Consider the following 144,179-nt stretch of genomic DNA (forward strand, 5'->3'; position numbering starts at 1 on the left):
GTCCCATCATGCGGTATTTGGAGGAGTGCTATGCCCCAGTGGCTGGACTCCATGCCCAGACCGAGGAGTAAGAATCCATTTTACATCCTAAGTGGGCTACCCAGACTGGAGGAGCTTCCATGGAGAGGGAATGGGGAGACTGTTGGCAGTATCAGAGGTGGTATGATTTGCTTCTGGTATTGGGCAACAAGAAATAAGTGCCTCAGGAGAGCGAGAAGGAAGAGGGAGGACACATGTCTATACATTTTACATTTGGGGACAATGTATACCTTCAGATCAGCGGCACTGCTATGGGTACCCGCATGGCCCCACAGTATGCCAACATTTTTATGGCTGATTTAGAACAATGCTTCCTCAGCTCTCGTCCCCTAACGCCCCTACTTTACTTGCGCTATATTGATGACATCTTCATCATCTGGACCCATGGAAAAGAAGCCCTTGAGGAATTCCACCATGATTTCAACAATTTCCATCCCACCATCAACCTCAGCCTGGTCCAGTCCACACAAGAGATCCACTTCCTGGACACTACAGTGCTAATAAACGATGGTCACATCAACACCACCCTATACCGGAAACCTACTGACCGCTATTCCTACCTACATGCCTCCAGCTTTCACCCTGACCACACCACACGATCCATCGTCTACAGCCAAGCTCTGCGATACAACCGCATTTGCTCCAACCCCTCAGACAGAGACAAACACCTACAAGATCTCTATCAAGCATTCTTACAACTACAATACCCACCTGCGGAAGTGAAGAAACAGATTGATAGAGCCAGAAGAGTCCCCAGAAGTCACCTACTACAGGACAGGCCTAACAAAGAAAATAACAGAACGCCACTAGCCGTCACCTTCAGCCCCCAACTAAAACCCCTCCAACGCATTATTAAGGATCTACAACCTATCCTGAAGGATGACCCAACACTCTCACAAATCTTGGGAGAAAGGCCAGTCCTTGCCTACAGACAGCCCCCCAACCTGAAGCGAATACTCACCAACAACCACATACCACACAACAGAACCACTAACCCAGGAACCTATCCTTGCAACAAAGCCCGTTGCCAACTGTGCCCACATATCTATTCAGGGGACACCATCACAGGGCCTAACAACATCAGCCACGCTATCAGAGGCTCGTTCACCTGCACATCCACCAATGTGATATATGCCATCATGTGCCAGCAATGCCCCTCTGCCATGTACATTGGTCAAACTGGACAGTCTCTACGTAAAAGAATAAATGGACACAAATCAGATGTTAAGAATTATAACATTCATAAACCAGTTGGAGAACACTTCAATCTCTCTGGTCACGCAATCACAGACATGAGGGTCGCTATCTTAAAGTAAAAAAAACTTCAAATCCAGACTCCAGCGAGAAACTGCTGAATTGGAATTCATTTGCAAATTGGATACTATTAATTTGGGCTTGAATAGAGACTGGGAGTGGCTAAGTCATTATGCAAGGTAGCCTATCTCCCCTTGTTTTTTTCCTACAACCCCCCCCCCAAGACGTTCTGGTTAAACTTGGATTTATGCTGGAAATGGCCCACCTTGATTGCTGTGCACATTGTAAGGAGAGTGGTCAGTGTGGATGAGCTATTGCCAGCAGGAGAGTGAGTTTGTGTGTGTGGTTTTTGGAGGGGGGTGTGTGTTTGGGGGGGGTGAGAAAACCTGGATTAGTGCTGGAAATGACCCACCTTGATTATCATGCGCATTATAAAGAGAGGTTTCAAAGAGGGATGGGCTATTACCAGCAGGAGAGTGAGTTTGTACGTGTGTGTGTGGGGGGGGGGGGGGGGGGGGAAGGGTGAGAAAACCTGGATTTGTGCTGGAAATGGCCCTACTTGATGATCACTTTAGATAAGCTGTTACCAGCAGGAGAGTGGGGTGGGAGGAAGTTTTGTTTCATGGTCTCTGTGTGTATATAATGTCTTCTGCAGTTTCCACAATATGCTATGCATCCGATGAAGTGAGCTGTAGCTCACGAAAGCTCATGCTCAAATAAATTGGTTAGTCTCTAAGGTGCCACAAGTACTCCTTTTCTTTTTACGAATACAGACTAACACGGCTGTTACTCTGAAACATGTCTATACTCCGGTTTAAGTAAACCAGTTCAGTGAAAGGATTGCGTGGACACTCATTTTGGTTTGAGTGGCTTATTTTGGATCAGCTGGAACCCGTTCCCAGTCAATGTTTGCCAAACTGAAACAGGTCTGGTTTAAATCTAAGTGAGGGCATCCACACAGCCATTTACACTGATTTAACTCCATCAGTTTAAAACCACACCCTACATCAAACTGGTGCAACTCTGTGTGTAGGCAAAGGGTGAGTCACTGCACCTCCTGGGGTGCACAGGTCACCCACCGTCCCTCACTCGGGGCTGGGCCTAAAAGCACGGTCTAGCTCATTAGAATGCACTAGAATGAACTGCTCTAGAAACGCCTCAGATGAAAAGTACCCATCCACAGTCTGCCCAAGTAAATACACTTCCAGTCAGGCTATGACAGGCCAGCCAAAGGCTGAATAGTCCCACTTGGAATATCTGAGAGCGTTATTAATAATAGCAGTAGCACCTAGGAGCCCTAGTCATGGACCAAGGCCCCATTGTGTTAGGTGCTGAACAAACACAGCACAAAGATGGGCCTTGCTCTCAAACTGACTCCCTCCTCCCACTTCTGAGCTGGGGAAATCTGAAGGGCAAAGGGGGATTACCTGATGAAGAATGTTATTTTGTTTACCCAGCTATTAAATCAAATTAGTTGAGGATACCACCTGCATGTCATGCAATTTACTAATGTTTATTATGTTCCCCACCAGAGCTCATTATGGCAGAGGGATAATGAGTGTTTTATTATTATTATTTTATTATTATTTTGACACTTTCGGAATATGCAAAGCAGCAATCAAACCCATAGAATACTGTATGTGGCTTAAATACCTCACAAGTGCATGAATTGTATATTTCATGAGCCATGGAAATGGCAATATAAAATGATGCTGATTCACATGGATATTAAATGCTGAAACAGAATGGAGACTAGCGCCACAATTAATCCTCTTATTATTGATCTGTTTTATCCCTCCGGGGTACTAATAATCACTGGGAGATGTGTTTTTCTGCTGCTCTGTGAAACCTCCTGTCATTTTAGTGTTTCAGGACCATCAAAACCTTGAATTATGTTGAGTTTTCATTAAAAAAGTTCTTTGGAGAGATCTTTAAATAAAATCATCCTTAAAAGTGACCTTAAAAGTAAGCATCTGACCATCTAAACATCTTTAGAGCTGCCTTCTCCTCCTCTTCATTTGCTTGGACAAAATCACATTGGACCATCTGTGGCTTTGGGTGACAACCCATCATCCATATATAAGACTAGCTCTTGTGCAGACGTGACCATGAAGGGGCAGATCTGTGCCTGGTGCAAATTGCCATAGCTCCATGGGAGAGAGCCAAGGGGCAGGGATGACCTATGGGGATAACCCATCATGCTGTTGGAGTGGAGGAATAGGTGAGGACTATGGGTGCTAGAACACTGAGCTTTTGTGCACCCATCTGTATCGTTAACATGAATATTCCCATCTTCATTTCACTGTATAACCACCTGTTGCATCCTTTCATACGCCTAGACAATGATTTATTAGACTTGTTTATACAGTGCCTAGTACAATGAGGTCCTGATCTATGCTTGGGGACTCTGAGCGCTAGATATTCAAGTTCTGAACTCCCCCAGTCTGGGTCAGGTTTTCCAAAAGATCTCAGCTTCCGTTTAGGCACTAAATAAGAGCTACATATTTAAGACCATTCGGTACCCAGCAGCTTCCCCTGCATCACTTACAGGTAGTTCTTCTGAAGAAATCAGCATCTGATATGCTTAGGCCTTTTAAAAACAGGGCCCTGATTGTGGGTGCTGAGCATTTCTGAAAATCCCCCCCTAAGCACTACTGCAATATAAAAATGACTCCATAAGATGAATTGGCTTATTCTGCTCAATGCCTACAAATAGTCACAGTAAAAAAAAAACATGTGTTGAAGATATTGCTGTTGTTGTGCAATACTGTGGAACACCTTACCTTGCATTCCTTGCCTGCTTTTCCTATGCCAAGTCCATTTACTTTCGTAAGTTGAGAGGCAAATCCTGTGGGAATGTATTTTGTGTTAGCTTTTCTCACTGGAGAAAAAGTCCAAGGTGAGTGTGAGGTTACCATTGCGGCATTGCATTACTTTCTTTGGGGGATTAGGAAAGAAACGTGTTCACTTTCAGCGCTCCTAGGTGAGCACTCACTCGGTAGTGCTGAGTTCACTTCTTGAATGAAAGGTCTAGAAAAGGTTAAGTTCCTTATGATGGAGTTTGCCTTGTGTCTCAGTGTTGCATTCAGTCCCTCTCTGCACCACTTTCTGTGCTCTGCTTGCTGTGCATCTCAGAAACTGAGGTCTGCAATGTATTTATGAAGTCTGTCCACTGGATCACACAGATGTTGTTTCATTTTTTTCATATGGTCCAACTAAACCACCTGGTATATGTGGCTACTGTTCTGGGCTTGTCAGAACTTTTCTGTCAAAAAATCATGTAGATAGGAAAGATGAACATTCAACATTGAAATTTTCCATGAGAAAATTTTGATTTAAAAAATGTTTTTGCATTGGGGGAAATAAAAACAAAATATTTAATTTTGAATCATTTCAACATGAAACTGCATCTCCCTCTGGTGTCTCATTGCCTCATGGGAAGTGTAGTTCAGTTACTTTATGTCCCCCTTCTCTGCTATGGGCCAGGCTCCTTGGCCAGACTACAATTCCCATGATGCAAGATGGTTTCACCTCTGACTAAGCCATGTGGTGCAACATGGGAATCACATGACTACAGTGCATCATGGTAGTTCTGAGATTTCCAAATGTGAAGTTTTTCATTTTGCCAAAAAATGTTGATATTGTGATTTTTTTTTAGCCTATTTGGGGCAAGGAGGGGAAAGGGGGATTTTTGCTCAGCTCTAGTGATTGATTAATATTGTTTTGGTCTCCTTTAGAGAACCATTAATCCTGCGCCTTCACACAAATGTGTGCTGTTACAGACGCTTAGTGCACCTGCAAAAGGGATTAACAATTTTGGCTGAAACTTTTTAAAAATCAAAGTGGCGTATTGACTGAAATTTAAACTTTGGTGGAAAAATGTCATTTTGTTGCATTTATTTGAATCTCTCCTTACTATCTCCATTCCTCTCCTCCAGTGAAAAAGGACAAAAAGGTCAGGGGAGAGACTGGAAAATTGTTCTTTATATGGTGACAAAAAGTTCCAGGAAATTTTGAAGAAAATATCAGCTCTTCACTTCTCTCTGTTTTTCACAGAAAACATTTGCATTTTTTAACCAGTCCAGTTACAGGACATATTTAACACAGTTGCCGGGGGGGAGGGGTGGGAATTGCTTGCTAATTATTATGTCTTGTCTTAATTGATGGTTCTTTAGACTGTTTAAACACCTTCCCTTACCCCCAACCCTGGAAACCCAGCTGCCTTTTCAGCAGCATTACTTTTCAACTCAATTTCTATTATAAAACAGTAAGGGCACAAGCCATTGCTCACTGAAATCAATGAGAGTCTGTCCATTGACTTCAATGGGCTTTGGATCAGGTCCTGAATCTGGAAAACTGAACAGTTCCCTATTAAGGGTCTTTAAACAAGAGTGAGTTGAATTCATTGAATAGTGAAGCCCATTTTAGGAAAGGAACAGTTTGGTTTTAGAAAAGGAAAAGAGACAACAGATGGTATGTTCACTGCTAGATAGTCAGAAAAGAAGTAGGAGGGAATGCCAGGCATGTTTGATAGGCTTGGAGATTTCATTTCCTTGACTTTCATGAAAGCATATGACAAAATATCCAGGTGACTGTGGATTCCTCTGTTACAAACTCATCGTCATCCAGACAAGGTCCTCTGGTATCCCATAGAATTGTCTGACAGTCCTATGACAAAAATGTGGATGGCCTTCCAAGTAATGGAGAGTTTCAAGGTGAAGGTTTGGCTTTATCAGGGATCAGTGCTTAGTTCATTACTATTCATAGTTGTGATGGACTTCATAAGCAAGCAAATCTGAATGGCAGGAGTAGGAAGTTGATCTATGCAGATGATATTGCAATAATGGCTGACAGTGAGGAAGATTTGGCCCAGAGAATTGATGCCTAGAAAGGAAACTAGCAAAATGGGGCCTCAAAATGAGTGAAGAAAAGACTCAAGTCATCTAGGTGACTTGTGAGGAACCAACACAGATGAATGGCAACACTGAGGGCCAGCACCTAAAGCAGTTTTCTCCATTAAAATACCTTGGAGGCTGCTTAGAGGCAAATTGAGAAATTGACAGAACTGAAAGCAAACCTGGTGAGTGCAGGGGAAATCTGGTACAAGATAAGTGGTGTGATTTATGATAAATGGATGCCCAGACTACTTAAGGGACAACTAGAAAAAAAACATGATGAGACCAGCTCTCCTGTACAGATCAGAGACCTGGGCAACCAAGGAGAGGCAGTTGAGAAGACTTGGAGCCATTGAAATGAGATGTTTTAGGGAAGTGAGGGGGTGATGTTGCTGGACCATATGTAGAATGATGTCATAGTGAGTGAGACCAAAATCTGCAGCATCAGAGAGAAGCTGCAAGAGACGTGGCTGAGATGGTATGGGCATGTGCAAAGGATGGGTGAAGGGAAACCTAGCATGGAAGTATTTGCAACTAGAATTCATGGCGAGCGAACAAGAGATGGCCTAGAAAACGGTGGACAGATGTGTATGGGAGGATGGAATGGATATGGAGTGAGCGTTGGACCAGCAAAATTGGTGACCTGAGCCCAATTAGCTGGGGAAAGGGGAAAAAAAGAAGAAAAAAGAGTGAGCTTTTGTGGTTGAGAGGGCCTCCTGTCCCATTGGGGTAGAAGCAATGTAAAACTGTTCCTCATCTCCCAACTGCCTCTCTCTATCTCCCCATTCCAGGCTGCCCCAATTATCTTTCTTTGCTATTGGCTTTTTTCTCCATCCACTCTGTCTCAGTGATGCGGTGACTGAGACATTCATCATGCCCACCCAACTGGCCAATTAGAATCTGGCTTTGGACAATGGGGATGAAGTTTCCTCCTTAGTTCTTCTTCTATGGTTCTGTTGAAGCTCCGGGGATTACTTAGCTCCAAAGGAAGTCAGAATTTGTCACTGTGGCCACATTCAGACTATACAGAAGAATGTTTCTGAATGGAATCGTACTATAATAGCTACTACCCCATGAAGAGTTTCAACCTGTATTGCAGGCCATTGGCGGCCATGAAATGATAAGTAACAGAATTTCTCAAAGTACCACTTAAGTAGACAGGCAGTCCAAGGAAACCAATCTCACTACTGTGAAGAGGAGTATAGACTGTGAAGAGGAGTATAGGCAATTATGGTACGCTAAGCTAGTGACATTTTGCTTTATACAGTGTTTTATTCCTTCAGGATTAAGGAGCAGTCTTTGTTCATCTGTATCAATCGCCAATATCAGGCTTACCTGTGATGCAACATGTATGAGCACTCTCTCCCTTCCAGGTAAAATGTGCAATAGTTTATTACCTTGTGGAAGAAAAAGAAAATTAAGAGTGCTGATTGTAGGTACAGGTAAACACGAGGGAAATCAGTTTTCCACGAACAAATCTCTAAAGGAAATATCTTGCTGAGAATCAGGTATCGGAAGGGCTGTTTTGGTACATGACTAGCCTAGATGAAAAGCTGAATTGCTGAACAGGCTCTCTTACTGTGAGCTAGTTTATATCATAATTCCAGGGCAAGCACACACGGAGTCAGCTCCATGGTACCTAGAGTCCAGATAGTTGGAAACTTGCCTAGGTAGAGCACACCATTCATAGCCAAATGCCAAGTTCGCCACTTATTTAGGACTATGGCTTAACTCTTTGGCTTGTATGATCTGATGGGTCTGGCCATTATTGGGACAGTCTGGAATGGATGTGGAGAAGGAGGAGCCAGACACCCTGGACGTTTGAAGGTTGGTGGGCTTGTCTGACTTTTGGATGGGATTGGGAGAGGGGATGAGGAGTATTTCTTTACACACACACACTTTTGGGCAGAAAGAGGGAGCGCTGGAGGAGCTGAGGAACTTCTCTTCATCCCTCATAAACAGTTGGGAGGGGCATGGGAACGCCATACGATAGAAGGGAACAAACCAGTATAGAAGAAGGGGGCAAATAGGGCCTCACTAGCAGTGATGGACTGGAATTGGAGTGAGACATGGGGCTTCCCTGACATTTTGGATCTAGACTCTCAGAGAAGCATTTCCTCTAGGATCATGAAGCTCAGCTACCTCTAAAATTAAGGGAATAGGAGAATGCTCAGAGCTGAGGTTGTAGTCTGAGTATGTCTCTTCATATGATTTTAAAAACATTAACCAAAAATGACTCCAGAATGGGATATTCAGATTTGGTTTAAGGAAGAGGCTGCTTATTTCCCCCATGGAACAACCAATCCATGATCTCTTATATGGCCTAATATGAAAGCAGTCCCTTTGCCATGTAACCGTCCTCAGACACACATGACACACAACATACTATCTATACCTAGGAAACACACACGTCCTTTCCACGTGTCTTATCCAAACACACTTACCCCACCTACTTTTTTAGTGTTAGTCAGATTTGTTTGATTTTGCATACAGTTTTCACATTGGAATTTTTCTTTTAGCGTCTTTTCAAAGGCATCAGTTGTTTAAAAAAAAAATTAAGGAGTCATTAAGTGCTTCATGAGAGTGTTTTCTTCTTAGACAGTTTGGTTTGATTAGAACTCAATTGTGGCTATTTTTATTACTTTTTTCCCCCTTCCTCTGCCTAAGTGCACTTTGGTTGGTCTGCTTTTTGAGGTTTAAATTGAGTTCAACTGAATGCTCTTGAGTTCCTGAATTAATGCAATCATTTTCTCATAATGACCATGAAGAGTTGTGTTACGCTAGAGAGCCATTACACTGGAGCACTGCAGTGTTTGGAGCCTTGCAGTCATAGGGGGAAAGCCTATGGGTATGGAATAACTATTTGGCATGTAACACAACATGGTAAGGGGTTCATCTGGTGCGAATCCAGTGATAATTGCCTAGAGATTACGTGCCTCAAAATGGCCTAAAACAGGCACTTTACCAAGGCAAAAAGTGCTAACGCATTCAGATTCCATTTTCAGATACTATGGGGTCTGCACTTCATTACTAATCTGGGGTCAAATCCTGCTCACTTGGAAAGCACTTCAGGGCTTGACCCATCCTCTATAATGTCAAAAAATGCTGTAAACAAAAAGCTGTTTGTCCAATGAATGTGGTGAATGCGGTTTTATAGTACCCTGGTAATTGGCTAAACACAGCTCACACAGCTGTGCTAGCTTTCTGTACTGTGATTATAAGGCCGAATGCTCTTCTCAAGGGGCGTGTCTACACTGCAGCTGGGAACATGCTTCTGAGTGCAGGTAGCTAGACCCGTGCTAGCTCTGCTCCAGCTAGTGTACTGAAAACAGCAGGATTTGTCGCGGCCCGGGCAGCGGCTTGCGCTAGGCTGCCCACTGGGTACATTTGGCCAGCCTGTCTGCGCTGCTATGAACGCCCTGTTATTTTGAGCACTAGCTTGAGGAGAAGTGTTCTGTCTACCCAGCTGCCATGTAGACATACCCTAAGTTACATTCGTGCCATTTTACAGTCAATGGCTTGCACTGGTGTAACTGATTTGAGAGGAGAATTTACCCACGCCATGCAAGAATGCTGAATGGTGGGAATAGGAGACGAGCGGAAATAAGGTTGAAACCTGGAAGGTGCCGACTTATCTTGGTATGTGTAAGTGCGTGGTATGTTTCTAAACTCCCAGACTAAGGGTGGGCTTTTCAAAAGCACTCAGCCATGGCTTCGCTCTGCTCCTATGGATGTCACTGGGCCTGACAGAGTCAGGCTAATGCTCAGTGCTTCTGAAAAGCCCATTGCATGTGTCATCTTAAAGTAGAACAGCTTCCGTTTAGGCCTCGTGTGCACTGCAAAAAAAAGCGTGTTCTTAACTTGAATGAACTAACTCCGGTTCAAACCCTAGAGACCCCAAGGCAGTTTCTAATTTTCATGAACGTTCGCAGGTTGAGTTAAAGAACGTAGGGGAGTCTAAGGTTTACTGTGACTTACTAACTCAGGTGAAAACTACAAACTGTCTTGTCTTCGCTAAGACTTAAGAACACACGTTTTGGGTTTTTTTGGTAGTGAAGACAAGGCCTTTGGCTCCTAAATTAAGTGATGAAAGTAGGAGCTACTGGTTGCTGAACACATAACTATGGTCCTTTGTCAAGACGTGGGTCTTAAAATGCGGTGTGGAGCTCATTATTTCAGAGTCAGATTGACCGTTCACACTGAGGATCTACACCGATTGAAAGTCAATCCAAATGTTTGCCTAATAAATCATTCTTGCGCTCTGCTGATGGAAAGAGCGAGCTTGCTGAGTTGTAGTTATGAGCACTCCCCTACGAGCTTAAAAAATAAGGCAATACCTCCCTCTTCCTCCAGTGCTCACATGTCCTTCCTGTGCTGTGAGTGACAAATATATGTTATTAAAATACAGCATAAGAGAGCCACTTCTGCAAAACACGTGTGCTTTGAATGAGTCACTGGGCTCTTAACAGATATGCATCAGCTGCCGTTAAGAGCTCTAAGGGTAACAAGAGGTAGCTATGAGCTGGACAGCTTTTAGATCATTGCAGCTTGTTCATAAGGAATGAGCAGACAGAGCTCAGAATGAATCCTAAACCTAGAGAGCAAAGTCAGCAGTGGTTTAGTATCATCACGAAGTGTGCAAGTAACCTCTGTGAGCAAGCAAACGCCCACTGAAGTCAATGGGAATCTGTCCACTACCTCCAATGATGCTAAATCAAGCCCCAATTTCTCATGAGCATGTCTGATGGACAGGGCAATGCAGGGGTCACCCTCCCCTGATCCATGTGGGCTTGGGGAAGAAATGAGGAGAGGAGGAGGGCCGGAGAAACTCAAGTGGTCAGGAGCAAATGCAAGGGGCTGCCTCAGCAAGTTCTGTGAAGATGATGGAATCAGGCTGCTTGATACAGTGTTCACTCTGGGCATTCCTCCCGTGCTGATTGGCTGTTGAGTTCGACCCCTACTTCCCCACCCATCTTCACGTAGGCCTCACTAAACCTGCCCCGCATGCTCCCCTCCTCCCTTCCCTTCAGTGCCCCTCTCCTTGTCTCTGACTAGCTAATTCCTTTCCAGCCACACCAACCCAGACAATCTCTCCAACAGCCGAGTCTGACTGAGCTCCACCCCAGAACACCAATAGTCTAGGCTGGGGATGTGGGAGACCTGGCTGTGAGTCCCTGCTCCAAGGCAGGCAAAGCAGGGACTTGAATGGGGCTCTCCTGTATCCCAGGTGAGTGCCATAACTGGTGGGCTATTGGCAGTCCAGGGGTGGGTCTTCAGCTCTGTTATTTCACACATAAATTCAAAAGGGCTTGGTTTCAGCCCCAGGTAGAACAGGATATTTTTTATTTTTTTCAAATCATGAGTTTTTGCTGGCTGGGGAAACCACTTCCCCCGCAGTTCTTCTTGAGCAACTGTAGCAGCTGGCAAGGTCTCCCTGGGTAGTGTTGGGAGAAGATCTGGTAAAATATCAAGAGGAGGTGATAGCTCAGCAGTGAAACTCTATTTGGAGGCACTTCCAGGGTCATCTGAGAAAGCTCCCTCATTAATTACAAACAGAGTTTGCTCAGAAAAAGAAATGGCTCTAAATCCAGTGCAAGCCTCGACAAGGATTTGTGTAGGAGACCTTTGCTGATAGACCTCAGGCTGGACACTGATCCATTTATAATATCCACATATGAGCTGTTCTCTTTGCTTTTCTCAGGAACATATCTGGCCTGAGAAATGCAGAGAAATAATCTTGGCTGAATTTGAGCAAACAGCCTCAGAGACATTGTCTCTCCAGTCAAGATTATTCCTCCATGCTTCATGGGAGATGAAATGGCCTCCATTTCAGTACTGAAAGGATGGAAGGATGTCAGTCTCTGAGATTTCTAAGACATGGTACCTAGTCCGATATCATAGTCCCTCTTAACACTGCCAGGCTTAAGCAAAATATCCAGTTAATAAATAAAGACATTAGCCAGAGCAGAATGGTCAGAGTCCATTTTTGTCTATGTCCCAAGGTATGCCTCTTATTAACACCAGGGATAAAGGGAAACTAGCCCTTAATTTTTCAAAGTGCAGCCCAGAGCGTTAGCAGCATGACACATCACTGGGAATTCATGGCTGAAACTTGGTGCCAGGCTTTGAAAATAGAGCTGGGTGTCGTTTTTTAGGTAGCATATAAATTGGGCAAAAGCAATGGTGAGGAGTCTCTGAGTCAGGCCGAGTCTCAGGTGGAGCTCTGAGTTGCTTTCACTGCAGCTGGAGCCAAGGTCCTTGCAGTGTAAGTGAAATTCAGCTTTCACAGGAGAAACCCCGGAGCTCCCAGGAGAGGAGCTGCTTGAGAGAGAGAGGAGGGCAGGGTGCCTTGGGCTCCATATCCCATCAAGCGCAGGGCTATAGTGTGGCCACAAACCAAAAGTGGCCGCTGCCCCAGCCCAGCCGAAGTGAGAGATATTTTTCTTGTTGTAACTGATATTCTCTGAACACCCTGATGAATTAAAGCCTTCAGGAGGAAGATGGGGGGCCAAAGAGACTGGCTGATTCTTCGGTTGTTCCATGTGCTGAGTCGCTCAGGCTATTTAGCGACAGAACAATTTCTAAATCAATAGATTGTGTCAGGATCCCTTCAAGGGCTGTCAGGACCAAGAGTCAGAGCAGGGGCAGAGCTGAGGCTGGGAGTAGCAGAGAGGTTCATCGCCTAGCCCAGGGTCAGTGCCCAAGAGTCAGAGTCTGAGTCGGGATGCGATGTCGACACCGAGCCGAGGTCAAACCCAGGAATTCAGGAGCAAGGAGCAGGAACAGTCATGGCAGCTACAAGAGATTCACGCTGCTGCCTAGACACTTGCTGGAATGCCCCTGGGACTTAAATAGGGTAGGAGCCAGGAGGCTGCTGTCTGGCAAACCCTTGAGATACAACTTCCTCTGGTCTGTGTCGGCAGCAGGTCATGGGAAGTGGAGCACAAGCTGCTGCTAGATGACAGCCTGGACAGGCCAGCTGCTGGGTAGCTCTGCAGGCCTGGGCTCTTCCAGAGGGTTTTTCAGAGCATCCCAGGAGGCAACAGAGCTTCTTTCCTGGAGGCGAACAGGTGTGAGAGAGACATTTCTCACTGCTGTCTTCGGAAGCACCAGAAATATGATTTCAGAAGCTAGTTCGGAAGATATTCTGGTTTCATCAAAGGTTCAGTGGGTTAAGACCTTGAATACACACTTAGCTGTGGTGGCCTTGGGAGAGGCCATTCCACCCCCACCTTTATACCTTAATGGCAGAGAAATGGGCTGGATAAACTATTTCCTAACTTTTATCATTCTGCATGAGAAAACACGGGGAGGGATAGCTCAGTGGTTTGAGCATTGGCCTGCTAAACCCAGGGTTGTGAGTTCAATCCTTGAGGTGAGTTCAATCCTTGAGGGGGGCATTTAGGGATCTGGGGCAAAAATGGGGGATTGGTCCTGCTTTGAGCAGGGGGTTGGACTTAGATGACCTCCTGAGGTCCCTTCCAACCCTGATATTCTATGATTCAATGTAGCCAGTAAAATGACTCATTACATCACTGGAACAAATTCTTCTTAGCCATCTTTCCCAGAGGACGTAATGTGGATTCTAGTAGTTTGTGGAAGCTGCAAACATTTACAAAATTAACCCTTTGTGGGTGTCCCGTATGCCACACTCACTTTACTTCCCTCCTTGTTAGGGGGAGCAGCAAGAGGATGGAACCAAGATAGGGGCTGTTCCCCTTTTATCCCTCTCCCCAGTCTACCACATCATCCCCAACCATGAGCTGTCAGAGGCTGAAAATAATCTCCGTGGTGCTTCCATGCTCTGAAGAGTGCCTGCAGCGTGGCTTAACCTTTGGACTCAGCGGGATCTGGGAAGCCAATAATCTGAACGTGCACTTCTGACATAAAGTGATATTTGGCTTTGGTTCCACTCATTCACATTCAAGGGGCCAGATCCTCAGCTGGTGTAAATCAGCATAGCTCAGCTGCAGCCAAAAGAACCACATCAGTTCACATCAGCTGAAGAGTTGGCCTACCATGTTCAAACCGCTTCGGTCTTAGAAATGAACTTTTCACCCAGATTGATTTTATATTCAAAGCAGCGAATTAGAGATTACATATTTTATCTAGTTATAGCGGTTTATGTAGAGAGTCAGAAAATTGACTGGAATTTTCTGACCTCGGTTTTGACCTTATGGATAATCACGATGCATAAAATTAGAACCATGCAGCTTGTGTTTGTCTTACAATATGGGCATAAACTTCTTTCAACAGAAATTGTCAACGGTTAGGCAGCTGCTGTGTTGAGACCACTGCCTATCAGGCTGCTTAGAACTCATTGTTTCTGTGTTCCCTGGTCTGTATCCACCTGTTGACTCTTGTGTTATGCTTAGATTGAAGGGTCTTTGGGGCAGCAACGGGATTTTTGTTCTATACTGTGCCTGGCACAATATGTTCCTGGGCCATGACTAAGGCTCCTAGACTCTAAGGCAATACAAATCATAATAGATGTAAAATCATGTCCCGCTCTTTTGACTGAGTTCTAAGCCTTCCCTTTGAAAATCGTTACATAAAAATGGAGCATCACATTTTACTGTTGCCATGATTTGCATAGAATTATAACAGTCCAGTCCACACTTCTGAAATCTCACCTTGAACTCAAACCAAACCCAAGAAAGACCATCTTTGTGATGTGAAAAAGTTTGGTTTCCTCCACCATCACAATCATTATTTTTGTCCAGCTTTATGCTACAAGGTTCCTTTTAGGAGCGTAAGTGCTGAAATATCACAAGAGTGAATAATATTGGTGCATCTGTCTCCTAACCAGGAACAGAGAGAGCGTCTCTTCTAAAGATGCCCTCTGGACAGGTTTCTCAGTTCCCTTTTTAAAGGCAAATGGAACAAACACTCCCCAAGCTTTTACAGTTTTTTGGTCCCTAAGGGCAGCGGTAGAGAGCCGTGGCATGAGGATGACTCCTGAACTAGAAGAAGGGTAGATCAGTGTATCTGCAACCCTTTGCTATCAGTGGAGTGGGATTTAAGACTTTTGAACCAATCCTCTGGCATTAAGACCACCCCTGAGGTGTGGTACATTAATGTGGTTCTGACAAAGCTGGTGCAAACTGCCCTTGAGCCAGTCAGTAGTTGTCACCTCCTGTCTGTTCAGATCATTTCCCTGGTAGCAGTGATTTCACTTCATTCATGCACATCAAGTTTTACAAGGGTAGGATGGTGATGGGGATGCTGCTGAGATTCCTCTGCAAGTAGGTGATGAGGTTCCACCTTCTTTCGCCTGCCAATGTCTGCTTGCCCATCCTGGTGAGGCTCTGCAGTACATGCTTAGTGTCACAATTATATTGCAGTTCTACTGGGAGAGGACCCAAGTGCTTAGAAAGTCCATCCAATGCTTTGTTTCCTTTGGCACTGATGCTATAGGCAACACTGACTGCAAGAGGGCCATGTTGAAAGGGCCACCTGGCTATTTCATTTTGCATGGGTAGGACCTGGCTGTCTTGATACAGCAAGGTTGTGGCAAGGTTCATTCAGTCAGGGGCAGAGTAGTATCAGGTATGCTTCCATCTCAAATATACTGGAGGCAGCTTCATGTTCTGCATACATTTACAAATCACTGTTGACTGTATTCAGCCTCTAGCAAGGCACCCCAATTCAGTGAAACTCAGTCCTGCAATATCTGCTTCTGAAGTAAGGAAGCCAGCCAGGACTCTCCTATCACTTAAAGTTTTTGCTGCTTTTGGGATGTGCCTTGTTTGAGTTGTCTACATTCTTTGGAAAGTTTGCTTTGTGGGCACATCCTGTGGGCTAGCTGAGAGTTAAGCCTGATGTTCTTTTTTGGAGGTATCCAGGGTGGGTGATTACATTCTGGGGTAGTTAAGTTCTGGGTTATCACACAATCACAAGTGTGTGTGTGTGGGGTGGCGGGGGCAGGGGAGGCAGTGGGGTGATAGTTTTACCCACTACCATTGCTCCTATGGACCAAAAAGCGTAGGGAGATACACAAGGTAGCTGAGAGCCAGGAGTGATCACCTTACTAGAGTGATCTTCGGAGAACATTACCAAGTAGGTCAAATTCATTTCCCAGATTTCCAAATCTAAGAGGTTGGCAGTGTTTTAGAAAAGTAGATGAACCTTTGTGTACCAAATGACTCTCTGGATCTATTGAGATTCATTCATCACTACTTACCACTTCACTTGTCTTAGCTGCCTAAATATACTCTAGTAGCAACAGTATCTGAACTGGGACATATTGTGTTCTGTGGGTTTGGGAGGCTCTTTCTCAACATTGCAACTCCTAATGAACAGCAGGCGTTCGCAAAACGCTGGCTCATTGAATCATCCTTTTGCAAACATTTGTTCTGATATTTCTAATTAGAATGAGCATATCACTGGCAATCAAGTTTGTGTAACATTTGGAGTACGAGTATATAAGTTCCCTTTGGTGTTTTAATAGGCCTCATTGATGGGAGACGTGCCAGAAGAAGAAACCAAAACTAGATTGAGTCACAATATTTAATGCTTGTCATTTTGTAAGTTGAACCTGAGATCTTTCTCTAAGCAACTTCTCATGAGAAGACCCATTCAATGTTTTTTTTTACACTGAGTGTGATGCAATCCAGGCTATTCTATAGAGTGGTAGAGATGAATACAACTTGTATCCTCTACAGACAGTAGCGCCTGGATACTAGAGTGATGGGCAGGCACCCTATATAAACACCTAATACACTGCATGGATTTAGTGTTTCCATGTAAATCCTCAAGAGCTTTACTGTGAAATGTGGCAATATCGTATAATAACATTTTGTCCTACTAGGTAAAATAAAGGTACGATGAGACTGGGGGAGATCTTACCAGGTCCCATAATAACTTGGAAAGCACCATGTTACTGCTTTATTGTGATCTTAGAAATAGAAGATGGTCAGCAAGAAGCACAATATATCAGTGGCTGAGCAGATTTCCAAGTTGTAATTTAAATCAACATAGTGCATTAATATAGGACTGTTTGTAAATTACCTACCCTAGCTGAGTAATATGTGAATAAAGCTACAAAACACCTGGGTTATAGTTGGGGCTATTAGGCACGGTTCACACACAGCACACAGCCTCTCTACCACTTAAACCCATAGGCCTTGTGCTGACCACCTGTAGAAAGGTGAATTTCATTGTGTGTGGGGACAGTGGGCAGGGAAGCCCAAGCAGGAATCCTTGGGGGCCTTCTGGGTGACTTTTCCCTTGCTCTGTCTTCCTTTTGAAATTTAATAACAGATGAAGCACTCAAAAGTCAGGGAATTCCAAAAGGTAAGGATAGTGAAGCCAACTTAAGTTGGATGTTTTGCACAGGAGACGGTTGGTGCCAAACTTCCAATGGAAGTTGGATTACTCATTCCCTTTGGACATTTGACGACCGCAGCCTTATTCCATGAATTATGTTCGATGAGCAGCAAGTCTGAGTTAACCTTCTCAGAGCATCCTTAGTTACCATTTCTTCTTCCCTCATGCTTCCCAACCACAACACTGAACATGCAAGGCCCTTACTAGAAACCACCTGCTCTCCCAGTCCTACTAGCTCACTCAAAATGCCAATTCCCTGTCTCTGTGATCTTACTTTTTAAAAGTATATCATAATCTTAGAGGTAGGAATGTGCATTACGGGTACGCCCAGTTCCCGGCCTGAGAAGTCAGGCTTGGGACTGGAGAGAGAGTGGTTGGAGGGCATATGGACAGGACAAGGAAACTTCTACTCCAAGCCACCGAAGAGCTTTAGTGCAACTCTGTTGAGTCTGTTTGACTACAGCAGCTAATATAGGGCCTTTACATGCATCTGGGTTTCCTGTGGATCTTCCCACCCTCTGTGATGGAATACAGCCCTGTATTCACACCCTCCACTATTACTATTGTAATAATCTTTGTGCAAAGTATGCCTTTTAAGGTATCAGTTGAAAACTCATAATTTGTTGGTTGGCACTGTCCTGGGAAAATAAGTGGGGCAACATTGTGTATAAAATTATAAGATTTCTCTGCATGATGTTCTTAACACGTTCCAAACCACTGCCCTGCCCAAACAGCAGTTGGCAAACAGGTCTGTCCTCAACAATGGAACGTGTGCTTTGCTTAATTTGCATTTAAGCAGCAAATAGATTAATCAAGTAGAAAGGGAAGACAAAGGAAGTTCAAACACATGAAAAAAACAGCAGGGAACATCCTTTCACGCAGACACTTTAGCTCCTGGTTCTTAGCTGGAAATGTTTTTCATGAGAGGGCTGATAAACATCCCTAGGGACCTCTCTCTCGACCCCTGCCCATCACACTCACTGCACCTGCAGAGACAAATGAAATAGTTGCTGGACTCCGGGGGAAGGAGCGTGACTTAAACAGGTTGGTCAGACTGCTGAAAGACTGCTGAAAGCGTGGGGGGTAAGAAAAGTTTGTTTGAATCTAATGTAGTTTGTTATCAAGTCTCAGTAAGCATTTTATCTTTATCTTTCTTGTAACCATTTCTGACTTTTATGCCTCATTACTTGTACTCACTTAAAATCTCTCTTTCTCTTTACAGGGAATAAACGTGTTTTATTGTTTTATCTAATCCAGTGTGCTCAAGCTGAAGTGATGGTGACTCCATATGGGGTAGCAAGTTGTGTGCATATTATTCCCTAAAATGCCCCTGAGGTCTGATTGGCAGCATACCAGAAGAGCTGACTGGCCCTCTGACCCTACTTAAGCCCACAGCGGGAACAGGAAGCTGTCTGAACACCTGGGTTCCATTTTACTCTGGACTACTCAGAGCACCTTGTTCTGGCTCCCCTGGCTTGATTTCCTGGCATCCTGGCCTGGATTGATTCCTGCCATCTGACTTGTGTTCTGACCTCCAGTTTGTCTCCTGCATCTGACCCTGTGCTATCTTGACCTGGCCTGCCTCTAATTCCTGCCTCGTGGTCCTGATCTCCAGTTTGTCTCCTGCTTCTGACTTTCCTTTCTCCTGACCCAGCCAACTCTTGACTCCTGTCTTGTGATGGCATAGTCTGGCTGCACAAGACATGTCCATGACGTCAAGATACATAGCTGAAAAGTACCAGCTGTGCTGCACAGAGCCCTCTGCAGTTGTGGAGGAAAGGGCTGTGTTAGCCTCTAAATTCCAGTTCTGGATCCCTAAATTTCCAACATATTACTGCATTGGATACTTGCTCTTGTTAGAGATGGCTTTCCAGGAGTCTTTGCATGCCCTGTGAAAAGCCATTGTGTGAATATGGGCTACTTAAAGACTTCAGCTATCACTTATAGTACAATTTGCTTATGGATTACTGTGCAGTTAGCAATAAGCATCAGCACTGACTCCTCAACGCTCCAGAGTGATGTCAAGATATGCAGGTTATCCTTTGGTGCTGATCCAGTAGTCTTCTCTAAAGCCCTGCGTTCAGTAATTAAAACATTTTATGTTACATTTCGGAAGTCAGACAACACAGAATTCCAGAACACATTCTGTCCTATGGTCCTGTGAGTCTACTAAGTTCATTATTAGGGATGTTAATTGACTGCCAGTGCTGCTCTAAGCCCCTGTAGAAGAAGACAGAGCAGGATTTCAGAGCCTCAGAATCTGTGCTTTCCAGTCCTGGCACAAGCGAACCTCTCCAATTATAACTCAGTGATGAGTTTATTAAAAAAGATGGATGAGTTCAGTAAGTGGTGAGATCACAATTGTTTTTCATAACTGACCTTACTAAATTTAATTTGAATAGACATGCATAATGTTAACTCGTAGGATTTAATTTTGGTTGAGATAATCATGGTTTGAACATTGCAGGCTGCCTTAATTCAAGACATTAATATATTCAGGGCTCTCTTAAGGGCCTTGGACATATAGTTTTGTCAACAGATGTGCAGCAGATTGAGTTGGGAACAATTTAAGGGTAGTAGAAAGTCTCTTTTTTTATTGCAATTTATAATAAGCAGATAGTTTTTAATTTAAAAAAATATATTAGGCTGAATGGATGCCTTCAAATGTTTGCAATTCTCAGGCACTTAACACCAGTTTCCATTAATGGGAAATGATGATGATTTACATTATGCTAATATGTATTCATTATTTAAATCCTTAATTACGTGTGCAGCCATGTGGCACAGTGAAATAATAAAAGGGTAATAAATGCAGAAAGCAATGGTTCTTTCAAGCACATTGGAAGTCAGGTGGCCTCTACATTTCAAGGGAAGAAGGCTGGGGGAATCTTGTTTGTGTCACAGCATATGGTCCTTTGAATGATTGTTGTTGGAAATGGGAGGCAGTTTGGTCTACCGGAGTCGGACTTGGGAGACCTCGCTCTGATATTGACCTGCTGTGTGATCTCAGACAGTCTCTGCCTCTGTTTCTCTCCCCACCCTTTGTCTATCTAGCCTGTAAGCATTTTGAGGCAACCTGCCCCTCCCACAGACCCTTCCCTGTTGGATCAGCTTCTCTGATGAGTTCCATATTAAATGTATGGGTTTTCCTGATCTGTGGTGCCTTTTTCGGTGCTCCAGACCACCTTAAGCCTGTCCATTGCTGGTGTGCTGTGACTCTTTGTGGCCACTGCCTTGGAGCTTCTTTGGGTCCCAGTCAGAATCTGGCAGCATTTCATGGACCCCTTTCCAGTTCAGTGTCTCAGTGCTTTCGCGCTTTGTATCAGTATTCCAGCCCTGAGCAGTTCAGTCTGTTGCCTGAGCTTTGGCAGGTATTCTGAATGCCCAGGCTTGTGGGCCTCAAAGTTCCATGTCAGGGTGCTGGTGAATTGCCCTTTCTCATTCCTCCGACCTTCTGCCCAACCTCTCAAGTGTTTTGGGAACCTCGGCCCATTCCTTCTGAGGCCAATCTCCTTTCCAAATAATGATCAGACAGGCACACAGTAAATTTCCAGTTTTCTCCTCTGTTTTTATTCCCATGCAGGGAGTGATTTGTCCTAAGACAAGTGCATGGTGCCCCGTATTTTCGTGGTCTCCATCACCTTAACTTGTTCTGCTGCTGTGTTTAGATACTGCAGCGGATAATCATAATTCTTTTGACTAACTCTAGGCAAAGCTGAGGGGTAGGCTCTTCCCAGGAGCAGATATTCCTTAACGCTGGACTGAAGCTGATTTGGGATTTTTCAATGGAATATGGGTTTTGTTGTCATTGGTGAAAACTGCCAATTTGAAACTGAAACTTTCATGGGGACAAATACACACACACACACGCCACGCCACCCCCCAACCCCCCCAATAGCTTCATGGCTAGAGCACTCACCTGAGATGTTGGAGTCCTGCATGACCTGATTCAGACCAGGGATTCTTTCTCTCTGGTTGTTCATGAAAACTTCTCAAGACCTTGGTTTCATTCAAAAAAGAACTAGATAAATGCATGGAGGATAGGTCCATTAATGGCTATTAGCCAGGATGGGCAGGGATGGTGTCCCTAGCCTCTGTTTGCCAGATGCTGGGAATGGGAGATAGGGGATGGATTACTTGATGATTATCTCTTCTGTTCATTTCCTCTAGCGCATCTAGTATTGGCCCCTGTTGGAAGACAGGATACTGCGCTAGACAGACCTTTGGTCTGACCCAGTATGGCCATTCTCATGTTATGTTCATTCCTGATGCAGAATAGGGAATCTTTGTGTGATAGGAAAACCATTCCTGCCCAGCTCTACTCATGAGGCTAAATTAAGCAGAAAGCGCCCTTCAATTGCTAGATATACATCATGCAAATCAAACATTGCAGTGTCCACTCAGTGCTCAGAGAAATTCAAACAGGGCCCAATTCCCCAAGTCCTTACTCCAAAATCCCTTCAATATCAATGGGAACTTTGAGTGGACCCAGAGGTTAATGATACTACAAGACCTCTCTGTCACTGCTGTGAATTGCTATGATAGCAACACATGCTAACTCTGTTAATTGGAGTAGAAGTCACTGGCAAGTTTTCTATATACTCAAAACTTGTGAAAAAAGAATCCCCACATTATTTAATTACCCTATCAGCACCTGCTAGGTCAAGTTAATACTTCTTAGTGACTAATAAGGCATGGCAGATTAATGCATGCTTAGAATAACTCTCCCAGAGATTTGTAGACACACGATTACTGGTGGTTGCCATAATTCTTCCCCATAACTGTGAGCTTTTGTAAAGCACAGTTTTTGTATCAAGTCTGATATTAGGTACACTTTACCCAAACTGAATACATATGATCCTACTTGGCAGCTGACAGGCAAGAATGGGTCCGGGAATGATTACCGAAACATTGATGTCATGTTAGATTAGCCCAGTGCCTCAGTTGTGTTGGGCTAGCATTCAGAAATACTAGGCAGGATGTAAAAATTGCATGGACGAAAGCAATTCTATTTGGCGGTGGATCAGATTTCTCAGGGGTTGCCTGTCAATTTTCAATGTTTCCTTTTCCCTCCAAACAAAACAGCCAATCTAGAGCTGTCAAAAATTAATGACCAAGGGCCTATCCTCAGCCTGAAACCTCCTTTTGCAATATAACAAGATGAATGGCTTCCGTTTTGGCAGGGAACCAAAAGGAGTGTGAAAATGGTGTTGCTTATAAAATCTAAGGGCTCCATCCAACTCCCTTTGAAGCCAAGGGGTTGACTCCCATCAGCTTCATGGGGGCTGGATCAGGCCCCTAATCTCTTGTTTATATGGTTGGGGTAGCTGGCAACTAGCCCCTGTGTGTGTCTGTTAGGTGGGAGAGAGTGCAGGGCAACGATCTTCCACTAGGGTCAGTCAAACTCACAATCCCTGCTCCTGTGGCAATATCACTGTCCCAAAGTGAATGGGGCCATAGCTCCCTTGTACACAGAGGGAGCTCTGAGCTAAAAGCTCTCCTCAAGATTCCCCCAGGGTGAGGGAGCCTAGTTTGCTCCCAACCCAGGACTGTGCCTTAGTGATGCAGTCTATTCCTAAATGCCTTCTGTATAGGACCAGCAGTCCCTCCTGGTCCCAGCGATCTCCTGGACATTCTGCCCCTGCCTTCAGTGGGGCGCAGATCAGGCCCTCAGCTGTTATAAACAACCAAGGGCAGAGTGTGTGGTACATACAGGCCTTTGCAGGGAGCGGTGCACAGCCACACTGAACCACAGGGAGTCCTGGGAGGGTTGGGTCCCCAGAGTGAATAATTCCTCCAGGTGTCCTCACACACAGCAGGACTGACAGTGCCCTCTGCAGGATTTATGGAGAGGGGAAGGTCCATTATCCGTGTCCTCTTTTCCCTGGTTCCTGCCCCTTTTAGGACATCATGCACCCCCTGCCAGGGCACACTCACAGTTCACCAATCCCTGCCGTGCGGGGGCCAAGCCAGGCATGGGAGCCTCTTTGCATGCTGTCACTGCCACAGCCTCAGAAGGGGTAGCAGTAACAGCCGTATAACACCACTTGTAACCGTACCTCCCAGCGTTTCACATGGCTAAAGAAGAATGCAGAATGCAAATTTGACCCATCTGCCCTTCTGTAGATGGGGACAGACGGGGCCAAACCCTGGGAGGCCCTGAATGCGGGAAACAGCGTGTTTCAACTGGAACAGGGGGCGTTGGGTGTCAGTGTGAGACAGTCCCACAGAACCTGGTATGCTGGGAAGTCTGAGATGTAGCACCTTTAATGAAGGTACCTCACTGCCTCCTGCTGAGTGAATTCTATTTTAGCATGGTATCTAGATAATGTAAAGAGAGCCAACTATTGGCCAACAAGGTCACCAGTGCTACTACATACGTTTGTAGCTTCTGTAAAGGTGGCAAAAGTTTCCTCAATGCAGCTCCGCTGTCAGAAGCAAATATTTATTTCTCTTTGTTGCAGCTAACCAGATGCACCATGTCACTTCAGCCATGGCCGCAAACAACCTTTGCACTCCGTGCAGGTAGGCAAATAAGCACGTTGGGGCAGAGGTGGTCTTTTTGTTCTGTGTTCGTGCAATGCCTTGCACAATGTGGTCCTGCTCCATGTCTGGATAAATGCAGGAGGCAGTTAGAACGGACACATTAAACCCTGCAATGGGGTGAGTAGTGCTATCTATCTGCCAGTTTCTAGGGAGGGCAGGTGTTGGGAAACCCAGTAGAACACATTAAAATCCTTCAGTTGGTCGATGTCAATATTTGTTGGCCACTCCTGGTTTTATTGGGTGGATCAGCAGCCCCAGATGATTGGACTCCATTGTTCTGTTTCAAATCCCAGTAGTTAGCTAAATCCAGGAGAAGGCAACTGAAAATGTTCCACTGGAATTTCCTGTAAGGGTGGGAGTCTGCAAAGTTGCCTGTTATGTGCTGGGTTTTGGAGGGGAGAAGGGTAACAAAATAGTGGCTCCTCCCTCTCCCAGCAGAATGCCCTTGAGCTGCCTGGTAGAGATTTAAAGGAACAGTGCATATGTCCCCACCACTCTTCTTGGAGATAATTCCTGTTTATTCTATACTTTGATGCAGCAATGTTCCTTACCTTTCCAAAACTCCTACAGCTTCATTCCCCCCACCCCTTCCCTGTTTTATTATGGTTGCTCTGGCCGCCAGGAATTTTGAGAGCAGATATTTTACAAATTATATCTGTGTTTGATTCAAGCATTTAATTTCAAACATGTTCCAATCTGTCTTTGAGCCACTGATTAAGATTCATGCACCGTGGGATGACACAGCGAGAAAGAGGAGTTCAGTAAATGTCAGCTTTCATAGGCATGAAATAGACATATTAAAGGGCCAGCCCTTCAACTGAGGATCTGTCCCACAATATACATAATGGATATTTTCAAAAAGACCTAAATCTCATTTTAAAAAGTGGTTTAGGCACCTAAGGTAGGATTCACAAAGGCATTTAGGTGTCTAACTCTTGTTGATTTCAGTGGGAGCTAGGTGCCTAGTAGTGCAGTGTCTGCACTACCTTTGAAAATGGGATATAGGCTCCTAAATCACATAGGTCTTTTTGAAACTATTACCCATTAACTGTACCTAAGACCACTTCCATTAACAGCTCACATTAACTCTGCTTGTTCCTTTCATCTAAACTGCATAATCTATGCAACTCAGACAAAGATTGTTTTTGGGGTTCTTTTTAAACACGAGGTTCATACCTGGGAGGCAGTTAACTTCCTGACTGGCTTATTCTGTCTGCGGCTGTTCATACCTTGCCATGGCTGTGAGAGCAGGCCTAGCTGCAGGACAACATTCATAGTAATACTTATCTCTCCTAGATCGGTTTTCAGCCTACAATCTCCATGGGAGGCTGAATATCACTCCCTGCCTGCAGTGCGCCACAATAGCGATCCTCTAACAAAGCACAGCTGGTTTGTCAGATCCCTCTACTTCTCTTCCAGAGGCTTTTCTCAGCTCAACTCTTACTTCTCTCCACCGGTTCACAGTCCAAATTCCCCTATTCCCCTCAAGCCCTGCACACTCCCTGTTTTCCCTACAGTTCTATTCCCCATCCACTCCCCTCCTGACCCCTGGATCCCAACATCGCTCCCCGACATACTGCCCCATGCAGGCCCACCTCTTCGCTTGTCAGCATGCTTACATCCCTGGTCCCCACCATGCCACCTGCTGACCTTCATTCCCCAGCCAGCTCCCCTTCCCCTATCCCATGGCACCCTAGTCATCCTTCCACATCCACTTCTAAAGGTCAATCCCATGCCTTCTCAACCTTGCTCCAGTCTCATTCTGGACAGTTCAGAACCAGGGAGGGCCACCACAATACAAAAAGATTTTGGAGGCCCTCTTTTGGCCTGCACTCTCCCCTGTGTAGAGACGGGGCTCTCTTACATTTCATCAATGTGAACTAGAGACCTTTACATTTGCGCCTGCAGTAGGGTGATCAGACAGCAAAATTTGGACGGGGGAGGAGGGGGAAGTAATAGGAGCCTATATAAGAAAAAGACCCAAAAATCGGGACTGTCCCTATAAAATCGGGACATCTGGTCACCCTAGCCTGCAACATCTACACGGGGGTGTTACAATGCAGCATTTTGGTGCTCACTACTGTTCGCACCCCCTTAATCTGTACTGCCAGGCAGTGTAAATAAGCCCTTTAATTCTCAATGATTCACCCTGGTGTTGAATGTGATTTAACTAATCCACTTCAAATTCATACCTCTAGTTAATTTGAATTACCTTTCTTAGATGTCCCTGTGTAGATAAGCTCTGAGTGGGGAAAGCCACCAAGAACAACCCCATGATTTAGTATTTTTATAGCCTTTTAGTGCAGAGGATGAGAGAGGACTCATTTAATGGAATCTCTCTTTGCGTCCGTGTGCTCGGGCTATGGGGAATAATACACTGAGCTTCCCTAATCCAATGAGGTCAATGTAAGATTTTAACTGCTTCCGCGAATATTTTGATCATGTCTTTTCCCTGGGCTCTGAGGCCTGTGCCATTAAGCATCAGAGAGCCCGCCACCCCCTCTCAGATTTGCCCATCATGTATGCTCGATGCAGAGAAGAGACAAATGTGCCCTGATGTAGCAGTTTGTTCTCTGGCTTTGGGGCTACAGCAAGGGGAACACCAGGGGCCAGATTGTGAATGTCCCATGCAGGAGGGTGTGGGGCACAAGGATCTTCCTCCTTTTCTGTGTTCCTAAGCCCAGGCCACTTTCACTTGCTATCCTTGCCCTGCAGGGAGTTCAGCAACTCCTACTGGGCACCCTGGCGCAGAACAAACCATCCTGAAGGGTCTCTTTCCCTCCTCCTTCATCCCTCAGGCTCCCTCTTGCTATTCAGCATCAGAGACCTTGTTCTCCCTGGGTGCAGCATTTTTCAAAGAGCGCTGCTAAATAGCACTATCCACTTTATATTCCCACATACCGGCTAATCTCTCTGCGGCACAGACTTCTGCTCCACTGGGCAATGCAGGCTCAGGCTGCAACAGGCTCACCCGCTTAGCGCGCCAGCAGCTAGACGGATTTATCTGAGATCAGAAAAAATCAAACGGGAGAAGCAGAGGTGGGAGCCTGATACAGAGCAGGAGGGAGCCTGGTTGTCACACAGCCTGAGAGAGCCTGGCTGCACTGCAAAAGTCAATGGGAGTTTTTCTGTTCAGCCCAATGGAAGCAGGATTGGGGCCAGAATGTAGCCTTGTTAAATAGTGATGCTAGAAAGTTTCCACATTTACTTCTTTTATCCACAAACACAGGTTCTTTTTCTCAAGTAGGCTACATAGACGTTTCTCTTCGAAACTCCTCTCTCTTTAAGGTCTTGGCATAATTTACGATAGAGAGTATATATTCAATTACACCTTTGCAAAGAAACCAGATAATTCTATTACCTCAAATTACTAACCAGCATAAGCCTACCCTTCTGAACAATCCGTGTATCCGGAGCAGTAGAGATAACTGCACTCCATACATACATTTGAATAGATGAGACAATCTAGGGATGAAGAATCATTAAGTTGAGCACTACACAAACATCCTTGGAGCAGCTGGTACTGATTCAGGAGACCCAAAGAACTTGATAATAGCAAGCAGAGTATTCCTACCCCACTTTTATGTAACCTGTCAGATACATAACCATATTTGACCACCTTCTGTGACCATAACAAGATTGATACCCGTCTATTAGCTGTATGTGGCCTTCTGGGTGTCTGTAGTCATGTCCCCAATTATTAATAGTAATCAACTGCATTACTTAGTATTTCTTATACATAAATGTGGTTTAACTGCCTAGTTACTGTTTCGTAACCTTAATGCCTAAACTCCCCTCTTGCAGAATTATGTGGTGTACTGTACTTGTTTGTGGTCACTTGTTGGTCTCTCAGAACGAGAATGTAGAATTTATGGCCTGGAATTATCTCCTTAGGCCTATGCTATTTTAGCTAAAATCTAGCCATTAGCATAACTACTTCTATAAGGCCTTAACCCAGTTCACCTACTTGCCCCTAGGTATGTTTCAAACTAGTAATCACTACACAACTCAATATATACCACTACAATATCATTCTGCTTGTAATAAGCTTAAAATCCATTATGAAACATGAGACAAGGTCATAGGTCAACAAGTGTGAAGAATCCACGGGCAGTGCTGTCTTAGCCAAGCCATAGAAAGCAAATTTAACTGGTAACCGTGAATACAATTTGCCTTTGCTTAAATGATCACTCCTATAGCGAAGCTCCATTTTTGGATCACAAACATTCTGATCTCTTTAGGCTTGCACTTTCTCAAGATTTGTTTCAAAATCAGAGAGCCTTGAACATGTACAAAACAACGGGAAACAGAAGCACTTCTGCCAAGAGCAAAATTCCAGGTGATATTTTTACATGCTTCATGTGCTTGAAGCTGACAAATCTCCTCAGGAATTGAACTCTGATTCGAAGCATGGTCTCACGATCTCACCTTTTTACAGTGTCTCACGGGGCAGATTTAATGGCTGCCCTGATAATGCTAAATGTTCCATGTGCTAATTTGAGCTTCTGGAGAGGGAGGGATAGCTTGGTGGTTTGAGCATTAGCCTGCTAAACCCAGCATTTTGAGTTCAATCCTTGAGGGGGCCATTTAGGGATGTGGGCCAAAAATTGGGGATTGGTCCTGCTTTGAGCAGGGGGTTGGACTAGATGACCTCCTGAGGTCCCTTCCAACCTTGACATTCTATGATACTTGTGCTGAAAACATCTGTCAGGTGCTTATGACTGGAATATCACAGCACTTCCCAATCTCTAATGTATTTATCCTCATAACATAACAGTAAGGTAGAGAACCCCACTTTACAAATGAGGTACTGAGAAGCTAAATGACTCAGGGTCCCCCAGGAAGTCTGTAAGGGGAGACCTAGGCTCAAGGCCTTGCTCTAAGTCCTGGCCTAGTGCCCTAACCACCGGTCTATCCTTTCTGACTGGGTATGATTGAGAAAACAAACACGTCAAGAGTAACTGAATACACCTGGTACCATCCAGCTTTCTTGAGAAGTGTCTACCAACCTGTAGCATGCAGCATTGTTGTGGCTGTGTTGGTCCCAGGATATAAGGCAGTTGAGGTAATATCTTTTATTGGACCAACTTCTGACACATTTTACAGTTGGTCCAATACAAGATATTGCCTCACCCACCTTGTCTCTCCACCAGCTTGTCTGCATTTCTGGCCCCAGTGTACAAATTCATAGATTCCAAGCTCAGAAGGGACCACTGTGATCATCTAGTCTGACCTGATGTATAACGCAACCCTCAAAATAATTCCGAGAGCAGATCTTTTAGGAAGACATCCAATCTTGATTTTAAAATGGTCAGTGATGAAGAATCCATGAGAACCTTTGGTAAGCTCTTCCAATGGTTAGTTATTCTCACTGTACGCCTTATTTCCAAGCTGAATTTGTCCAGCTTCAACTTCCAGCCACTGGATCACATTATACCCTTTTCTGCTAGATTGAAGAGCCCATTATTAAATAGTTGTTCCCCAAGTAGGTACTTAGAGACTGTAATCAAGTCACTCCTTAACCTTCTTTTCGTTCAGATAACTAGATTGAGCTTCTTGAGTCTCTCACAATAAGCCATACTTTTTAATCCTTTAACTCATTCTCATGGCTCGTCTCTGAATCCTCTCCCGTTTGTCGACATCCTTTTTGAATGTTGGATACCAGAACTGGACACAGTATTCCAGCAGTGGGTTGCACCAGTGCAATGTTTACATTTACATTTACATTTTGAGACCTATCAGTTAGCCAGCTTTTAAGCCATTTAATGTGTGCAATGTTAATTTTATATTGTTTAAGGTTTCTAATCAAAATGTCATTTGATACCAAGACAAATGCCTTAACGAAGTCTCAGTATGTTACATCAACACTGTTAGCGTTATCAGCTACGTTTGTAATCTCATCAAAAAAAGATATCAACTTTGACAGGCTCTCTTTGCCATAAATCTAGATTAATTGGCATTAATTATATTACCCTCCTCTAATTCTTTATTAATTGAGTCCCATATCAGCCATTCAGGTATCTTGCCTGGGACTGATGTCAGACTGACAGGTTTATAATTACCTGGGTCATCCCATTTACCCTTTTTAAATGTGGGTGAATGCAAGTTACAACATAACACTGACTAGAAAAAAGACTTGTTCTCTTCAAAAGTCTCTCTGGAAAAAAATGCGTATTCAAAGTTACTCATGGTAACAGAGCCCCTCTCTTTGCTCGGTCATGCTCTTGCCTGTGATCAGGGTTGGAATTCCCCAGGTTAAAAGTTTTAAAGGGGGGGGCTCTTTGTATCCTTTAGTGCTCCCACTATGACTCAGATCAGTCAAGAGGAGCACTTGGGATCACTGTGGCTAGATCTCCCAGGCTGCATGTCTGCTTAGCACACTTCAAAACCTCAGAAGCTCCCTTTTCTTATCCGCCATGGGAGCATCCTTTCACCAACCTCTGGAACAAGAGTTAGATCCGTTTTTGCAGACATAGGCTGTTGAATCAGACAGAAGCCACATGGGTCTAGAATCTGATGCAATGGAGTATCGGAGCTTCCTGCACTTTCATGTGTATATCACAAAGCACTTCACAAAGGGGTTATGTATCGTTGTTGCCATTTTACAAATGAGGAAACTGTTGAGACGTACTGGCTGGAATGTGATAGGATTTGGGTGGCCATGAGCTATTTTGAAAATCCCCCCAACTCTACCCACTAGGTTAGTAACAGAACCAGAGGTAGAACCCTAGTATCCTAACTCCCAGCTCTCCACCCTCTTCACTGGACCACGTGACACAGAAAGCGCATTCTTCTCTGATTGTTCAGAGGTTTGGCACTGGAGAATGTAGTGTACAGCAATTTCCCAACCAAGATATCCTAGCTATTTTCTGTAGAAGTTTGCTTCTCTCCTTCCCACATGCCTGTGACTCTCACATGGGCCAATGAAATGACAACAACACATCTGTCCAGCATAGCTGTCCCTTCCCTGTGGAATTAACGTTCTATTTCCCAAAGCCAAATTTAACCGATGCACCATTGTAGTCAAGAGAAAACAATAGTATAACTGCAGTTTTCAACATCAAACTACTGACACCTTAAATCAGAGGTGGGCAAACTATGGTCCGCGGGCCACATCTAGCCTGCGGCACCCTCCTGCCCGGCCCCTGAGCTCCTGGCCCGGGAGGCTCGCCCCCGGCCCCTCCCCCACTGTTCCCCCTCCCTCACAGCCTCAGCTCACTGGGCCGCCTGCGCAATGCTCTGGGCGGTGGGGCTGTGAGCTCTTCCCGGGCAGCACAGCTGCAGAGCCTGGCCTGACCCAGTGCTCTGTGCTGTGCGGTGGCGTGGCTGGCTCCAGCCGGGCGGCGTGGCTGCCTGCCCTGGTCTCTGGGCGGTACGGCTGTAGCGCTGCCAGCCACCGGTGCTCTGGGCGGCGCAGTAAGGGGGCAGAGAGCAGGGGGTTGGACAGAGGGCAGGGGAGTTTGGGGTGGTGGTCAGAGGGTGGGGGTGTGGATAGGGATCGGGGTGGTCAGAGGGTGGGGAACAGGGGGGTTGAATGGGGACGGGGTCCTGGGGGGGGGCAGTCAGGAAGGAGAGGGGAGGTTGGATGGGGCGGCGGGGGGCAATCAGGGGCCACGGTTCCAGGGGCAGTTAGGGAGAAGGGATGGTTGGATGGGGCAGGAGTCCCAGGAGGGCAGTCAGGAATGATAGGAGGGATTGAATGGGGCAGTGGGGGGCAGTCACCAGTGTGGAGTCCAGGGACGGGGAGGGATAGATGGGGCAGGGGTCCCGGGGGGGCCATCAGAGGACAGGGAACAGGGGGTTTGGATGGGACAGGAGTACTGGGGGGGGGGCAGTCGGGGGCAAGAAGCAGGAGGGGGTTGGATGGGGGCAGGAGCTGGGCCACACCTGGCTGTTTGGGGAGGCATAGCCTCCCCTAACCGGCCCTCCATACAATTTCAGAAACCTGATGTGGTCCTCAGGCCATAAAGTTTGCCTGTCCCTGCCTTAAATGATGCTTGAAATAGCTAGTGTGAGAGCACACAAGAGAGTTCACAGAATTTAAGGTCACAAGGGACCATTCGATCATCTAGTCTGACCGCCCACGTAACGTAGTCCAGAAAATTTCATCCAGTTACTCCTGTGTTGAGTCCAATACTTGTACTTCACTAAAGCACGCCTTCCAAAAAGGCATGATTTGAAGGATAGGCTACTCTCAACTTTGTGCTAAGGAACTCAAAGGAGCTGGTTCAGGGAGGAACTATAATTGAACATCTAAATAATAGTGACTGCAAGATGATTAAGCCCAGCATCCTTGGGAGAGGTTTTACACCAGAAACTAGCACAGTGACACTAAATTTTAGAAAAGGGGATTTTAGAAAAGTGAGGAGACCAGTTAAAAAAACCAACAACCCTCCAAAGTACTTTCTTGAAAAAGGGCCTTTCTAAGTGTCAAGACAATCCCAGTTACAGTGATTATTTCATATTGTTTGTTAAATTAGTAGCCTATGTGTTATGTAGACTGCTGGCTGAAAAAACTGTAACCTAATCACTTTGGATTCCACTTGCATTAGACATTCTCAGGAACACACTCCTTATGTTCGTGTTCAGAATAACATATATCCTTAGAGTGCTGAGAAAGTTATTGTTAGAATACCTCAGCCAGTGGCCTGGTTGAATTTAAATGAGAAAAAACAGGGTAAAATATTCAATTGTTTTCTATGCAAAGTTGTATTTTCTCCATTTTCTGACCCTGCTCGAATATCCTTGTGGTGGGAAATTTCAGTTAATAGTCTTAAAATCGATGAAGCTTTTGGGACTCATGGGCAGTGGCATGCTGTCTGTGCATTGCATGCCTTCCTGATCAGCTGTGCTGGCAGGACGATTCCGTCCAGCCCCCGACCACACATGGAGGATGCCATTCGGCATCTTCTGTACCACATGACCGTGCATGCACCATACATGAGTGGTCATGACTTGCAGGAAGTGTGGAATTGCACGCTTTCCTAAAGGTGTCGTGGCATCACACTGTTCATGAACATTTTCAGGAATGCTTGGCAGCTGCCCATGTGCTGGTGAATAGCAAATAGTCTGACCCTGCCAATCACAACCAATTGAACTGGCATTGGTGAAAATAATTGCCTATCAGTTCTCTTAGCTGTTGGATCTGTTCTGTCAGCAACTCTTTCTAGAACCCGTAAATTTTGATCCAGTAATTTCCTTAAGTTCTACTTCACTTGCATCCCATGCCAGTCAAACCCATTGGCCTGTGTTAACATTGGTATATCAAAATCCTTGCTTCTTTATGTCTTTTCCCCCTTATTCTTCTATTAGAGCCACGTGTGCCCAGCCTGCCTCTGGGCTGTCCTTCCTTATGGAGAACTCAGGTAGAGCATATGGAGCTTCCTACCACCTAGGGAAATTGGGAAGAGTCAAACAGGGACACCTAGCCTTTCTCTCGGTATGTATTTTCCCTATAATTTGCCTATCCTCCTCAATGGTTTAGTTCATGCTTCATGTAAATGTTGCCTGTAGATCTTGACATGCTACATGATATGTGAAAGATGACGTCTACAGCTTCCCTCTCCCCCCATCCACGGACCCCCAACCTTTTCTCCCTCCAAGCACAACAGCCATCAGGGTCTGTTGTGTAGGGCACTGGCCTGGGAGACAGGAAACCTGAGTTCTGATCCTCAATCTGAGACGCATCAGTGGGACCTGGAGCAAGTCAGTCAATCTCCGTTTCCCCTCCCGTCCTTTGCCTATTTAGGCAGGCAATGAAGTTGGGTGCAAGATTTCAAATGTATCTAAATGATTAAAAAGGCTAAATCCTATTTTCCTACCTCCTGTTGAATTTCAACCAGTGTGCCTAGTTAGCTTAAACGCCTTGAAATCACTGCCTCAGATTGTAAACTGTTCTGGACGGGGAGCATGTCTCTCTCTGTGTTTGTACACCACCTAGCAAAATGGGACTCTGATATAAGTTGCGACCTCTGTGTGATACTGTAATATAAACATTATTGTAGAATTGTAGGACTGGAAGGGAACTTGAGAGGTCATCTAGTCCAGTCCCCAGCACTCCTGGCAGGACTAACTATTATCTAGACCATCCCTCACAGGTGTTTGTCTAACCTGCTCTTAAAAATCTCCAGTGTTGGAGATTCCACAACCTCCCTAGGATCACATTCACCTAATTCTAAGCTATAGTAAGCAATGTGGAGGGTCTTAATTGTCGGTGTCAGACCTATGACAATTGTACATGGCAAACAATTATTGTTTTACATCTAGTCCTTTCTAGATCATTAGTAGTCAGAATGCCAAGTTAGCTCTTTAATCTGGGTTTCTCATTTGCTACTACATTGTCATTACTTATATCCGATATTATCAGAGAATAATCTGCTTTAAGTACAGCAGATATGGGCTAATCTCCAGAAGGCAGCAAAAACCTGATCTTATGCACTGCAGGTGCATGCAGTGAGCCATAAATGCTTCATTGGGGTAAAATACAGGCCCTCTTTCAATGCATCCACCCAGAGTACGTATTCAGCACTATTCTGCATCCAACTGTCTCTATAAGTGTGATTGATAATTTTTTTATATATGCATATCCCATGTAAATAGATAAAACATTGATCAAGCTGGGGGAAAGGTTTGGTGAATAGTATATTTCAGCTCTTACCATGGCCAGAATGTCTACAAGGGCAGAAGCTAATAAAGATAAACAGTATATACATCAAAAGGAATAGCTGCAACATTCTATGAGGGGTCAAGACCTTCTCTGGGGGGAAGCCAGTAAAGAGATGGTAAATTATTTAACATACAGAGCAATGGAACAAAAGCAGGAGAGCTTTTGATCAATACCCCAAGCCTAATCTGGGATTCCAATGAGAATTCAAGCAACAGGGCTTCTGCTCTGGTGAGCCAACATCCATTGCAAGGTGTTGATTTGAGATGAAAAATTCAGAATTTTGCATTCTGACACAATAAATTAAAACAGATTAATCCTATTTCTTATTATAATACATGAAACACTTTTTTTCTCTGCCTCTTCCTAATGAGCCTGCTCTTTTTGTTATCATGTTCTGAATCCCTTTTTATCTTCCTTTACTTTAGAAAAGATGGCCCAAAGGTAAACCTCTTATGAGGGTTATCACACAAGAAAGGACCTTTCAGCCCTCTGCATGTTCCTGTTAGTCCTAGTAGCACCATGAAATATTGGATTATTAAAACACAGCATCTCTCTTTTAACCTACATATCATTCTGGAACTGAATTATTCAGCTACCCCTTCTGTCACTGTAGTAAGTGTCCACACTACAGTGGCACAGCTGCAGTCCATGATCACACAGGGAGCTGGTGGGAGAGCTGGGAATTGAATCCACACCTCCAGAGTCTCACTCGGATGACTAGCTACAAGACTGTCCTTCTTTCAGGAAAAAGGCAGCCCTTATTTAAGTTCCTAAACATAATCACTTGACAGCCGTAGTATATGTTGATGGTTTTGACTACTTTGCACGATGAGGTGATGGGTACCAAGGAGTCTTCGTTTTATATCTGCATCAACGAATCATTCTCCCGGATTGACAAGGAACAAGCAGCGTTTTTGTTTTGGTTGCGTGCTGCGCCACGCAGAATTGTTGTTGACCCAAACGGTGAAACTCGCAATGTCAGCAACATCAAGCAAGAAAAGAACCATTGGCCGTTGCGATGGGATGCCTACCCCACACAAGGCCTGAATGAAAGGGCCAATTAACCCTGTGGCAGGCTGCACCTGGAGGAGAGTCAGGGCTGACCAGTTTTAATTCATAGACTCATAGATATTTAGGTCAGAAGGGACCATTATGATCATCTAGTCTGACCTCCTGCACAACGCAGGCCACAGAATTTCACCCCCCACTCCTGCGAAAAACCTCTCACCTATGTCTGAGCTATTGAAGTCCTCAAATCGTGGTTTAAAGACTTCAAGGAGCAGAGAATCCTCCAGCAAGTGATCCGTGCCCCATGCTACAGAGGAAGGCGAAAAACCTCCAGGGCCTCTTCCAATCTGCCCTGGAGGAAAATTCCTTCCCAACCCCAAATATGGCGATCAGCTAAACCCTGAGCATATGGGCAAGATTCACCAGCCAGATACTACAGAAAATTCTTTCCTGGGTAACTCAGATCCCACCCCATCTAATATCCCATCACAGGCCATTGGGCCTATTTACCATGAATATTGATAATGAAGCCTAGCTGGACAAGGGGGCTGGCTAAGCTGCTATAAAACCAGGAACTAGAGAGTAAGAAGTGGGTCTGCAGTGAAAGCAAGATTACAGAAGGCGGCATTGGACCTGAGCAGAGCTAATCCCCAGACCAGCCACAAGGGGGCGACTCAGTGGTGAATAGAGTAAGTCATGAAAGCCAGCTATTTATCTTGTGCCTGCAGTAGTCCATTCTTGCAAGATGGTCCATGTTATCAACACTACTTTTAGTGCCATCACAGTGGGGAGTTATGTGGGGTTTGTTTTTGTATCTTTCTACAGCCTTGTCATGGTGCATCATTGATAGCATCGTAACTGACTTGTCCTTCTTTGGAACATAGGAAGCCAGGGTGAATGGCCAAGAACACTGAACACTGATGACGGTATTTTTATTACTGCAATGTAACTGCATTTATCGGGCTTGTTTTGTCAGATTCTTCCTACTCAAATCAAATTTTAATTGAGTAGATCTTCAGGAAGCTGGATACTGGTGAAAGAGGTGTCCCCAGCTACATTTCCTCGTGTCTTACACCAGGGCTGAACACAAGCTGCTCAGTGTCTGAAGAGGAACAGTCAATGGAAATGTGGTTGTCCTTCTCAAAGCAGCTCTCAGTATTTTCTGGCACAAACCCACTCTCGTCTGTTGTCCTCACACAATGACTTGCGTTCATTAAGGTCAGACGCAGCAGCAGAGTATCGTGCCTGTTTGTTCACCACATTGAATTGTGCAACAGAAAAACTCCCCTCAAGCGTCCCCTGAGTCTGCGGTGGTTGGAGCCCAACACCTAGACAGAACATCCCCTCAAGAGTGTCAGGCAAAGAGATCACGCATCCGTCCACTCCGTGTTGAGGATACCTAACAGGCCTGGATTGCAGGGACCAACCTCTCTTAGGATGGCAGTCAGCAGCAACCACTGCCACTGCAATGCATTAGCATATGCTAATTATTACAATACAAGAACCACTAAAACAGTGGTGCCCAAACTTTTCCTGCCGGGCTGCCCCTTAACAGTAGTGGAATCTGTGCCCCACCCCGCATCCATTACTGCTCAGCCAAGGCTTCCTCATCAGAGGCACTTGGGCTGAAGGCAGAGCTGGGGGCAGAACTGGGGGTGGGGGAGGAGCTGAGACTAGAGCCAGAGCTGGCCTGGGGGCGGCGAGGGAATGAGGGCAGAGCTGGGTTGGGGGTGGAGCTGGGGGCAGAGCAGAGCTGGGGCTGGGCGTGGGGCAGAGTGGGGCTGGGTGGTGCTCCCCCCCTGCGGGGGCTGGCCTGGACCCCGCCACTGTGCACCCCTCTGAATGGTCTTCTGCTCCCCCAGGGGGGCACGCCCACGGTTTGGGGACCACTGTACTAAAACTATGGGCTTACATTGCAAAAAAAAAACATTGGGATACATTTGTACCCCACATACCTTTTTGATATAGAAAAAATGTTTTTCATGCAAAGTTAAATTCTTTAAAGCGGAATTGTGTACATGTGCCTCGGTGACAATGGCCTAAATCAGCATAGTTGGAGGGCCACTACTTCATGAGGTATCGGAACAGATATGCTTGTAGGTACATTACCCCAGAACGTGGATGAGGGTTAAAAACAAGTTTTACCACTCTAATTTAAGGTTTTGCGTGCCAGTAATACATTTTAACGTTTTTAGAAGGTCTCTTTCTATAAGTCTACAATATATAACTAAACTATTGTTGTATGTAAAGTAAATAAGGTTTTTAAAATGTTTAAGAAGCTTCATTTAAAATTAAATTAAAATGCAGAGCCCCCCCAGACTGATGGCCAGGACCCGGGCAGTGTGAGTGCCACTGAAACTCAGCTCGCGTGTCATAGGTTGCATACCCCTGTTCTAGACGTTTGCAGAATTGATTACTTTATTATTTGCTGCATTATCCTTCCGGGTACAGAAGTTAAGCTAACTGGTCTGTAATTCCCTGGGTTGTCCTTATTTCCCTTTTTATAGATGGGCACTATATTTGCCCTTTTCCAGTCTTCTGGAATGTCTCCCGTCTTCCATGACTTTTCAAAGATAATCGCCGATGGCTCAGATATCTCCTCAATCAGCTCATTTAGTATTCTAGGATGCATTTCATCAGACCCTGGTGACTTGAAGACATCAAATTTGTCTAAGTAATTTTTAACTTGTTCTTTACCTATTTTAGCCTCTTCTGATCCTACCTCATTTTCACTTGTATTCACTATGTTAGACATTTAATCACCACCAACCGTCTTGGTGAAAACTGAAACAAAGAAATCATTAAGCACCTCTGCCATTTCCACATTTTCGGTTATTGTTTTTCCCTGCCTCATTGAGTAACATGCCTATCCTATCCTTGGTCTTCCTCTTGCTTCTAATGTATTTATGGAATATTTTCTTGTTACCCTTTATGTCTCCAGCTAGTTTGATCTCATTTTGTGCCTTGGCCTTTCTAATTTTGTCCCTGCATACTTGTGTTAGTTGTTTATATTCATCCTTTGTAATTTGACCAAGTTTCCACTTTTTGTAGGACTCTTTTTTGAGTTTTAGATCATTGAAGATCTCCTGGTTACGCCAGGGTGGTCTCTTGCCATACTCCTGTCAAGGCTGAATCCCCACGCTGTCACTTTGAGTGCAGAAGGTGGGGCCCTGCAAGGATTCTAAACATTAATACTGGCCACTCCGGGCTTGTATTAAACTCCCAAGGTTACAGCTTTTCTCTGACCTTGGTTTGATAAATGCTGCCATCACCCAAATGCAAAAAAACCCCTTGAACCCAGCAAGGCGAACTTGGGAATTCCTCCCTGTGGGATACCCTCAAGCCCTTTCACACACACACACCCCCTCCAGGGAACAGCTGAGAAAGAAAACAAAGGAAATTAGCTGTGGCTACCAGCTAATCAAACAACATGCACAAACCTCTCAGGACCTCCAAAAATCCAATCCTGTTCTTAAAGGTAAATTTTATTTAAAACAAAAAGGAAAAAAAAATGCATCTGGAACATAGGCTTTTGCTAGATTTTAAAAGAGCAATTCCAAAAATTAAGCACCCAAGCTAGCTTTCTTGGGGGTTCAGCTTAAAGGTTACAAGCAAACAAAAGCATCTGAGGTTATCACAGAGGAGATCCACAAGCCAAAATAAAAAAAAAATAAACCTAATTGTGTCTAATTAAACATGCCCTGTCCAATAATTTCTTCTAGGTATGGAAGATGAATTTTTATACCTGGTTCAAGCCTTACACAGCATTCCTGCTGCCCTCTGTTCCCCTCTTTCCCAGAGAGACACAACACACAAACCAAGGGAAGCTTTTTCCGCCCCCCCCCATTTAAAAAAAATTCTAGCCCTCCCATTGGCTCATTTGGTCAGGTGCCCACTCCTTTTCCTTTACCTGGTGGACTTTGTTAACCCTTTACAGGTAAAGCAAGCAGAGATCATCCACCAGTGCAACAGTTTGTACTTTATAGCTAACTGGCTGGCTGGGTGTCCATCAAAGGAAGCTACCCCCCACCCCCGCTTCGTTTATCACACTTCCTATCTTTCCTATGCAGTGGGATAGTTTGCTCCTGTGTCCTTAATAATGTGTCATTGAAAAACTGCCAATTCTCTTCAGTTGTTTTTTCCCTTAGACTTGCTTCCCATGGGATCTTACCTACCAATTACCCGAGTTTGCTAAAGTCTGCCTGCTTGAAATCCATTGTCTTTATTGTGCTGTTCTCCCTTCTTCCATTCCTTAGAATCATGAACTCTATCATTTCATGATCACTTTCACCCAAGCCGCCTTCCACTGTCAAATTCTCAAGCAGTCCTCAAAGTTCGTCATTGCTTCTATTATGTCATTGGAACTATGGCAATCTGTATCAGCTCAGGATCTGACCCACAGAGTCCTTTTTCAGATTAGAATTGCTCTTTTTTCTAAATATAAGATCCTGCAAGGAACTTTTAATAGTGAGCTTGCTTTTTTGCCAAGTGTCCATTCTTGGCAGATCTGCCTCTTAGATTCCTTCACTTAAAGTGGCACCTTGAAACATCTGTTTTAAAATTATGTATTGTACAGGCTTGCATGTCTGGTCTAAAGGGCTAGATTCTGCGCTGGTTTAAATGAGTGCAACTTCATTGAAATCAGTGGGTTGGATCTATTTACACCAGGTGTGCATCTGACCCGTGACGAATAAATACACTGTTGGACAATTTCAGCTTGTAGGTACGATAATCTGCAATGTGAAACAAGTTCCCAAAGACTATTCTGTAGTAAACAGACCCTTTTCATTATTATGAGAGAACTGCTTCCTTTGGTATTTGCGTTAAAATAACCTTGTGTGCGCTGTCATACCCATTTAACAAGAACTTCACAAGTGAAACGAAACCTCCGGAGGTCTGGTTATTCTTTGGAAATAAAACCCACATTTTGAATTCAGAAAAGGGAATTTGAAGTCATTTTATAAAGAAGAAAAGCAGCTTGAATTTATTCCCACTAAAATTACTCTTGAGTTTTTATTTCCCTGCCTTCTTTGATGTAGATAGTTCCTGGGTACATTTTGGAAAGGAGTTTAAAGAAAGATTCCTTGAAGGCTGTTGACTTTTTTTTTGAAGGTTAGCTCAAGGAGGCAAGAGTACACTCAGTTTATCCCTTGGCAATACCCAGTTGCCTGCAGCCCCTTCTTTCTCCTCATCCTGCTGTGAAAGGTGTCACTTTGTGGTTTTGGTTGTTTGTATGAGTCTCCTTTTCTCTGAACACGTTTGAACTGCTTTCCTATCAAAGTTTGTCAACTTGTCTTCAGAGACGTACTCTCTGGAACTGCGGGGTTCATTTAAAAGAAGGCGAGTTCATTTAAAAGAAGGCGAGTCAAAAAGAAAGTACTCAGAATTAGTTTTGTACCAAGTGTTCAAAGGGGACTAAAGAAGTTAGCCACCCAACCCCTGCTGACTTTCAAAAAGAGTCAAGCACCTAGCTCCCTCAAGGCTCTTTGAAAATCCCCCATCTAAAAGCGTTTTCCCAAAGTTCCCATTTGTACTCGGAATTAAGCCAAGCAGTTTTTCAACAGAAACTCTCCAGTAGGGATCTATGTATCAGGCTTACAGTCTTGTCAAATGTTATTTTTTTTAAAACCTGTCTGCTTTATTTCTAGATAGGCTGATAATTTATTGCAATATTTTTCACCTGAAGCTTATCAGGGATGGGGGAGAAGATATGGCTACTTAGCTCTTATATAGCATTTTTCATCCATAGATGTTAAAGCACTCTAACAAAAGATGTAAGCATCACCCTCCCCATTTTACAGATGGGGAAACTGAGGCGTGGGAGGGGGCCGTGAAGTGACTCGCCCAGCAGTGCAGTGGCAAAGTTAGGAACAAAACCCTGGTCTCCTAAGTCCAATTCCAGTGCCCTATTCTGCCTCCCTTAGAGAGCTGGGTCTGCTTGTGTTAAACACTGTATTGACTCAATAGCAAGTCTGTAAAACTTTACCTTCAATTTTTTGAACCTGGCTGATTCTGATGATGATTAGTTATTTGTACTGCTGTAGCTCCTACGTAGCCCACGCGGGGATCAAGGCCTCATTGTGCTAGGCACCGTATGAACACACAACCAAAGGGTGTTCCATGCCCTGAGGAGCTTACACAGGGGAAAGAGCTATGGCAATTGTGCACAGCCCCGATGATGGATGATTGAAGGGAATTTAAAAACTAAAATACTGCAGTAGTCTTCTCTTATGTTCCCAGAGAGGAAAGATGGGCATGAGGTTAAGGCACTAGACCATGTAGCTAATTACGTGTACAGTCATGTAATCAATGTCTGGATAACAGGTTAGATTTGAATTGTAGGTTTAAGTGTAGGCAAAGCATCAGTAGGGCCACACTGCAGACGTGTAGAACTGACAAGGGAGTGCATTTGCTGCTGGGGCGCCTCCTGGTGGCCACTTCTGGGGATTAGTTCCACTACGGTCTGAGCCCTTTTCTCGCCTTCTGGTCTCCCTCACTCTGGGACTTGGGGTACTCAGTCTTCATGATTCAGCCCTCTGGCCTATAATCTTCCTCTTCTGGGGTATCAAAGTCGAACTGGATCAGCAGCCCACTTGCTCTTCCAGTCAGCCCTCCAGTCCAGCGCCTCTTTTCCTGAGGCTGGTAGGGGAACCCAGGCCCACCCACGACTCTGGGTTCCAGTGCAAGGACCCTACATCTGGCAACTGTAGTGAGGCCTAATCAGCACAGAGTTGAGTGGACAAATTTCATCTCCTGCCCTGCTTACAACTCTCGTGCTGATGCATCCTCGAATGATGTTTTGTTTTCTTTGCAACAGTGTTACAGCGGAGGGATCCCTTTCCACAGTACTCCTTCCTAGGCAGTCATTTCCCATTGTGTATGTGTGCAATTGATTGTTCCCTCTTAAGTGGAGTACTTTGAAGTTATCCTTATTGAATTTTATCCCATTTACTTCAGACCATTTCTCCAGCTTGTCCAGATCATTTTGAATTTTAATCCTACCCTCCAAAGCACTTGAAACACCTCCTAGCTTGGTATTGTCTGCAAACTGTATATAAATGTCCTCTCTACGCCATTATCTAAATCATTGATGAAGATATTGAACAGAACCGGACCCAGAATTGATCCCTGCTGGACCCCCCTCAATATACCTTGCTTCTTGACTGTGAACCATTGATGTCTGGGAATGATTTTCCAACCAGTTATGCACCAACCTTATAGTAGCTCCATCTAGACTGTATTTCCCTAGAAACATGTGCGGGACCTGCCCCTCAGTCTCTCTTTGCTTCATTTCCCCACTTGTAATGTGAGGATAAGACTTTTCTGCCCCTCAGGGTGTTGAAGATAAATCTTTTAGTGATTATGAAGCACTCAGATATTATTATGACTGGGACCCTGTAGGTACCTAGACAGATGGTTGTGGGTTTCCATTGCATATTATAAACCTAAACAAAATGTCTTGTTTTTATTCATGAAAAAATAAATGAAACACTGCAATCATGATGAAACTCTGGACATTTTTCTTTTGGTGGAAAAGCCATTTTAAGTCTAACAAATATTGCAATGATTTTTTTTTTTACCAGCCTACCATGCCAGCCTTCATGTGCATAGATTCCAGAAGAAATCATTGTGTTCATCTGATCTGACTTCCTGCATAACACAGATCATAGAACCTCATAGAGACAAGTCATGGGAGAGTCAGAGAAAAGAACACAGCTCTTCTGACTGCAAGCCTAGTGCCTTTAAGAAACATTGCCTCTTTATTTGGGCTATGTTGTTACCAGAATTAGGGTGAGTTCTGAGCAAACCTGGGCTGATGTTTGTTTTGGTATTGAAACCATGAGAAACTCTGTCAAAACCCTTAGCCATTTGGGTTGAGATTGGAGTAGAAATAAATGACTTGACTGAAACATTTCTTTTCAGTCAAAAATGCGGATTTGGGTCAATCAAAATTTTGCAAATTCATCTTGAATTCACTCAAGTTGTTTTGGTTGGGAAAAAAATGACAAGGAATTCTGTAAAATTAAAACTTTTCATTTTAATATTTTCTAAAATTTTGATTTTTTTCAATTTGAAATGACTTGAAATTCCCTTCAATTTAATTTTTTGAAATTAAATAGTTAAAAAGGTTGACTTTTTTTTAAAAAAAAACACCTTCATTTTGAGTCTACTGAAACACTTTGTTTGACCTGATTACTTTTCTGATTTGCTGAAAATTTTGAAACAAACTTTTAAATTTTTTTTTCAAAATTGCAAATGAACCAAAAAATCAATTATTTGTACAGCTGTAGCTGAGATTTTGGGGTCCTTTGAGCATGAATCTCTAAGCACAGCTCAGGAGATGCAAACATCCTTAGACAGACACAGAAGTTCACACAAACTCCAGAGAGGAAGCCCTGGCAAAACACTAATTAAAACAGCAAACAGTAAAGTTGCAGGAGGTATTAGGCAATTTGATATGGGAAAAATGCAATCACACGCACTGCTGGAGAAACAAAATACACCTTCAACATGATACTGAGTTATGCTAAACTGTTTGATGCTAAGACAATGTGTGGGATGTAAAAACTATTTTCATATATTTGTTTTAAAATCACATCTGTGTATTTTAAGTGCCCCTAAACATTGGCCTTTTAAAGCTATGTGGATGACCACTGGACATGATCTAGGCCAGGGGTGGGCAAACTACGGCTCGCGGGCCATGTCCAGCCCATCAGACCTTTTAATCCGGCCCTCAAGCTCTCACTGGGGAGCAGGGTCAGGGGCTTGCCCCACTCTGCCACTCCAGCCAGGGAGTGGGGTTGGGGGCTCACCCTGCTCCATGTGTGCCATGGCTTAGCGTGGCTCTCGGAAGCAGCGGCATGTCCTTCTCCGGCTCCTAAGCGTAGGGACAGCCAGGGGGCTCCTCACGCTGCCCCCACCCCAAGTGCTGGCTCTGCAGCTCCCATTGGCCAGGACCCACAACCAACAGGAGCTGCAGGGGTGGTGCCTGCAGACGGGGCAGCGTGCAGAGCCAACTGGCCGGCACCACACCTCCGCATAGGAGCTGGAGGGAGGACATGCCACTGCTTCCGGGAGCTGCTTGAGGAAAGCGCTGCCCTGAGCCTGCACCCCTGACCTCCTCCCTTGCCCCAGCCCTCATCCCCCTCCCACCCTATGAACCCCTTGGTCCTAGCCTCCTGCCTCTTGCACCCCAAACCGCTCATCCTCAGCCCCAACCCAGAGCCCTCACCTCCACCCCCTCCTGAACCCCAACCCCCAATTCCATGAGCATTCATGGCCCGCCACACAGTTTCCATACCCAGATGTGGCCCTCAGGCCAAAAAGTTTGCCCACCCCTGGTCTAGGCTACATAGCACTAAGACAGCTCATCTGATTAAAAAGACGGGAGCAAAACATGTCATGTTTCGCCTACAGCCGGAGCGAGAAGGAGCACACTTTTACTAACAAACAGCCAGAATGTGAAGCATAAAATTAACAGCTTGTTTTACAATCAGATTTTAAAGCGTTCTGCAAAATGGCAGGAGTGGAGGATGTAGAAAGCGCAAGATGAAAGCAGTGGTTCTTTCAGAAAGAACTCTGTGCTGCCTTAAATTTGATATAACTGTAAGGACACGTTGCTACCAGGACCTCAGCAGAGCTGAAGATCTACCAGGATCAGGCCTGGATTATGGGAGTTGAGTAGTGGGTCTCTTAGGTTTGGGCGGAATTATGGTTAAAATAGGGCTCTGCACAGGCAGAGGGGTTGGCCCATGTAGAGCAATCTGCAGGATCAGGGCCTTAGTCCTGACATTATCAAACACAAATACCCTAAGGGCCACCCTTACCTCTACTGAGTAGCACTGGCACCAGTCAGGAGTCTCTCACTGCGAGTAAGGGGGGCAGAGTCAATGTCCAATAGTCTAGCCACCTACGTATCTAGCCCAGAAGCCTTCATCCTCTAGAGATCTTGAGTTAAGTAGGGTTGGACATGGTCAGGTTGTCCCCACCTGTGTTAAGAGACATTTGAGGCGGCTCTGTGGGAGAAAATTTACCCAAGCTTCACCTCATGGAGTTACCTCCACATTCTCCCATCAGCAGGCAGGCATGCCCAGTGGAAATGGGTACCCCTAAAGCTGGGGGATCCCCTGAGGTTTGTGGGTAACTTAAGGGATTAGCAAAGGGCCAAGGCCATTAGCATGGAGGCTCTGACCTCCCTCCATCTGCCGAACAGTGCAGCTCTATCAGAGCACTGCTAACAGGGACCTAACCCTTTGCTACAGCAGCGCCCAGGGTAAAGTTCTGTGGGACCAAAGGGAATTCCCTCACCTTAGGCTCACCCCAGAACCGTCTGAGCCAAACTTCTGTCTGGAGAAAGGGGAGGTTCTCCATACTCAGCTGCTCCAGCCCTTACAGAGAACACCTACCAGGAAAGCTCAGGTAATTGAGGAAGGTGCAATGGATCCATTCTTCCCTTTACACCAATCCATCCCCTGGCATGTCACGATGCCATTGGAAGTGGTGCCGTTTGGATGAGGCACAAAGCCAAGACCTCCATTGCTAATGGGGTTACAACAGTGGCAATTTTTCACAAGATTAGGAGGTAAATGTTCTTCCCAGATTCTAGCTCAAGGAATTACATTCCCGTGCCCTACATTGCACCCTCTACTTTCAGTTGGGATGTTGTTCTTTACTACAACTCCAAAAAATCTTGCTGCTGGGGCAGCATTACGCTGTCACACCCCAGAGGCTGCTGCATTGCAGTGACAGGTGAAACATACGTATTTGTTCAGCACAGAGATATTTCACCCACCAGTGAAATGCAGCAGCCAGCCTCAGACGCTCTGGGTTTTAGACCCAACTCTGCCACTGGCCTGCTCAGTGACCTTGGGCTAGACACATCACCGCTCTGTGACTTGGTTTCCCAGCTGCAAAGTGCTTTTAAATCTATGGATGAAAAGTGCTATACAAGAGCTAGGGATTATTGTCTTTATCAGACAGAGAGATGCCCTTTTTGCATTTCCATCCGTCTAATAAATAAAACAAACGAATAATCTATTATTGCATGTTCATTTTTAGAAATAAGTTATTAATTTGTATTTCTGCAGCACCGAGGAGTCCCAGTCACGGACCAGGACCCCATGGTGCTAGACCCTGTGAACACACAGAACAAAGAGGCAGTCCCTGTCCCAAAGGGCTCACAGGCTAAGAAGTGATGATATTATGTCACTTAAGGAAGCCCAAAGGGAAGCCAGATGCATTCCCTGGTGATATTTTGCTGCAGTTGGGACACAATATCCAGAACATTCATGGAGACCCTTAACATACTTTGTGTTTTATGAGAAAAAAATGCATTCCATTTAAAAATCCTATTTGGCAGTGTCTTTGGGTGGGGGGGGGGAGCTTTCTTAGATATGGATCTGAATCAGAACCCTTCTGTATGTGGGAAAGTTTGCGTTTGGAATGTCTGTCTGTCTGTGATGGGGCGTGCCAGGCCTTCGTGGCTCCCTGCTCGAAGCCCTGACCATCTGCTGCACCACATCCCAGGAAACAGAAGAAAAGAGCAGCCGTTTGGGAAACTAGTGAGATTTGGTCCTCCAGCACTCAGAAGGGCTGGGGAGCAACAGCAGCCAATCAGGGCTCACCAGGCCACATAAAAGGAGCAGGCTGCTGTCAACAAGTCAGTTCCTTGCTAGAGCCAGAGGGGGTGAGGAGGGAGTCTCTCCAGGCTGTGGTCACAGGAGTCAGTCTGGGCTAGCGCTTCTTACTGACCACAGGCAGTGGCAAGGGCTAGGAAGGAACCCTGCTGCTTTAGCCACAGAGAGGGAATTTAATGCAGAAAGGGTAAGCAGCTGCTTTGTTTATAACTGGCCTGGAGTTTGTCGTCCCGGAGTGGGTTTTGAACTGGGACACCCAGCTGGAGGGCTGAGTCAGATGACCCACGGCAGCAGGCTGACAACCTGCAGGGGATGCTGGTAGCTGATGCGAATGGCAACACGGCGATGACAAGGGGGGCGCTCCCTAGGGGAGTGTACCTCACCATGCTCTCTTTTACTGACTTACATGCACGTGGTATATGGCAGCATGTTGAGTACAGACGCTGCATGCCCAGCTGCCAGCATAGGAGGTGATGCACGGCTTCTGGGAGTAGGGTGCCCAACCTGCCTGAACCCTAGGGAATGTGCCCTGCATGGCTCTCTGGGTGCCCAAGCACTGCCTCCCAAATCTGCACTGCTATTTTTAGCAGTATAGTGTCCTGCAGCCTCCCCATGGCTGGACCCTTTCCCTGTTCCACTGAAAGGCTCTGGTGGTGGGGAAGCATTTAGGGAAAGGCTCTGGCTGTTGGTGCCTTTCACTGAGGTATGTAGTTAGGCACCTTAGTCACATGTGTGGATGTAGCCCACTTTCGCTGTGGCGTATAGCTACACCTGTGCTCTATGCACTGTAGAGAAAGTGTAACCAAAGTCAAACACATGCAGATGCTCTGTTTACTTCTTTCCTTGTCTTTACCCATAGTTCCACCACATTCATTCTATTTCCACGCAGTGGGGGAGGGCAAGTGAATAGTTACATATTGGAGCCGCTGGAGGTTGCCTGTGTGTGTTCTTTGCTTTGCTTCCGGGCAATTATCTTTATTGCACAAGACTTTTCTCCAACTGTGACACACAATCCAAATGGGGAAAGTAGAGGGACAGTTCTCCATTGCATATTGATGTTTTGCTTAATTTCCAGCAACATGCTGTGTTCTCTGAACAGAACACTGTGCTCACCCACACTCACATTTAACACTGAACCAAAATTACATATACCCACATCTTTATTCTTCATAAGTCAGTTTAATGACTGTTTTGATTGGGAGGGATTTTAAAAAAACCCTGTGTTTTGAATTCATCTAATCTGTTAAAGATGTGGCACTACTGAAGAATATCTTGATGACTCTAGAGTGCTTTTTCGGGTGACCCGATGTTTTTTCCAGGATGTATTTAGGAGTCTCATGAAAACATCACTTGAATACAATAAAATTGGTAGTGTACATTTAAGTCAATGATATCAGTGATTTCAGAACATTGCGAGTGTTCAAGTGTGTAGGGTCACCTATTTAAGATCTTAATTTAAGTTGATGCCTTTTCAAAAGGACTCAGCTCCCAATAGCTTGAGAACAGCAGCAGATTCTGGGTGCTGATCACTTTTGGAAGTCTGGCCCATAGAGAATAACTAACATTTGTAAACAACCTGTTATGTGTGCATAAGGTCCTGAGAATTGACCCAGGAGGTGGAAAGAGCTCTTTGTTTATGCGGGATTCAGATACAGTGGCCATTATGAGCACAATCCAGTGCCCTGGGAAGTCAATTGAAAGGCTCCCATTGACATAAATTGGCACCAGATCATGTATGGCACTTGTATATTATACTATTATAAAGACAGAAGGGATTATTAGATCATCTAATCTAATCTCCTGCATAACACAGGCCAGAGAATTTCCCTGAACTAATTCCTGTTTGTGCTAGCAAATATCTTTTAGAACAAATCCCACCTTGATATAAACATGTCCAGTGATGGAGAATTCTTAGTCAATTGTTCCAATGGTTAATTACTTCTGTTAAAAATAGGGTGCAATTTTTAAAGTCTGAATTTATCAAGTGTAAACTTCCGGCCTTTGAATCTTGTTCTACCTTTGCTGGCTAGATTGAAAAGTTCTGTTATCAAATTTCTGTTCCCCATGTAGGAACTTACAGACTGTGATCAGGACATCTCTTAACTGTCTGTGTTAAGCGAAACCAAACAGTATGTGAGCACCTCACCCTCACAGTTTCTGGGCGCTCACAACACGCCTGTGAGGTAGGGCAATACTGTTATCCCCACTGTAAAGATGGGGAACTGTGGCACAGAGAGACCAAGTGGGGGAGGGGTAGCTCAGTGGTTTGAGCACTGGCTGCTAAACCCAGGGTTGTGAGTTCAATCCTTGAGGGGGCCATTTAGGGATCTGGGGCAAAAATTGGGGATTGGTCCTGCTTTGAGCAGGGGGTTGGACTAGATGACTCCTGAGGTCCCTTCCAACCCTGTTATTCTATGACTTGCCCAAGGTCACTCAGGAAGTCTGAGATAGAAAAGCAAATTGAACCTAGGTCTTCTGAGTCCCAACCTACACCGTAACTGACTGGCTACAAGACAGCTCTTTGAAACTCACTCCCAGTCAGCATTAGGTGAATTATGGGGTGGGGAGAATGGATATATTATATACTTCCTCTAAAACATTAGCTATTCATGATTGCCAGAGGACAATAGGGCAAAATGATGATGTTGTTTTTTGTTGTTATCTCAGAAGTGGTCTGTAGACTTGATTGCACTATTGATCTCATGTATAGCAAATCCCTTTGCTCCAGTATGTTCCTATACCTGATGGGTACAGTATTCACACTGATGTCGTCTACCCTGTTGGCTCCAGTACTCAAGCAGTTATCTGAAATCAATGCAAAGAAGAGTAGCCTGATCTATGGATTGCGTTAATTATATTGATTACGTAACATTTCCCAGTTGTCACTCTGTTTGTCAGGTTAGAGTCCCAAGATCAGGCCCAGTATTATTAAAATGACTGTTCAGCTGGGAACCCCAATGTGCATAGCTGCAACACTCACACTTTAGGAACACTTCTGTATTTGTAATAATTACACAAACACTCTACCCCAGAAAGGTAGAGAGAGAGAGAGAGAACACAGAATGTACATCTGAATACTCACACCATCCCTTGCAGAACAACCTGAAATGTTATCCATGATCTTCATCACCATCATAGAATATCTCAGGGTTTGAAGGGACCTCAGGAGGTCATCTAGTCCAACCCCCTGCTCAAAGCAGGACCAATCCCCAATTTTTGCCCCCGATCCCTAAATGGCCCCCTCCAGGATTGAACTCACAACCCTGGATTTAGCAGGCCAATGCTCAAACCGCTGAGCTATCCCTCTCCCTTCCTCATCATCACCAGTGGCCATAATCCTGGCAAATCCTAAGGGCTATATCTCTCTCTTCCTGTACACAGATTGGGATACAACTTTTATGTGTTACTGACCCCACTATGTCTAATGCATATTCAGTAGGGGTTTCTTCCCCTCTTTCTTATTTGTGTTTCCTCATCCTGCTAATGTTGGCATGCCCTTCTCCTATAGGTTAGTATATTAATGATTTCAACTTATTATCATCTATGTCAGTTCCTTGTGATGGCACTCTTGTGGTCAGGCATCTGCAGATGTTCCTATCCAAAAATATACAAAAGCTGGTGTTCGCTCATGTTCCTGTGATTGGCTGGTGTCGTTATGGACAAACTTTCTGCTTAAACATGCTGTTCTCGGTTCACTAAAACTTAGGGGTGACTGTCAGGCCATTTCTTTGTGCCAAAGTTCATAGGCCTCATGCTAACTGCTGAAGCCCATGTCTTACAGGATACAGGTCTGTAGGTTCATTGTATTAGTGCTGAATAAAATAAATGCTAAAGCTAGGTCTATGGGCTACAGAAGTAACAATCAGTTTAGATCAAACACTCCAAGAGCTTAGCCTTTACATCTGGGAAGGGGCTTGAAGGCAGCGTCCCTGAAATGGTCCTGTGAATCTGCCTAGGTTTTCCCAATTTTCTCACACTCTGCCTAAAGAAGCTCAAATACCACAATGGAGGGGGCATTGTGAACAGAACAGAATGACTCTGCCTTTGGCTGTCATGGCTGCAATCAAAGGCCTGGCTGGGGCCTGTGTGTAGACTAAGCTTTCTTACTCATCCCCCCCTCAGCCTGAGTAGGAGACAGTGAACTCTTGCTCCATTCCATGTGCAGCCCAAGGAAGAGAGTGTCTTGCAGCATCTCCTGCTCCTCCCCTGCTCCTGGGGAAAGTCATTTGCTGCAACACAACCATGTTTCTGGGTGCTGCATGCAACACACCTTGTATCAGCTCAGCTATGCTGACCAGTACTTTAGGGGTGCAAAGCCAAGAGTCTGCCTACTTCTCACCCTATCTGTACACTCCCCTTCCACCTGGTGGGGACCTGGGTGAGGTATGCTGAGCACAGAGCCCCAGCCTCCTCACCTGCCCCGCTCAAAAGGCATGGAGGTTCTGTATTTCCCTGCATAGGTGCATTTGGACTAGATGAGATCTGGATCAACACAGTTAACACGGTGAGTGCGATAATTGCAAAAGGGTAATGCCAAAGCAATCGGGGTCACTTCAACGGCTAATCAAGTCACTGGGAATGGAGAGAGGGTAGGGGAAAAACACACAACAACTTTGCTACCTCGCTTTTAATGAGCTGGCTCATTGCATCTCACAAGTTTCCAATTCCCGAACATTTGATTTATACCTTGACTGAGCTATCTGTTGCCACGCATCAGTCACGCTGGTTTTTAATGAATGCCCTGTCATACCTATGCATAAGCGATGGCATAAAATGTTCCTCTTTGTTCTAAGAGATCAAGCTTTGCCGCTGTCACTCGTGTGACCCCCAGAATGGACAGCGTCTATTATTTTTATGAGATGCTTCGGTGTCATTAGACATTACCTTTTCCAAAAGAGAGTGACTCGTTCTTTCTCTCCCTGTCCTGTGAAGTGTTGCTCTAAGTCCTAATCCTACACAATACCGGAGCAGCAGGTACCTAATGAAACAGGAGGAATGTATCAAGGGTGCAGAAGGTGAGATGAACTGGATTAAAAAGTTTTGCTAATGACGAGATAATGGTATTCGGGAGCAGGTTCAGAAATCAAAGTTTTTTCACCTTATCTAGTAACGTCTAAATAGTACCCTGATTTTTTTTTTTAAAGAAAAGACTGGCATGACATCTTCCTCAACCCTAGCTCTTGTAATAGCCACATTGTGGATCTCTTACTCAAGTTAATTAGCATTCACTTATGTGCATAGTCCTAGCATATGCCTAGGCTGCAGTCATGGGGGTGTTTGCAGCTTGAGCAGACATACCTGAGCTAGCTTTAATCTAACTGGGCTTCGATTGCAGGCTATATGAGCCAGCCTGGAACCGTAGGTAATTACTTGCATGGCTACCCCCATGCTGCCATGGCTTTGCTGCTCTTGGTACCTGCGCTAGCTACATTAAAGCTATCTTTGATATGTTTACATGAGCTGCGATCACACAGTGTGATTGCGGTGTAGATACAATCTCATGTGAGGATTATGCAATTGGGCCCTTAGATTATTGTTTAAATACCTACAGGATTATTTCTTTATTTGAAATGTGGACAGACCTGGCTAATCTATATTTGACCTCTCTTAGATGGTATGTTATTGAGGAATGGCAAAGTTTTACTAGTAAACAATTTTCCAGCACATATCTTTTATCTAAAGCAATGGTTCTCGCCCTTTTCCATGCCAGGATCCCATTTTCCAGTCTGGGACCCTCTCATGTTCTCAGGCCTAACCTCCCCAACTGGTTGGGATCTATCTGGGAACCCCACTCCCATGTAGCATTATAAGAGAGGCAGTGGACACAATACCAGGCCCCAGGTTGCGGCTAGTTGAATAATAATAGAAAATGTCACCAAAGGTTTTTTTTCCCCACAAACATATTAATGATCTTAAAAATCCCTTTATTCATCTCAATGGCTCTTTGACCAGCTTTATTGAGAACCCATGATCTAAAGAATCAATGATTCCTGACTGGGCAGTATCACTATCATGGCTGTCTTTGATAGGTCATCTCTAGGCAATTGTTAGCTCTGTTGGAAGAGCCAGTGGCGTCACTGGGAAAAAGGATGGTGTCAGGATTTAGCACAGCATTTCATTCCTCCGTTGCAGGGAAAACAGGTAAAATAGTACCACTCGAATATCACTGCTGTAGGAGGCATAGGTTATCGGTTGTTACATGTTGAAGATTGTTAGCTGTAATGAGTCCATTCACAAAGGATGCAGAAGTGGTAAAGGGAAACTAAACATCTCTTCATTCCATTTAGAAAAAATGCTTGACGTCCTATTGCAAAGCCAGTGTGGCAATAGGAAGTAGTGAAAAAGGAATGACATCTCTGTGTAGAGCACTTCACCCAAACAATATAAAATAAAAATATCAGATTAGACTTAGAGCCTTTTTTTTCCCAGCGCTTCACTGCCTCTAAAAAAACCTCCTCAGGGAAGACCTTTTAAGATTGAGCCTTTATCCTAGTTAACATCATTACCATAGCAGCACATTCTCCCCCTACCTTGCCATTTCCTCAAACACCCTGAAGACAAGTGGAGCTGTCCGTGAATGCTTAAGCCAATCAGGGGCTAGATTTAGCTCCTATCTGGACTATGGATCAGTCACTTCTCCTCTGGCAGCTCATTCCACAGCAGAGCCCCTTTGCTGGAGAATGCTTTCTCTCTAGCTCTTGTGCCCTTCATCCTGGGCTTCATAAACTCCATCATCCCAGAGGAGTGCAGCTGTACTGGCAGATCATGCATTGAGACTTGGTCCACTAACTCTGAAGATCAGGTTCAAGACCTTAAATTGGCTACACAGATCAGCTGCAATTTAGCAGATGAGGTGGGGTTGAAGCATGGGGGTGATATGCTCACAGCTGCTAGGCCTGCTGGGATGTGGATTTCTGGAGCCTCTCAATTGCTTTCTCTTTAAGTGCCAGGTATCGTGAGTTACAGTAGGTGACGGAAGCATGGACCCCTGTGGCCAGTCTCCGCGAAAGCTGAAGGAGGCAGGAGGTACTCTTTTCCCATTGGCACTATCTGCTTGTGTGCAGGATAACAGGAGAGTTGACCACAAAACTTTTCACCACGTTGACAAATGGCTGGAATGCCTTCACTGGAAAGGGGAGTGATGGACCCAATGGGTTGACCTGGTGGCCAGAAAGCAAACTGGCCACCAGGTCAACCCATTGGACACTATCTATCTGGCTAGTCCTGCAGAACATTTCCTCCTCACCAGCACTGCATGGGTTGAGGGTGGGCTGGCTGCTTTTCATCCAGGGGCAGACATCCTGCAGGCATTGTGACATCATGGTGATAGCACTGGTCACATTGTTGGAAAAGGGTGGACAGCTGAGTGTTGTCAGTGTCTTGTTGGCAGTGTAGTCTGTGGTGTCTCCTCACCTGCCCAAGGAGCTTCATGCAGATATTGAAGAGGATGGACAGGAGGATCCTCATGGGACTGCGGCAGGGGAAGGCTTGGAGAGAAGAGGAGCAGTTTGCCACCATATTCCTTGGATTTAGTTGGAGAGCAATGACCAGAGCCATTCCAGTGCTGCTTTTTTGTCCATCCTAGCTACATCCTGTAATATCTTGTGGTCTGCTGTGACAAATACTACTGATAAGTTGAGTAGTTTGAGCAGTTAGATGTGGCCTCTATTCACTGCCTGGAGGAGCTCATCCCTCCTTGGAGTCTCTCCAGGCCATTTCCTGGTCTGAAGCCCAATTGTAAAGCGTGCAAGATGTCAGTTGATGCCATGTGTTGTTGGAACTTGGTTCTCAATCATTTGGAATCCTGGTCACTGGAGGTTTTAAAGAGCAGGCTAGACAAATCTCAGTCAGGGATGGTCTAGGTCCTTAATCCTGCCTTAGTGCTGGGGTTTGGGCTAAATGACCTCTTAAGGTTACTTCCAGCCTTATCTTTCTTTTCCTTTTCCTAGGAATGGGAGGCTCGGCACAGGCTGAAAGCTGGGTGGCTTTTCTGCATCCACTGTGGGCTCTTTTTAGACTCTGTCTGAGGGTCCTTTTGAGGTCCACTTCTCTGAAGGAAGCATTATGAATTTCTGCTAGGTATTGGGCGCTGGCTTTTACCTGCTAAGTGGGCCATGGGCCTGTTTAACCAGGCATGGCTCATGCTTTTGAGGGCTTCTTGAGCTTCACCATGTGTGATGGGGCTAAATTCCATCATCAACTATGTGAGTAAGGGGTGGGTTATGCAATGTCTGGCATAGAGTTTTCTGCCTTGGCAAACTTATTGTGTATTCAGTTGATCTTGTTCCACATAGTAGGATGAAGGTGTCTGCAGCACTGAGTATTAGTGCCAGCTGTCTGGCTTGTGCAGTCCATGTTAATTATCTGGTTTGCCGTTCAGAATAACTGTCAGCTGCAGTTCTGTGGCTATGTTAACAAAGGAGAAGGCAGCCCTCTGTACCTCCCTTACTGCAGCAGTGTAACCCAGTAGGGAATGTCTGTGCTGTGGGCAGATGGATTTGAGGTAGGCTTTGTGCTTATAGTCTTCTGCCTATGAGCATCCTCTGACGAAGCTCACTGATGAACCATGGTGAGCTTCACAGTCCATGTGAGGGTGCTGGGTGACCTCAGTGGTTCTATCTATATTGCTGTATAGCTCATTGGCACATTGAACTTCCAGTTGCGTGATTTCCCTGCCCCCCCCACACCCTGGAGCACACACAACTTTCTCCAACTGTCTCTTCCCACAGTGTTTGCTCTCTGACTGTGGTCAGGTTGGGTACAACCTCATCTCTCTAAGGGTCCCACTGGTACACTTGCAAATTGTCACTCTGGAAAATAGTTTACCATCCGCGCTGGGTAGTAGTAGCACCATGGGAGTAGGTTAGATGGACATGGTATGCTGAATGCTTTCTACCCATTCTGTGATTGCCAAATACCTTGGGGAACTTAACCTTCTAGCTTAACGAGAGAACGTTTCCTTTCCTTTCCTTTCCTTTCCTTTCCTTTCCTTTCCTTTCCTTTCCGTAACTTTTTTCATAAATGATCATTTTTCTTTCAGATGATAAATTTTGTCACTAGAGCTGGTGGTAGAATGACAATTCCTTTTGATTTTTCACCAGCAGAAGTTGGTCCAATAAAAGATATTACCTCACCCACCTTGTCTCTCAAATCTATTTCATGACATCTTTTGAGGTATTGAAATATGCTTTTCATTCCTAATTAGAATGAAAACAAAATCTTTTGAACATTTTCAAGCAGCAGAATTGTGTCAAAATATCTCTTTTCTGATGGTAAAGGTCAGGTATTTTATCTGGGTCTTGGTATCTCTCTGTGGAAGTTTCTGAAAAGTCCATCTTGGACCTCAGAAACTTCAGCAAAAACTTAGTTGAAATTGATATGTCTCCATGTGGGGGGTGGGAAAGTTTCATCAAAAATGTTCTGATGAGCTCTATTAGTCACACCTAAATTAAACACAATGATGCAGTGGTTTAAAGCCAGTCTTCTGTCTCTGAGAAACTGAAGTTCCAATGTATTTCAGACAACTTGACACTCTTACTGCACCTACTCATAATCCTGGTACTCTTAATAGTGGAAACCTCTTAACCTACCGACTACTTTTGCCAATTGCAGCTGTAATTCCTGATAATATTAGAGTATTCTGCTAAATAGGTTGTTTTATTACATAGAATCTGGCAAAACTGAGACACTGCTCGGTCTTATTGCTCCACTAAAAATGAGGACTACTGGAAATATAAAGTAAGTGAAGCATGAGTTAAAGCAAACCCATTTATTAACACTCCACACGTTTCTGTTAATGAAAAGACAAGCACATTTCCACACATTTGCTGTGATTTAAAAATATCTTGGTCACATTTTATATTAAAGGCTCATTTATAAATACTTTATTGTGGTTCAATAATTGATAGGGTGATTTATAGTGGATTTGATAACATTTGTGTGCACAGAGTACAGTATATTAACAATATCTGCTGAAAATACATTTTGTAATTGTAGCAGCTTGTCAGTGCATCATCTGCTAAGCATTTATTGCCCAAGCACGTTAATTATTTCTTTGACAGAGGGCTTGCTATATTCTGGAAGGGATGACAGTGCCTGCCTTCAGATGTACGCAGGGCATTGATATGGGTCTGTGTCAGAGGCTGAGCTTCAATGTGCCCCTAGATATTTATGTTCAGTGGACTGCTAATAAATGCAAAAGACCAGTGTGATGTTTGCTTGGCATGCCCAGAACCATAAGCCACTGTTCCTCCTCTGCGTCATCATGAGAGAGCTTTGCCGGAGCTTAAACTGTGTGCGTCAGCAGCCTGTCTGCCTCACCAGCACACTCACTGCAACTCTGCTCGTTTTAACCTTGCCTTGCAGGTAACATTCAGTAAATCCGAGTTCCCAAACCTTCTGGAAGAGCGTTCCTCTATGATAACCAGCCCCTACCACTGGCTGCTCACAGAAATAACCAGGTCCATTGGCTCCTGTTAGCTCGACGGAGGACTCACACCTCAATTTAGTACAGCAGTACTGTTAGGGGGCTTATTCCTTCACTCACTTACTTCCCTGGTCCTTCTCGCATGAACAGAGAGCAACAATACCCGAAGTCCAAAGGTGCAAACAATTTGATGTTTATTGGGGTGAACTTCCAGCAAGCATGATTCCTGTTTCCTTCCTTAGTGTCCTCCTTCCCAGCTCTGACACCACAGAGCCTTACACCTGTGTCCCTGTTCCCATTTCCCCCTTTAGCAAAACATGATTCCAATTTCCTTACCCCCATTCCCTGTTGCCATCTCCCCCTTTAGCAAAACATGATTCCAATTTCCTTACCCACATTCCCTGTTCCCATTTTCCCCACACACATGCCCACCCCCACGCCCACTCACTTCCTCATTGACTACAGATTATATAGTAAAACTTGAGTTCTGCTTAGCTATACCTTAACCAATCATTTTCCTGAAATGTAACTAACCAATCCTAACATATTGTAACATGATTATGTAACCAATTATATCCCACCACCTTAATTAGTTTACACCCAGCAAAATTAATTATACAGCGGACAGGAACAATCACAGAACCAGACAGAGATTATACAGACAAACAATAGCAAAGTGGGAACTATAATGACAAAACAATACAGAAGTGAGGATTTCACATCCCAGTATTGATAAGTGAGTTCTTGCCAGACAGGATGCTATCAAACTAAGTTTCCTTTTACATTTTCTAGGCACTTCCCTTTCTCTGGAGGTGATAGGAATTATCAGGACAGGGTTGTATTCCTAACAGCCCAATAGCACCTTCTTTCAATGTGACTAGTTTGGAATGTGAGGATGTGACCGGTCGCTTCCTAGCTTATGGCTGCCTCTGCTGCTTAGCCAAAGGCCTTAGCCTAAGAACAGGGCCTCAGACTGTCACAGTAAGAGAAGCCCCTTACACCAGCAGACAGTGATTTTGATTCTTTCTTTTATACCTCTGGAACTAGCCAAGTGATAAGAATACACCTAAATTCTTAAAGTACAGGCCTTTGCAGACAGGTCTGAATATCTATATCCTAACAAGTACTAAGATGGATTTCTGCTAAAACAAGAATAAGTTTATGAAAAAAGAACAGTGATTGAAAGGACACAAAGCAGAGACAATAGAAACAGAAAATGGTTACAAATAAAACACCCTTTCTAGTGTCTAAAATTGAACAGATTACGATTCTGGTCTCATGGCAATTTCTCACTTACAGCCAGTTCTCAGCGTCCTCAGCCCCCTGGCAGTGGGAGCCACCTTTCACAGCTTCTGAGAGCACTGGCCCCTTTTGTCCCATAAGCGATGGATAACGAGAGTTCCCTTTATTGTCCAGAATTGTATTCTTTGCAAAGCAAGTCCAGAAACCGTTCCTCTCGGTTGGTGGTTGATCTTCGGGGTGCAAAGGCCAGGTCCTCTCTTCAGCCTCTGGTCAATTTGCTTTTTTGATTGGTCTGATCTCTTTGTGCACCTTAGATGCAAATGTACTTTCACTGTCCTCTGTTTTCTCATCCACCTGTTAACTTGTTTCAGGCACACAAGCAAAGCCACATTCCTTTGCCTAGGGCGGGCTTGTTTATCAACTGCCTTAAAAGCATATTTCCAGCACACGTATGTAACTTTGTATACACAATGATGTTCATGACCAGCATGTCACCAGTTTCCATATGATATCCAAACTGTGTGTTGGGTGCAGCGAGTTTGTCAGAACTGCTGGGGTTTACTGTTACATAAGTGTGCTCTTTGCCAACTGGCACAAAGGGACTTTTAAGGTCACAGCCAGGTTATTATGAGCTTTGTGATTGCACAGCATGGGGCTATGCAAGGAAACAGCTCCCTCATCCAGCTATGTAAGGGCCTCCCAAAGTAGCAATTTCTGATTCTGGGGACTCTCCTAGGGGGCAAAATGACATAGAAGGAGTAGAGGGAAGGCATGGTCAGAGCTCCATCCCTCTTTGCACAACCCTACAGAGTGAAGCCAGCACAACAGGGGGAACAATCTTTGCCAGCCTCCTGGCTGATGCAAAGCACAACCGGCCTGCTCTCCATGCACATGGAGCAGCGCCAGAATAGATGATACTTGCCTGAGGGACAATCCGGTGCTTCTCATGTGCAGATTCACATTGCAACCTCCCCCTGCACAGGACAGTGGCAGAAATGCCACAATCTAGTTCAAGGGAGCCATTATATCAAATTCAAAGCAACACACTCTTCTCTTGTGGCAAGGCATTCCACTGGCTATCATTGAGTTAGCAGGATTATCCATATAGCTGTCCAGTTAAATTTTTTAACCAGAATAGCCACTTACAATAGCAATTACTGACAAAAAACAGGAGTTTGGGAAGGCATCTAAACCCTCAAACTTCAGAACATGAACCAACCTCAAACTATCGAGGGTTAGGAGGAAACTTTCCCTGGAGGGAGGCTATCCTGTAATTGCTGCTGCATAGTTCCTTACACCTTTCTCTGAAGCAGCTGGTGCTGGACACTGTCAGAGACAGGATACTAGGATAGATGAACCTCGGGTCTCATCCAGTCTGACAGCCATAATTTATCCAGAAGAGATTTTGCACGTAATAATAATTGATTAAACGTTGTTTGGCCTCTGTTTAGAGGACAATCTGCCTCTCCAGCCGTAATGGTAATGTCTAATGCACCCAAACAGCTCACCGTGGGGAAAAAAGTGTCTTGGAGAAAATCAATTTAAACCAAAAACGGACAAACAAAGAGCTCCCAGCAATACACAGTGAAATAGATGGCTGCAATCAAAAAGATATTTCCAATTACCATTAGAATTCCAGGGTAATTTAAATGATCTGATCCTTCTTCATCATCGTCATTGTCATGCTCACACCAAGGAGGTTTTTTTCTGAAGCCAATCTGCAGTAGCTAATTTGCTTCATTGTGCCCATTACAATTTCTTCCTATCCAACCTTATTCAAAAATTTGTCTGGATAAAACGATGCCCACCTCAGAAATCCAGTGCATGACAGCTCTAATTTAACAGTTTTTAGGACAAAAAACGCCAAGGTTCATTTAATGTGGGATTGTTCCGTATTGTTGACTGAGCAGCCCCCCACCTGCCATCTGTCCCCTCTGCCCCTCTCACCCCCAAGGTAGCAGGAATTTGCAGATGAATCTTCTCCTTGGTTCAGGACTGCGCCTCAGACTCCAAGCCTGCATGTTTTAAACTAACATTTCTAGGCCTTCATTTTAGCAAGGACCTAAGATGAGTTCTTGGCTTTTTTTGAAGATTGCTGTGCACCATAAATCAGCAGAATTAAAGAGAGGGAGGAAAAAGCAGTTTGGGGCTGGTGTGACTGTAATACTAACATGGAATGTTTAGTTTACAAACCAGCCCTCTGAAGGTGTAAACGAACATCTGTTGCTGGTGCTAATTGCAATGATCTAAAGCGGGTGGCTGTGAATCTGGGAGGGAGACATAAGCAAGGCCTCTCAGCTGTATTGGTGTCTGAAAGGGATCATTTTAGAAGTGTTCCTCACTATACTGCAGTGCTCTCTAGTTGTTTGCAGTGGTGGTGTATCCATGTTGGTCTCAGAATAGGAGAGAAACAAGGTAGGTAAAGTAATATCTTTTATTGGACCAACTTCTGTTGGTGGCCGTGCTTTCGAGTTACACAGAGCTCTTCTTCTGGTCTGCAGAAGGCAGCAGAGTGTCTGAGCTAGATACAAGTTGGGAGAGATTAAGTAGAAGGGTTTGAAGTGGGCAATCAAGGGTAACAGGCAGTGTGGTGTGTTAAACATTGTTGGAATGAGTCAAAAACAAGGTCCCTGTTAAATCCATGGGTTTTGGTGTCTAGCAGAGTTATGAATGTAAGCTCCCGGGCTCGTCTTTTGGAGGTGTTGTGCAGGTTTCCTTTGAGGACAAGTATTGAAGGATCAGATATGGAGTGATTGATTTGTGAAAAGGGTTCACCCATGGTTGATATGGGTTTTTTGTCTTTATCATGTTCCTGGGTGAGTTCATTTGAGAGTGTAGTGACTGTCTGGTTTCATTCATAGTTGTTGTTGCATTTGATGCACTGGATGAAGTACACCATGTGTTGTGATAAGCATGTATAGGATGCATGGATCTTGAAAGGTGTGTTCTGTAGGGTATTGATCCTCATAGCAGTGGAGAAATGACTGCAGGTTTTGCATCTGTTGTTCTGGGATCGCTTTGACTGATAAAATGACAGAAGACAAATACACCCTATCACACATGGTGGACATTTTTCACAAAGCAATCTCTCCATATCTGACAGGTTTTAGAGTAGCAGCCGTGTTAGTCTGTATTCGCAAAAAGAAAAGGAGGACTTGTGGCACCTTAGAGACAAACAAATTTATTTGAGCATAAGCTTTCGTGAGCTACAGCTCACTTCATCAGATGCATTCTTTCAATACTTGTCCTTCAGGGAAACCAGCACAACACCTTCAAGGTGAGCCTGGGAACTTAAATTCATAACCTTGCTAGATACCAAAAACCAGGGACTTAACCAGGGACAGTAGCTTTATGGCTGATTCCAAAAATTTAAAACACATCACACTTTACCCTTACTTGCCCACTTCAAATCATTTATGCATAACAATCTAACCCTCAATAGTCCACTTGATTTCAAGTGACCACCTCCAATATGTGTTTCCCCTTCTGTTTAACAATCTGTCCCAACTTGTATTTTGTTCAGACACTCTGCTTCCTTCCTTAGACCTGAAGAAAACCTATGTGCAGCTTGAAAGCTCGTACCTTCCACCAAGAGAAACTAATCCAATAAAAGATATTACCCCACCTACCTTGTGTCATTCATGTTTTCTAATGATTATTTACATTTAAATCAGCCATGTACTTACACAGGGAGCCCAGTCCTGCACCACTGATCATGACATCAGGGTCTATAAACACATAGGCTTAATTTTTCCAAAGTGACTAGAGTTTTTGACTGCCCAACTAGAGATGCCTTAAAGGCAGTGATCCCAAAGATTTGAAAACGGAGCGGCTCCTTTGGAAAATGAACTCTATTGCATCTTTTCACCTGCAGCACTGCTAGGTGATGTTGCATCTTCTGCACCCTCCTGGCTAATCCTTCATACCCCATCCTACTAGTGTTATCTCCTTTTAAACATACTTTGATAAACTATTCCATTGCTTAATGTGGGGTGGCAAAGTACAGCTGGTTGACAAAACAAAAATATTGGAGGGGAAAAAAATTCATTTTTTGTTTAACTTTTTGGGGTTTTGTCATTGTTTGCCTTTTTTTTTAAAAAAAAAAGAATACTCTTTAATTTTAAAGTTTTGTTTTTGAAAATTGGAAAAGTGTTAATATTTTGTGTGTGGGGTGGGAGGGAGGGGGGCAGTAGTTTCCTGACTGGCTGTAGGCAGAAGATTGCAGAGAAAATGTGGGTATTGTAGAGTAGTGCTCCTTGGATGCCCAATCCACACCAGAGCACAGGTGTTTTTGGGAATGAGGGTTGGACTGAGAGACCATGATTAGGTGGCTCGATTGACCATATCCTCCCATGTGTGAGAGGGGTGTACTGACCATGGATGTTACAGCCTGTGGCACCACTCATGGAGCTGCTATATGGATCTTCCAAGGACTTTGCAGAGGGCCTTTTTCCGACACCCTATTGGAACGTCCCCCGCAGAAAGCCCATTCCTCCCCCCATCATGGTCAATGCCATGTCTCCTATTGACATCAGTGGGAGGAGACTCAGACCTATTATTTGGGCTTGATGGGGCTGATAACTTCAGACCTATGTTCCATACTTGAGCAAAACTCCCATTGGGTTCAATGAGGCTTTTGCCTGTGTGACAGAATATGGATTTTAGATGTGGGCTCCCCCAAATGCAGATGACTTGAGGTTAAATAGGTAGAATTTTCATAAGCATCTAAGTCACTTAGGAGCATTAAGGGTATAATTTACAACTTTGAGTTTTACTGGAACTTAGTCTCTTAATGACTTAGGTGCTTTTGAAAATGAGGTATTTTTTAAAATGTTACCCGCCCTGATCTATCCCTCTATCCATCTTCTCTTTTCATTGCTTACAGCCTGAATAGCTTTATTTTATTTGTTTCTTGAAACCCATTCCAGGAGATGAGCAAAACTCTGTCAGCACGTCCCTCCTCATTGAAAAATTCTGAAAGATGAAAGGAACAGCCTGTATTTGACTTCTTGCATTACCAAGCTGAGGACCGGGCTTCAGGCCAAAGAAAGATCCTCTAGCCTAGAACTGAAGGAGGCCATTGTTGGACCAGAATAAAAGAAATGATGGATGAGACCTTATTATCAATAGTCCCACTAGTATTTTGTTAGTTTAAAAGAAGTATAACAGTGATGGGGGGGAGGGGGATAAAGGGACCAAACAAGAATGAAGATTGAATAATCTAAAACCAGGAAAGTAATGACCAAAGAATATTGTCTTGCTACAAAAATGCATTATCTACAAGAACTATAGCAGAAGGGCACACATGACTACGTTTCTGTGGAGATCAGGAACATATATAGCTCAGTTGTTAATTTTAAATAATTTCTGATTGCAAGACTTTATGGCATGAATTCATACAAAGCGATGAACAAAGGATTACTGCCCCCTAAGGAGCCTGGTCTTGTGAAGGGAGGCAAGGCTCTTGGCTTGGAAAATATATTTGGCAAGTGAATGGCAAATGCAAAAGATAGTGAACAAATGGCATGTTGAACTCAAGTTTTTGTTAAAACTACAATAACTAACTGTGATAGGCAGTACCAGCCCCACTCTGGGGCAGAAAGTTAATGAGAGCCTGTGGGTGCAATCAACCTTGCCCTGCTACACCTGCAGTAGGTGTCAAGCCAGGAGGAAGGAGATAAAAGAGCTGAACCTAGTGCAGGTGGGGGCTGACCAGGGAGGTGAGCCGGTCTCTGGTTCTTGCTCATTGTGGGGAAACCTGGCTGGAGTCAGGGAGCAGAGCTGGACTGCTGGCAGGCAGAGCCTCTCTGAAGGAACTTAGGCCTACAGCAGGGATCCCAGGGCACTTGGGAAGGACAGAAGGAGGAAGTGACTCTACCCAGCATTCTCTGTGCTGGTGGAGGGGCCTGCAGGGAGGTGGAAGATCCTGCTGGGTCAGGGACTGCCCTGCCAGGGGAGTGGAGAGAAGTCTCCTGCAGCAGAACGAGCTGAGTGATAGAAAGTGCCATGAAGCTCTGCACTGAGCCGGTGGAAGAGCCTTGGAGAGGGAGCCATCGACACAGTAGGAGCCATTGAAGATTGTGTGGCAAAGGCCCCAAACAGGGCAAGGTAGGAAGTGCTCCAGAGAGGCAGTAAGAAGTCTATATAGTCAGGCCTTGGCTGCTTATTAAAGGGTCCCTGGGCCAGATCCCAGTGGAGAGGAGGGACTGGGATGCCCCTACCAGCCTGCTGAGGAAAGTGGGGCAGAAACCCTCTGACAAGGTGTTAGGACAATAAAAAAAACTATGATAGAAGGGATAATAATTAGTGTGTCCAGAGTTGGACAGAAGGCCCAATGTGAGTTGATGAGTTGGACTATTGGTTTATTCCAGAAGGGGTGGGACACTGTGTGACCCAACCAGAGAGCTAAGTTGTTAGAAGAAGCAGACCATCGCGGGGCCAGGATGACAGTCAGCAGGGGGCACCAAAGGAAGCGAGCCTGCTATATAATGCCCAGCCAGAAGAGGGCACGCCAGCTGGTAAGTCACGTGCTTATGTTAACAAATCAAACAGACCCTGATTCGTCCAGGTGTTTCAGCACTTGGCTAACTTTAAGTAAGTAAGTGTGAGTAGTTCCATTGCAATCAATGTTCCCTGGAAGGCTTTGGCCAATTTATTTTTGGGTGTAATTCAAGGCAGTTTGTTTTAACATAGAATTTTCAAAAAACAGTGCCGCAGCACCTGCTGTAGTGTAGATATACCCGTAGGCTCCTAAATCATCCAGAGCGTCAAAGGTATTTAGGTGCCTCACTGCCTTTTTGGCTAGCCTGATGACATCAGACGTGTAGTGTTGGATTGGAAGTTATCTTATTACCAGTAAGAAAGAGGAGGAATAACACCACAATTCGATGCCGTATAACAGGGAGACAGAAGTAACCTATCCGATAAGGTCTCTGTGTAATATTTGTTCCATCTGGAGATGTGGTATATTCTCAGAGAGTTCAGGTGCATCTGGTGCATTCCAGAAATACTTTTCACCAGAAACCGTCCTTAATCAGTGAGAGGAGAAAGTGTCTACTCCTTGATAATAACTGAACTTGCACAAGGTCCCAATTGGTGTGACCAAATTGCCCAAACAGGGAACTCCTCCTTTTCTTAAGAAAGAAAGAAAAAGAAAGAAAGAAAACAATTAAAAGTGACGACTGAAGTATCAAGTCCAACATACCATATATTTAAACTTTTTTCCCATCTAGGAAAGGTCATGTTCAGAAGCACTGTTTGCATAGTATTTGTTGCTTCGTGATGTGGCTTATGAAGCTCTGTTCACTCTCAAAGAAACCTGACAAATCAACTAAATTGTGTCTTTAGATAGACACAAGGGCCTGAGAAAATGAGATGCCCAATAAAAGGGCTTATAAATGAGTTTTAAAAGGGACTAACCCTCTATAATACTGAATGGGCAAACGGTTCCGCTTGGGGTAATTAGGGATAACAAATATTCAAATCCTACTTTGTTGGCCCATTGCTTTGTAACTTCCACACTGAAAAATAGCTGTATTTCGGCCAATTAATTTATCTGTGCAACTCTGCACTCAATATGCTAATTAGGGCTGGTAAAATTTTTTTTGATCTACACTGTTTAAAAAACAAAAGGTTTTTGTCTAAATGATTTTTTTTCATGAGAAAAGTCTGTGTTCCATGGAATATTTTGACTTTCATTGAAAAGCTGAAAAGTTGTTCATTGTTGGCCAATTTCTATTCAGAAATTTCACTGCAGTGCCTCCTGGTGGTTGTAGTCAGGTGCTTCATGCTCCCAGTCTCTCCTGTGGGCCCAGGCTACATCTCCCATGATGCACTGTGACCAAGGACTTCCATGATGTAGAGCAACAGCTCAGCTCGTGGGGAGACTGTGATGCATCATGGGAAATGTAGTCCAGCCAAGGAGCCTAGGCCATAGAGAATGGGAGCCCCTAAACTACAGCTCCTATGAGGTATTGCACCAGAATTGCCAAATTAGCGTGGATTGTGTTTGTCAGCCCTCTCCTCCTCTCCCCCCGCAGGTTTCAGGTTTAAGTTTTCATTTGAAAATGTTTGGTTTCTGATTAAAAATAGTTTTTGTTTATTTTATTTCCAAAAAGTCAAAGTTTTGACAACAGTGAATTTCAGGGACTAGTGGGAAGGCTGGTGTGGTACAGTGCGTCTAGGTATGGAAATGTTCAGGAACCACACTGATTTAGGCTGAGCTAAGGGGACATAACTGAGAAAAATAGGTTGAAACTAAATTAAAGAAAATACCAGAGAGGATTTCCTGACTCTGAAATTCATTCGATTGTAGAGTCATGTCCAAGGGAAATGACGGAAGCCCCATCAGATGAGTCACTTAGGATTAGAATGAGCAAAGCATTGAAGAATCATTGCTATTTTATGTTACTTCATTATGGTTTGCCTCTTTCACCAGAGTGAACATGCGCTTTGTAAAACTGCCCTTCTGATTGATGTCCAGCACTCTGCACTGGCTATGCTTGTACAATCCTAGCTAGATAACAGGGAACAATGTTACCCCATGCAATGTGGGGTTATATCTCTCTTCCCTCTGGCAGTCGGTTAAAACAGAGAATAGCTTTCTGATAGAGAGGATCAGGAGAAGTCCGTATGGGTTGTGAAACAGCAAATTGAAATAAGATGGTGTGTAGCATTCAAAATGATATTCCACAATCTGAAAACACAATTATCAATCGGAACTGGGTGACAATAAGCATGAATGGCCCCGCCAGGCTGCCTGCAGTAACCCAGCTCTGTTCTTTGCTACACATACCACAGAGGTTCCTATGAGTTGATTTTTGCACACCAGGAATTCTTTGCCTTGTGAAGCATCGCATGACTGGTCAGGGAAATGATCTTCCAGCAGTAAGGTGACAGGGTGGAGTAAAAATTTTTCCGATTAGTTTGGACGATACAAAAAATATTTTTTTCTGGGACTAATGGGTTGGATTTTACCTGAAACACAAAGGACACATCAGCCATCAGTCTATTTCCTTTCCTTTAAACTTCCAATCCTATGCATTAGAAAGCTTGACTTGTACTAACCAACTGACGTGTAAAAGTCCAAATATAAGAACTCAAGTAAGAGTGGTATTAACACTTCCTCTGAACTTCATCTAACTGCACTTATGCCTAGTGGGAAGATCACATGGAATAAGGTTTCAGATATCATTGAGCATTGTTTGATTTTTGACAGCAGATAACTTCTGCTTGACCTCTGTTGGAAACTGCAGTCTTGGACATTAAGATGTTTTACAGAACAAAAGCACAATAGTAGTTCCAGGAGAAAGTACTTCCCTTTCTCTAGAAGAAGTAACTCTGCTTGGTGCCTAGACAGAGTTGGTTAGATCCTTTATAGCACTGTTGTTTGCTTGGAGGGTGTATGTGTGTGCGAAGGGAGAATTCACATTTGGGCAAAGTATATATGTGTGGTATTTGACAACAAGATTGCAGCCAGGTTCTCAGTGGGCATGCTGATTTATACCAGCTAGTCCAAGATGTATATCAAAATCAGTTTCGTTCTTTCTGATAGAGGAAAAAAGACCTAAGGCAAGTTTTTAATCTCTGCTATTTTATACATTGCTTTTCATTCTTCTTTGCACCATGTCACGTGTTGTTGCTGGGTTTATGCCTTTGTACAACACACCCTGCTCAGTATGCTGCAATCTGACTCACCTCATGTTTGAGAGAAGTGCAACAGACTCTGTTCCAAATGCCTAGCAGGGCTTTGCAAATCTATAATAATTAAGCATTCAGCCCTCCACAAAGCAAAGTAATTAACATCTCCTTTTGTAAAGGCTTAACAGCTGCAAACTTCTCTAGCTATGACTTCTGAGCAGGATGAGGTTGGGGAGGGGTGTGTGCAGAGAGATTAATGCCTGCCAGAAATAAGGGGCCACTCTTACAAAATAAATGCAATCACATTCTGTCAGAATAGCCTTAAAAACAAAGAAGCACAATAGTATGATGTGCTGATTTGGACCATTACTGTGGATGTGCTTTTTAACGAAAAAAATACAGCTGTAATCAACATTCTTTCTTCTGTTGTATCTTTTAATATCATAGGGGTGAAATACCAGCTCCCTTGAACTTGGGATGTATAAGTAGGGGCATAGCGAGCAGATCGAGGGACGTGATCGTTCCCCTCTATTCGACACTGGTGAGGCCTCATCTGGAGTACTGTGTCCAGTTTTGGGCCCCACACTACAAGAAGGATGTGGATAAATTGGAAAGAGTCCAGCGAAGGGCAACAAAAATGATTAGGGGTCTAGAGCACATGACTTATGAGGAGAGGCTGAGGGAGCTGGGATTGTTTAGTCTGCAGAAGAGAAGAATGAGGGGGGATTTGATAGCTGCTTTCAACTACCTGAAAGGGGGTTCCAAAGAGGATGGCTCTAGACTGTTCTCAATGGTAGCAGATGACAGAACGAGGAGTAATGGTCTCAAGTTGCAATGGGGGAGGTTTAGATTGGATATTAGGAAAAACTTTTTCACTAAGAGGGTGGTGAAACACTGGAATGCGTTACCTAGGGAGGTGGTAGAATCTCCTTCCTTACAGGTTTTTAAGGTCAGGCTTGACAAAGCCCTGGCTGGGATGATTTAACTGGGACTTGGTCCTGCTTTGAGCAGGGGGTTGGACTAGATGACCTTCTGGGGTCCCTTCCAACCCTGATATTCTATGATTCTATGATTCAGTGAGGCCAGGATTTCGCCCATGTCTTCATTGTTGTTCTTTATGTTGATAGTCTTCTCGGCAAAATTTTAAAAAGGCCTCATTGGCCCTTAGAATAGGGCACCAAATGTTTGCTGGAGACCTATAATTTCTTCACGCACCAAAAAGAGGCCAACAATTTCAGACTCGGATGCTTACAATTATGCACCTAATTCCATATTTAGGCTCCCAAATAAATGTGGCCTGATTTTTCAGAGGTGTTAAGCACCTGCAGCTGTTACTAAAATGAATAGAAACAACAGTTTGAGAAGAAATCTGAACCCACCCAACTAACCAAGATCCTGCCCAACTGTATGCCAACATGGTGAGTCTAGTTGGGTGGAGGTTTGCATTGTGGCATGGCACTGACTGTCTTCATGTGCCCGGCTCCATCTCACAATGTATTGTGATATCTGACAGCAGCACCACCCCCTGTCGCTGGAGTATATACTTAGGATCAGATGTCTCTTGTCCCTATTAGGGGTGGCAGTAAGTATGCTCACGTATTCTTAACCTGTGGTGTTACCTGCATCCTATACCTATGTCAGATACTGTGTTGATGGTATCTTGCTAGATGTACTCTCCATGCCTGTCAGAAGACAAGACTGGAGGCCAACCATTTATCAAGGGATTTCTGTACAATGATAGCTACATAAGCAACATCTGCTTCTACCTTACTCTGCTAACACAAAAAGCATTTAAACTACACACTGGTCTTCCAGTATATTCCTCAACTGGAAAAAAATTTACATTAGCAATACTCGCTTCTCAGGTGGCTCCCTGGTTATATTATTGCCACTGCCGAAAGCTATACTCCGAAACTGTGAAATTGATACTTGCAGCTGTACCACTGGAAACATTTACCAACGGTCATGGGGGATTCTCCAGCCATCACTGACCATTTTCAAATCAAGGCTGGATGTTTTTCTAAAAGATCTGCTCTAGGAATTATTTCAGGGAAGTTCTCTGGCCAGTGCTATATAAGAGATCAGACTAGATCATCACAATGGTCCCTTCTGAATTTAGAATCAGTACAATGAGGTGAGAAAACCTGGATTTGTGCTGGAAATGGCCCAACTTGATTATCATACACATTGTAAGGAGAGTGATCACTTTAGATAAGCTATTACCAGCAGGAGAGTGGGGTGGGAGGAGGTATTTTTTCATGCTTTTTGTGTGTATATAATAAGATCTTCTACACTTTCCACAGTATGCATCAGATGAAGTGAGCTGTAGCTCATGAAAGCTTATGCTCAAATAAATTGGTTAGTCTCTAAGGTGCCACAAGTCCTCCTTTTCTTTTTGCGAATGTAGACTAACACGGCTGTTACTCTGAAACCTGAAAATACATCTACATGTGCCATCAAGCTGAAAAGTACAGCCTATCTGGGATATGTTACCAGAATTCATACCCTGGACTCTACAATGCTTTCTGCATATGCCAGTGCTATTCACCTGTGTATCAATATGTTAAGACCATGTGGAAAGGTTGGGATTGCATTCACAATGTTGCTAGTGTTCAGCGAGGCCAGTAAGCTAGACAGGGCCTAATAAATTGTTAAATTTCAGCACTACCTATTGAGAGGTATTCGTCTTGCTGCTGAAGTATCATTTGGTCCATGGTTGGTTTGAGCTTTTGTAAAGCATTCAGAGGGTAGCCCTCCAATAACCCCTGTATCTGCTCCTATATTAGGAAGGAGACCGGAAGAAATATAACGTCATCCGTGCATGTGATGTACAAAATGCTTCCAGAGAAAATCCATGTATCTTTGTAGACAAAGAAGTAGGACAGTTATCAGATGCATGCATCTGAGTGTGCAAGGGAGAATGAGAGATCAGTCTAGGAGCAGAAAAATCCCAAAGGCCACGCTTCATAGAGAAATGAAGTACTACTGAAATACTACCAGTGCTAATAGTTTCCACCCCTATGTAATTAGGAAGTACATGTGCGACCTGATCTAATGAAGTGGCAATTAAAACAAGACAAAACAAACAGGACCGAACAATCATTGAGTAGAGTTTACATCCCGACTGAGTGTTCACAAAACCACTTATTTCCAAATTAATCAAACTTGCCCAATGAGCCTGAGAAATGTTAGGAAACCTGTTGCCTAAGAAAACCAAAGGTTAAAACGCAGTGACCAGTCTCTGTCTTCAGTTACATCTGGGTGGCTCCTTTGACGATACTGGAGATTTATAACAGGGCTTCAATGAAACTACACCAAAGGACGAATTCCACAGACTAGCCTCCTTATAGGGAACACATTCTTCCTCCTGTGCTTTCTTGATCTAGTCAAAAAAAAAAGACTGCATGTATACCCCACACAAAGAGACTAGAGGCATGTCTACACTGCGCACTGTGGGTGACGACACACAAGGTATGTGTAGCTACAGCGGAAAGCAGGCTACATCCACGCTGTGTGGTTTAAATGGCAGTGAAAGGCTCTGGCAGGGGGAGGCAATGGGAAAAGATCCTCTGCTGGAGCCTTTCCTCACTGCATCTCCTTGCCAGAGCCTTCCCCTGCTGCTGGAGCCTTTCACTGCGGTGGGGAAAGACTGCGACAACAGGACACTACGTGGCTAAAAATAGCAGAATGGCAGGAATCTGCACTGCTCTGTCACTTAGCTTTGTTGTTTCTGGAAGTTTGTCTCTGAAACAAAGTTGTCCAAAAACAAAGAATACAGATGGGTGGAAAATGGTGGACTGTCTTCTGTAAAAAATAATAAAAAAAGACTTTTCATTGAAACCCCACCCCTCAAACCCGGAACCCTGCAATGTTTTCTGATGAAAAATCACACGGTTTTGAGGAGAGGAGGCACTTTCTATTGAGGTCTTGACAAAAACAAAGTGTTTTGTGGGAAGTTTTTGACCAGCCCCAATAAAGTCACGAGAGGGAGTCTTTCATCCAGCATCAAAGTAAAAAGCATGATATCCGGCCACATGATGGGGAGACATAGTCCTTTTAACTGATCACACAATTTCAGAACCCACTGTATGTATTTGTAATCCACTTCTGGCAAAGGAACACTGAATATCTCCATGGTGTATGGTTCCATATAATTAAAGCCATCAAAGTCCCAATGAGGTGTTAAGTCTCAGTATCTTTCCCATCTGAAGTCCTAAAAATACTGAAAATTATTCATACATTTTGATAACACATCCCTTACCAGTGCCTTCCATCTAGAGAGAAAATAAACTATTTTCATACTGAATAAAAGAGTTAAGTCCACTCAATAAATAATACATTATGCTGCCTTCAAGATACTGTGACTCATTCAAACATTGTTTTTGTTCCCTGGATATATTTTCCTAAGTTTTTATCTTAAACTGGCTTCTACCTTTATCACCATTTTTCATGTCCTACCAGTGAAGTGGGCTTTCTTGCAACATTCTCAATTACTCTTTTGTTGTTTAAAATTTTTGGAAGTCAGATGAAAGTTTTTGAATGAAAAGCATTTTTTTTCCTGTCACAAATGGCTTTTTTTCCCTTCAAAAATGATCTTTTTCGATGGAAAAAAATTCAGTGTAGTTGAGATTTTGTTTGTTTTTGTGTAGAAGTGTGTGCCATATATAAAATCCACATGGTTCTAGAATTGTTTGGTATGGTAGAATGGTATTGGCCATATCATAGCAGTATGCTCTGCCTTTGGTCACAAAGATGATGAAAGGAGAGGAAACTTCCAACGCAGTGTCACCCCTGTTTTTGTGATGCCATGAAAGATCAACAGAAGCATCAGGGGCTCTGGGGCTTTTAAAGACTGGTTAGAGATAATTCAAAGTCAGGAGACAGGCTGTCTCCGGAACATCATCCCTGCATAAACCCACAGAGATTTCACCATGGAAGAGGAGGCCGTTTGGCAATGTCCATCTAACACTGAGGAGAAGAGGCTGTCCCTGATGCAGCCTGGAAACACCCGGCTTTAAAAGGGGACCATGGAGACCCTAGAACTCTCCACCCATGCCCCACCCCTTCTTTCCCAGATGTACCAAGATGCATGGGGTTTCCCCTGAGATCTTGAGAAATCCATAGGAATGGATGGTCATGTCCCTTGCCTCCTACAAAAGGAAGCAACTCTCTTTCTTTTCCATTGGAATAATGCATCAGAGACTCCAGAGTCCCAGTGACTCAGACTCTTCCACCTGAGTCCAGCCTGCCTATTACTCTTTTTAACAGGATGACATAATTTAGCTCTGGGTCAATTTCTCCTTTGCCTAGTTGCTGTGATTACTGTGTGGTCCTAACAAATAAACTTAGAAAGCACAGATCCTTGTTTAAAATCTAATATCATGATCTTGGAAGGTTAAAATACCCCTTGGGTACTAAAAGGGAACAACATTTTCCTAAATTAATGTCTAACGATTATGGAAAGAATGTGTACTACTAATGAATCAGTTCTAGTTAGCAACCTTTATCTATCCATAACCACACATATGGGCTTAAAGGGCTTAAGTGGGACTTAAAAATACATAGGCTTTGTGATGGCTTTATACACGGGGGTAAATTTTAACCTACATTAATTACTAAGGAACTCTGAAAGTCATTGAGTCTCCAATTCAGCATCCAGTTCTTAAGCATGTGCTTCAATCCATCACTGTGCTACAAATCATGAGCTTAACTTTTGGACCAATGGCACTTAAACTGGGCTAGATTTTTTTTAAAGGTATTTAGGTGCCTAAAGATGCAGATAGGTGCATTTGAAAATCCCACTAGCTTCCTAAGTGCCTAACTCCCATTAAAACCAGTCTCACTAGGCACCTATGTGGATCTTCATGAACCTAACTAAAAAACTTGTCCAGGACTGCTGAATTATGGACTATATACCCAGGTTTCAGCACCATGGAGAAGGATTATGTGTAGTCCTCCATGATGCTGCAGTCTTGTGCTTAAGGTGCACCCTGAAGTAAAATAAAAACAATATGCAACATTCCTTTTGCCCTGCACTACTCCTTTATAATGTGGAAAGACAGCCTCAAGTAACTGTTTTCTGATCTTTTTCAACTCCCATAAATATCAGAGGTAGCAGGGTTCTTGTCTCTTTCTCTTTGCTGGTTAGATGCTGGCATGATCTTTTGAGACTTGTATGTTAGTGGGTGTTTATTCTGTAGAAGAAGAAAGCTGGTTCGCAGCCATATAGTTATAAGTTATAAAGAAGGAGCAAAATAATTTTGGCTTTGATTTTTGCCTTTAGGCCATAACCCAGCAAAGCATTTCATCACGTCCTTAATTTTAAGCATGTGGGCAGACATAGTGAAGTGCTTTGCTGGAGTGAGCTCCTAGGGCATGCTGTTGCTTTATGCATTAGGTGCAAACTGTTTGCTGTTTGTGAAGTAGGAATAGGAAGGGGCTTTGGGGAAAATTCTCAAATGTGTCCAAAAGAAAGCAAGAGAGAAATCCTAAATCATCGCTAAGGTAGTCTGGAAAATCTCCTTTATCTATAATATGTCGATAATTTATAAAAATAGAAGGTTTTATTTTATTTCCTTGGTCTGGTAGAAAGTAATTTTTGCCAGCAGCTGTAGCTGCAGTTCAGTTTAACTGATGGGGTGTTTTGATTGCTATTGAAGGGTAAAAGATAACACCCTATGGTATACCATCGATAGCACAAATGTAAATCAAGTATTGTATATGAAGAAAGATGCATATTGCATGCATTGCTTGTCATATGCCATTGCAATGTTAGGAGTATTTCTGCATTTGGAATATAATCTAATGTTATAGGACCTTCCGGAGCAGGACCTGTTGTGTTACGGTGTCTAGAAACAGAAGCTATGGTATAGGCACTATTGTATATATGATTTGTAAGGGTCTGTGTTTGTGTTTCACGTAGTATAATGGGGTAATACAGATTCTGCAGATTGCCCGTCAACCTTATAATGAATTTGATGTGTCTCTTTAGTTATTCATTTCATAGCTGTAGAAATCAAATGGAACAAAATTGCACCTCCAACATCCTTAAGAGCAATGAGTAACTGTGGACAGTGATGATGCAGGGACTTGTGGCCAAACATAGTAGCCGTGTTGGGCTCAGTCACGGCTTTGCCACAAGGCCTGAGGAAGGGAAAGGGCATAGCTGATCCAGAGCAGGGCAGGGTCCATACTGTGAGAGTCACAGTTGAGTTGCTAGCTGCCCATTGCTCTAGGGTGGGCAGTACTCTGTGCTGGCTGTGTGCCTGGCACAAGTCAGGTCCCACTAGAGCTGGGGGAAGGACAGAAGCTCTGTTTTTCAATGGATTTTCAGATTTTGAAACTGAGTTTCATTCCAAACCAGAACAAAACTGTCAAATTGTCCACTATGGAAAATTCAAAAGAAAAAAAATTACTTTGGGTTGATCAAAACATTGTATTGCAATTCTGACACTTTAAAAAAAAAACAAAAGTCATACTAGATCATATAATATGAAATAAAAACCATTCCGTAAAGAAAAGTCATCTCAATACACCCATCAAAAGGTTGTTTTGTTTTGAAAATCTTGAAACAGGTGTCTTGTCATTGTTGGAACTTTTTTTTCCTTTCAAAGTGAAATTCTGGCAAAAATGATCCGAAAATGCACCATGTTTGGATTTAGGTGAAACAGTATATTCCATAGGAATTCACTTCCACTGAAGTTTCTCAGCCATCAATGTGTGCCTTTCCATGCTGATGAATGCATTAAAGGGGCAGAGCCCTGGCTGTGCACAATCCCAACCCAGCCCATCCACTCTCTGCCCACCCACTCATTTACATTGGTGGGATTGAGGGTTGACTCCACTGAAGTTAGTCTATGCCTACACTGCCCTGCAGGTTGCACTACAGAGGTGTGAATAGTTGTGTGCGCCAAAGTGCTACGCTGTCACTCCTCTGTGTGGATGCTGACGTGTGAACTAAAGAAGTTCCCAGTTCGCATCAATGCCATCCTCTTCAAACAGGATTATATTAATGTGAATTTAGGAACCTTTTAGTTCACACCTGCAGTGTCCACTCAGGGGAATTATTGTGCAGCACTTCCGTGTGCATTACTATTCACCCCTCTGTAGTTCAAACTGCGGGGCACTGTAGACAAATCCAGAATGTGAGTTATCCCTGTTTAAAATTAGGATGAAAAAAGAATCAGACCCGATGAACCCAAGAACTTGGCTTGTGTTTAAATCCATAGTCATGCCAAGGATTCTCACTCTCCAGCAGTGCTTGAATTCATCAGCCATGCCTCCAGCCGTTAGAGCACCAGTATTAGGGCATTGCCAATTCATCTTCACACTTTCTCAGTGTAGTGAATGAGTCTGCCTGGCATCATTAAAGGGGATGTGGCAGTCAGCTCCGTGACTCTATTTGTTTCCCCCTTTAGCACACAATTATTGATCCCTGATATGAAATGAAAGTAACTCATTGACAGCTTCACCTACAACTGCAGGTTGTTGCGTGTTTTTTTTGTTTTGTTTTTTGTAGTGTGGTTATGAATTCTAGCTGTATTTTAATAAAAGCAGTGCTGGATTTAGCTGTGTTTTCAGGGGCTAGTGAGTGTGTGCGGTTTGCTAGAGTCAAATCCCCTGGCTGGAAAATAAAAGTAAAAATAAGTGTTCCAATGGGATCGCAAATAAACAAACAGAAAGCGCAGAGCACTGTAGCAATCTGATTCTATTATCCTAGAAGGTGGGAACAGTCTGTGGATAGTAAAAGTGAAGGCATGTTTTTCTGATATAAAAATATAATGTGGTATATTCATCTTAACTCAGATATGGTGGGTGCCTCTGGGAGAAGAGAATAAAAGCCACAGAGGTGCTGAAATTAAAGGGATTTACACTGTTGCTATACATTAATAAAAGCAAATGGTATTTCTTGGGACCAGGTAATTTGAAAGCTTTATTACACATAATTCTCAGTTCTGAGATGTAAGTCAGAATAAAAGGCACAAAGCAGGGGATTCAAAACAAGAAAAATCTGGAATAAAGACACAGCTAAGTACAGCGGGCTGGATATTTGGCTGGTGTAAATCAGTGACACTCTGTTTTTACATCAGTGGAGCTATGTCTTCTTCCACCAGCTGAAGATCTGGCCCATTGAATGGGAACAATCAGGGTTAGAAGCCTGTTATGTTAAGGTCTGAGATGAGATCCTGCTTTTCAGGTTCTCTTCCTTCATAAACAATACCAGGCCTCAGTGATACAGGACTAGGAGTTGTAGCCAGATCACTCCCTTGAGTGATTAAATCAACACGAGTGATTTAAGTGGGACAGGAGAGCTCTGGGGAAGGAGTCCAGGAGGGAAATGTCACGATCATTCCATCCTGGTATGGTTAGGGTTGGCCTTCTGTGGAATGCACCACAAGTCTCCATGTACAAAACTGGTGCATCCCCCCAAGATCTACACAGATCTCAAGAGGGTGAGGGCCCTCAGCACAGAGCCCCTGTGCCTCCATGCACGTTCTGGGGCCCCAGTGCCCCCTCTCTGGAAGGAGGGTACCCATCATGGATGGATCCCATGAAACTGGAAATACATCCCAGCTGAGTGATGCCTCACTTCCATGGTGTTTAGTGGAGGAATTATGTGCAATTATATTATACATCCACATGGATGTATCCATTTCTCTCTCCTCCCCGAGCCGGTCTACATGAATACTGGCCCACAGCGGAGATCTCCCCTAGGTCCTGAGTAGAGGGGCAGTACCATGGGGTTGAACAGGGGTGATCTGGGGAACAGCCTCCTCTGCTTGGAGCAGTCCTTAGTAGATATTGCATTGTGTACTTTTGAGATGTAGTTCAGCCAGGGAGCCGGGCCCATAGGGGAGAATAGGGGCATTGGACTTGAAGTCCAACCTCCATGGGGCACTATGCCACAACAGGGAGATGCAGTTTAATGTTGACAAAAAATGTCCATACGTCAACTTTTCATCTTGACTTGGGGCAATAAAGAAAAATATCAGAATTTCCCGCAGGACAGAAATTCTGATTTCTGCTCAGTGTTAAGGGAGAAGTTCCGGTGCTACTTTGATGGATGTGGTGACCAGAGATAGATGGAGGTAGCATTCCCACAGAAGGCAAGTGCTTACAGTTTGTATTGCATTCAGTCCCTTTTTCTCTTTCAAAAGAGCAAGATTTGTCTTTCCTTGTTTTCTAGCCCGTTACCCCGGCATTGCATATATTTGCTAACACTTTTGCTCTGCACTATTGTAGAGCCACCTTCTAAGGAACCACTGTAATCGGAAATACTGACTCATGAAATGAGCTTGCAGAATGCTTCATATGTAGAAGAGCAGACTTTGACTCCCTCAGGGAACTGATGGGCAGGATCCCCTGGGAGAATAACACTAGGGGGAAAGGAGACCAGGAGAGCTGGATGTATTTTAAAGAATCCTTATTGAGGTTGCATGAACAAACCATCCCGATGTGTAGAAAGAATAGTAAATATGGCAGGCAACCAGCTTGGCTTAACAGTGAAATCCTTGCTGTTCTTAAACAAAAAAAAGAAGCTTACAAAAAGTGGAAAATTGGACGAATGACCAGGGAGGAGTATAAAAATATTGCTCAGGCATGCAGGAGTGAAATCAGGAAAGCCAAATCGCACTTGGAGTGGCAGCTAGCAAGAGATGTTAAGAGTAACAAGAAGGGTTTCTTCAGGTATGTTAGCAACAAGAAGAAAGTCGAGGAAAATGTGGGCCCCTTACTGAATGAGGGACAGTGACATAGGATGTGGAAAAAGCTAATGTACTCAATGCTTTTTTTGCCTCTGTCTTCACGAACAAGGTCAGCTCCCAGACTACTGCACTGGGCAGCACAGCGTGGGGAGGAGGTGACCAGCCCTCTGTGGAGAAAGAAGTGGTTCAGTACTATTTAGAAGAGCTGGACGAGCACAAGTCCATGGGGCCAGATGCGTTGCATCCGAGCGTGCTCAAGGAGTTGGCAGATGTGATTGCAGAGCCATTGGCCATTATCTTTGAAAACTCATGGCGATCGGGGGAGGTCCTGGATGACTGGAAAAAGGCTAATGTAGTGTCCATCTTTAAAAAAGGGAAGAAGGAGGAACAACTACAGGCCAGTCAGCCTCACCTCAGTCCCTGGAAAAATCATGGAGCAGGTCCTCACGGAATCCATTTTGAAGCACTTAGAGGAGAGAAAAGTGATCAGGAACAGTCAGCATGGATTCACCAAGGGCAAGTCATGCCTGACTAATCTAATTGCCTTCTATGACGAGATAACTGGCTCTGTCGATGAGGGGAAAGCAGTGGATGTGTTATTCCTTGACTTTATATGGTCTCCCACAGTATTCATGCCAGCAAGTTAAAGAAGTATGGGCTGGATAAATGGACTATAAGGTGGATAGAAAGCTGGCTTGATCGCTACCCTTTGAGCCCGAAGATCTATGGCTCCATGTCTAGTTGGCAGCCGGTATCAAGCGGAGTGCCCCAAGGATCGGTCCTGGGGCCGATTTTGTTCAATATCTTTATTAATGATCTGGAGGATGGCGTGGATTGCACCCTCAGCAAGGTTACAGATGACTATAAACTGGGAGAAGAGGTAGATACGCTGGAGGGTAGGGATAGGATACAGAGGGACCTAGACAAATTGGAGGATTGGGTCAAAAGAAATCTGATGAGGTTCAACAAGGACAAGTGCAGAGTCCTGCACTTAGGAAGGAAAAATCCCATGCACCGCTACAGACTAGGGACCGAGTGGCTAGGCAGCAGTTCTGCAGAAAAAAGACCTAGGGGTTATGGTGGACAAGAAGCTGGATATGAGTCAACAGTGTGCCCTTGTTGCCAAGAAGCCTAACAGCATTTTGGGCTGTATAAGTAGGGGCATTGCCAGCAGATCGAGGGACGTGATCATTCCCCTCTATTGGGCATTGGTGAGGCCTCATCTGGAGTACTGTGTCCAGTTTTGGGCCCCACACTACAAGAAGGATGTGGAAACATTGGAAAGTGTCCAGCGGAGGGCAACAAAAATGATTAGGGGACTGGTACACATGACTTATGAGGAGAGGCTGAGGGAACTGGGATTGTTTAGTCTACGGAAGAGAAGAATGAGGGGGGATTTGATAACTGCTTTCAACTACCTGAAAGGGGGTTCCAAAGAGGATGGATCTAGACCAGGGGTGGGCAAACTTTTTGGCCTGAGGGCCACATCGGGGTGCGAAACTGTATGGAGCGCCGGGTAGGGAAGGCTGTGCCTCCCCACAGAGCCTGGCCCCCGCCCCCTATCTGCTGCCCCCCACTTCCCACCCCAACTCAGAACCCAGGGCTGGCTCCAGGCACCAGCGTTCCAAGCAGGTGCTTGGGGCGGCAGTCGGAAAGGGGCAGCAGAGTTTCTGTGGTGGCGGCAATTCGGTGGTAGCTTCTCTGTTCACTGTCCGTGATGGCAATTCGGCGGCCGCTTCTCTCTCTCCTGCCGTCCGCGGCGGCAATTCAGCGGTGACCGTTTTTTTCACTGCTTGGGGCGTAAAAACCGTAGAGCCGGCCCTGTCAGAACCCCTGACCCATCCAACCCCCCCTGCTCTTTGTCCCCTGACCGCCCCCTCCCGGGACCCCCCATCCCTAACCACCCTCCCCGGGACCCCACCCCCTATCTAACTCCCCCTGCTCCCTGTCCCCTGACTGCCCCGACCCCTATCCTCACCCCCGACCTCTGACAGGCCCCCTGTGACTCCCACGCTTATCCAACCCTCCCTGTTCCCAGTCTCCTGATCGTCTGCCCCCTGCTCTCTGTCCCCTGACGGGGGGAGGTTCTTTTTTTGTTTTTTCCCCGTGGTCCTTGCATTTGCAAATAGGCATCTAAGTTGTTGAACACATTCCATCCCCCCTCCCCCACTGATTTCCTTCTGCATCTGGGAAAAATATTTTTTTTCATGCAGGCAAAACATGATAAATTCAAACTTTTTTCCATCCTGGATGCATCTAAAATGTAATGCTGATAATTTTACATTTCAAATTTACAACAATGCCATGGTCTTTCACTCAAGAATGCTTCAAACTGGAATCTCAAAGGGCTATGTCAGGAGAACAGTTTATAAGCATAATTCCCCAGTGAAGTCATTGTTTACTTCTCCCCTCCCCACTCCAAAAAATGGTCAATTTCAAGAGCCAAAGAGGAAGTGGACGAATAAATGAAATGTGAATGTTTTTCAATTTTTATTCCACATTTTCCAGTCATCGGCCCCACTTCTGCAACCGGATCATGCAGAGCTTCAGTGAAATCCATGGATCTCTGCTCTGGCCATGGGCTCTTTCTGCAGAGAGATAACAAGATCAGGGCCTAATCATTGCAGTATTTATCTGAAGATACAAAGCCCATAGTTGTTTCAGTCCTTGGGTTCCACATTTCATGCAGTGCTCAGTGTAACTATCTAACCTGGATATGGGTTGGGGGGAGGGAGAGGAGGAGAGAAATCCTGCAAAATTGCTGCAGTTCACTTTACTCTCATTCCTGTATTGTTCATTAGTTGACAAGTTCCAACCTGGATTAAGCACAAACATTTCTTGCAGATACTGAGGATTTTCAGATCTTTCTCATGGTTAAGGTAGAGGCTTTGAGTTCAGTTCACAGAGTAAGTCATTTGCACTTTAGAGCTCTCTGGCTTTCTATCCTCCTCACCAGGCAGGAAGTGTATTCATCTCAGGTGACTACTATGAAGTCAGCAGCCTCTAGAGTGTGCTCACTGAAGTCAGAACCAAAGAAGACAGAAGGATGGCTTCAAAGATTATCTTAGCCAGCTTGGTCTCTGGAGATGGGAAGGCAAGGAAGAAATAAGGTTATATTTTTCTGGCTCAGGGTCTGTGCTTAGGGGCAGGTTTATTTGTTGTTGTTCAAAACCAGCTTCATACACTTAAACGAGATGGAGTAAAAAAGATGGAGTGAAAGATACAGGAAAAACAGTGGTGCAATCATAAAGAAATCATACTAACATTGATCATTAGTTACTAGATTAGAACATAGGAATTGCCAGAGTGGATCAGTCCCATGGTCCATCTATGCCAGTATCCTAGAAGCTTCAGGGGGAAGGTGTAAGAACCCCACAGTGGGCAGACCTGGGATAATCTGCCCTCCCATTAGTCCAATCCTGGTCTCTAATAGTCAGAGGGTGGTTTAAGAATGAGATCTAACATCCCTTCCCAAATTGTTGAAGAATTTTTACTTCTTCTCCAAGAGAACCACCAGGATTCAACCCTGTGCAGGTTCATACATCAAACAGGAACCCTTCCATACCACCGAGCCACTGTGCATCTTAAAGGCATCTGAATTTCTCCTCTGCTACCTGGCCTGCCCTAGGATTAATTAATTATATATTTGCAAAAAGAAAAGGAGTACTTGTACCACAAGTACTCCTTTTCTTTTTGCAGCTACAGACTAACATGGCTGCTACTCTGAAACCTGTAACTATATATTTGTTATTAATTAAGTAAATAAAACCTAGAGCATTCTATGTATTTTAGAGATCATAGAGACGGCACATTTCTGGGCCTGGATTTCTTCTTATTTAACACTTGTTACAGTGGTGACTAGAGGCCTCAATCATGTCAGGGCTCCATCATGCTAGGTGCTGTACGGACATGACGTCAATGACAGTTTGTGCCCCTAACAGGTGGGTAAGACAAACAAGTGGATGGGGGAGAGAAAAGAGACTAATAGGATGTGCATTTTCTTAGGCTGGAAGAGCTGCCAGAGCAAACATAGGCGTGACAGAAGGAGACAGCTGGGAGGATCAGGGGTTAATGGAGGAGGAGCTGCAAGGGGGATGGTGGAGAAGGGGAGCACTGAGATCAGGAGTCAGATGAAGCATAGAAAGAGTGGGGAGCAGGCAGGGACAAGAGGGCGAGTGCTAGATGAAAGCAAGAGTGTGCAGCAACCAAAGAGGAATGGCAGGGAGCAGATAACACAGGCCCAGTGAAGCTGATCTTGCTGGAGTGTTGAGTTTGTAAAGGGCCCATGGCTGGCTTTGGTGACGTGGGGATTTGGGGGGAAGGAGAAGAAAGCCCCAGCTGGCTTCCATTCAAATCCTATCCCTCCTGCTCCACACCCAGGTGGTACCAGGGGAAATTCTGGTCGACACATGAAGACTCAGGGCATGGTCTGGGATTGGAAGCAGGCCCCATTATCCTTCTACCAGATAATGCTCCTGCTGCCTGGGCACTCAGAGAGCATCCTGCATCCTCAAAGTGCCCCTCAGCCAGGGAAGTGAATTGCCCAGACTTCTGTAAAGCTTGTAAGAAGAGAGGAGAGGACCCCCCTCCCACAAGGGTCCCCATGCACCGATGCATCCGTATCACGTATTTAGTTAACGCTTTGGGAGGCAGGGTCGATCCCTTTTTACGCATGTATGCAGCACTTAGGACATGGGGCACTGCTTTGACTGGGGCCTCTGTGTGCTACTGTAATACAAATAATTAACAACCATCACTGCAATGATAATAACATCATTCCACTGGGGTGCCATGGGCTGATTCCTCCTCCTCCTTCTCCTTCTCCATGCTGCCCAGGCACCAGCAGGGGCAGCACTGAGAGGATAGGAGGGATGAGCTCCCTGATCTCTGTTCCAGTGCTTGGTGCCCCATCATCCCTTTGCCTGCTGGCAGGAGCAATTGCGGGGGGAAGGCTGGCATTGTATGGTAACTCTGTCCTGGAGCACGCTCAGTCCCTCTGTGGCGATGGCACATCATCCCATCTGCTGTCTATTCACACGCAGGAGCTGAGAGAGGCTCAGACCTGCTCGGTGTGGACAGAATCTTCAGAGACCTCAGCTGCTAAACTGTTGCAAGGTTCTACTGACCAAGTGTGAGCTGAAAGACTGAAAACTTGGCCCCAGCTGGACACAGAGCTCAATGTAAAGTTTGTACGAATTTTTTTTATGTGGCATAACCAGGTATTTTCCCCTAACATTGTTCTTGGAAACAGGCAAACCTCTTCTTTGCTGAAACTTTCAGGGAAAAAAAAATTCCCTGAGGCAGGCACTTGGCACAGGAAACTTCAGCCTGAACAGTTACCATTTGGCAAAGCTGTCAGCAAGTGAAAACAGAGTGTTACGGTTAAAATGTCAGGCAACTGTTAACTGCAGGAGGTGTTATGAGCTCCACCTGGAATTATGAATTTGAGCTGATTGGGAATTCTGCTGCTAAATATTTTCCCCCGATTGGAAAATGTCAGTTAGTGGAAACAGAAACATCTGTCTCAAGAAAACTTTCCCCTGCTTCAGGACGGAATCTCCTGTCAAACTCAGAGAGAGAGAACTACCCACTGGAATTAGGGCTCTCCCTTGGGATGGAGGAGACCCAGCTTCAAGTCCCTGCTCTAGCTGAGTTGGACCAAGGACCTGAACCTGGGTCTCTCACATCCCAGGGGAGCACCTAAGCACCAAGTTATAGTCAATCTCATGTGCTGGAGCTTTTCGTAAATATTAAAAATTCATTGGACCGCAGAGACTGACTCTATGGCCTGAGGGTTTGGACAGTCTTGCAGATGTGGGACACGCAGATGCCCATTCCTGCTCCAGCTGGATTATTGGCTGTTCTGTTGTGGTCTCTTTTTTCCCCTCACAACATTTTTTTGGAAGGTCGCAGTTTCGTCCGCATCAGAACAAAAATTCTGAAACGTTCAAATTTTCCACAAAGCAGAATTCTTATTTTCCGGCCAGACGTACCATAAATCCCCTTCCTGGTGTTTTGACCTTGTTGCTTTTTAACTAATCTATTTCTTCCCTCCTACCCCCTTTTTGGCAACACCTCTGATTTCAATGTCAAACAATGAAAGGATTGTGAAAACCCATTAGGTTCCCCCTGCCAAACATCCTTTTAAAAAAACCCACAAATGTCATGGCTAAATCATACTGTAAACAATCCTACTGGGGGCCATACAAATTTGATCTTGTTTAGATGTGATAAACATATGGAAGTCATTGCACACTAGTCTCAGTTGCCAGACTGCTGGGGGGAGGAAGGGAGAAAATGTCACTGCAATTCCATAAACCCAGTAAATGCTTCCCTGTGATGTCTTAGACTTTGAAAGTTAGGTGTCTTGTTTGCTCCATCTGTTTAGAAACCAGTTGCTAAGCTATTCTTTGGGTTCAGTGAATGAATTGGCAGTGAGGGAAATCTCAGTTTTATTTTCTGCACAATCCCCTGAAAAAGAGCTTCACTGGGTGAAAGTGCAAGGCTCTGATTAATTATTTTAATACTATTTATCATATGCTATTTGAAAAGCGATTGACGTTTTGTATGGATAACAAGAATATTCTGAGTTACAATAATGAATATTTTAAAAACACTTATTGGAAGGGAGAGACTCTCTGATTTCGGGGATGAAGGCAATAACTGTTGGGGGTTAGAAAGAGACTTGCCTAGAGGCAGGTTATCACATGCTGTCCCACAGGAGTTAGTGTAGCCTAGCAAATGAAACCAGGACTGTGACTTAGGTGCCCTGGGTCCTAGATACTGGGTAAGTGACCTTGTCTTCCTGAGCCCACTTTTCCTCTTGGGGAAAATAGGGACAATGACATTTGAAAAGAGCTAGACATTATTACGGCAGGGTTTATTGTGCCTTCCCCTGAAGCATCTGATGCTGGCCGCTGACAGTGATACAGGATTAGATGGACCAGGTGTCTGATCTGGTGTAGCAAATTCTGTGACCCTATGTGCTTGAATAATAGGACTGTGTTTTGTACTCCCCTTTATGGAATTCAGAACATAGGCCAACAAAGTAACTGCCCCTTCAGAGTTCATATAGCCAACTACGTCATTTATATCAGGAGTCTCAAAGTCCCAGCCCGCGGAGCAGAGACACATGTGGACCTGCTGCCAGCAATTGTCCTGCAGGTGCCGCCCCCCGCAACTCCCATTGGCTGGGGGAGAGGGACAGAGATATCATCACTAGTCGCCGGGCAGAGTCAGCCATGGAGACAGTGTCACTTTTTTCCACAATGAATATAAACAAGTCAAAATACCAAACACAGCTATCTGATGCCCTCCTTGCTGCATCCTGAAGGTTTCAACTGCTCAGTCACTGAGGCCCAACATCAACAAACTGACAGAACGGAAGTGTTGCCAGGTGTCTGGCAAACACTAAAAACTCTCTGGCAGGCGAAGAATTGTATGAAGTTATATGACAGTTTTATTATTTCTAAGAAATCTGAAATAAAAAATACAATATAAACATTTTCTTTTCTGAACTCCATCTTCAGTGACATGATTGGCCTCCTGGGAGGATTTGAGGACTGGCACTGGCCCTAACGTAAATTGAGTTTGAGACCCCTGAATTATATAGAAGAAAAGTCACATACTCCAATAATGCCGATATAAGTCCAGAGAGTATGACTGAACACACATGGAGTACGTACATTAATTTTAATGTTATCTAAACTCCTGCTATAACTGTTCCTGCCATTGGCTAGAGAGTGGTCACATTTACAGGTGACCAGACTAATCTAGTATTCATAAACCTCGGCTAGCTTTGAAATGTCTGAATTCTAATTACCATTGTAATTCTACATCACAGTCTCCATCTGGTTTTTAGAGCTGCTCGGATTACCTGGCTGCCGCTTCACCTTGAAACATCACTGCCAGTTGGAACCAGCGACAACATGAGTTGTAAGAACATGTCCTTATTAACTTCCACTTGCATGTCATCAATTTTGAGATGGCAGGGTCCTATGGCATCGGACCAGTTTTATTCGCTGCAAATTCAATTGCTTCCTAGTGCCTAAAAACAGAAGCCTCATATGTAGGGAGATTCCTGGTAAAAGGACAGGTTTGTTAAAGGAGGAAACTATAGATTATGGTATTATTTATTACTTGTATTACCATAGATCTAGAAGCCGCAACTAAGTCCCCAGTCCCATTATGCTAGGCCCCCTACAAACACAGGGTAAGAATCAATTCCTGCTCCAAAGAGCTTTTAAGCTAAATAGTGGGAGCAAGGGAGTATTATCCCCATTTTGCAGCAGGGGAACCAAGGTACATGATGACAAAGTGACTTGTCCAAGGTTATGCACACAGTTTGCAGCAGAGCCAGGAACAGAGCCCATTTGTCTTGGGTCCACATCCAGTGCCTTACCAAGAGCATCCTTCCTGCTCTAGTAACTATTCCATTTCCCATCATATTACTGAGTGATCATAGAATCATAGAATATCAGGGTTGGAAGGGACCCCAGAAGGTCATCTAGTCCAACCCCCTGCTCAAAGCAGGACCAATCCCCAATTAAATCATCCCAGCCAGGGCTTTGTCAAGCCTGACCTTAAAAACTTCTAAGGAAGGAGATTCTACCACCTCCCTAGGTAACGCATTCCAGTGCTTCACCACCCTCCTAGTGAAAAAGTTTTTCCTAATATCCAACCTAAACCTCCCCCACTGCAACTTGAGACCATTACTCCTTGTCCTCTCCTCTTCTACCACTGAGAATAGTCTAGAACCATCCTCTCTGGAACCACCTCTCAGGTAGTTGAAAGCAGCTATCAAATCCCCCCTCATTCTTCTCTTCTGCAGACTAAACAATCCCAGTTCCCTCAGCCTCTCCTCATAAGTCACAGACCCCTAATCATTTTTGTTGCCCTTCGCTGGACTCTCTCCAATTTCTCCACATCCTTCTTCTAGTGTGGGGCCCAAAACTGGACACAGTACTCCAGATGAGGCCTCACCAATGTCAAATAGAGGGGAACGATCACGTCCCTCGATCTGCTTGCTATGCCCCTACTTATACATCCCAAAATGCCATTGGCCTTCTTGGCAACAAGGGCACACTGCTGACTCATATCCAGCTTCTCGTCCACTGTCACCCCTAGGTCCTTTTCCGCAGAACTGCTGCCTAGCCATTTGGTCCCTAGTCTGTAGCTGTGCATTGGGTTCTTCCGTCCTAAGTGCAGGACCCTGCACTTATCCTTATTGAACTTCATCAGATTTCTTTTGACCCAATCCTCCAATTTGTCTAGCTCCCTCTGTATCCTATCCCTGCCCTCTAGCGTATCTACCACTCCTCCCAGTTTAGTATCATCCGCAAATTTTCTGAGAGTGCAATCCACACCATCCTCCAGATCATTTATGAAGATATTGAACAAAACCGGCCCCAGGACCGACCCCTGGGGCACTCCACTTGACACCGGCTGCCAACTAGACATGGAGCCATTGATCACTACCCGTTGAGCCCGACAATCTAGCCAACTTTCTACCCACCTTATAGTGCATTCATCCAGCCCATACTTCTTTAACTTGCTGACAAGAATACTGTGGGAGACCGTGTCGAAAGCTTTGCTAAAGTCAAGAAACAATACATCCACTGCTTTCCCTTCATCCACAGAACCAGTAATCTCATCATAGAAGGCGATTAGATTAGTCAGGCATGACCTACCCTTGGTGAATCCATGCTGACTGTTCCTGATCACTTTCCTCTCATGTAAGTGCTTCAGGATTGATTCTTTGAGGACCTGCTCCATGATTTTTCCGGGGACTGAGGTGAGGCTGACTGGCCTGTAGTTCCCAGGATCCTCCTTCTTCCCTTTTTTAAAGATTGGCACTACATTAGCCTTTTTCCAGTCATCCGGAACTTCCCCTGTTCGCCACAAGTTTTCAAAGATAATGGCCAATGGCTCTGCAATCACAGCTGCCAATTCCTTTAGCACTCTCGGATGCAACTCGTCCGGCCCCATGGACTTGTGCACGTCCAGCTTTTCTAAATAGTCCCTAACCACCTCTTTCTCCACAGAGGGCTGGCCATCTACTCCCCATGTTGTGATGCCCAGCGCAGCAGTCTGGGAGCTTTCCTTGTTAGTGAAGACAGAGGCAAAAAAAGGATTGAGCACATTAGCTTTTTCCACATCCTCTGTCACTAGGTTGCCTCCCTCATTCAGTAAGGGGCCTACACTTTCCTTGGCTTTCTTCTTGTTGCCAACATACCTGAAGAAACCCTTCTTGTTACTCTTGACATCTCTTGCTAGCTGCAGCTCCAGGTGCGATTTGGCCCTCCTGATTTTATTCCTACATGCCCGAGCAATATTTTTATAGTCTTCCCTGGTCATATGTCCAACCTTCCACTTCTTGTAAGCTTCTTTTTTATGTTTAAGATCCGCTAGGATTTCACTGTTAAGCCAAGCTGGTCGCCTGCCATATTTACTATTCTTTCGACTCATCGGGATGGTTTGTCCCTGTAACCTCAACAGGGATTCCTTGAAATACAGCCAGCTCTCCTGGACTCCTTTCCCCTTCATGTTAGTCCCCCAGGGGATCCTACCCATCCGTTCCCTGAGGGAGTCGAAGTCTGCTTTCCTGAAGTCCAGGGTCCATATTCTGCTGCTTACCTTTCTTCCCTGTGTCAGGATCCTGAACTCAACCAACTCATGGTCACTGCCTCCCAGATTCCTTTATATTCCCAGATTCCCCTGATCTCCTATATGACCTTTATTCTAACAGGCTAAGAGTGAGAGGCCTGGCTCCTTCGGTCAGAGGGTAAATAACTTTGTTTTTGGTGTCACCTGTTCATCAGAAACAGGGCCTGACAGCATCAGTTAGTGGTATTTTGCACTGCATCTCCAATTCTTGTGGGGCATGTATGCAAATGGGTGCACCATTTTGGAATGCAGTGTAGCTCATACTGTAACATGAGAACTCGGTGAACCAGTCCAAAATGCACTAGGAACAAACTTCATTGGGAAAAGGGAGACATAATATCAATGGGAATTTCAAACAACAAGTAGACCCTTCACACCCGCCCCAACCTTAGCCAGCCTTCCTCTTCCTCAGAGCTTCTTGAGGACTCAGAATGGGAGCCTAATATTTTGATAGTGATTACATTCCCATGTAACGATTTGAGGGGCTTTGTTTCTGCAGAGCTTTCTTTGTAATGTTCCTTCATGCTTGTGTAATCCAACCCCGGAGGAAGCAGTGGTGGCCCAGACAGGTGGCAGTGTTAGAAAACAGGGAAGGTCCTTATCACTGGAACTGTTTAAAACAAACAAACAAACAAACCAAAAAAACATTCTTGACAAAACCTTTCACTGGGAAATTCAAATTTGGATGATAAAATAAAGCTCAGATTTGACGGGGGGGAAACAGTTATCAACGTTTTGGGGTTGGGAGTTTCAACCAGAGAGAAAGTGGGTGTGGGGCAGAATCTAGTATATATTTTTGATAGATGTTTGTGAAAAGTTTAGATTTTGTGTTTTTTAACCATCTCCTCTTCTCACCTTTTGTCTTGACATAGAATATCAGAGTTGGAAGGGACCTCAGAAGGTCATCAAGTCCAACCCCCTGCTCAGAGCAGGGCCAATCCCCAATTTTTGCCCCAGATCCCTAAATGGCCTCCTCAAGGATTGAGCTCACAACCCTGGGTTTAACAGGCCAATGCTCAAACCACTGAGCTATCCTTCTGTTGCTATGTATTGTTGTTTTCTCTGTGGCCCTGATCCAAAGCTCAGTGATGTGTATGGAAAGATTCCCACTGGGCTTTGGGGACAGGAGCACAACTCACCATTTGTGTTTTCTTCTGTTTAGCTCATAAAGGGAAACTTTAGAGCTGAGCTTTCACTCATTTTGCTGTAATATAGATTTCATTCCGTGGAGATGTTCGGTGTTTACACCAGGATAACTTAAAGCTCAGTTGAGCCCTTAACAAAATAAGAATGAAACAGGCTTTTGTATTCTGTTGCTTGCATGAGCTTAATAGTCTAGTCCTATTTGCATTATCAATATCCTCATTTATCTGGTTGGTCTACAATTTTTCCTAACAGCTACAACATATGCAGCTGCTTGGGTGGAAAGTTGAATAAGCTCCTTAAGAAAATTAGAATTAGTGCCACTCATCAATGACTCTGTGTTACAAGTCCCACTCTGTACCTCATACAGAGGATATGAATTGTTATAGAGCCCAGCTCCAGAGTTTGGCTTTTTGTTTCAAGCTGTAGCAGCCCATGTTTTTAGCTTTGGAGGTCCCTGGTTCAACCCCTGGTGTGTTGGTCGAAATGGTGGCTATCATGTTAGCTTTCACTAGTTTTCAGTATCTTCTAGTATCAATACTATCCTGGTATGTGCATTATCAGTCCTGTAAGTCTTGCCAAAAGATGGTGGACAAATGACTGCTATGAAGAGCTGGCGCAGTGAAGCTATTGTTGCTGATCTTGAATTGTTGTGGGCACTGGATCTGGATCAATGGGGGGAAAAGATGCTGGACCTTGCCGTAAAATGTCATTTCTCAGCTGGCAGTTATAAAATAGCTCACACTTCTTTATATTTCTACTGGGAAAAAGAGAGGTTTCTCCTTCGAGTGCGCTCTACATGTTCCCACTCATGGGATGCACTGGCTCAGGGCACCTCAGTAAGTGCAACCTTAACAAGTCATGCCCAGTGGAGCACTCTCCTGTCCCTTCCCTCCCCATTCCCAAATGATGAAGGGGTGAGGCTATAGGAGGGGGCACGATGCTCTAGTTGCCTCAGTTCCTTCCCACTGCCCACAGGGATGGATTAAGAAATGCTCTGGACCTTTGGTCCAGACCCTTCTTTAGAGGAGTGCACTGCTTTGTTAGGGTTTTACACAGAGATACTGTTGTACATGGTTAGTATAAGGTTTCAGTGTTCAGTACATTAGGTTTCAGTGTTAGAAAGTTTGACCGTTCTGAGCATCGGTTCCATTCTAGAAGAGACCTCAATGGTCGATCTGAATACCAAGAAGCCAGGCTTTCAGTGCTGTGCTTCCTGCCCTTTAGCCTTCTCAGACAGGGAGGTGACCCTTTGAGGTGTTCCAAATCTAGTACCTTTGCTCCGTTTGAGAGTGATGAGATGGAACAAACTGTAGGCTTTACTTCTTCAAGAAGCACTAGCAGCCAAGCTCACTGGATCCAAGACAACAAGGGTGCACAGACTAGCTTTGGCTCCGGACACATCTTCGGAAAGGAATAAGAAGCATCATCATAAGGTGCTGTCTTTGGTTCCTACATCCATTCTGGTTCCATCCTCTAAAAAGATGTCATTTGGGCAAGCCTAGTTTTGATTCAACCCATGATCAAAGAAGCAGACAAATTATATCACTTATCCCAAGAGGGTTCCTTATATTTTCACCGAGCGCCAAACTCTTTAATAGAGGTAAGTGACTGTTCAGAAGTCTAAAGGTGTATTAATGCACTCTACTTCCTCAAATAAGGATAGAAAGAAAATGTATTTACTGGGAGGAAAAGTTGTCATATACTCCACTTTAGGCCTAATAGCATCAAATTACCAAGCCAGGATATTGCGCTACCAATGCCATTTTAGGAAGAAAATGTCCTCATACCATGGAACCAAGGGCCCCTGTATGCCTTTGTTCCAATCCTGCTTATAAGGTTATAAGGAAAACAAAACAGCACAAGGCCAAGATCATTTTAAGCACCCCTGCTGGGCCAAACCAACAATGGTTCCCAAAACTACTACACTTCTCAGCAAGGCACTGATTGTCCTCCTGGTTTTACTGACCTAACAAGAGAGTCAAATCTATTACTCAGACTTAAACTCTCTGTACCTCCCCATGTAGGTGTTAGTTTAATGGACATGGAAATACCTTGTTCCACGGCTGTTCAGAATGTATTAGTGACCTCTACAAAAAATCTTCTAGAAAAGTTTACAGTTTTAAAATGGAAAGCTTTCACGGTGTGGGCAGATACTACTCTGTCTCCTACAATGGCTGCAATCCAAATCATACCCGAATACTTGCACCAGCAGAGATAAAGCTGTAGGGCTGATGTTCTGATTAAGGGCCACTTATCAGCCATCAGTCTGTCATTCTCTCACTGATGATAAATCAGTGTTTTCTCATGCAACATTTAAAAAAATTATTCTAAATGCCTTAGGAATGATGTATCTCTTATTAAAACTCTGTAACTCTTGTGGGGCCTTAATTGAGTTCTCACGCACTTAATGAAACATCCATTTGAGCCAATGGGAGATTGTCCTTTACTTCCCCTGTCTGTCAAAGCAGCATTTCTAGTTGCAATTACATCCGCAAGACAAGTAAGTGAGCTACAGACACTTATGGCTGAACCACCATTTACAGTTTTCATAAGGAGAAAGTAGTGTTTACATCTGAATCTAAAATATCTCCCTACAGTAATTACAGGTTTTCATATCAATCTATAAATTTGCCTTTGTTTTTTTCCCCTAAGGGTCATGTGTGTAAGGGTGAAGCGAAATTGCCTGCTTTAGATGTTGAGAGCTTTAGCCTACTATTAGGACTAAAATATTCAGACATTCACACTCTTAAGAAAATAGGATTGGATTGGGTAACCAAATCCAGCCTCTTGGTATTGCAGGCAACCAGTCATGTAATTCCATTCATAAATGTATCAAGCTCCATTTTAAAACGAGTTAGGTTGCTCCTCCCCATCTCTCCCACTGGTCCCATTGGAAAACTGTTCCTTAATGTTCCAGAGATGAGCCTATGAGTGGGGTTGTGGTGCTCCAACCACCTCAGTTCCTCCCCACTGTCCTTCCATGTCTCTGCTGATGGGCTGAAACCTTCCTCTAATTTCCAGCCTTAATTTACTCATGGACAATTTTTTGTCTTTTTTCTCCTATGTTGAATGTGGGGTGGGGAGCGGGAATAGCTTGCTCAACATTATCCAGATGGGTCAAACCCCATATACAAGAGGCTCTCACATTTAGCTGTCATCCCTCTTCCTCCAGGGATAATGTCTCACTTTAATGGGGCCAGGGCAGCTTCAGCAGTATGCCTCAGACACATGCCGGGCATGAAAATTTGTAAAGCTGCCACCTGGAGTTCCACTCACACTTTTGCAAAATAATATTCTCTGGAGCCAGTGTCCACATCTGATGCTCAGTTTGGCAGAGCGCTCCTGCAATCACTTTGATTAGCACTCTGACTTGCCTTCCTTTATGCGGCTACTGCTTGCCAGTGTATCCCAGGAGTGGGGATATGCAGCAGCCACTTAAAGTAGAAATGAAGGTTACTTTCTTGTAACTGGAGTTCTTCATGTTCACGCTCCCTGCCCACCTTCCCCTCTTCCTCAGTCTTATTCACAGCCTAGAGCTGAGGAGAGGGTAGGAGGGGACTGGGATGGCTGGAGCAACATACCTCATTTGTATAAATAGTTTTACCCAGTTAAGGATCCACTCTCTGAGCCGCAGTAGGCTGGAGCATCTGATGAATGTATATATCCAGAGTCCATCTCAAAGATCTCAGGTTATAGGTGAGTGTCACCGTTCATGGCAAGTGCACCTTTATTCCCCACGGGCACCCACTCTAGGCTCAGGGCTCCTCAGCCATCACCTCTTTTGGGTGACCTGCATGTGTCTCTCCTTCCTGACTGGTGTATTTCCAGGCTCAACAGTTCTCAGCCTACACTGTGATATCCCCAGCAAAAGACAGGCTGCTTAAGTAGGCTCGTTTTGCTTTCTCTTCAGTGTAATTACCACAGTTAAGTTACCACACTGCTTTTTCTACGCAAGCACCCTGTATTCATAAGGTAAAAGCAGTACAGAGAAAACATATTGCACACAATAAAAGCACCTGCACACATGCTAAGAAGCTTACTGGAGAACACCCCAACTCCAGTATGGATCAGGCAGGTGAGCGGTCCTTCAAACCCCACCTGGGGGTTTTCCTATTGTTTCAATTTCCTAATACGCTTTGCTCAAAATGAGAACCCCCATGAGTCTGTGAGTGAGTCCTTTAGCCAGTTTGGGGGTCTTTGGAGAGTCTGTGAATAGGTAATCAGCTAGATGAAGCTTAAATCAGCTGTGCTTTTGCCTAACCAGAGGGGGCATATTAGCAAACCTTTTTCCTTCTAGAGATTTTCATGGGAAATCCACTGAAGTTTAAAAATGGACTTTGTTTCAAAAAGTCTTTTTCAATTTCCTAACATTTCCCAATGTTTACCTCCTCCTTGTCTCCTAGAGAAGTTATATCCAATTCACTAAGGTTTATCCAGGAGATTGGTACATTGAGTAAACTTTCACTTTTCTCAATGAGCAACTGGTGCATGTCTTGTATCCAACTATCAAATATTTTGATACATCTGCCTACATTAAACGATCAGAACATTTTTAAAAAGTGTAACCTGCTTTGTGACCACAAAGACTGAAAAACCAAGCCAGGCATCCAGCCCCCTCAGGCAGCCACTGAGGAAAAGCCTGGGGAAGAAAGAAAGCTTTGCCGTGGGCTCTTCACCTTGGGTCACCTCTCTGCATTAAGAACAGAACCATGACTTGTCGCTTCTATCTTGGTTTTTAGGATGATCATTGGCTCATCTGAATTTCAGGGGCATGAAATCAGCCGGATCTGAGAGGTGAGTGCAGAAAGAGGGCAGCAGATCTGACCAGACATCATCCACCTCTGGCTGAACGCTGAGCCATCAGAACTTAGAGCGGAGCGGCCAGCTAAAGAAGGGGCAGAGCTGCTGGAGTGGGCATTATGGCCAGGCAGATGTCCTGAGTTTCTATTGCAAGTTCCAGCAAGAGTTCAGTGTTCACTGCCCCCCTTTATTTCCTGCTCTGTACCAGAGAAGCGGCAGTGCAAAGTGATACAACTGGGGAGCCAGTGATCATCGGACTTCTGAGTGAGCTGTACTGCCAGGGGGCAGATAGGGTCCAGGGAATATGGCAGAGGGGCAGGCAGTGTCTGAGGTACCGGGAGTGCTCCACTAATGTCAGTGTTATTTATCTGGTGCACAGTTGCATGCATGTACTGTTTTCTGGATCTTTTCCCCCCTGCTCTAACTTCGGATTGGAATTCAGCAGGTGATCTTTATGTACCTGAGAAATGCTTTCTTCTGGGCCACAGAACTGTAAAGCCTTCTTCATCTGCACAGCACACACTGTCATTTCCAAGTTGTTTATAAAGGTGCTGCGGTTGTCATATTTCCCATTTCCCCCCACCTCCAATTCGTAAGAATTATCTTATCACCTGCAGATAGTCCCTTCATTAGAAAGAAGGCAGTTGCTTGGTGAGCCTTCTACTATGAGTTGGGATGAAAACAAAAAAACGGAAACAGCTGCAGATGTGATTGTCTAGTGAGATCCACACTTAGAATAGAAGTATGTAGCCTACCTGCTTCTCAAGGATATCAAGGTAATACCATGCTCTCCAGTCAGTCAAACCTTCTGTTTCCCAAACAGCTTTGGGTCAGATTAAAAATAATGCTCCTGATTGCTCTTTAAGGTTAGGGACTGTCTTCATTCTGTGTTTGTACAGCATCAAGCACACTGGGGTTCTGGTCCAGGACTGGGGCTCTTAGGTGCTCCCCCAGTATGACAATTAATAATAATGATACTTCTGATTATCTGTTGCATAGTGCACATGCGAGTTCCAACCAGCATTCCTTTCTGAATTGGAGCCTTAGGGCAACATTGTGCCCTGCCTTTATGTAGGAGAATAAGAATGGGTAAGGCACTACCCTTGTGGCCTAGTAGGGCCTTTATCCACTGCAGTTAGGCCTCTGAGAAAGGGCAACTTATGCGCATGAAACCTGGCTTTTGGCCACAATAAGGTGAAGATGCCACCTCCAGGAATCACCTTCCTTTTATCCATGTGGAGACCAATTTCTGGAGACAGGGAAGGAATGGGAGAGGCCGTGGGTCTTTTGTTGGGTTCTCTCCCCACCCATTCGGGCCAGGCCTACACCTAAAAGTGAGGCCAACCTAGCTACATCACTCGGGGGTGTGAAACATTTCATGACCTGTGCAATGTAGTTAGGTCAACCTAACTCCTGCTGTGGATGGATAATTCTTCCATTGACCTAGCTACCGCCTCTTGGAGAGGTGGCTTTACTGCAGCAATGGGGAAAAAACTACAGCGTCAGAAGAGAAAGCATCCACTACGCTACAGCAGCATAGCTGCAGCTATGCCTCTTGCAGTGTAGACCTGTCCTCAGATGCATTTCGCAAGATCATGAACAAGAGTCTGTATGCCTTCCCCTTCTTTCCCATGGTCTTCTCCACTTTCTAATGGCAGCCACTGTTGGGAACCCATGCCAGCACCGGAGCAGGGAGCCAGGGTCAGGAGGCAAACAGCTACATAGATTTAAAGAAAAGGAGTACTTGTGGCACCTTAGAGACTAACCAATTTATTTGAGCATAAGCTTTCGTGAGCTCAAATAAATTGGTTAGTCTCTAAGGTGCCACAAGTACTCCTTTTCTTTTTGCGAATACAGACTAACACGGCTGTTACTCTGAAACCTGTCATAGATTTAAAGGACTCTCCACAAAACTTCTAGGGAATCCCCTGAGAAATGCAGCATTGATTGTTTTTTTAAATGCATCATTATCATAGCACAATGGACACAGGTAACTGACTGATCAGTGTGTGTTACAGGTGCCCCTCTTTGATGATCTGCGGAGGATATGGATTCTTATAGCCCTTGCACTAATTGTTGTTGTTTGTTTTTAGTTCTAGAAATCCCTGGTTCAGCCCTCAATGCGTCTCACAAGGTGAGAGCCATTGTATAAGTGCGGGCTTGTCCAGGATTCAAACATGCTTGTGATGCACTTCTTTTGAGCAGAAGTAGCATGCAACTAACTGGTGAGTGTCTCTTACATGTCTGTCTGTCTGTCCTCCCTCTTCTTCCCCCCAACCCCCAATTCAGTTAGTGAGTTGTTACAGACCGCCCCCGCCCCCGACTCCAACACAGCCTTGGCTCTTTGCTCAAGCTGTTGTAATTTATGCTTTGGAGGTCCCTAGTTCAATCCCTGGGTTTTGGCCATGATGGTGGCCATCACACATGCTGTGGTGCTTTACAGGCAGATAGAAAGACAACCCCAGTGCCTTTGCAATCCACGGACCCAGTCCTGGAATCCATCAGTCATACCAGTAACCTTACTGTCATAGATCCACTGAAGTCACTAGACCTGAGTGATTTTTTTTTTCCCCAGCAAAAACCTTTTTAATGGAAAATAGCCTTAAAAAAAGAGAGACTTTTTTACCAAAAATTGTCAACACTGTTGAATTTTCATTGTTTGCCCCCAAAAAGAAAGTGCCTTTATACATTTTTAATGTAAAAAAAAAGTTGTTAAACTCAGCAAAGGGTGTAAGCATGTGCTAAAGTCTCATTGGATAAAATGGTTTATGGCTCCATTGACTCCGCTGGGGCCAGTCTTTCACCCATTGACTTTGAGCTGGTGCTTATATCACACTAAAGTTAAGCATGTGTTTAAAGTGTTTCGCTGAACTGGCTCCCTGATGAGGGAGGGTTTGTACAGTGCCTAGCACAATGCGGCCCTGCTCCAAGACTAGGGTGTCTAACCACTGTGGTAATACAAATAATGAATAATAATAATGAGGGTTTGAAGAATTGGGCCCAAAATTAGATCAAAGCTCAGTGTAGACCAGTGTCAAGGCTTGGGGGAGGGTGGGGGGGACCAATTCTACTCCCATTGAAATCAGTGGGAATTTTGCTGCTGTTTTTAATGGGAGCCAGACTGACCGTGTAGGCAGTTTTCAACAGGGAGGGTATTTCACAGAGGTTTTTAAATACACCTTACCGAGGAAGATGTGCTTTTTGTTTATCTGGGCTGGAAAGAGGCTGAAAGGGGATGAGAAAATGAGCAAAATGATGCAGAAAATATCTCTGGGATTCCTGCTTGGTGACTAAGGCCTGGCCTACACTACAAAGTTAAGCTGACGTAAGGCAGTTTACATCCACCTAACTATGTAAGCGTACGTACTACAGTGTTCCTCCCACCGCTGTAACTAGCCCGCTGCGCCGACCTAGTAAATCCACGTCGATGAGAGGCGTAAGGCTTAGGTCGACGTGGTTCAGGTGATGCAGCGCCTGTATAGCGGCAGCGAGGGAGAGCCGCACTGACCTGATAGCCGGGGCTCTCAGCCCTCTCCCCCGACACACACTGCCCCACTTAAGTTGGTAAAGGTGCTCTTGGTGAGGACGCGCACCACTGACAGAAGGAAGGTAGTGTGGACATGAAAAAATGCAGAAATAGCATGCTGTAAGTCGACCTACCATAGGTTGACTTAATCGTGTAGCATAGACATGGCCTGAGTGTTAACAGTGAATGAGTTACAAGGTGAAGAAGCCTTTTAAAAGCATTCAGCAGACTTCAAGGATCAGTGTCATTGCTAAGAACAATTAGGAAGCTGAAACAAAGTGATAATTGCCAGATTTCATTCCATTAAACATCCATCACAGCCTTTTGGAATTGGAAAAGCAGCACAAATGTATTCCAGAATCGTTGAAAGTAGGATAGATCTCAAACTCTTTATTTTTATCTGGTTTTCCTTTTATAGGCTTAATACTGCAAACACTTATGCATGTGACTACATTTATTCCCAGGAGGAATCCTATAGAAGTCCTACTGATTTCTGTGGGACAACTCGCATGAGTAAAATGAGTCAAAAACATACACTTTTGCTGGATTGGGGTTTATATCCATCCACAACCCCCTTTTCAAGAAGGATGTGGAAAAATTGGAAAACGTCCAGCGGAGGGCAACAAAAATGATTAGGGGACTGGAACACATGACTTATGAGGAGAGGCTGAGGGAACTGGGATTGTTTAGTCTGTGGAAGAGAAGAATGAGGGGGGATTTGATAGCTCCTTTCAACTACCTGAAAGGGGGGTCCAAAGAGGATGGATCTAGACTGTTCTCAGTGGTAGCTGATGACAGAACAAGGAGTAATGGTCTCAAGTGGCAGGGGGGGGAGGTTTAGGTTGGATATTAGGAAAAACTTTTTCACTAGGAGGGTGGTGAAACACTGGAATGCGTTACCTAGGGAGGTGGTGGAATCTCCTTCCTTAGAGGTTTTTAAGGTCAGGCTTGACAAAGCCCTGGCTGGGATGATTTAGTTGGGGTTGGTCCTGCTTTGAGCAGAGGGTTGGACTAGATGACCTCCTGAGGTCCCTTCCAACCCTGATATTCTATGATTCAAGAATGTGGAGCACTTGTTAAACCTGAAGGAAGCCAGGTTTCCTTAATATGCATGAACAGATTTTTTTTTTTGTCTTTGGACATCGTTATTATTAAATCATGCTGTAGAGTAGCTAGAGGGTTAATCTATATCATGTTCAGTTAACTCAGATCTTAGAAATCAATCCAAGCCCATAGCAGATGGGGAAACCTTGCTAGCAGCAACCAAGTTTGATCGTGTTTGTGGTTAATATGGCTCTGACTGCACTAGGCAGTGGATTTTAGTTTTGTGCGGCTTATTGCATTAAACGTCTCTTCTGTTTGGCGAGAGACAGTTGGGTTCAGATGCTGTTGATTCTAATGCATCATGAAATCAACATAGAAATTCTGTGGATGAACTGGGAACACAAAGCTATTTATTGCCCAAAGCAACTTTATCAAAATCACAGGCTGCTGAGAGCAACATAGTGATAAGCAGGGCTTAAATTCAGCCAGAGCCAGCAGGAGTGGAGCGCGGGTAAATATTTTCAAACTTGTGGGAGTCCTGGCGCCTCTCATGGTGCTGAAAGCCCAAGCCCCAGCAGGCCCTGCTGCTCAGAAGCTCCAGACACTGGTGTATTACCCCCCTCCACAGGGCTAAAACCCTTAGCCCTGGTGCCCCCCACCCGTCCTGGGGTTAAAGCCCTGAGAACCCCTACCCCACAGATGAAGACTTAAGCCCCAAAGTGGGAGGCATAGGGGGCCCAGGAAATAATCTCTGAGAATTTAAGACCTGGTGATATGTGGTAGCAGCCAGAAATCCCCAGCAATGAATCATCTGAAGGTTTGATATCAGTCGCCGGCAGTGGCCTCTTAAAGATTTCTGGGATTTCTAGGGGAATCTACCCAGCAGAAAGACATCTCAGGTTTTCATTTTCATTCTTCTTACTTTTTTCCTTGCATGTCATTCTGCAAGATATGCATGTCTTTGAGAATTACCAAATTTAGGAACACCCTCTCTCTCCAATCCCAGGTTAGAGAAACCGCCGTCGAGATTTCAACCAATGTCCCATCAAAGGCCCCAAGTGAAAGGAGATTTGGGTAATACTTGCTATGTTTCTCACCTGCAAGCAGCTGGATCCCAAGTGCACGGGCTCTTTGCATGACGGATTGTGAACATCATTACTGGCTGAGTAGTGTTTATTCACATGAGCAATGCCATTGGTATCAGCAGGCGGTACCCACCCCTGTGGGACAGGCTGATTCCTTCGCAGGATCAAGCTCTTCATTGGTTTTCGTGGACACTCCTGAGATCAGTTTGTGAGAGGCCCTTAACTGGCAGTGCAGGGGATGGAAGAAACCTCCTCCTTTGCTGAATGGGGTAAGGGCCTTTCCCAACAGCAGCTGGTCTCTGTGCTCTCGGAGCGATGGGGAGTGCAGTGTCTAACTGCTCCTGCTGCTTCTCCCTGGACAGCAAGCTGGCTAAAAGGGGAATAGTCAAGAGGTGGAGTTATGGTCCTGACTCCTCTGGTCTGTGGAGTAAGGCTGGGACACAAGAGGGAGCAAACTCCCCCTCCATGTGCAAGGAGCAGCTTTGCTTGTCTTTGCCTGGGGCACAATCTCCACAGAACGGCTCCTGTGGTGGCATAAAAGCCGACAGCGGTATAAAAGCCACAGCTATCCCTTAGCAGTGAGGAATGCGCAGTAGCAGCATGCCATGTATTTTTAACAGCTGTGAAGTAAGGCTCTTTCCTTCATCAGCAAATACAGGCCTCCTCAGTTACAAGGAGGGGTATCTGTAGGGGAAGATGGGAGGCAAAGGGAGAGATGGCTGTTGTTCAGACATCAGCCAGCTGAAAGTCCTTCTGATTAGCTAGTGTTTGGTAGCACTGATAAAAAATGCTAATCCTTGTAATACAAAAAAAGTCAAGAATTCTAAAATAATTTTCGTGCCACAAATTTTGAAAAAAATTGCATCTTTTTAAAATAATTTTTGTGATTTTTTTTTTTAACTGAAAACATTCAGGTTTTCAAAGACGCACAGAAATTTGGGGGTGTTTTAGGTTTGGTTTTTCAGATGTCATTTGCCTTTCTTCTCCTGATCCTCCGCCTCCTCTTTCCTTTTGCCACAGAAAACGGGAGAGAAGAAGGGGAAAAATTCATTTTGCTGGAAAATTTTGAAACAAACTTTTCAACAAATTTTTTCTTCTTGAAACTGAGCTGGGTTTTTTTAATGTTTTGAATTAAAATGTTCCACCCCCCTCTACTGTTTACTGTGCTTCTCATAGTTTCCCCTAGTGATACAGTATGCTCAGGTGTCTGTGATCCTTCACATAGAAATGATGCTTTTGGACCACCTACATGATGCCTGTCATGGATTTTCTGACTGTTGCATAGTAACCAATGCATAGTAACCAAAGAGGACCCTTCACTTTTATCCCTATATTATGTATAGCACAAACTTGATTTCTGGGTTTTGGAGACTGCAGGCTTTTTTAGATGAGATTGTGTGTGATGTGTAGTGTGCTATGCTATTGGGGGAGACAGGTTGCCTCCAGTTAGCTAACTGGGCAGTGGATTATTGGGACTGCACTTATCTCTATATTTAATTTTGATATTTTTTTAAATAGAAGACTTAGAGCCATCCACTTCTGAAAATCAGCTGATTTCCATCCAACATTGTAACCCTACCACCAACACCACTTTGTTATATTTCCAGGTAAGAATTGTTTGAAAACATGTAAAAGGAAGTGAAGTAATTATTTGTTATGTTTATCCAAACCATTTTCTTGTTAAAACCCAGTAGTAGCTCTAAGCAGAAAGCATTACTAATAGTAGAAAGAGTGCAAACAGAAGATCTGATACTAAGGACCCTAGATAATTCCTTCCATTCAACATTTTGAAGTTGTCCTGAATGTGAGATCACATATTCTTTTGGAAGAATACAACCCTTGCACTTGAAAGGAGAAATACTTCGCTCTATCTGACTGGTGCCTGTAGACGTGTGAATTATATTCCTGTGAACACATGCCAGTGATTGTGCTTGTGCAATGTGTATGCTGAATCAAATATGTTTAAAAATATGTATGCAACTATTCATGTAACCCAACCAGACAGTCTGTTTGTAATGCTGGTGGCTTGATAGGTATAATGAACTCAGCATGAAAAACAAAATCAATGTATCACAACATTGTGTGTTAATTCCGAAAATAAGGAAAATGTACATTTTAAAAAAAGATATGTAATTTACCCCGAACTGCACTTTCCTGATAGGTTCTTATTAAGGCCTGCCACTCTGCTCTCCTGGGAGAGTGTTAAGTGTCTGAATTCTGTACTGAAGGGAGATGGGAGGGTAAGAAGTAGCAATTTAGACATAGAGGGCCCGTTTCTTTTTTACACTAAGGTCCTGATACACGGCTGTGGCAGTGCAAAGGGGACTTAAGTTGGATCATTTAAGCCCATTTTAAGACCTCTTTACATTGCCAGAAAATCTACCATTACATCATTGTGAGGGTCTCAGCACCTCTGAAAACTAGGCTGAGGTGCACCCAGATTTGATGAATTCGGGCCCAGGTCCCATCCTTATAAAACGGTACAGCATTCTCCATCAGTAACCCAAAACGCTACAGTTACCAATGGCAAGCCATAGGCTCTGATCCTGCGAAGGGCTCCGTGTAGCCAGACCCATGCAGCAGCTGCACACAGCCCCATTCACTCCAATGCACAGAGGTCTGCCCATGCAGGACTCCTTGCAGGATTGGGCCCATAGTGGTTTGCCCTACTTCAAGCATGAGTTACAGGACTCAGGGCAGCAATCAGTGGGTGAGCTTCTCTGGTCTGTTGCACAGAACGTGAGACTAGATGGAGGATCAGAATGGCTCCTTCTGGCCTTATACATCTCAGAATTTATGGACCTCCTCTGTAGGGAACTGCAATACAGGATCATCCATTCCCCAGCTCCCTGATTCGAAGGCCACCATCTGCTTCACTAGGGTGATAGCTCTTCCCTCATTCCTTTCTTCTCCTTTTTCCCCCTCAAATTTTGTGCTCACCACTTTCTGCCACTTGCTGCTTTGCAGTTGTTCTTGGAAAGGGTGTCCCATAACCACTTCTCCCTCTCTGCTCAGAATTATTGCCATACCACCCCAGAAACTGGCATCTTGCCCTCTGAGAAGCTGAGGCTGTATTCAGAGTAGCAGCTGTGTTAGTCTGTATCCGCAAAAAGAAAAGGAAGACTTGTGGCACCTTAGAGACTAACAAATTTATTTGAACATAAGCTTTTTGAGCTACAGCTCACTTCATCAGATGCATGCAGTGGAAAATACAGTAGGGGGATTTTATATACATAGGCTGCATCAGTAAAATGGAAAGTTCAATCTCATTTTCCATTTCCAGGAGCCCTCTTATGTCCATATTTATTTCGTACCCAAAGCCTGCCAAGCTCACATGGGCAAAGCCAGCCACTGACATTTGATGTCAGAGCAACGTCTGCCTGTATGTACAGCTCTGCTCTTGCTGAATTAGGTGTAGGTTGCCGTATTTTTCTGAAGGAAGAATGCCAGGGTCAGAACTGAGGGGTTGTGCGGCTGGCAGTGGCATATTTTAGTGGCAATGGGTAGCAGAGGTTGGACTCCCTGTGGTTAAAACTGGTCAGGGGGCTAGATTGTACAGCTACAATCCACCCAGAAGCAGTCCCAATTATTCCCTCCCCGGAGCACAGGGGACGAAGGCCCACATCTTCAGAAGTGTTTAGGTGCCTAAGTATCTCCTGAGGATCTGGGCCAAGTTACTTCACCCCATTCCACAGACCAATTTCCCTGCAAGTGTCCACACAGCCAGTTACTCTGGCCAGTGAGTAGGAAGTACTTCTTGCCCCTCCCAGCAGAGGTGAAGCGTGAGGGAAGCACACGGGGTCATGGGCCCCCCTGGATTTCTGTGGGTGTCAAGTGGCCCTTGCAGGGCTTGCTCTGCTCAGCCTGCTGGAGTTGGAGGGGCTCTGTCCTTCTCCACCTGCTCCTCGCCCCCAAGCATGTTTCCACCACCAGGCTCGTTCGGCCCAGGAGGGGAGCATACGGAGCCCCGGGGGGTGGGGGGGAGAGGGCATCTCCATGTTGCTCCTGCCTGCAAGCACCGACCCCGCAGTTCCCATTGGCTGGGACTTGTGGCCAATGAGAGCTGTGGGGCTGGTGCTTCCAGGCAGGGGCAGAGCACAGAGCCCCCTGGCCTCCCCCCACAGGGATGTGCTGGCTGCTTCCGTGAGCTGCACGGGGCCAGAGCAGACAGGGAGCCTGCCTAGCCCTGCTGCACTGCCGACCGGGAGCCACCTGAGGTAAGCGCTGCCTGGCTGGAGCCTGCACCCCTCACCTCCTCCTGCACCCCAACCTGAGCCCGGAGCCCCCTCCTGAACCCAAACTTCCTCCCAGAGTCTGCACCCTCATCTCTTCCCACACCCCAATCCCCTGCCCCAGGCTGGAGCCCCGTCCCACACCCAAACTCCCTCCCAGAGCCTGCTCCCCTTGCCTCCCCCTGCACCCCAATCCCCTGTCCCAGCCCTGTGCCCCTTCCTGCACCCAAATCCCTCAGAGCTTACACCGGGCACCCCCACCTGTACCCCAACCCCCTGTCCCAGGCTCAGCACAGAGCCCCCTCCCAGACTCTGAACCACTCAGACCCAGCCCAGAGCCCGCACCCCCTCCCACACCCAACCCCCTGCCCCAGCCAGGTGAAAGTGAGTGACAATGGGGGAGAGCGAGTGACAGAGGGAGGGGGGGATGGAGTGAGCGGGGTGGGGTCTTGGAGGTGGGGTGCGGGGGTGGAGCCTCAGGGAAGGGGCAGGGGATGGATCAAGGATGTTTGGGTTTGTGTGATTTGACAGTTGGCAACCCTAGGAGAGGGGCCGAGAGAGATGGAAACCTGCCGGGGCCGGGGGAGGCACAGTGGGAGAAGGACAGAGCCCCCCCCGCCCCTCGCCAGGTGACTGGTCGGGAGAGCGTGGTGGCCCCAGGCCAGGAGCAGGGCGGGACTCACTGGGGAAGGTGTCAGGAGCAGGTTCTGCTTAACCTGATTTGGGGGCACTGCCCACACCCTTCCCCCTGCTGAGGTGTCCACAAAGGCACAGGAGCTCTGGGGAGAAACTGTGTTGTTGTGAGGCTACACAACTGTGTTGTGAGGCTGGTCGGGAGGCACATACTCCCTGCTCCTGTGGCTCCAACCCCCCAGGAGCCAGCGGGATTGGCTGCCCTGGCAGGGAGATGACCCCACCCCCCACTATCAGCAGGTACCGGTGGTCTCTGCCTCCCAGCAGAGACTCTGACTGAGCAGACTCTGATGGTGTTACAATCTGAGGAAAGCCAAGCAGGGATTAAGAAGGCCCTGTGTGACTGCACTTCTCCCTCAGCGCCCTGGACGAATTTTAATATGGGTAATTACATTCTCTCGTTGCTTTGAATGGACTAGGTGCACTAGTTTTCTTCCCTGCTTGTGTTCTACTGATGCGTGCTATTAAGCAGTTACTGTGTCCCACCCCAGAGGTGGCTGCATTTCAGTGGGGCCCGTGTGTGGGAAGTAAATCATCCCTATAAGTCTGAAAAACTTTTGAAGTTGGTGAAAGTTGCCATGTAAACCAAATAATAATAAATGTAAAAGATCATGTGCGCAGCACACTGCAACAATAATTTTTTTTATAAAAAGATAGGAAGCCTCTGTAATAAATCAGTGAGAATAACTCTTCAATTATCCCTAATTACCAGTGCTGACCTCAAAAGTTGAAATATACTTGGATGACATTTTCCCTGACAGAATGTGTGGTGCTCTCAATATACTCTCCAAAAAGAAAATATTTACAAGTATGACAGATCAAATACAAGACCATCCTTCCCTAGTTATCCACGGGCAACACACGTGTTGCAAAACTATGCAGTTGCATTGCAGAAATCTGAATTGTTTTCAGCCAAATGCACCACAGCCATGGTTTTTTCTTTCTGTTCTTTGATTTTTTTTTGACCACATCCCTGAAAATAGCAGTGTTTAGGAAAAAGGAAGAAATTTACCAGTTGGAAAGATGTTATACCCCCAGGGGACGAATGCGGTGTATATAACTGGGCATTTCCTTTCTAAATCATCTGTTGTAGGATTAGTTCAATATGGGGGTTGTTAACACCTGATTGTAACAAATCCATGTTATCGCCTGTTGACCCACTGGCTTCAAAATGAGACCAAGAGAGTGCAACCCATATCAAAGGTACTTACACGGCCCCAGACCCTCGGATCTGAGGTCTGGCTCCACAAAGGGGAGGCCTCGGTTTTAGGGCCTAGTTAGACTATCAGGGTTGGAAGGGACCTCAGGAGGTCACCTAGTCCAACTAGTTCACCCGGTGGACTCCACGAATGCTGAGTTAGGTGCCTAGGCTCTCTACACAATGCATGGGGAGAGATGGATGTCTAAGCATGTGATGCACAAAAAGAGAAGGCCAGGCAGGGAGCTGTCTACGCTCGCTAATAGTGGATGCTAAGAGAGGGGTATGCCCTAAGCCCTGCCCCTCAAAGCGACTTAGCTGCCTCTCTCTGCTTCGGACCCGCAGCTGTGAACCCTCTCCTGGAGTCAGGTGCCCGAAGGCATTTCTTGCAAAAATGGCAGTTGGGCATGCCAGCTTTTATACACAGCAGCTGCAGTGGCAGCAGCCTGAGGTGAACGGGTTTGAATGGAGGCTTCCCGCGGCTCAGGTGAGTGCCCTAAACCCTGGGCTATGGGACATTCTGGTGTGGGGCTGTCTCAGTCTCTCCCGTTGAAGCTATTCCGCTTTGTATACATTAAATATGCATTGGGCCAGAGACGGTGAGAATAAATAACTAGTCGCGTGCCTAGGGCACTCACGGGAGTGGCGGGAAACCACTGTTCAGATCCCTCTCCTCAGCAGGCAGAGGGGCGAAGTGAACTCGGGTCTCCCACACCCCTGTGAGTTCCATACCCACTGAGCTAAAAGTTATAAGGGAGGCCGCTGCCAGTCGTCCGCACCCCCCCACCCGCCCCGGCCACCATTTTGTGTGGGGTTAGGCATGTCAGAACCCGCCTAATGCTTGTCTTCGTCTGGTTTGACGACTGAGCTGGCACGCAGGCATCTGGGCCTCTCTCTGAGGCAGCGGTGTATGTGCCCAGAGGAAGAAACTTGGGGCCTAGTGCAAATGTAGCCACTGACTAAGGTTAGCGTTAGGTGGCAGCTGAGCGGGGGTTTTGGGGATAGCACTGGCACCTAAATCTTGGCTAACTCCCTTTGTGGATCTGGGCCTGAGTGTCTCACAATCTTTAACACTCCTGCGGGGCAGGGAAATGCTGCTGTCTCCACAGGTCCAGGAAATTTCACTTGGATGGGCTACGAGACTTAGGTTTACACTGGAAACTTTTGCCTGTATAGTAATGCCTGTTCGGGGGTTTTGGCAACATTTCCATACCAGCAACGGCTTTACTGTAGATGCCGATACACTGGCAAAAAAATTGATTGTGTTGGTATAACTCATTTTCATGTGGGGAAGCAGCCTAAGCTATACCAGCAAAATCACTCTTTGGCTGGTATAAGCTGCATCTACAGTAGGAGGGTTGCTGGTGTAGCTATACGAGCAAACCTTTTCTAGGCCTAGGCCTTATTCTAGCCTTAATTCTAGCCTAGGCCTTATTCATAGTCAAAACGGCTAAGGCTGGGTAGCGGTTAGTCCTTCCATGTTGAAGTGTAGCTTTCTCTCAGGCCCGCAAAGTCACTGAGCCAAATTGTGAGAGAGATGGAGCTGGCATCGGTGGGTTTCCACCTGCTTACAACAGCTCTGAAATTGGCCCCATATTTGTCTCTTAGCCTCCTCTTGGAGTCTGTTACCTTGGTTTAGTTTGCAACAAGGGATCAGTGAGATACAGTCATGTGTAGCAAGCCCGTCCTTTATAGTTCATTGGAAGTGAGATGTTAGTCTTTGCTACTATGTTGAGCCATCATACCTGCTGTTTTCCTCCTCTGAGTTAATCTCCTCTTAAAACCGCAGCATGTTAATTAAACTCATTATCCAAAGATCTGCACTGAGCATTTCAAAGGGCTTCATGCTACCTGAGAGAGCAGCTTTGAACCCTTGTTCCCTTTTCAGAGGACGGTTGCTCCCTGCTGGGTCCTAGGTGAGCATCCCTTCTTTGGGCAGACACTTTTAAGTCGTACCCTCTTGTGAAGTATTAAGAGCCTTCAAAAAGAGAAGCCCATTAGTGATATACTTGTTGTGTCATCTCGCAGGGCCTTTCGGGAGCTAGGATTGTTACTCTGAGTTTGTAATGATGGAACAGGTGCAGCTATTTGTCACTTAGCATGAAAGCTGTGCTTCGGGCAAGGAAGCCAGATGCAGCTCTCTGATCCCCGGGCTGACCCCAGCCCTAATGCGACTTAGAGCTGTTGTTGGACTGCTTTGAGTTACACCACTGTTGCAGTGAGTTACACCACTGTTGTTCTGAACGGAGCCTTGGCCAGTGGAGGATTGACATAGGGGGATCTCCACCCACACCCCCATACGCTATACACAGGGCCTAGCTATAGCTCACTTGTGCTAGCAGGAACTCCCCTCTGATGGTGGGATTCTCTGCTGGCCCGTCGGTGGCCAGGTTATGGATCTCTTGCACTGCTCCAGAAACGCCAAGGTGCTGTAATGCAATCAGGAGTCTGGCCCCACTAAATCTGTGATGTGACCGCCTTCTGTGGGGTACAATGAGCATAGCCAGGTGGCCTAGCAACTTGAGGAATGTAAGCATGTAGCTCAGGTGAAAGGCAGAACACAATCTGGGGAGAGAACTTCACAGGAAAGGCACAAGAAACTGCAAGCGAGGCCAGGCCAGGAAGGGTGGTATAGTCAACTGGGCACTGGACTGGAACATAGAAGATATGGATGCAATTCCAAGTTCAACCACTGGCTTATCAGATGACCTTTGGTGAGTCACTTAACCTTCCCTGTTCCTCATCTGTAAAATGGGGCTAGGACTTCCTTACCATGCAGGGGTTTGGAAGGATAAAATCCACTGAGTGAGAGCTGCTCAGATATGCTGGTGATTTAGGGCCAGGGAAGCACCTAGGTAGCACCGTTCTTTTGTAAAGTTTCCAACCACTGTGGTTAGGACACCAAAACAGAGGCTACACTTGCAGTCAGCATGCACATCTGGTAGGCCACTTCACCCCAGTCCTTCCATTCGCAAAAGCCACACCCACACAATGAGTGTCTTGGGGGCCCTGTTCACTACTGAACCATCCATTAGCCTCCACGCAGAGCACACACCAATGTATCCATACCTGTGTACATTGCAATGGGGCTTCCCGGGGGTAGTGGGGGATTGTCCATGCAAACCACAAGGCCTGTTGCCTAGTATCGACACAGCCATTTTGTGAAGAGTGCTCCTGTGAGTGGCACACACCTGCTCAGTATGTTGCTTGGTGGGTGGATAGAAAGTTGCATTGGGCATTCCTGGGACCAATGTCTGCATTGACGCTCAAGACCTCCTGCAAGTTCAGTGGTAGGTGAGGGTGCTCAATATCTCACAGGATCGGGCTACTAATATGCAAAGTTCGAGGGCCCACTAGCACAATGAGCCCTGATCTCCTCTGAGGCCTGTATGTTCTGCTCTAATCCCAGTGACTCAATGGGGCTTTTGCTGAAATGGGGGCCAAAGGCTTATAACTTTGGGAAATCCAATCCTTTTGTTTTCGAAAAGTCAGTAAACAGAACACAAGCTTCTCACTGAGGACTGTTAATAGCAGAGTGGGGTTAGAATTTTCCATAATCTAGGGAAAGGGTAGGATTTTCCCCCAGTTTATCCATAAAAGCAAAAGACCTCTGACCATTGCTCACTCATACATTTTGTTAAACCATTTTTGGGCAGAGAGCAAGCATGGGGGAGGGGAGGAATCAAGGCAAACGAAGATTTTTGCTGACATTTTCAATGAAAACGCTGGGATTGTAATGGAAAGTGTTTGGCAACCTTCGATGTAGTAGTCATTACTGCAATCACTATGATAAGACTGGACCAGTTCCATCCTGAGATCATGCCTGACCAACCTGATTGCCTTCTATGATGAGATAACTGGCTCTGTGGATATGGGGAAAGCAGTGGGCATGATATACCTTGACTTTAGCAAAGCTTTTGTTACGGTCTCCCACAGTATTCTTGCCAGCAAGTTAAAGTAGCATGAATTGGATGAATGGACTATAAGGTGGATAGAAAGCTGGCTAGATGATCGGGCTCAATGTCTAGTTGGCAGCCGGTATCAAGCGGAGTGCCCCAAGGATCGGTCCTGGGGCTGGTTTTGTTCAACATCTTCATTATTGATCTGGATGATGGGATGGATTGCACCCTCAGCAAGTTTGTGGATAACACTAAGCTGGGGGGAGAGGTAGATATGCTGGAGGGTAGGGATAGGGTCCGGAGTGACCTAGACAAATTGGAGGATTGGGCCAAAAGAAATCTGATGAGGTTCAACAAGGACAAGTGCAGAGTCCTGCGCTTAGGAAGGAAGAATCCCATGTACCGCTACAGGCTGGGAACTGACTGGCTAAGCGGCAGTTCTGTAGAAAACGACTTGGGGATTACAGTGGACGAGAAGCTGGGTATGAGTTAACATTGTGCCCTTGTTGCCAAGCAGGCTAATGGCGTATTGGGCTGCATTAGTAGGAGTCTTGCCAGCGGATAGAGGGAAGTGATTATTCCCTTCTATTCGGCACTGGTGAGGCCCCATACTGGATGCAATACTCCAGATGTGGCTTCCCACTACAGAAAGGATGTGGACAAATTGGAAAGCATCCAGCAGAGGGCAACAAAAATGATTAGGGGGCTGCGGCACATGACTTACGAGGAGAGGCTGAGGGAACTGGGGTTATTTAGTCTGCAGAAGAGAAGAGTGAGGGGGGAATTGATAGCTGCTTTCAGTTACCTGAAGGGGGTTTCCAAAGAGGATGGATCTAGGCTGTTCTGAGTGGTGACAGAACAAGGAGCAATGGTCTCAAGTTGCAGTGGGGGAGGTCTAGGTTGGATATTAGGAAAAACTATTTCACCAGGAGGGTGGTGAAGCACTGGAATGTGTTACCTAGGGAGGTGGTGGAATCTCCATCCTTAGAGATTTTTAAGATCAGGCTTGACAAAGCCTTGGCTGGGATGATTTCATTGGGGTTGGTCCTGCTTTGAGCAGGGGGTTGGACTAGATGACGTCCTGCGGTCTCTTCCAACCCTAATCTTCTATGATTCTATGATCCTTGGTGTAATTCTGCCTATGTCAATGGAGTTACATTCAGGAAGAAAGTGGCCCTATATGCTTTATATTTCTTTTAATACCCAATATTTCAGAATGCCTGATTCGGCTGGTTTGAATTCTTTGTCCTAGGTGGCTGAGGTCCTAATGTTGTCCCTGCAACCTGATGGTGAGATCATTGTTGTCCCATCCTACCTAATGCACTTGAAAGGGAAAGGGCAGAGACCACGGCAAAACAGAATAAGAAGAGAAAATCAGATGATTAGACTGAGTAGTATGGCATAAACAAGATGTGGTTGTGTGGGTGTGACCGGTTCCCCCTCTAGGGCGCCACCTGGAACTGTGTAGTGTCACAGTGGGGTGTGGTAATGGTTTTTAGTAGGGTTTTCAAAATGGCTCAGTGTTGGCCTTCGCTTGCACTGAAATCCATGGTTAAACTCCCTCGACTTGAGTGGGAACAGAGTTAGGTCAGTGGTGAGTGTGTCTGAAAATCCCATTTATTGCTACTTGGGAGCCAATCAGTCCTCCCATGCCAAAGCAAACCTAAAAGTAGAGTAGAGAATACCCCCAAATGATTAACACTTGTGTTTTCTATCTCTTTCTGCTGGAGACAGAGAGAACAGCCACATGCTGAGAAAGGAATAACTTTATCATCCTGATTGCCTGCTCTGTCAAAGATTCATCAGGACAATCATTTGGTTTCAGGGATGGAACTTTGTTTTCTCATAACAATGGACACATTGTAACCCCGGTCGGAATGAAGACTTTGTGCTACACCATCAGGGATCCGTAAAAAATTCATACTGTAAAAGGTCGACAATCCTTTTTTCCATCAAAAAGTGGTTTAAACTTATTTTATCATTATAGAGGTTCTATTACTACCTGTAAATAAATGTCTTATCCATTTCCTTTGAATTCAGCAAAAAGCATTGACTTCAGCGGCTGCTGGCTCAAGACCCAGATGGGTATTGGGTATGTAAAATACAGCAGAAAACAAGTAATGGATCTTCTTAAACTAAAATGCTGAATTGATGTTTCTGTATTGTGTAACCCCTGCTCTGTTGCTGACCTCCTATGTTACTTCCCCCTCTGCGCTTCTGGTTTCCACTCTCACCCTTTGTCTGTTTCGCACAAAAGCTCTTTGGGATTTTCTCTTACTGTATGTATGTACAGTGCCTGGCACTGATCTTAGTCAGGGCCTCTATATGCTACTGTAATAATTCATAATAATCCTACAGGGGTCATGAGGAATCACTTTTTAATGAACAGCACCACTTAAAATCTTGTCTTATTTATTCCCTATCTCTGCAGCATTTATCTGTGCAGGCATGTGGGATGCAGTGTTGCCTAGTGGATGGGGCAGTGAACTGGGAGGCAGGAGAGTGTAGGTTCACTTCCCAGCTTTGCCACTGGGCTGCTGGGTGATCTTAGGCAAGCCATGTCGCCTCCCTGTGCCTCAGTTTCCCCATCTGTAAAATGGGGATATTGACACTGCCCTCCTTTGTAAAATGCTTTGAGATCCAAAGAAAAAAAAGTGCTAAATAAGACATAAATGATATTGTTCCCTAAACTACAGTCACGTCACTTGTATTTGGCAATCTCTGCAGATTGCAGTCAGTGTACACATAGAGATGTTTACAAAGCTTCTTGATTGTAATTTATTTCTCCTTTCTGTGTTCATGTGCTACACAGATGATATTCTTGCAGCAGCAAATCATTAGAAAGGCAGCCCAAATGGTACAGAACTCCTGTCTGAATCAATCCCCAAGCGCAAAACAACCTCAGAATAGCGTGTACAATCCTTAGCAGAGCTCAAATGCTATGGTAGCTCTGACATTTTGCAGGACAGTTTCATTAGTATAGTTCCTGGTTACATTGAGGATACATACTAATTAACAGCTTTTATAGCGAAAGCTGCCACTTCCTATTTAGCTGAGTTTCTCCCTTCAGATTGCACGGTTTCTCCACCTTTGTGGTTCCAAACCCTGTTCCTCCAATTACTCCGTTTCTAATGGATTTCAGCTAGTACACAAGTTTTCTGGTTATTCAGGGTTATTTTTATGGTGGCCCTGTCAATCACATGGATAATTAAACAGAGGTGACCTTGGCAAGATTTTTGTCTGTAGGATTGCAATTAAAAAAAAAAATCACAGTGGGAACCATTGAAATTCACAGCATTGCTTTTTAACTTACTGTGTGCTCTGTGCCAGGCTGTTTAATGAACGTGAAGTGCACTACCAAACAAAAATAAGTTTAGATTTCAGCACATAAGGATAAGTTTGGCTTTGTTTAAAACTAAGCAGGAGTGGAGCTGCTGCTGACACCCCCAAATGTGCATGGCATGTTTAGGGCTTTGGCACAGAAAGCATGTTTGAGAAATGCATTCGTACCAACGTTTATCACATATGGAGTGTAACAACGTAGTCCTAGCAGCCTGCGTTTTGTCAGGAACTTTCAGAGATTCATAAGCTTTTGTGGCCAGAAGGGACCACTATGATCGTCTAGTCTGACTACCCCCAGAACATGGCCAAGAGAATCTCACCCAGTAATTTCTGTATCAAACCCATAACTTCTGTTCGAGCTACAGCCATAGGTGCCGACTTTTGGTTTTGCCGGTGGGTACCCTCCCGAGGCCCCACCCCCACTCCACCCCTTCCCCCGCTCACTCCTTTCCGCCCCCTCCTCCGAGCGCTTCTGCCCGTTTTGGAGAGAGGCTGTTCACATTAGAGAAAGAAGGTGGGTGAGGAAATATCTTTTTTTGGACCAACTTCTGTTGGTGAGAGAGAGAAGATTTTGAGCTTTCACAGAACTCTTCTTCAGGAAAAAGAACTCTGTGAAACTCCAAAGCTTGTCTCTCTCTCACCAACAAAAGTTGCTCCAATACAAGATATTACCTCACTCCCCTTGTCTCTCTAATTTCCTGGGAACAACAGGCCTACACCAACACAGGGTACAAAAACGCAGGATTCCCATGAACAGCACAGAGTGACCGTCACACCAGGGCACTATTTTCAGGATTCCTCTTAGCATAATGTCATCATTACACCAAGGAAGTAGCACTACCAGCACAATGAGATGAATATAGCCACGGGTGCATGCCAGACATTCACAGGACAAGCACACTGGGATCCACGCAGCAGGATAGTAGTGTCCCTTTAGCTCTCAGTTTAGTGGGGCTACACTCAGGGCCTGAGTCCAAGGGTTCAGCGAAACACAAGGGCACCTGTAAATAAGCTATACTAACAGCAGGCTCTACACTGGCCCACCAGGAGGAGTTGCACACCAGGGCACTAATTCTCAATCCCAGTGCCAGGCAATATGGGATCCAGGCACTAGGTCTTTAGTACCAGAATTTGTACTCCCAGGAGAGAGGGATGGAATTATAAAAGTTACAGGGGGGAAAGCCCTCTGTGATCATCCTGGCTCAGTCCATCTCCCTGCCAATGCAGGGCTGATCCTTTCTGCATGTTTTGTCCAGTCTCCTTTTAAAAGTCCCAAGCCTTGGGGTTTCTAGCTGTAACACGCTATACCAGGGGTGCTCAAACTGGGGGTCGGGACCCCTCGGGGGTCGTGAGGTTATTACATGGGGGGTCATTTATAATGGTGTTAAATATATAAAAAGTGTTTTTAATTTATAAGGGGGAGGGAGGTTGCATTCAGAGGCTTGCTATGTGAAAGGGGTCACCAGTAAAAAAAAAGTTTGAGAGCCACTGCTCTGTACCTCGGGGGAGTGCTGTGCTGTGCTCTGTAAGGCCCATATTCATCATTTGTATATATTCTTTTTATTTCATACAAAGCAGGCCATGTAAGGTATCATGGGAAAGGTTATGATTTGCCGAAACCCACTGTTCTGTCAAAATATGTACATCATTAAAGTGTATGAAATTATGAGATTGTGCTGTAGGGTGTTAATGAAATATGCTGCAAATCTGGGAGTCGCCCAGAAGGCAGCTCCCCAGAAACAACAAGGCACTTGACCAAATGGCTGGGCGGAGGTTACACAACCATCACCAGCCATTGTGCAGCAAGTGAATGACAATTAGCAATTAATGACCATCACCAGAGAATTACTCAACCCTGGGACTCAGCAATGCCCCCCTCCCCACAACAGGATGCTTGGACTTGTGTTTGCCAGAGCACATGGAGTAAATAGGAGATTGTTCCAGCCTAGGTTATACCCCAGGGGTCACACTAGCCCTTCCCTTGGGAGACTATTCCGTCCACACCCCAAGGCAGAGATTGCACTGCTAGGAAGGTTTCCCCTGATATCTTGAGTTTCCTTCTCTCTCCCCCGCCATCCCTTCCCCCTTCCCCACTGCCTCTTCCCTTCCACCCCCCCACCCCCATAAGAGGCAGTCACCCAGATGCCGGGGGGGGGGGGGGGTAGGGACCAAGCTCATTGCATGGACATGGCCATTGTCCCCGAGAGGCAGGCATCTCTGCCTGGGCAGGGAGGGCAAGCAGGGGGGCACTGCACCCCGCAGCAAACCAGGAGACGTTGCCCCCCCCCCACCATGCCCATCCCGGTCCAGCTGCCCGGCGGAGGCTGGTACTCTCAGTCTCTCTGTGCTGTGGGGGTCCGGGGGATGTTTTTGGAGACACCTCTGACTGAGCCCCCTGCCAGATGCAGAGAGCTGGGCAGCAGCCGCTGGGCCCCCGCCCCCCTGCAGACGGCCACCCAGCCAGCAGCCAGGTGCCAGCTCTCAGCACAGCCACCTGGGGAGGGGTTTCAGTCCCCCCCGCAGCCACCCTCACCCCAAGACCCCCTTTGAAATACACTTATCAGCTGCTGCCCATGGTTGGCTGAGAGGTTGAAGCCAGGCTGGAGCTGCTCAGCTGCAGTGCCCCCGAAAGCAGCCTGCTGCCCACGAGAAGGAGGCGGGCGGTGGCTGGGGGGTCACTCAGCCCCTGCCCCGGGAGCAGAGTCCCCGTTGCTGACTGGCTGGTGGCCAAAAACCAGCAAAACAGCCCTGCTGGGAAGAGCTGTTTTGGCCACGCGGATCAGTCCAGGAGCTCAGAGTTGGAAACAGCTGATCAGTGGCAGCTCTCGGCTCTGCAAAAACCCGCTGATCGCCTACCCCGACCGCCCCGCTGAATAGCTGATGGGGCCCGTAAACAGTTGACTGGTGCCGGTGGGTGCTGAGCACCCACTAATTTTTCCCCCCGGGTGCTCCAGCCCCGGAGCACCCACGGAGTTGGCGCCTGTGGCTAGAGCACATCTGAGAAGAATAACCACTCTTGACATAAAGACTGGAAGTGATGGAAAATCCACTACTTCTCTCGGTAAATTGTTCCAATGGTTGTTAACCCTCAATCCTTTTGACTCAGTTTTGTCTAGCTTCAGTTTCCACCTATTGGATCTCCTAATATCTTTGCTCGATTAAAAATCCCCCTACTAAAAGAAATCTCTTCACCATGTAGGTACTTGTAGACCACGATCGAGTCGCCTCCAAAGGTGCTACACTGCTAGAGACCTGGGGGCAGCCCCATGAAGGACAGGGAAGAGCCAGTTCAGGGTCTCACAAGATCTCTGGAGAGACAGCCTGGAAAAAGGGGTAAGCAGTGAGGTGGCAAAGTTTGCAGTTGCTACAAAATTACTCAAGATAATTAAGCCTAAAGCAGACTAGTTAACAGGAATCTCACAAAACTGGGTGACTGGGCAACAAAATGGCAGATGAAATTCCATGTTAACAAATGCAAAGTAATGCACATTGGAAAACATAATCCCAACTATACATATACAAATGATGGGGACTCAAACAGCTGTTACCACTCAAAAAAAAAAATATCTTGGAGTCATTGTGGATAGCTTTCTGAAAACATTTACTCAATATGCAGCAGCAGTCCAAAAAGCTAACAGAATGTTAAGAACCATGAGGAAAAGGGATAGATAATAAGACCGTAAACATCATAATACCACTATATAAATCCATGGTACACCCATACCTTGAATACAGTTTGCAGTTCTCGTCGATCCATCTCAAAAAAGCCGCATTAGAAATGGAACAAGTACAGCGAGGGCAACAAAAGTGATGAGGGGTATGAAACCGCTTCCTTTTGAGGAGCAATTAAAAAGACTCGGCCCATTCAGCTTGGAAAAGAGCTGACTAAGGATGGCTAGGGTAGAGGTCTATAAAGTTTTGAATGGAGTGGAGAAAGTGAAGAAGGAAGTGTTGTTTACCTCTTCACATAACATAAGAACCAGGGTTCACGCAATGAAATTAATAGGCAGCAGGTTTAAATCAAATAAGAAAGTACCTCTTCACACAATGCACAGTAAATCTGTGGAAATTGTTGCCAAGGGATGTTGTGAAGGCCAAAAGTATAACTTGGTTCAAAAAAGAATTAGATGACTTCAGGGAGGGTAGGTCCACCAATGGCTATTAGCCAACATGGTCAGGGATGCACCCCATGCTCTGGGTGTCCCTAAGCCTCTGACTGCCAGATGCTGGGACTGGACAACAGAGAACAGAGCATGTGATAATTGCCCTGTTTTGTTTATTCCATCTGAAGCACCTGGCACTGGCCACTGTCGGAAGACAGGATACTGGGCTAGATGGACCATTGGTCTGACCCAGTGTGGCCATTCTTATGTTGTTATCAAACACCAGTGGAGAGTTTACTGTGTTAATTTGTATGCCCCCATCAGAGCCACTTATAACGCAGGGTGACAGAAAGGAGTGTGTGGAGCTGGAGCCATCAATGCTGCTAGAGGAAGTGTTGTGTGCTACTTTGAATTCTGCTGGTTCGCTAAAAATGATTGTTGACAGTGGTGTTGATCTCATGGAAAATTTGCAATGATGTATGGATGACTAGTAAGTGGTGAGATGGAGGGAATCTTTCTGCCTTTACCAAAGACAGAAGACATAGCAGAGTTTAGTAACAATCAAATCATCTCCCTGGTATTGCCTATGAGGAAAGTTCTCGCTACACCGTTCAGGATTGCATGAGGCAAACGATAGAAGCAGAACTACTGCTGCAACAAGCTGATTTCAGAGATGGCCGGGCACATGCTATTGAATTGTGAAGATCTGTCACATCACTGTGAAATGCAGGGAGTGCAATCACCTATTGATCATCTGTTTCATTGCCTACTCAAAAGTATTCACTACTTCCCAACAGGACTGTCTTTGGAGGATTCTGACAGACATGGAGATTCCAAAGCATCGCATGGAACTCCTTGCAAGCCTTTACCGTCAACAAAAGACCATGGTACAGACAGCAGCAGGCACCTGCGAGTAGTTTTCCACCAGGAAGAGTATGAGACAAGGGTGTATTCTGTTCTCAAGTCTTTTCAACATATATGCAGAATTTATAATGAGACAAGTCCTGGAAGGCTTACGACAAAGTGGAATTAGCTGGGATTTCCATTGGCAGATACCTCTTAACTGATCTTAGACATGCTGATTGATTGTGATGCTCTTTGCTAAGACACCAATACAATGCAATGGATGTTATCTCGGATCATATCTATCCAATCAAGGAACCTGTTTAGGAAAGGTTCGCTCAGCCATGGCCTCCCTTATAAAAGTTTGGAAAAAATGTGGCATCTCAAAATGTATGAAGGTTCAACTGGTGAAAAGCTTAATTTTTTTCCATAGCAACTTATGTAAGTGAATTATGGGAAATTAATGCTGCTGAAAGGAAGAAAATTGAAGCCTTTGATATGTAGTGCTGGAGAAGACACTTGCATGTCCCCTGTTTCGGAAATCAACAGGTGCCAACTTATGCACTTTGGTCACATCAGGTGCAGAGATGGAAGTAACCTTGAGAAAGTTATCAAGGAAGGAGTGGTGGTGAATGAGTCATCATAGTGGGGGATGACCACTGAGGAGATGGTGCATGGCTGATCACTGGGAGATCAAATGTTGAGTGCTCAAAGCTAAGAATGGATCAAGAAGGCTTCTGAAAATTCTGTATGATGTCACCAATATTCAGATATGAATAGATTAATTTTACTTACTTCCCCCTGCCCCACAGCTTCTAGGATGAAAAGGGGCAAATGGCCAATCATGGGCTAAATGATTCCACCCCAAACCCTGATGAAACTACACACGCTTTTTGAGGAGAGCTCCACTGGAAAGTGCAATCGGCCTCAGGCTTGATTCACTTTCCAGGAAATTCCTAACAGAGTTTTTCCCAGCCATGCACCCTCAATATTCATGGAACCCAGGGGCTGCCAAGGGCACCTGAGACTCTCTCATGTTACTGTGTGCACACCTGAACATAAGAAATGTGCAGCAAGTGATGCAGGGCTCCCATGGACATCCTCTTTCAGGAGTTCCCCTTTCCTCAGCAGATCCCTTCTTTGCCCATGGAGATTTTGTGACTAGGTCTTCATATACTGATGTCAACCCAAAGCTGCAGATTCAAACACCCTGAGAATTTGAAGACATTCAGATCTGGGTCTGAGGATTTCAAAGAAGCCTTAGGGAGTCAGGAGCCTAAACCCCATTGAATGTCTACTGGAGTTAAGTGCCTAACTCCCTTAGATGTGTTTTGGTTTTTTTGGGGGGGAGATTTCCAGCCTTGAAATTTGCAGATTAAAGTAATGAAACAAGCAGCCATCATTTAATTGGAGTGGTCGGAGGCCCTAAATTGCATGGATGTGTCTTATGAAAGAACCAACTAGCCTTAGCCACTGACTAAAAGAATGACATGTATTAAGAAGGAAATCTCACGCATACTATCAAGGATCTGCTGGGAAAACAAGTCTCTGAACACATGTTACAGTTCTTTACCCTCCAGGTCCATCAGTGGATTTGCATAATAGCAATTCCCTGGCTATTTAAAGTTGATTCATAATAACCTGAGGGTTTTTAATAGATATTTTTATTAAAGTTACATTGTTTGTCTTGCCTCTGAAAATACAATAACAGACAGCAATGAAGGAACATAATAGATAATTAGAATCAAGCATCCCAGGCTCAGTGAACCCTTAGCAATTGAATTTTTCATCCACAAACTGTATGCAATAAATCAAATAATGAACAAATGTAGTTGGTAAAAAGATCACTTACACTGTTATGATCTAATTAATATTTGCTCTTTCTGTATGCCATTATTTGGTTAATTCTGAATCAATTCAAACAACCTGTTCCATTTCAAGCTTTCATAGATGCAGAAGAAGACCGGGAACCAGACGGAGGGTGTGGGTATGGGTGTGGGTGTGGCTTGTGGAGTGGAGGCGAGTGCAGCTTTTCTACCGCCCCTTCAGCATCACAGTGAGACTTGTTTCCTTGGTGATGCACAAAAATAATCGAGCAGACACAGGCATAACAAGATCTAAGGTTGGAAGATCAAACTAGAAAAAGCCAGGCTAGAAATAAGGTGTAAATTTTTAAGTGTGAGAGCAATCAGCTATTGGACTGCTTTACCACTGGTTGTGGTGGATCCTTCATCACTTGGAGATGTTAAATCAAGACAGGATATCTTTCTAAAACAATGTGCTCTAGCCCAGCTACAAGATATGAGCTCGGTGCAGTATTCACTAGGTGAAATTCGATGGACTGTGTTCTGCAGGAGGTCAGATTCGATGATGTAATGGTCCAGTTCAGCCTTAACATCTCTGAATATCTGCTGGATCTCCCAGGCTTGTTGCGGGAACTCGCTTACTGCTACCTCCCCTCCGCCGTTTGGCAGCCTGGTGTTAAGGGAAGCCATTTACTGTGCACAGCAATAACTTTACTGAAGCTACTTACTTATGAATATTACAGCAGGCCCTATATTTTCTTATGTACCAGTAGATGGCAATATTTATGGACAGTATCTCCTCCCCCTCCCCTGACTGCTTCTTAAATATGAATCTTGTAACAGCAGAAGGAAGGCAGAGCCATGACCCCAGCACCTCGCTGTCCTCTTGCCACCGTCCTCCCTAAGCAAGGCAGGAGAACACTAAAAGAACCATCTTTCCATCTGAAAGCCATTAGAACGAAGCCTTAGGTGGCATTATTATTTATAGTTCTTCTGTGCCCCCAGAGGCTTGATGACTTATCTCTCTGAAAAGAAGGGGAGCAGGGCAGTGGACGCAGTACATTAAGAGAACAAGAGTTACTGAGGTGACGATCATCCTCAAGGACAGCTGGTTTTCCCTGGCATTTTGCCACTTCTGCTTTTTGGCTTGGCCTGTTAATTCAGAACAGCAAAGGGTTGTGAAAGTGAACAATGCTGATCTGGAGAAAAAAAATCTAAGTTTGTGAATTTCAGAAATAAATTCAATCCATGTTTGTCTGGCGTTTTGGACAAAGGTTTTGTGAGAAGCCAATTCATCCATCCTTCATTAGAATGCGGCCCATGCGTGAGAGTAGGCTTTCATTTGGGAATGGCTGCACATGCTGTTTTGCCTTTGTAGTGAATGACAACACAGCAGTGGAGTGAACCACAGTGCAGGCAGTGGCCAGCGGTAGAGTGAACGACGGAGCTGTGGCAGCAGTCGGAGCTGAGGCGTTGGTCAATGCCTTCCACCACCACCTCCAGGTTGGGAGGTGAACTACGTGAACTCACCACTGACCTCTGTGAGTGGGGTTTTGTGGAGAGAGAAAGGAGTGGCATGTTAAAAGAACATTTGTTTGTTAGACTTTCACACAGCAAACTGAGAATTTAAGACAAAGGACACAGTCCAACGTACTCTGGGGTGAGTGTTTTGCTCGTGTCATATGCTTACGAATCATGCTCGTGGCATATCCCCAAATTAATTAGTTTTCTTTTCTATACTCAGATTTAGTGCTTGCAAAAGGGGGAAATATTGCCTCTTAGAGGTGCCTACAGGTGGTGTTATTTTCCCAGATTAGCGGATGGAGGCTTGAGCTGGTTCTATCTTGTATTGTTAAAAGGAGCCCCTAGATACTGGACCGGAGTCTTGTCACTGCCAAAGCCACCTGACAGGAAGGTTACATTCCATTAAATATTTTGTGATGTGTGGATGGATGTCCCTACATGGGCTTCTCAGTGCAGAAGGGCTTGCACAGATTTCTATGGCTCGCTTCATCGTGCCATACCCTGCCTGACTTCCAGATTTCTGCATGGAAGTTCACGTGGCACATAATATACCTGACAGCCATTTTACACTTCTCTGGATTACTGAGCACACACCCAAGCAAGCATGACTCAGAGGACCCAGCATGACAGCTTTCTTCGCAGAGCTGCTTGTGGTTCCACAGAGATCCTAGAGATAGGCTGAGTTGAGAGAAGGCCTGGCCTCGACTCCACAGCCACCTTTCATCCATCTTCCCGGACAGGACAGGGCCAGGATAATTTCAAACTGAGTTCCTTTCCCATAGGAGAGGGTGGTCAGTTCCTCCATATGGAACTAGGAAGAGAAAGGGAAATCCTGTCCAATCAAAACTCTTGCTGCATGGGTTCTATTTTCAGCATGTCAGGATTCCTCCTGAGAGGGGGATTATTGCACCTTTATTGGACCAAATTTCTGCTACTCCTTTAGACAATTAAAGTTACATCTGGATTGTATTTTTACTGTTCTCTATGAAGCCCTTGAATTTGTTGTTAAAACAGACTCATGAAAACACATAACCACAATAGGTGGCTATACCGCTGATGTGAAATTCATCTCTGCGGGGTGTGAAGCCAGGCCACTCCTCTGCCAGACGTGTCCATGCATATAGATTGCTGCAAGCATGCTAAAGAACCAGGTTCTAAACCTCTGTTATTTCCAAAGAACAAAGTCATCGTTTTTCATATACTTTTTTGCTTTGCTTTCAGTGACTCTGTGACCCCTAGGGAACTCCATTTCCTTATTGTAACGTGTTCACTGCTGTATTGCACTCGTTTGTTATGGGTGGATTACAGACGTTGGAATGCTGATGTCTTGTTTAGTATATCTGAGGAAAAAGACCATGAAACTGTTGACAGAAATGCGTGGATAAACTATTGCATGAATTTTGCAAATATATACAAGAGGAAGAAAAAGACCCAAACCAAGATCACAGCCCCATTGTGCTAAGTGCTGTATAAACGCATGGTAAAAGACAGTCTGTGCCCCAGGGAGCTCATAATCTAAGGACCTGATTCACCAAGGTACTTTAACTTTAAGCACACAGCACTCCTATTTTAATCAGTGAGAGAACTCATGTTTAAAGTTGTGCATGTGCTTAAATACAGAGCCTAATAGGAGAATCGTCAAAAATTTGGAGAAAGGAAGTATTATTATGATGGCCACCTTATTGGCCCCTTTTGGAGCCAAAACATAAGACATGTGCTAAGGCCCAGATCTTCAAAGGGTATTTAGGCGCTAACCTTCCTTTGAAATCCAATGGGAGTTGGGTGCCTGGTGACCTTTTGAGGATCGGGGCCAAAGCTCTCAGAGTAGGAGCTGTAATAAATTCATCACTAGGGTTGGTTGACAATTTTCCATACAAATGGTTTTTTTTCAATGGAATATTGGGTTTTCAACTGAAAAAATATAGAAAGTGTGTGCTTTCCACAAAAATATTTTTCATTAGAAAACTACAAACCTGAGAAGCAGAATTTTTTCAGTAAAACACTGATTATTTTTCTACTTTCCAACAGCTTTTGTCTAAAAATCATCAATTTACAGTTGCCCCAAACATTTTTTCTTAATTAAAAGTCAAAATTTTCTATTGAAAGCTTGTTTTTGTTAATATTTTCCCTATCCCCTGGGCATTTTCTGATCAACTGTTTTCATAATCTCTGCAAGACAAGCATAGGGGAGACCTGTAATACGCACTAATATTGGGCTAAATTATTATCCTCATTATATTTTACAGATGGATTCCTGAAGTACAGAAGATTTATGAAAGTCTGCAGTACAGCTAGAAATTGAACTTAGATTTCCTGAGTCCCAATGCGCTGCTTTAAACACAATACGATTTTCCTTCCAGAGTTTTATTTATATACATATTTATCCTGCTGAAATCTTGGTCAGAAAATTTGCAAATTGAATGGAGAGTGAAATTCACTATCTGCTAAAAAATGTGTAAGCTGTTTTCAGTGGGAATCAAAGAACCTTTTGAGGGTCTTTGCCTTCATGTCTTTGACCTGGAAGTTGAAATGTTTCTTCTCTTTGGGGAGTGATTTTGTTCCCTTTCTATCAGCGTTATGGTCAGTTGAAATAGAAGCTTTCCTAAGTAGTATTTCTTTGACTTTGTCATCATGCTAATTTCTGCTGATACATAACTCCCCTATGTATTTTATATCACTGTTTACATCATTATTTCTTTGCCCAGTGGGAGAGAAATTATTTTTCTTTTTCTCTGTGCTGAACATTATTTTTTCCCCTTGTATCTAGCTCTGATGACATTATCTTAGCCTTGGAGTAGTCGTAGGCATGTTTAGCTGATTTCAGATAAGTAACACAAATCCAATATTCCTCATTTTATGCAGGGTTTTTTGACTTTCCCATTAGTAAATTGAATGCTGTAATGGCTTTCCTTATCCCTAAAGAATGAAATAAAAAAAATAGAGACAAGATAAATTCACACATAGGAAGAATGCTTGGTTGATGCAAGGCACATTAAATGTGTTTCCTTATGTTGCCTCTGCTTCCTGGCTTATCTAAGTGTGCTTTTGCTTATGCAATTACAAATACAGAAGCCTTTATCTATTCCTCCTCTTTAACACACTATTTTTCATTTTGCTTCTTGGTTTGTACTGCTTATGAACCCTCTGCAATTACACACAAAAGCTGTCTCTATTCTAATGTCTAGACATGGGTCCACGCACATGGTTGTGCCAGAACCCCCTTCCCAAGGTTTCAAGGCATGTCCAGAGCACGAATGCTAGCATGCCTGAGGGCATGAACACATCTCGAGCTGTAGCATGGTCCCACACCTATGCCAGTGTATACTGTGGACAGAGGTTAGGGGCATGTTCCTTGTCCCAGATTCAATAGTCCTCCAGCCCCAGAGTCACAATGCACTGCACTCTTTCCTGTTTGACATTTACCCAAATCTATAAAGGTCCCTGACCCTGCACTTCTCGCCTGTAGAAGCGACCTGCAATGACCACTCCAGAAGAGTTTTCTATGAGGACATGGCACATGATCTGAGAGCAGCTGCCAGGTCAGCTGAGCACACCTGGGTCCTGATAAATGTGTGCTCAGAGTTCACTCTCCTCCATGAATTCTCTTGCCACACTAGGAACTTACATTTCTACCAGGAGGTTTTGGAGAAGCTTGCACAGGTTGACTGTGGATTGTGTGAAGAAGTACTTTCTTATTTGTTTTAAACCTGCTGCCTAGTAATTTCATTGGGTGACCCCTGGTTCTTGTGTTCCGTGAAGGGGTAAAAAACACTTCTCTATTCACTTTTGAGTATTGAGACCTCTGGTGGAGTTGATCAAATTACTGACTTTGCTCAGGTGTCCATTCTGGAACAAAAATATAATTCTGGGTATCCACTACTGTATGTGAATGCAGAAAATCCATGTTGTGTAAATGCTCAATGCTGGATTTTTGGCCCTATCTAACTGACTGCAGTCAATGAAAAGGACAGGATTGCTGTTTGTTCTACAAGGAGACTTATCTTATGGGTGCACTCATCAGGCCAATAGGCATTGGTGCATACACTGCATAGAGGGTTTCAAAGGCAAAGTGCTGGGAGGTGGACATTGTTATCATGACTGGACTCAACAAAACAAAAGGCAATATGCTAGAAGCACAGGAGATATCGTCTTCTTAATCAAATAGCTGTTGTCAGTGCCTCAAGTCACTAAACTCATTAGCGAGATGGAATCGTCACATGAACTTGTTCCTGCCTTTTTTTTTCTTCTTCTTCTTCAATAAATTGAATCCGCCAGCTAAATACCTTTAAGATTCCATTTGTAGAAGTAAAGGTTCTGACATCCAAAGCACAGATTGAAATGGTAGTGCATGACAGTTTCATCCTTCTAACCTATTGTTTTATGATGTGTCTATATTTAATAACGGTTCTTCGGAGACTCATAACCCTTTGAGTGATTTACTGTGGTTATCCTATGCGCCACCTGTGCATGGTATTAATTAAGGACAGGGGAGATGGTACCGTAAAGATGAAAAATTCTCCTTGCTATGCAAAAAAAAAGTGTATATATATAAATAAGTCTTAGTTCATCTAAAAGCTTGGTGGTGTTCAAATCTTTGTCCCAAGGCTAATGTTTCCTGTCTGAAGTGCTTGAAGTATTAATGCATCTCAAATATAAAACTCACAGGTTCAATAGACTGCTTAGATGTACAATCATGCATTTCAGTCCACTTGAATTAAATGCGCCTAAGGGACTGAGTTTATTTTGTGCATCCTTTCAAGCATAGGGTTGAAATAAACAGCATGGTTCTTGCAACATAGCAGACTCGTCGTTAATCCAGTAAGTATTCCATTAGTACCTGTCACTTTGGATTAGCAATGAGGTTTTTATGTTCATCAGGTATTTAAGTATACTGACTTTTGGAAGGATTAAATCTCTCTTATTCACCTAATTCCCAAAAAGCTTCCATCTGGAGAACTTTATGCCTTAGAAGTCTATTTATCAGAAATAAGTCCAAATAAGATGGGCTTTATCATCTCAGAGAGTCACTCAGGATGAGGTAATGGGAATAATAATTGGTTTATAAGGTTTTAAGTGTTTGCTTTCAGAAACCAGCTCACACACCAAAACAGGAAGCTATTTTATTTCTGGTAAACACACGCATTTTTCAGCGATTGATTAAATGTCAGCTAACTGAAGAGTTAGCGTAACGTCCCATGAGTTAGATAGTAAGCTCCTGGAGACACGGGATTGTAGTTTTGTTCTGTGTTTGTACAGCACCTAGCACAATGGGGTCCTGGTCCATGACTGGGTGTCCTACATGCTACCGCAGTACACACAATAAGGTATTAACCCCCCCACACACTAATACAATATTGATCCAGATCAGTACAGCTTGCAAGAGTGTTACTGTACTGCATTAGAATCCTGCAGCATGACCTCAAGGGGAGAGCACGGCTTATGCCAAACCAGTCTAACAGTTCAATTCCCAAAGATGCTGCATCCATCCTCCCAAGGCTGACAATGTTTATTCAAGACCAACCTCTCCGTGCTACCCTCGGCTTCTCATTGTAAAGATCAAGATCATGAATATGGTGAATTAAGAAAAGGAACAGAGAGCAGATGAGACATAAACACTATCTACAGTGAGTGGCTTTTCAGTATTTAGCCTGCAAAATAGACTTTCCACAGGGCTGTACAAAGCAGTTCCCTCGGGAAACTGCCTAACAGCAGGCCTGTAGTCTCAAGCCCTCTGTTCATATATGCAACCGGTACAACCTGGCCAGTGTCAGTGAAAATTACATGCCTGCTGCCCTTCCGCAAATGCAGGAGGACAGAGTGGTTGAGCTGGCAGGATCATTCAACCCCTGATCTCTCTGCTGAGGGGAGCTCTTTGCAGGAATTGGGATAGTGGACTGTGAGATGTGGATAATCATAGAACTGGAAGGGACCTCGACAGGTCATCTAGTCCAGTCCCCTGCACTAAAGGCAGGACTAAGTATTGTCTAGACCATCCCTGACAGGTGTTTGTCCAACCTGCTCTTAAAAATCCCCGATGATGTAGATTCCACCACCTCCCTGGCAATTTATTCCAGTGCTTAACCACTCTGACAGTTAGGACTTTTTTTCCTAATGTCCAACCTAAACTGCCCTTGCTGCAATTTAAGCCCATTGCTTCTTGTCCTATCTTTAGAGGTTAAGAACAATATTTTTTCTCCCTCCTCCTTGTAACAACCTTTTATGTACTTGGAAACTGTTATCATGTCCCCTCTCAGTCTTCTCTTCTCCAGACTAAACAAACCCAATTTTTTCAATCTTCCCTCATAAGTCATGTTTTCTAGACCTTTAATAATTTTTGTTGCTCTTCTCTGGACTTTCTCCAATTTGTCCACATCTTTCCTGAATTGTGGTGCCCAGAACTGGACACAATACTCCAGTTGAGGTCTAATCAGCACAGAGTAGAGCAGAAGAATTACTTTTTGTGTCTTGTTTACAACACTCGTGCTAATACACCCCAGAAGGATGTTTGCTTATTTTGTAACAGCGTTACACTGTTGACTCATATTTAGCTTTTGGTCCACTATAACCCCCAGATTCCTTTCCATAGTACTTCTTCCTAAGCAGTCATTTCCCATTTTGTCTGTGTGCAGCTGATTGTTCCTTTCTAAGTGGAGTACTTTGCATTTGTCCTTATTGAATTTCATCCTATTTACTCCAGATCATTTTGAATTTTAATCCTGTCCTCCAAAGCACTTGCAACCCCTCCAGCTTGGTATTGTCCGCAAACTTTATAAGTGTCCTCTTTATGCCATTATCTAAATCATTGATAAAGATATTGAACAGAACCAGACACAGAGCCACGGTCCATTTTGGTCAATTTCAGAGTCATAGGAGTTTAAAATTTGTCAAAAAGAAAAGGAGTACTTGTGGCACCTTAGAGACTAACCAATTTATTTGAGCATGAGCTTTCGTGAGCTACAGCTCACTTCATCGGATGCATACTGTGGAAACTGCAGAAGACATTATATACACACAGAGACCATGAAACAATACCTCCTCCCACCCCACTCTCCTGCTTTTGCGAATACAGACTAACTAATACAGACTAATTTGTCAAAAAGAGTGGACAAAGAGTGGACTCTGCTGGAGAGTGGGGTGGGAGGAGGTATTGTTTCATGGTCTCTGTGTGTATATAATGTCTTCTGCAGTTTCCACAGTATGCATCCGATGAAGTGAGCTGTAGCTCACGAAAGCTCATGCTCAAATAAATTGGTTAGTCTCTAAGGTGCCACAAGTACTCCTTTTCTTTTTGCGAATACAGACTAACACGGCTGTTACTCTGAAACCTAAAATTTGTCAGTTTCACAGTTGCAGATGTTTACATGACTATTGTAGGAGGGTTATGGAATTGTCACGCTTACCTCTGCACTGCTGCTGGGGCAGGGGGGCGTCCGTCAGAGCTGGGCAGCCAGAGAGCAGCTGCTGCTGGCCGGGTGCCAAGCTCTAAAGCCAGCACGGAAGTGAGAGTCGTAGAGTATGGGAGAAGGAGGGTGTTATTATACAACTGGGTTTTCCCAGCAGCCTCTTGCCCCTGTCAGGGACTGACAGCTGGAACCACGGCCTCCTGCCCGGATTCAGAGCTGTCCCACCCAGCAGCCACAGAGCTTCCTGCAGCTGGGGGAGGTTCCCCACTGTGGATCTGACCCAACTCGGAGCGTGACCTCTGCAGGGGAAGAGGAAGTCCCGTTCCCTCCCCAGCCTGGGCCAGGATTAGCAGTAGCACCTGGTCCACAGTAGGAGTCCCTGGCTGGGGTACCCCCAGCCTTGCCCCTCCCCTACAATAGCCAGATTTCATGGGGAGATCAGATTTCACGGTCCGTGACACATTTTTCACGGCCATGAATTTGGTAGGGTCCTACGTATGAAGACTGCCAAATGGTCCCTATTGTAGGCTGGTGCTCTGATGGTTGAGAGAGAGCAGCATGGCCCTGGCATGTGCTCCTGAGCCCCCTGGTGCAACAAAACGAGGTCCCTTCTGAAGCCTGGAGGTCCACTGATCATACTGCAATGGTCTTCTGGGTAAACGGAGGAACACCTCATACTAATGCTAAACATTGGGAGGGGGGTTCCAAAGCACTCAGGATTGGCCTAACCTCTACATTCACCCCTGGGATGACTTCAGTGGGAGCAGAGTGAGATCAGTGCGAAACCCTCTTATAACTCTCACCTTAGAGCCCCAGGCACCTTATGGGAAAATGTGGTGAAATGTTCTGTAATTTCATTTCCCCCTTTTCCATACCTTATGAAATTGTGTTTTCGCAATAAATAAGTACATAACAATTCGAGGACTTGTGTGTGAAAGCATGGGCGATTTCACTCTTTTGGAAGCTGGAACCATTTTGCTCCAAAATGGTCCCACAAACGCTCCTAGTTTGGAATGTTATTTTAAGGAACATGCATCAGCTGAGAATTTGCTCTGAAATGCAAAGAAAACAACCAGAGCAGAATTTTTGACCCTGAAAAAGAAACAGTGTCAGAGACACCATGGAATTCATCAGAGACTTGACTCTTGCTGTTGATTTTACATGGTGGGCACTGTCCTAGTCTTCAGTCCCAGATATGGACTGGTCACAGAACTTGCTTATACACTCCATGTGTGTTCATCATGAAGTCTTTTAACGCTCTCCCAGGTATGGCTGAGATCGGGTTAAAGAAGGTCTTTTATGTAGAGTGCCACCTAGGGGCTGAACAGTATAATAGTTTATCATTCCACCTTAACTGGCTCCTCTCAGTCCGGAGGAGTAGCAGCTGTACTCTGAGGCCCTCCTGAATAGCCGAGATCCTCACCCTATCTCAAAGAGTAAGCACAGTCACCCTGCGGAGAAACCTCATTTCAGCTGCTTATACCTGCCATCTCATCCTTTCGGTCATTACCCAAAGTTCAGGACCATAGGTGAGGATGGGGACATAGAGCAACCTATAAACCAAGAGCATTGTCCGAGAACTCAGCTTCCTCTTCCCACCATGTATCTGTTCAGTGCCAGCATCACTGCTGCCACTGTACCAATCCACCGGTGAATCTCATGCTCCTGCTTGCCATCACTTGTGAACAAGACCCCTAGATACTTGAACTCATCCACTAAGGGCAGTTGCTCCCCGGTCACCTGGAGAGAGCAGTCCCCTTTCTTCCGGGAAAGGACATTGACCTCTGATCTGGAGGTGCTGAGTCTCATCCCAGCTGCTTCACACTCAGACGTGAAATGTTTGAGTGCGCGTCAGAGAGCGCAGTCTGAAAAAGCAAGAAGGACAACATCACCTGCAAATAGCAGAGGTGCCACCTCTGAGTCCCTATACCAGATGCACTCCACAGCTCAGCTGCGCCTTGATATCCTGTCCATGAAAATCACGAACAGGAGTGGGGACAAGATGCACCTTTGGCAGAGTCCAATGCCCACCTTGAATGAACTCGATGTAATACCAAGAATACAAACACAACTCTCACTCCGGGCATAGAGGGACTGGATAGCATGCAAAAGCAGCACTGGCACCTCATACTCCCACAACACATCCCACAAGACAGCTCGGGGAATTCATCCATATGCCTTCTCCAGGTCTGCAAAGCAAAGGTAGACTGGATTAGCAAACTCCCATGACCCCTCGAGTATCTGCGAGAGAGCAGGGAGCTGGTCCATTATTCCACGGCTGGGACGGAATCTGCATTGTTCCTTCTGAATCTGAGGTTCAACTAATGGGCATAGCCTCCTTTTCAGCACCCTGGCATAGGCTTTGCTAGCGAGGCTGTGGAGTGTGATCCCTCTGTAGTTGAAACACACCCTCTGGTCTCCTTTCTTAAAGATTGGGACCACAACCCCGGGGGGAGAGGGATAGCTCAGTGGTTTGAGCTTTGGCCTGCTACACCCAGGGTTGTGAGTTCAATTCTTGAGGGGGCCATTTAGGGATATGTGGCAAAACTTGGGGATTGGTCCTGCTTTGAGCAGGGGTTTGGACTAGATGACCTCCTGAGGTCTCTTCCAACCCTGATATTCTATGATTTGCCAGTCCAGAAGTACTGAACCCATCTTCCCTGCAACATTGAAGAGGCGCATTAACCACGACACCCCAACATTGTCCAGTGCTTTCAACATCTCTGGGTGAATTTCGTCCATCCAAGAAGTCATGTAACATATTACTGTACAAGCAGCCACAAGTTCCAGTGTAAGAAAAGCGAGCTTGCCCACAAAGAGTTCTCCAACCATTCAAGAAAGACAGATGATTTTTACTGGGGGTTCACTATTCAAAAGAATCAAAAGAATATTCTGCAAGGGACAACAGGATGGTGCGCTGCTTTCTCAGAGCAAAGACAGACGACATCGTTCTAGATTGAATAATCTTCTGAAGTTGACAGAAAAGGATCCAGTAGTGACAGTTGACATTGACAGTAATGACACTGCATCGTGGGATATCTCGGAGGTAATAGACTACTTCAAGAAACTTAAAAGCATGCTGAAGAAGATTATCCAAGAGATCTTCGCTCAGATCATTCCTGTCCTGCAAGTGAAGGAAGACAGAAGGCAGAAGATTCTTCAGTGGATCTGCTGGTAAGGTAAGTGCTGTAGGGTGCACAGTTTTGGTTTTATGGAACATTGTTCCTCCTTATGTGGGGAGAGGGGGCTCTCTAGTTTGGATGGCCTCCACCTCAGTAGAATAGGGACAAATCTCCTGGGGAAGCAGGCTGCCTAGAGTAGTCAGGAGGGCGTTAAACTAATAACAAAAGGGACTGGTAAAAAGGGGGAAGATATCAGCAATCATTTAGCACAGAAGCAAGATATTGAGAACAAAATTAATCAAGGAACCAAAGGCCATGATTAGAAGAAATTCTTTAATTGCCTATAAACCAGTGCTAGGAACCTGGGTAACAAACAAGAGAACAAAACATGAGAACAGTCATACTGGGTCAGACCAAAGGTCCATCTAGCCCAGTATCCTGTCTTCCAACAGTGGCCAATGCCAAGTGCTTCAAAGGGAATGAACAGAACAGGGATCATGAAGTGATTCATCCTCTGTCACCCATTCCCAGCTTCTGACAAAACCAAGGCTAGGACACCATCCCTGCCCATCCTGGCTAAGCCATTGATGGACCTATCCTCCATGAATTTATCTAGGTCTTTTTTGAACCCTGTTAGTGTCTTGGCCTTCACAACATCCTCTGGCAAGAAGTTCCACAGGTTGACTATGCGTTGTGTGAAGAAATTCTTCATTTTGCTTGTTTTAAGCCTGTTGCCCATTAATTTCATTTGGGAACCCCTCGTTCTTGTGTTATGAGAATGAGTAAATAACACTTCCTTATTTACTTTCATCAAATTAGTCATGGTTTTGTAGACCTCTATATTTCCCTCCTTAGTTGCCTCTTTTCCAAGCTGAAAAGTCCCAGTCTTCTTAATCTCTCCTCACATGGAAGCTGTTCCATACCCCTAATAATTTTTGTGGCCCTTCTCTGATCCTTTTCCAATTCCAATATATCTTTTCTGAGATGTGGCGACCACATCTGCAAGGAATATTCAAGATGTGGGCGTACCATGGATTTATATGGAGGCAATATAATATTTTCTGTCTTATTATCTATCCCTTTCTTAATGATTCCCAACATTCTGTTCACTTTTTTGACTGCTGCTGCACATTGAGTGGATGTTTTCAGAGAACTATCCACAATGACACCAAGATCTCTTTCTTGAGTGGTAACAGCTAATTTAGACCCCATCATTTTATATGTATAGTTGGGATTATGTTTTCCAATGTGCATTACTTTGCATTTGTCAACATTCAATTGTATGTGACATTTTGTTGCCCAGTTTTGTGAGATCTCTTTGTAACTCTTCACAGTTGGATTGGGGCTTAACTATCTTGAGTAGTTTTGTATCATCTGCAAATTTTGTCACCTCTCTGTTTACTCCTTTTTCCAGGCCATTTATAAATATGTTGAATAATACTGGTACCAGTACAGACCTCTGTGGGACACGACTATTTACTTCTTTCCTTTCTGAAAACTGACCATTTATTCTTACCCTTTGTTTCCTATCTTTTAACCAGTTACTGATTCATGAGAAGACCTTCCCTCTTATCCCATGACAACTTAGTTTGCTTAAGAGCCTTTGGTGAGGGACCTTGTCAAAAGCTTTCTGAAAATCTAAGTACACTATATCCACTGGATCCCCCTTGTCTACATGCTTGTTGACCCATCCCCTCAGTGAATTCTAGTATATTGGTGAGGCATGGTTTCCCTTCACAAAAACCATATTGACCCTCCCCCAACAAATCCATGTTCATCTATGTGTCTGATCATTCTGTTTTTTTAACTATATTTTCAACCAGTTTGCCTGGTACTGAAGTTAGGTTTACCAGCCTGCAATTGCCAGGATCACCTCTGGAGCCTTTTTTAAAAAGTTGGCATTACATTAGCTATCCTCCAGTCATTTGTTACAGAAGCTGATTTAAATGATAGGTTACATACCACAGTTAGTAGTTCTGCAATTTCACATTCGAGTTCCTTCAGAACGCTTGGGCGAATGCCATCTGGTCCTGATGACTTATTACTGTTTAGTTTATCACTTTGTTCCAAAACCTCCTCTAATGACACCTTAATTTGGGACAGTTCCTCAGATTTGTCACCTAAATAGAATGGCACAGGTTTGGGAATCTCCCTCACATCCTCAGTCATGAAGACTGATGCAAAGAATTAATTTAGTAGGAATTAGAATTGCTCATTTATAAGCATAAATTTGATCTAGTTTGTATTAATGAAACCTGGTGGAATGACTTGCACAACTGGAATGTTAAAATAGAATCATAGAATCATAGAATATCAGGGTTGGAAGGGACCTCAGGAGGTCATCTAGTCCAACCCCCTGCTCAAAGCAGGACCAATCTCCAACTAAATCATCCCAGCCAGGGCTTAAAAACTTCTAAGGAAAGAGATTCCATCACCTCCCTAGGTAACGCATTCCAGTGTTTCACCACCCTACTAGTGAAAAAGTTTTTCCTAAATCTCCCCCACTGCAACTTGAGACCATTACTCCTCGTTCTGTCATCTGCTAACACTGAGAACAGTCTAGATCCATCCTCTTTGGAAACGCCCTTTCAGGTAGTTGAAAGCAGCTATCAAATCTCCCCTCATTCTTCTCTTCCGCAGACTAAACAATCCCAGTTCCCTCAGCCTCTCCTCATAAGTCATGTTTTCCAGTTCCCTAATCATTTTTGTTGCCCTCCGCTGGATGTTTTCCAATTTTTCCACATCCTTCTTGTAGTGCGGGGCCCCAAACTTGACACAGTACTCCAGATGAAGCCTCACCAATGTTGAATAGAGGGGAACGATCACGTCCCTCAATCTGCTGGCAATGCCCCTACTTATACATCCCAAAATGCCATTGGCCTTCTTGGCAACAAGGGCACACTGTTGACTCATATCCAGCTTCTTGTCCACTGTAACCCCTAGGTCCTTTTCTGCAATGGTTATAACCTAATTAGGAAGGATCACATTGGAAAAAATGGAGTGGGAGTGGCACTCCATGTCAAAAATGGCATTGCTTGTTTCCAAGTGATGGATAACTCAGAAAAAAAATGTTCTTGAGTGCTTATGTACTAGTCTCTTTACAGACAAAGCACAAAAAAGAGTATGAGTTGGTGGTGCTACAGGCCATTAAATCGCATTGGGGAATAGGAAGACTGGCTCCTGATGCATTTATGTACAAAGTGTAGGGGGAAAAGAGCTATGTGAGACTTCAGTTTGAGTGACAAATGCTGGAGGTCTCATGCTCCCAGTACTAAAACATCGTAAGAACTTCTAAGTATTATAGATTACAATTTCCTAACTCAGAAAGGTTGCAACGAAACACAGGGGAATACTACAGTAGACCTCATTTTGACAGGAAAAAAGAACTGATCACAGAACTAAACATTTTTGGTAGCTCAGGTACAAGTGATCATGACTTAATCACATTTATAATGTGCAAACAGAGTAAAATTGAGGCACTTGGTGCTTAAAAGGCCAAATTTCACAAAGCCGAAAGCAATTATGAGTCCTATCCATTGGAAGGAAGCGTTCAATCATAAATGTATGAATGATAATTGGGAAGTGTTTAAGAGTACTTTACTAGATGCTGCAAAACCCAGAATCAAAGAAGGAAGCTATATTAGTTAAAAAGCTGATCAGGTTTAGAGGGGAAGTGAAGGTAGATATAAATACTAAATTTAAATAATTTTAATAATAATTAAAAATAAATAATAAATAAAATAATATGTGACAAATGTAAGAAAGGGGAAGTTGATAGTAATGAATGTAAATCAGAAGCTACAAACTGTAGAATGTTGATAAGGGAAGAAAAGGGACACAAAGAGAAATATATGGCCAGCAGACTTGAGGACAATAAGATGTATTTTATAGTACATTGGGAAAATAAACCCTAACAATGGTATTGGTCCATTACTAAATAGAAATGGTAGAATTATCAATCATCACACAGAAAAGGAAGAAATATTCAATAAATATTTGTATTCTGTATTTGCAAAAAAACAGGTAATGTAGTCTCACCATATAATGATGATGATAATATTCTTTCCATTCCACTAATATTTCAGGAGGATGTTAAACAGCAGCTACAAGTAGACATTTTAAAATCAGCAGGTCTGGATAACTTGCAACCAAGAGTTTTAAAAGAGCTGGCTGAGGAGCTTACTGAACCATTAATGTTGATTTTAAATAAATCTGAAACACTGGGCAAGTTCCACAAGACTGGAAGAATGCTAATGTTGTGCCATTATTTAAAAAGGGTAATCAAGATGACCTGGGTAATTATAGGTGTGTCCGTCTGACATTGATTCTGGGAAAGATAATGGAGTGGCTGATATGGGACTTGATTGATAAAGAATTAAAGAAGGGTAATATATTTAGTGCCAATCAACATGAGTTCATGGAAAATAGACGGTGTCTAACCTGATATCATTTTTTATGAGATTACAAGTTTTGTTGATAAATGAATAGTGTTTTGACTTCTGTGAGGCATTTGACTTAGCACCTCTACCTTCTCCTCCAGCTGTGTTTTGAACGGACTCAGATTCAGAAAGCACACTCTGAAAATGCCTACCAGATCAGGCCCTACAGGCAAGATAGGTGGGGAAAAGCCTATCTCCATCTGGTCTGAGGATCGCACTGGGTTTTAGGTGTCCGGACACCGTGCAACGAGGCACTGTGCATACGCCTAGTTTCAGAAATCTAAGTCCCTAAGGAACATTCACAGCAAATGTTTAGGTGCTGCATGATTTTAAATTCCTACAGCATTAGGTGGCAGCTGAGTGGGCATTTTGTGAATTTCAGTGGAACCAAAATTTAGGACTTAGGTACCTAAAGTGGAGTTTCTGGCACCTAAGTCTTTTGTGCTTGTGAGCTGTGATTTTCCTCTCACTGAATCTCCTGCAGCAATCAGCCGAATAACCTGGACCTCAGCCAGTTAGTCTTCGCTGAGTGGGGATTTTCTGATTCTGCTTTCCCATTAAGCCACTAAAAGGGTGTTAATCTATGTGATCCCTTACTCAGTCCCCAAACAGTTTGGCACAGGGTTGTCTCGTGGCGTTTATTTATATTACCAAGGTTGTTGGTTGTTTCAGAGCTTAGGGATAATTCCACTGAAGAAAACCATCTTACTGGAGTACCAGAATCAGTGAGATATTTGAGTAGTTAAAGGATTCCATTACAAATGCAGAATGGACTGCCCTGCCAGCTGTTTAATACAATTAAAAGACTGATGAGTATGAGAAGCTGATGATGAAACTGAATAGGGGAATTTGTGAGGCCTTGTTGCATGTCCATTATTTTAGGAGATGTCACCTGCCGTACCACTGGAGTTATTCCTTGTGTTGTTACTAGCAGCACTGCATTTCTTAATGCTAGGAGAGCAGGCTGGTTATGATTCATGAACTTTGGAAAGGAGGAGTCGAACTGAGGGGATCATGAATTTATAACTGGGGATGATGGTGCCAGACATCCTATTGAAATCACTATCACCAAAAGAAAACGACGCCATGGCAGCAACTAGCACTGCACGTGGGCAGTCCTGGATATTCCTTTTCTTGGGACCTCAGCTGAAAAGCAATCGTGCTGGTTTAAAATGGAGAGGAGATGCCACTCGTCCAGACACAGGCATGAAACGCGTCTCTCATGTCATCTCAAGTCAGCATGCTCGTGTGTTTCAGCAGAAACAGGAGGAAGATAAAACACAGCTGAGCAGAACCCCGCTGCATTCGGTTCATTGTGGCTTATGGCCTGGTTTCTACAGGGCTATCAGGGCCCCAGGCCCTGCAGTAACTGGGTGAGATACTCACCCCTGCACTGGCCCATCTATGCTGGGGAAAAGGGACTCTCAGATCCCCATATCCAGCTATGGGAAATTGCCCCTAATGCAGGCACTGAGGAAGACAGCCCTGCCTTCACAAGCCCTGGTGTTGGGAGTGTGCTGGGGGCAAGAGGGTCGTTACATAGACTTGGCCACAGCAGGTGGTGCTGCAGAGCTTCTGGGCAGCATTGAAGCCCATAGGGCAATAGAGTAGACAGGGTCCCACGACTATTTTTATTACCTAGAGTGGCCCAGGATTGGGAGGGCACAAAAGCTGCTAAAAGCTACCTTTGTTAGCCCCTCTCTCCCTGGGCTGTGAGTTCTGCAGTGTCCTGAGCAGCACCGAATCTCGCCTGTTGACTTTCAATGAGACTTAGGCTCCGAACTGCCTGAGTCATTTTGAAAACAGGAGTTATGCTCCCGAGGGACTTTAGTGCATTTGAAAGTGGTGTTCATTGTTTGCATGACAGGAGCACCTGGAAGTTCCAGTCCCACGGGGGAGGCATGGTGGGAAAAATATAGCAAAAAGATCATCCCAGCCCCAAAGAGTCCAAATAGATCTTTGATGGATTGACGCTCCCCTGCTGGAGATATTGAACATCCGCAGGACAGCAGACAGACCTGTTTTAAATAACGGAAGAATGTTTGAGAAAGAAAAACAATCTTGCTATTTAAAATATAGTTCTGTCAGAAGTTTATTATTTTGTGTTAAATCTGTCAATTTTTAAAAGATGAAGTATGCTCTTTTATTGTTATTTATATTACTGAAGCATCCTGGTCATGGACCATGACCCCATGGCGCGAGGTGCTGTACAAATGCAATTGGCTCTTGCCCCAAAGAATTCACAGTCCTAGTATAAGGAAGACAGGAATTTGGCTCTGCCACCAACCTACTTTTAGGACTTGTACAAATCACTGCATCTCCTTTCTGCCTCCCACCCTTTGTGCAACTTACCAAGTTAGGTTGTAAGCTTTGTGGGCCAGGGGCTGTCTCTCATTATGTATCTGTGTAGCGCCCAGTATAATGGGTTCCTGATTTAGACTGGGGTCTCTAAGGTACTCCTGTAGTCCAAATAATTAATAATTTTAAAAAATCAGGTTGACACGGTCCCTTTAAAGCTGGTCTGTGTTGCTGTACTTGTCTCAAAATATTCCAAGCCCATCTTTTTGTACAGTTATTAAAAATCTCCAGTGTTTCTGCATCAATATGTAACAATAGTTAAGAGAACCTTGCTTCCGTGATGACTGAACTTTCCTAGCAGTTAAAAGCGATCAATTTGTTATCAAAGTTACAAACGGGATGGCTGCAGGAATCACACTGGGGGAATTTTATAATAATATTTCATTTTTTTCAGCTCAGTTTTTCCAAACTATAGAACACGAGGCTATTAGTTTCTAAAAACTGCACGCGGTGAAAATCAGCAGCTTTGGCTTAAACCCACTGCCATGCTCAGATAAATGTGAATTAAAAAATATACTTGGTGATAGTAGGACTGGCAGGATCAGTGCTATCCAATCCCTACATCTTCCATTCCTTCTCCTATCCTCTCAGCCCTCCTCCTTTTCTTTATTGCGGTTCATGATTGGTTGGCCATTGGCGTTGTGAAATTGTGATTTATGGTTGATTGATTGGGATGGTGATTTCATGGTTGGTTGGCTGGTGGGATTGTGACATTGTGGTTCCTGGTTGGGATTGTTACATCAGAGTTAATTCTGCCAATCATGCAGCTCATCAGATCAAATCTCTGTCTGGGAGAGCAAACCAAGAGACAACTCACCAGCCAGTCACCCCCTCCAGAGGATCAAAAGGAGAGGCAATTCATGGCCCAGTTCCCCTCCTTCTGTAAGTTGTGGCTCTATTCTCATTTGGCTGGAAAAATCATAATCCACAACAAAAAGCTCCTGGCCTGGCATGATAATAGGAATGTCTCTCCCTGTGGTAGTTAAAGTAGATATTTAGTCAGGAAGAGACACAAATCCAGCTGCCTCCTCCAATGTGGAATCAACAAAAACAATTTTTCCAACCCAGCCATATTTGCAGACCACATCACTTGGACAGGGCTTGGTTGTTGACCATAGAATGCCAAGCAGAGACAAAGAACTGAGGCCCTGATCCACGCCCCATTGAAGTCAATGGAAAAGACTACCAATCCTAGAGAATCTCAGAGACATGTGGAGAAGGAACTCAGTAGGATATAGCAGGCCAGCACTGACTTTTCCCAGCTGGGGACTATTTACCTAATGAATGCATGTACACAGAGGGCCTAAACAATCCTGCTTGTATGATATGATGATAGGCTGAGTTACCTCTGATGTCACAGTGAAGCCTGCCAGCTGTGAGCTGTTTCCAGGGCAGCAGGTGGTGATCAAAGGAAGGAGAGGAGAGGAGATACAGTGAGGGGGGTTGAGTAATAAGTGGGGAAAGCCAAAGGCATGATGAACCAGGCAGCTCCTCCTGAGTCAAGTGTATGGATGGTAAACTCTGCTGGTTTAATGGCCCTAGGGAAGATGCCCACACACAACTTGGGCCAGCACAGGAAGGGGCAGAAATCAATGTGAGATGTAGATGCTCTTCACCTCTGAAAATCAGGCCATTTATTTAGGTACCTAAGTATGGGGTTAGCTGCCTAGCTACAGACACCTGCTGTGGAAAATCATAGCTCAGGCTTATTATTTGTTCTTGATCACCTCCCTAAAAATTCTTCAGTTTTCAATAGCTAGGTGGATCAGTTGGTGTATATAGATGGCACACAAGGCAAAGAGCTCACTTTCTCCATCTGCACGCCCTAAGAGGCTACAATAATAATAATAATTAATAATAAATAATAAAAATAATTAATAAATAACAACACACAGCTCTTCTATCACAGTTTTCATCAGTAGATTTCAAAGCACTTTGCAAAGGAGGTCAGCATCATTATCCCCATTTTGCAGATGGAAAAATTGAGTCACAGAGTAATGGAGTGGCTTTCCAAGAGAAGCAGTGGTCTCTTGGGTGGGGAGAGAAACACCCTTATAAGAAGAAACCTTTAGGTGTCTGCAAAGATAATGTGCAAACCTCATCTAATGCTGTTTTCAGGAGGAAGAAATTATATAAGGTAGCAGTCCAGGTAACCAGAAAACCACCTATATGTATAGATATTTTGACTCCAGTTATGTATTAGGCTAAATTATATTCCCTCTCTATTAGCAATGAATAGGTAGGATCGCTGTGTAGGATCTGTGCATCGTCCTATACTGAACAATTAGAAAAAAGAATTGTAGACTCTTTTTGATGATGACTATTATCTATTTTGTGTTTGTGCAGCATCCAGCACAATGGGCTGATCCAGATTTCACTCAAATGTGAAACTGCAGGACTACTAACTGTCATCTGTAACCTGTCATTTAAATCAGCTTCTGTACCAAATGACTGGAGGATAGCTAACGTGATGCCAATTTTTAAAAAGGGCTCCAGAGGTGACCCTGGCAACTACAGGCCAGTAAGCCTCACTTCAGTACTGGGAAAATTGTTTGAAACTATCGTAAAGAACAAAATTGTCAGAATCATAGATGAACATAATTTGTTGGGAAATAGTCAACATGGTTTTTGTAAAGGGAAATCATGCCTCACCAATCTACTAGAATTCTTTGAGGGGGTCAACAAGCATGCGGACAAAGGAGATCCAGTGGATATAGTGTATTTAGATTTTCAGAAAGCCTTTGACAAGGTCCCTCACCAAAGACTCTTAAGCAAAATAAGCAGTCATGGGATAAGAGGGAAGGTCCTCTCATGGATTGGTAACTGGTTAAAAGATAGGAAACAAAGGGTAGGAATAAATGGTCAGTTTTCAGAACGGAGAGAGGTAAATAGGGGTGTCCCACAGGGATCTGTACTGGGCCCAGTATTATTCAACATATTTATAAATGGTCTTGGAAAAGGAGTAAACAGTGAGGTGGCAAAATTTGCAGATGATACAAAACTATTCAAGATAGTTAAGTCCCAGGCAGACTGAGAAGAGCTACAAAAGGTTCTCACAAAACTGGGTGACTGGGCAACAAAATGGCAGATGAAGTTTAATGTTGATAAATGAAAAGTAATGCACATTGGAAAACATAACCCTAACTATACATATAAAATGATGGGGTCTAAATTTGCTGTTACCACTCAAGAAAGAGATCTCAGAGTCATTGTGGATAGTTCTCTGAAAACATCCACTCAATGTGCAGCGGCAGTCAAAAAAGTGAACAGAATGTTGGGAATCATCAAGAAAGGGATAGATAATAAGACAGAAAGTATCATATTGCCTCTGTATAAATCCATGGTACGCCCACACCTTGAATACTGTGTGAAGATGTGGTCGCCCCATCTCAAAAAAGATATATTGGAATTGGAAAAGGATCAGAAAAGGGCAACAAAAATTATTAGGGGTATAGAACGGCTTCCGTATGAGGAGAGATTAATAAGACTAGGACTTTTCAGCTTGGAAAAGAGGCAACTAAGGGGGGATATGATAGAGGTCTATAAAATCATGAGTGGTATAGAGAAAGT

The 144,179-nt window shown here is 44.6% G+C and overlaps 1 long non-coding RNA gene across 1 annotated transcript; it reads left to right on the forward strand.

The window, feature by feature from the left end:
* The first annotated feature begins 47,418 nt into the window (after positions 1–47,418).
* Positions 47,419–101,910, forward strand: LOC122465698. The gene is made up of 4 exons (XR_006290710.1): positions 47,419–47,559; positions 87,244–87,317; positions 98,087–98,218; positions 101,570–101,910. It is a non-coding gene; the product is annotated as an uncharacterized LOC122465698 (long non-coding RNA).
* The last annotated feature ends 42,269 nt before the right edge of the window (positions 101,911–144,179 follow it).

The sequence above is a fragment of the Chelonia mydas genome, chromosome 4 (assembly GCF_015237465.2).
Source record: "Chelonia mydas isolate rCheMyd1 chromosome 4, rCheMyd1.pri.v2, whole genome shotgun sequence".
Lineage (NCBI taxonomy): Eukaryota > Metazoa > Chordata > Testudines > Cheloniidae > Chelonia > Chelonia mydas.